At 36.2% G+C, this 144,179-nt stretch overlaps 1 protein-coding gene across 4 annotated transcripts; it reads left to right on the forward strand.

Moving 5' to 3' along the window:
• Window positions 1–12,488: 12,488 nt before the first annotated feature.
• DUSP22 (dual specificity phosphatase 22) lies at window positions 12,489–85,515 on the forward strand. 4 transcript variants are annotated; one of them, XM_051970777.1, is made up of 9 exons: window positions 12,492–13,708; window positions 24,251–24,284; window positions 38,023–38,105; window positions 62,690–62,739; window positions 76,850–76,924; window positions 81,000–81,171; window positions 82,798–82,870; window positions 84,408–84,549; window positions 84,866–85,515. In XM_051970777.1, exons 1-8 carry the CDS (start codon window positions 13,688–13,690, stop codon window positions 84,506–84,508), a joined length of 609 nt encoding a protein of 202 aa, XP_051826737.1. In that variant the 5' UTR covers window positions 12,492–13,687; the 3' UTR covers window positions 84,509–84,549; window positions 84,866–85,515. The 4 variants fall into 4 exon arrangements, with proteins under 4 accessions (XP_051826738.1, XP_051826737.1, XP_051826736.1 ...); XM_051970778.1 differs by lacking the exon at window positions 84,408–84,549 and having other exon boundaries at window positions 12,489–13,708; XM_051970776.1 differs by having other exon boundaries at window positions 12,494–13,708; window positions 84,408–85,515.
• The last annotated feature ends 58,664 nt before the right edge of the window (window positions 85,516–144,179 follow it).

The raw sequence follows: 144,179 nt of genomic DNA on the forward strand, positions 1-144,179 counted from the left end.
GTGTTGGGGTTCAAAAGAAACTCCAAAAGGTGGGGGTTCCAGACTGGTGTCATGAGGTATCTTAAAAAATTTGCAGGCTCGGACCCATATCCAAGTCAAGGGGCAAGTTTATTATAAATGAAATGCCAGTTACAGCTGGCCAAGTTTTGAAAGAATTTAGCAAAAAAAGAGGAAAGATAAGTTTAATAGGAAAAAATTAGAGAGACAAAGTGCTTCATGTCACAGGTGGATTTGAGAAGTGATTTGGCATGCACCTTTTTATTGTTATCACAGATCAACAGCTTGTTACCTGACAGCCAGCAATGTTTGTGGAACTACAGTGCTCCCAAGGCCAGGGGACCTTAGGGTTACTGACAAAGAGCTTGTTATCTGACAGCCAGAAAGTTTTGTAGAACTATAGCACTCCTATTGGCAGTGGGCTAAGTTCCAAAAAGGACTTAACTTCACCATTACCAAGAGGAAATAGTGGACTAAGTTTCCTAGTAGAACTAAAAATTAACAAAGGGGAAGATGCCATAGCAGGGCAAAGCTCCTAAAGTACTCACTATCAATGGATAGGAATGATAACCTGACAGCTTAAGGAAAAGTTCCTAAAGCACTAGCAATTAACAAGGGAGAGGGGACAACTTTATACTGTCAACAAATGACCTGAGGGTTATAAAACAAGCAATTCAACAAGGGTCTTCTGCAACAAAGGCCCACTTACAGGCAAGCTAATCTTATCAATGCCCTTGACTATGGTCCATCTAGACACTGGGTTGCTAGCAAGGACATGGCCTTTTGCTGGGGTTTTATTCATCCCAGCATCACCTTAAACAAATCACTTATTTTAGTGCTTTCATCTAAATTAAGGGAAATTAGATGATTTTGAAGGTCTTTTTCAGCTTCACCTGGCCTATTTTCTTCAACAAATATTTGTTGTGATTGATTAATTAGGTTCTGGAACAATTATCTGAACCAATCTATGTCCCTCCTCAAATGGTATTAAATTTCCTGACCTGATTATGTGTAATATCCCTCTGATCTCAATCAGGACAGAGATTGTTTCATTTTCTAGCTCTCCCCACACAATATGTTGTTATGATGTTGGTTTTTTTTTTTTTGGGGGGGGGGGGGGGAGTCATGTCTAATTCTTTGCGTTCCTGAATGGAGTTATCTTGGCAAAATACAGAGTGGTTTGCCATTTCCTTCTCCAGATCATTTTACAGATAAGGACACTGAGCCTCCTGTAGAAAATAATTGAACTGAACTGAATTGAATAAGGGTAGACTTTTTCTGGTGCAGCAAGGTGGTTCAGGGTTGGAACTGGGTAGGCCTGGAATTAGGAAGAAAACTCATCTTCATATCTAAGAGGAACCTGTCTTATTTTGCTACTGCATTTTGATGATTCTGCACAGCTCTTTCTTATTTAAATCCAATTAAGTGCAAGTCAAGACATCCTCCTCCTGATGTCTTTGGTCCTCTTCCAGAAAGGACAAAGAACATCATCATCATCATCTTCCTGAGTTCAAATCCAGTTTCAGACACTTTCTAGCTGTATCACCCCAGGCAAGTCACTTAACTATTACCTCATCCTTACAAAGAGTTGGAGAAGGAAATCACAAACCACCTCAGTGTGTTTGCCAAGAAAAACCAAATGAACAAGGCTTTTCATGGGATACATCAGTTAGAAAATTGTTCTTTTTAACTCTCAGGAGTAACATTTTCAGTTATCGAGGGTGTGGAAATAAGCCCAAGCAATTCCATAACCGAGTAGGAGAAAGCTGTGTTTATATATAATTAGGCTTTTTAAGCTCCTTTTAATCTCATCAATCCCAGCAGGTTTCCTTTGAAAGTTAAAAGGTTTCTTTGGAAGAGCCTCATAAATGTCTGGCTTTGGGAAAGGGGAAAAGAGAAAGAGGAAGAAATACCATCAAATACAACTTTAGCTTAGAAACAAGAGTACATTTCAGTGTTGGCTTGACTTGGCTTTTCTTATTTATAGAATGTAGCATGTGTGTGCATCTTTTCTCTTTCAGCCCACTTTGAAAATATTACCCAATGTACCCAAGAATACCAAAAACATGGCATTAAGATGCTGTTGCCCTTAGATTCACTCCTTTACATAACACAGCAGGCTGTGCCCATTGGGTTCTGGTTTTTAAAAAGGAAAAAAGGAAAAATATTTTATCCCTAGGCTGTAAGGCAGAAACATTTTCACATGAAAATCAAAACCATTCTCAGCGTTGCTTGAGATAATCAGATAAGAATAGGACCTGAGTGGTAGAAGATGAGGGGGTTTTGGAATTATTTACTTATCTGAGAATAGTTTCAATTCCATGGACATATCATGAAGGCAAATGTGACAGGTGGAGAGTTAGCACAGCATTGCCATGTTGGCAGAAATCAAGGAAGGCTTCTAGTATGTTGAATAGACTCCCCGAGGAAAACTTATGGAAAATCATGGGGAAGAGGGGAACATATGGGCAGATTTGCGATTGACATTGTTAGGGGAAAACTTCTGATCAAGACAATCACAGGACCATTTGAATATTATGAGACTTAGAAAAATGAATACTCAACTCTATACAGTTTGTTTCATAGGCAATGGTTGGGAAATCTCCATGAGAATAAGTAATGCCTTCCAAGTTTGGGAGCTGGGAAAGGGAGAGATTTGTTGCACCTTCAAGGAGACAAGAATCACAAGGGGATAAGCTGATCACAGAAATCAGGAAAAATAGGGGGTGGAGCAGAAGGAGCAGAGAATTAGTGTTGACTGAAACTATAAGCAAGGACAAAACCAGGAATTACAACCCAGTCCAAGGGAAGACTTGGGGAAGAGGGAGAGAGATGTAGGAAAATAATTTTGGACTAGACTACTTTAATATTGAACTAAGAAATAAACAAACCATGAAATTTGACAAAGAATTCTATTTTTTATTCCATGGGAACATGCCTATTTTTATTACTGGACTTGAGCAGCTGGCTCCCACCCTTCAGCTCCCTCTGAATTCCCTTCAGTGGAAAAGCTCTTCTGGTCACTCTTCTTACTCTCACAGGCAGGAGCTAACTTTAGGAGGGGATGGGGAAGACAACTCTTTAATGAACAAAAAACTTCCTTTTTTAAGAAATCTGGCTTCCTTTTTTTTTTTTTTTTCTTTTTACTTTTTGATACAAGGAAAGGCTCTTAGACAGACATTGTAATTTTCAAATGCCTTCCAGTGAAAATATTCAAATGATATATACTCTTACTGATATGTTTTGGTAGATATAAAATATATCCTCTGAAGACTATGCTTCTGGCTTTTCTTTAAAGAACATTTCTATCATGAAGATGGGAAGGTCAATCAACTTCCTAGTATTTCATTGGAAATCAGTATCTCTTTGGTATAAACAGAACATCCTATGACCTCACTCAATAATTAGGGATAGCTACTTCTTCACCACAACTCATACATTAGATTTATAATCCCAGTAGTAGCAATGAAATGTGGGAATAAGGGGGAGAGGTCCCCTCTGCTCTGAGACAGGCCAAAATGCGAAAAAATTTGTGAACCCCGAAAAATGTGGCAAAAGGAAGTTTTGTTGTTCACTAAGAGGTTATTCTCTTAGTGGGTAAATTCTTAATGAAGAGATTTGAAGAGTGTGTAAACAGAAACCTATTTTATGAGCAAATCTTGGTGGGGAAGGGAAGGAGTGGGGATGAAATTATTTTGAAGGCTTTTGGAATTTCCTGAAGAGGATCGGCATCTTCAAAGGATCCATGGAGAGTGATTTGACTAAGATCTCCAATTGAATGAAATATAGCTTTTTCTCAGACTCTGGAATTTCCTGAAGAGGGTCTATGCCATCCTAAAGATCAATGGAGGGTGATTTGACCAAGATCTCCAATTGAATGATGCCACTTTACTGGCTTGCGTGGCGAAGTATACTTTTTCCCAGAAAAAGTCTGGGAAACCAGACTTTTTGAGTCTGAGAACCCAAATCTAGTTTCATTCCAATCAGTAGGTGGTGAAAAAAAATCAATTAAACACTTAGCTCTTATTCCTAAATTCATTTACAAATGAGACGTGTGTGTGTGTGTATAAGTACTTATATATGTGTATCTATATATATACATATACACACACACATTTATATAGAGAAATACATATATGTACATATAGGTAACAAAAAGCTAAAACATTGGGAAAATGCAAGTTTTTAAAGTGATTATGAAACACTCTGAAAAGAAACAATCAAGAATAATAATTAAGGAATAATGATTACTTCTTCTCTCTGGAAGAATACAGAACAGTGCAGGGGAAATAGCAAATGAACTTAGAGCTTTGTCATCAGCCTGGCCACAATGTGTACTTACAGTTACTCCCATAATCTTTTGTGGTCATCTTTGCCATTAGAATGATCACATAAACTGACCTCAGAAATCCACTCGGTGTCCTGCTTTGCAAACTCTTTGTCTCCTTTCTACAAAAGTGAGCATATGACTTCACTAAAATGACCACATTTTAGGAAGTCCTTAGGTACTTTCACCTGTGTGTTTGAGTTCAAGGTCTTTATAGAAACAGAAGTTGTTACTTTCTTTTTAATCAAATAAAATTAATTTTAAAAATAGACTTATTTTAAAATGCATAGACCCAAACTGGTCAGATAAGTATTATATGTTTTGCATTTCCTTCTTTCTTTGTTTTTCTTTTTTTTTTCCTTTAGGAAAAAGACCTTTAAGGTAGTGTTATATAGTGGAAAGAAGAATAGAATTTAAATCCTAGCTCTTTAGCTTATATTGAATGGCTTTAGGGAAGTGACTTCACCTCTGAATCTCCGTTTCATCATGTGTAACATGTGGGAGTTGGATCAGTGATGTCAAACTCAAATAGAAATGCAAATCAGAATAAGAATCTCTGTGACTACATATTGACAAGTTTTAAGACAATGGACATAAGACAATGGACGATGGGCCTACCTATATAGCAAGGCTGTCCCCAACATGTAGTGTGAAAGTGTCATTACAGTCAGTTGTCATGTGGGCTAAAGGGAGGCAGAAAAGACATTCTTAGCTTCTTCTCCCATTCTCTTCTCCCAAGAAGACATTAATTCAGACCAGGAGAGGAAGCAGGAAGTTGGAGCTAGAAGCCCTCTTTTTGCACTCTTCAGAGAAGGAGAACATCAGAAATAAATCTATTTGCTCCCTTAAATATTATTAGTCTAGGGAATGTGATTACTTTCAATCTAACTTCTGATTATTATATCATTATTAGGGAGAAGGGACACTCAAGCTTTATATTCAAGACTTGATCCCTTTCCCACCAAATAATAGTTTTATAATGAACACACATAGTGAACAGCAAAGAAAACCCATTTATCCAAATCAATAGCAAAACAGATATTAGAAAAGGTATAAGTAAGAAAATATTTACCAGACAATACCAAGTGAAGAAGTTCTCTCATTGAGAGTGAGATATCACAACTCAATTGGGAGAAAGAGTCTTACATCTCACCCCAAAGTCTCTAGTGTAGCAAAGTGGGAATAGGGACATGGTAGAAAATGCCAACTCCTCTTACTTCAGCTTTTTGTCAGTCTTTTCCTTCAGCAATCTGAAGCGGGATTGACAAATTCCATCTTTCCTCTCAAAGCTGGAAGTCAGAAGCACTGAACATGATTTCAGAGAGCCAAGAAAATTGATGAAAACTGAAGAGCTCTCTTTTCTCCTACTCTCCATTGGCTCCCAGCTCCTCCCAAAGGGCAGTGCATTCTGCAGAATCCCATACCAATAGGCTTCAAGACTGGAGGTCGTATTTAATATAATGTTATTTATGTTTTATTGTATTTTTATTTTAGAAGATATTTCTCAAATACATTCTAATATGATCAATGTGCTTGATATCTTAAGGTTAGATAACCTAGAAGGTCCCTCTTATTCCTATGATCTTTTAATGGACCAACACAGAGACAAATTCAAGATTCAGTTTACCAGACATAAATGACATTAGTTACATAGGTTTTTGAACATTAAAGTGAGATTTCCAACTTAATTCACAGAGTTTAAGTGAAGAATGATGAAAATGATAACAATTAAATAAAACCTAATATGAGTTAATAAATGATAACAATACTATAGGAAAAGAAGTGGACTTCCTTTTATACTATCTAATGAAATCTCTCTTGGGATGTTTTAAACTCTTAATCTTAAAATCTAAGGATCTCACCTTACTTCCCCTTCACATCTCCCTTAATCCCTCTCTTCCTCCTCACTAAGGCTAATTTTTAGAACATTTCATCTTGTTTCACATGAAAGGAATAGAAAAAAAGAAAAATAATCTCATTAGGGAAAGTTCTCATTTTATTGCTCACTTGACATTACAGTGAAGATATATTGCACGTGTCAGGGGAACATTTTTTTGTTGGGCCAATTTTCACTTCAAGGTTTGGGGCTTTCCCTACCTGCCTTGGGTATCCCTCACTCAAATAATTCTGCTCCACTGGGCAGCCCTGGCCCCCTCAATTAACACAGAGAAGAAGAAGTAGGCTTCTAAGTGGTCAGATGTGCAGAGGTGCAGGTGTGTTTAATACATGATGTAATCTCATTGGACTGGAGAGGTTGAAAGGTTAGCATTTAGCTGTCCAATTAGGTGAGAAAAAGAAAGCAAAGGGCAGCTTCCCACACCAAAGGAAAAAGACAACAGCTGCTCACATTAGCCCATTTTTGGCAGATGCCAAGATATTATGAGTGTTGGTTCCACTGAGTACATGAGGCTGTTGTTACATAACTATACAAGCTGTCCATTTTTCAGTTTTTGTCAGCTAGAGGAATTATAGGTACCTGAAATTCACATAGGTCTTGCTGGTTCCCTTAAATTATTACTCCCTGGAAAAGAGGGATTTAATAAGGTTATAGGTCTATCCAACCAAGATTCATAATTCAAATGAGAAGCAGCTATTAGAAACAGCGATCAAATTCATGTCAATCAGGCAAGGATTTTTACTTTTTGTCAAAACTAGAGAAGGCAATTGGCCTCTGGATACTGGAATTTAAAGAGCACTGGCAGTTCTAATACTCCTTTAACATCAAAGAAACAACTGACTTTAGCAGCTAATTTGCAAGAATAAGGGTTAAAATGGAAACTACAAAAATCATTTTTCTTACTCTCTACTGGCCACATGCCAAGTGAGCTACTCTTTGCTTTAAGTGTTCTCCTCAGCAGCAGCCTTACAGGGATTAAGGTCTTCCCTAACAGGGAGCAGTGTCCCAGGACTCTTTCCCCTAATAGGAGCAGACATCACACCTCAGTGCCAAACTGAATTTGAAAGGTTTATTTGAAGTTATTTTGTACTTTTTGTCCCAGATACCAAAATTGCTAGTCATTTGTTAAAGATTGTTGAGTCAGTATAGGTCATTGTTCCTAGCCCTGCTTATCAATTAGTGCTGAGGAAAGGTTCTGATGGGGAAGGAGACACCAAGTGTGTCTCCTTTTTGTCATTACCCACTTTTCATCACAGTACGCTGTACCTTCATATTATCACATTCTTATAAATAAAGTCTACTAACTCTAGATTCATGATGCCTCTGTAGAAGAATATTGGTAAAGACTAATTTACAAAGAGCTTTTGTTATATTGTATCCAGGTCTCTATGGACTCAACACTCTAGTTCCTATTTGCAGCGCTCAATACTCCTTTGGTATCATTAGTTTTCCAAGACTTTTGGTCCAAAAGCAAAGCCTTGTACTGAAAGGAAAATTCTTCTTTTGGGCTTTTCATTCTGATTAATGAGGACAAAGAGTTATAAATTAGTTGTAAGTTATAAGTAAATCAAAGCAACACACTGATGATCACTGAATGGAATTAGTAGACTTTCATTTGGATCCTGGGGTCTTCTACTTATTAATAAGTGATTTGACATTGGATAAATGTCTTGAGTTCAGTTTCTTCATTTACACAGTATGGGAATGGGACTACTTGATCCCTGAGATCCCTTCTAGCTCTAAATAGCTGACATATTGATTTACAGTATTAACTTAAAGGATGAAAGAAAGAAAATGGCTAGGGCTGTTCCCAAAAGGCAGTGAAGATATCTCAGGATCATTACCAAATAACCTTTCTAGTTTTCAAAAGTGGGAGGATTGTAGCAGTTTAGCTCATCAAGTTTGATAGAATGCTGAACTTGTAATCAGAAAATCTGAATTCAAATCCTGTTTGAGACAAATCCCAGTTGTGTGTTTTTGGGTAAATCACTTAAATTCTCTCAGCTGTAATTTTTTTAATATTAAAAAGGTGATATTAATAGCATCTATCTTCTAAGGTTTATGGGAAGCTCAAGTAAGATAATTTATATAAAGTACAAGTGCTCAATGAGTATTAGCTATTATTAATATATAGAGCAGCTTGGTGGCACAGTGGATACAGTGTCTGGTCTGGAGTAAGGAAGATTCATCTATCTGAATTCAAATCTGACTTCAGATATTTGTTATGTAACCCTGGGGAAGTCACTTAAGCCTATTTATCTAGAGAAAGATTTGACATTGCTATTCTGAATTTTGTTATCTTTTGCTATTGTTTTCATTTACATTATTGTAACTCTTCTGTGTATTGTTTTCCTGGTTCTATTTTCTTTGCTCTGTGTCACCACATAGAAATTTTTCCTGTATTTCTCTGAATTCCTTATTTGTTGTTTCTTATAAAGTAACATTATTCTAATACATTAATATGCTTCATTTTTTTCAGCCATTCAATAATTGATACTTTTGTTTCCAATTTTTAAAGGCATATATTTATTATGGAGCCATCAAACCATAAGAAATGTAAAAATATTATTTGTAATCATAAGAATTATTAGATAGAGCTTTTGAATGGAAGAAAAATCAAATTCAAAACTCCTATCCATACTAACATTCCTTTCTGTACTCAAAGAAAAAGGAACCGAGGATTATAAATAGGTCTTGGACTGTGAAAGTTTGAGACCAGGACCAACAAACTAATTTTAATCCTTCTAATATGAAAGCTCCTCTTGTATTCAAACCAGTAATCCCACTTATTACAGAATCTTAGAAGAGACTTTAGAGTCTAATTCCTTCATTCTAAAAATTAAGGGACTCTATTTGCCTCAATTTCCTCATTCATAAAATGGGCATAATTTATCACCCAACTCTCAGGGTTGTGGTGAGGATCAATTGAGATAATTGTAAAGGGCTTAGACCAGCAACTGGCACATAGTAAGAGTAATACACATGTTAGCTATCATCATCACTATCACCAGTTATTATTATAGTTGAGTTTACATAAGCAATCACCTATAAGATTGAAATACGTTTCTTCTATAGACTGGTTCTGACATGGATCTGAAGTAGGAATGAAACTTCAAAAGTACTGAGAGAAAAACAATGTCAATGAGGACAATAAAATATCTGTATTCATCACGGCATCATTTAGATTGATGTTAAACATTCCTCATTTAACTATCACTATCACTGCCCTCTATTTGCCTCTGTCCAACAGAACCTTCCAAACGATCAGAGAGGTATTCCATATCTGACAACATATGCCTTGTTTTGACTTATAGTTCATTTCTTGATTAGGAAGAGGGAGATTTTAAGAACAAAACTTCTTAAACTGTGTGTGAGGGTTACAACTCTATATGGGGTCATGTAACTGAATGTGGGGATGGAAAATTATGATTTATTATCAATAAAAGTTTGATTTGTATACATTTTTTATATACCTATATACTTGGGGTTGTGTAAAGATTTCTTGGGCAAAAAGGGGTTGTGAATAGAAAAAAGTATAACAAGCCCTATTTTAGTGACAGTCATCTGAAGTCAGGACTAGTCACTGCATTGACCAAAGCAAACAACAAAACAAAGTTTTTTTGTTTTGTTGTTTGTTTTTGTGGACACTGTGCCAACTGTTCTCTTGATTCTGCTTACTATGCTCAGCATCAGTTCATAAAATTGTCCTGGATTTCCCTGATATGTGTTGTCTCGTACAACAAAGTATTTTATTTCATTCAGGGGGGTGTTAGAGATAGCTCATGCTGGCTCCTGAGAGATGATGTAAAATTTTCCCTATGAGCATTTTTACATTTCAGAAATTGGCAAAAGTTACACATCAGAGCTTGACTTATTGTTTTGTTGATTGTTTATATTTAAGAAAGTAAAGGAGATGTTAATGAAGATTCAACTTTTCACAGCCAACTTTTTCCCCTCCCCATGACAGAACTGGTTGTTAAACACTAGCATACCCATGAATTTTTTTTTAAATCAGTCCTATCCAATTCTTTATGTCTCCATTTGTTTTTTTGGTTTGCTTGTTTTTTTTTTTTTTTAACAAAGATAATGGAGTGGTTTGCCATTTCCTTCTCTAGCTCACTTTACAGATGAACAAACTGAGGCCAACAGAGTTTAGTAAATGTCCTGGTCACATAGGTAGTATCTGTGGCTGAATGTGAATTTAGGTCCATTCTTTCCACTGTGCCACCAGCTGCCTGATGATTGCATTTACACCATTAGTTTTTTTTTTTTTTTTTATCCAACAATCACTGGACATACATTTTGTTTCTGGTTCTTTTCTACACAAAAAATGCTGCCATATTCTTTCATAAGGAAAGGGGACTCTTTCCTCCATCTTTGAGCTTTTGGGGGCCCATGCTTAGGAGACATCACTGGATTAATGAACATATATAAAGGAAATAAAAGTTTAATGTCTTTTTTTTAGTATAATTCAGAACTTCCAGAATGGTTGGACCAACTCACCATTTCACTAACAATGCATTATTGTGCTAGTTTTTCTTTCTAGGTTATTTGCCATCTCTAGTGATCTGATGAGAGACAAAAACTCAGAATTGTTTTAAAGTGCATTTCTCTATTATTAATTATTTTTATCTTACATATTGACAATGTATATTTTTTCTTTTGAAAACTATACAGACACAACCTTTGATCATTTATCTTTTGGAGAATAGATATTCTTTTATTCTTGTATCACTCCCTATATATCTTGAATGTTAACTCTTATCAGATATTTACTGGGAAGTCTTCTCCCCTCCCCTCCTTCCCCCTCCCCCCAAGATGACTTTTCTTCTGAATTGTTTTTGGTTGTGCGAACATTTAAACATTTAACTTAATCAGAATTTTTTTTTTAATCCCTTGTTCTTTATGAATTGTTCCCTTATTCAGAGTTGTACAAGTTGTATTGAACTTCCTCTCTTCTTTTCTAATTTTGTTTCTGATGTGACCTTTTGTATTTAGGTCACATATTCATTTAGAATTTGATATAGTTTTAAGATGTTGTTCTAAATCTAATTTCCATCAAAATGTTTTCCAATTTTCCTAGTGGTTCTTGTAAAAAAAAAAAAAAATGGGAGGAATCCTTGTTAAGTATTGTGGTTTTGGGTGAAGTGAGCAGGAGTCTATCAGGTAGGATTGCATCTGTGCCTGGCTTAACTAATTTTTTTTCATTAACTGACTTAAAATTTTAAAATCAGACTTAAATATTTTAAACCAAATAGCTTAGTGCCATATAATGATAGAACCAATAAACAGAAAAATCCGGGTTCAAATTCTGATACATGTTGACTGTGTGAAGTGGGGCCAATTATTTACTTTAAGAGTGTCCTACATGGGCACTAGGAATAAAAATTGCTAAGAAGGTCACCCCTATATTGATGGAGGAAATTTCCTCATCTCTGAGTTCTCTAACCAATGAAATCACAAATGTAGTTCTCATTCCTATTTCAAATGGCTTGATAATTGTTTTATATTAAATTGAAGATCTGGTAATGTTTTGTTCATTATTTCCCTTGAGATTCTTGACCTTTTTTGTTCTTGTGTGAGTCTGAGAAAGTAATTGAGCCTAGTTTTTTGCCTTAGTTTCATTTGTAAAATGGAGATAAGGTTATCAGGATCAAAACACATGGTAATTTTAAGCTGTCTATTTTTGTTGTTATTCTTTTGTTTTAAATTGTGTCTGACTGGTTCCCATTTGAGGTTTCTTGGCAAAGATACCATATTGGTTTGCCATTTCCTTCTCCAGTTTATTTTACAGATGAGGAAACTGAGGCAAGCAGGATTAGGTGACTGGCTCAGGGTTACTCAGTGTCAGTGCTAGGATTTGAGTCCAGCTGCCTTTCAGGATGCTAACCTCCATATTTATTGAACATCTATGACCGGCAAAACATTGTTTCTCGGACTTAGTTCCTGCTGCTTGACAGTTTATAATTTCCTTGATGAGATAAGACACAGGATCATAGGTTTAGATATGGAGGAGATCTTTGACGTCACCCAACCTCCTCTTCAATTTTCCTTTGAGGGTCATCTTCTCTATTACATTGTCATGAAATGATTGAGGAAAGCATGCAGAACCAGAGCAATTTATATAACATCGTGAAGACAAATAACTTGAAAAAACTTCTAAGAATGCTGATCAAGAAACTCAACACAGCATTATTGATGAAATATTCTATCCACTTCTTGACAGAGAAGCCATAGACCTGGGTGCAGAATGAATCATGATTTTGGGGGGCTTTTTAAAAAATATGTCCAATTCAAACAATTTGCTTAACTTCACTATGCATATTTATTTGATGACCTTTTACTTATTAGTTTCAATGGGGGGGGAGAAAAATATTTTTGATAATTCAAAAAAAAATTACTTTAGAAAGGAGGGAAATGTTTCTTGAATGGAAATGCCGCAAAGCCACAAAATGAATGTGGAGAACCCTGGATCCCCACTTAACCTAATTCATCTATCACAAAGGGGTACAGTGCAGGGGATGTCCGAAGTCCCAGTAGGGACAATACCAAAAAAAACCCCAAGCAAGTTAGCCCCGGGGTTCTGATTAGCACCGTGCTCATTCAGGCATTAATTAAAGTCAGAGCAGCAATTTCTGGTAATAGACCTCCCTATGTTTCACCAACGGGAATTTAACCAACGCGCTAGAGAAAAAAAAGCCCCCAAATTTTACTTAGAAGCAGACTTAGACATATCACCTTGTAACCTTATTTTAGATACCCTGTCTGCAGATCACCAGACATAGCGCCGGTGTCTGCCACCCACCCAAGCCTGAGCTTCATACATCCTTCCAGGAATGAAAGTGTTGCAGCCCCAGCAGCACAGGCACTCCGACCGCGGCTGCGGTGGAGTCTGCGCGCTGCAGGCGGTGTGAATGTCACTGCCTCTTCTCCTCCGCTTCCCTCCCCCCGCTCCCCTTCTCCACGAGCTGCACGCCGGAAGTTGTAGTTCTCCAACCTGGGGCCGAGCCTGCCGCGCCTCCAAGGGTAAGACTACAAATCCCGTGGAAGGAAGCGAGAGTCGTGCCGGGGAGGGGTGCGGCGAGGACCGCGGAAGGGTTAAGAGGAGCTTTTACTTGACTCACACGTGGGGGCGGAGAAGGGCCAAGCTTAGAACCCATTTCCTGGCAAAAGAATCCTTTTAGTTCAGTTGGTCTCGGGCTAGGGAAGTCCCTAGGCGCCCGATCTCCTGGCGCCGGGAGAAAAACCAAAAAAGGAAAAAAAAAAAAAAAAAAAAAAAGAAAAAAAGAAAAGCATAGAAAATCTCCCTCTCTATTATTAATTATTGTTATTTATCTCGCGTGTAATCCATTCCTTCCTAGTGCCTCCTCCCTTTCCTGCTTCTCCTCCTCCTGTTGTAACATGCAATTAGCGATCCTGCAGCCACATTTCCAGGGGTGCTAAAGTTCATTTCGCTTATAGCCACCATGGGGAATGGGATGAACAAGGTAATGTATGTTTCTGTTTGTTTGTGCTTGCTTGTTTGCCTGCTCATCTCACCTCTAGGATCGATGACCGGGAAAGGTGTAGGAAACCTTGATTCTCTCCTTCTTAGCCCCTTCCCCCTGGTTTCACTCCCCATCCTGCTACCCTTCTTTAATTGTGCTTAACCAACTCTCGGGGGGAGGGAGGGGGCGGCGTAAAGGGGGATAGGGAAGCATGCTTTGCATCTCCGTTTAGAAATATGTTGGCATTTTAAAGACTGGCTGCAGTTATTGTTATTTTTAATACTTTTAATATCTGGTTGGGGCAGGGACATGGATGATGCAAACGATGAGGAACGGACCTAGGATGAGATGAATGCTTCTGCAATTTTTTTTTATTGGGGGAAGGGGGTGCGGGTAGAGGTCAAAACTTGAAAATCCCCCGCCCTCCCTTTTGGGAAGGCTTCCCGGCAAACAGCCCCCAGGCATTTTCCCTACTCGCTGGATGCCGTCTGCGGCTGAGGACCACTTGTTCTCGCCAACCACCGTGCCCTTTTAAAAGCTATTTACACTTGCTAGGCTAGGACACGGTTCCGACCTGTCCCCAGCGGGAGCACGGTGCAGCTGAGAACCTTGCGGTTTCTTATTCCCCTCCCTCCCTTCTGAGACTCTTTAAATGTCGCCCACCCATCTCGTGGGTCCTTCTGGGCGTCTTCTCTGCTGTAATTTCCTTTATCTCTTTGGATACCTCCCCACCCTCCTCTACTCTATGGTTTTCCCCCCAAGTGCGTTTAGAAGTTGCCTGGGACAACTATCCATCAGGTTGGTGGAAGGTAGAACCCTTCTTAAAGACAGCTGTCTGTCTAGGAGGAATCGAATTCAGAGTCAGCTTTAGGCACAGTTTGTGCCCGCCTTCTTCACCTTGGGGCAAACCTGTTGTCTACCTCATTCCCTATCCCCACCTCCCCCACCCCAGGTTGAATGACCGGGGCTAGAAAATCTGCGCCTTACTGCTTTTGCCTAAATAAGACTCATTTTTCTCCTGCCCGGTGCTTTGTCTCCCTGCTGTCAGCCCCACCCTGGGCTTGTCCAGTTTCCCCTTGCCCCACCCCTAGGCGGCTGTTAACTCCTGTGGCCCAGGCTGTTCCTTTGACGTTCTCGGGAAGATTCCAGGCTCTGCTTTTACTCCTTAGGAGAATTGTATTGAACTGCTAGCCAGAGATCCCTTGAAAGGAAATGACCCTTTCCAGTTAGTCTCACCCGCACCAGTGCATTCATTCCCTTTTTCAAATGGTCGGACTAAGTGGAAATTGTTGGCTTAGATTCTACAGTTTTTAACTCGGGCCAGCATCCTCTGGCCCATGAATGCCACCAGTGGAAATATCAAATACTGGAGAGGAAAAAACACAGATGGGGATAATAGAATGAGAGAAAAAAATGCATAGAATGACGAACAACATACATTGTGTAAATTTTTAAACTTTCCAAACGAATAGTTTCCAAATGAACTATTGAAAAATAGTGTGGAAAGGAATCATTTTGTACACAAATTTGGGTCAGGGTGTCACCACCCTGGTTTTGGTTCAGAGGATCACATATCTGGAAGGGACTTTAAAGGTCATCTAGTACAGTTCTCTCATTTTAAAAATAGAGAAACTGAGGCTGGGATTTAGCAGAATTGGGACTTGAAAACGGGTGTTACTATTCCCAGTTCAGCATTCTTTCAACACTACTGGCTGAGTCTTTATAACTTAACCTTTTTTTATTCTCGAGAACATGTTTGAATGAGAGAAATAATTTCTAAATTTGGAGATATTACTTTTATTATTATGTTCTTCAATTCTTTGATTCTCGGCTGTAAAAGTGTTACCAATTCGTGGGATAGATCAAGCTTTGAATTAATAGCGATTATAATCTAGTTGACTGAGTTCTCCTTTAAAATGTTTTTTAATTGAATTGCTTCTTGCTATCTCTGAATATTTAATTGATAGAACTGTTTTTTATGCATTAAATATATATATAGATGAAAATGATCAGGAATTCTACAAGTTCATAGTTTTAGTTTTTGTGATGAACAAGTGTCTTTTTTAAAAATTTGCCCATTTCTTCCAAAACTTTTTCCAAGTGTGTTATTCTTATTGCTAATTTCATCCTTGTTGATAATTCACAATTGCTAAATTCCCGCTAATTCCACAGCCATCTGCAATTTGTAAACACAGACAGTGATTTGATCAAAGCCATGGACCAAGTTATTGCCAGAAATGGATCAAAACTCTTACCTCACAACTCCCTGACAAACAGTGACTTGGTTATTTAGATCTGTACTTTTTTAGTGCAGTTTGGCAGCATTGTGGAGAATGGTTTATAGAAGGGAGAGGCTAGAGCAAGGATCATTTTAGAAGGCTGTTGTAAAAGTCTGTAAATGAGAGATGAAATGGATCTCAGATGAGCAGGGAGAAGGGAATGATGGATGAAGAGATTTTATGCAGCTAGAATGAACGAGATTTGGCAGTTGATTAAATTTGAGTGTGTGCGAAGAATTGAAAATGACTTTGAGATGGTGAACTTCAGTGACGATAATAGTGGTGATGCCCTCAACAGAAGAAATTTTGGAAGAGTCATAGGTTTGGTGAGACATAAATGAGCTCTGTTTAGGACATGTTGAGTTTGAGGTGCCAATGTGACATCTTGTTTGAAATGGCCAATAAGCAGTTGATGATCAAGAGAGACTAGCTCTGGAGACCCAGATTTGGAACTCGGAGGTAGATATGTAGAAAGAAATGATAATTAACCATGGGATATGATGAAGTTACAAAGAGATTGTATAGACAGAAAATGAAGACAATGCATTGTGATTGAGTGCTATGAGGGTAATGTTCTCAAGTTCTCATACAGACTAGAAATTAGTAGACAACTTCCAGGAAGCATATTGGTAATACTAATAATAATAGCTATCATTTATACAATACTTTAATGTTTACAAAGTACAACATACCTGCTATCTCATTTGATTGTCACAAGAGAAAGGGAGAGGAGGCAGAGAAGGAAGGAAGGAGGTAGAGAAAGTAGGTATAAAATGCCTTGGATCACATAGTTGTCATTAAGCAGCAAGATTTGAACTTGGATCTTTTAGACTCTAATACTACATCCCCTGGGCTACCACCTAGTTGTGTAATGTTGATCTTGTCAGAGGTATACACTTGCTGAATATTCAGGTTATCTAAAATTTGTATTACAAATAAATGAAATCCTTTGTGATGTCTTGGAAAAATCTGATAAGAATGTGATGAAAGTTAAAGGTGCACTGGACTTGGATTCTAATCCTGGCTCTGTCGGTATCTATGATTTTGAGCAAGTCAACTTTGCCCATCTGGGTCTTAATGTCTTTAACTATAAAGTGAGAGAATTTAACTATAAAGTCAGATGGACTTCTGAAATTAAATCCAAATCTGGCTCTAAAACTATAATAATCCATTGGCCCCTTCAATCTCTGAGCATCCATACATGAATGGGGTGGCTTAAACTCACAGTGGCTTAATCCCTTCACCTATCACATGAATTCATTAGACTAGTTAACTGGTAAAGGTTCCTCTTTACTTTCCCAATTTCTGTGGGTGACTTTGGATTTTAATCTCCTTTCCCTTCCAAATTCACAACTTTTAAAGATATATATCTTGAGATAATCCTGTGAGGTAGATAGTTATTTTTATCCCCATTTTACATATGAAGTAAAGGACAGTTGATGAATGGCAGAAACTTAGGCTTAGTGTCCTTTTCAGTATATCAGGGTAGAGTGGTGCTTCCTTCAAAATAAGAACAAGAAACTCATGCTCCTTAATGTTGCCCAGTTTCATTAATTCTTCACAATCATGACCTCTCATTGCATTGATCATAATTTACAGTTATTTCAAAGTTTACAGTTGTAAACAAAGGTTTACAGTTGTTTCATAGCTGTTTGTCTTTACAGTGTTTTTGTAGTCTAAGTTATCCTTTTGGTTCTGCTCATTTTTTAATTTTTCAAAATTGTCTATTTGTATAAGATTAATCCAACAAGCATTTATTAAGTATCTATTGTATATGAAGTTGTGTTACAATCTGATTTACAAGTGATTATGGTTGTAGTATCTTTCATGCGTTATCATTTTCATTTGTCCACACATGAAATGAGTCTGTCATCCTTAGAAAGATCAGCTTTAGCTAAAGAGTAGTGACAGAGGAGTATAAGATATCTTTTCTGGATGCTGTAGTGCCCAGTCCAGTAATCAAGAAAACTTGAGTTCTTCTCTGTGATCAGATACTTAGTAATTGTGCAATGTTGAGTAAATTATTTAATCTCTGTCTGCCTCCATTTCTTCAGCTGTAAATTAGGTATAATAATAGCATCTCTTCCAAAGTTGTTCCAAAGAAAAAGTGAGATGTTTGTAGAAAGTACTTTGCAAATCTTAAAGTGTTATTAAATGTTAACAGTTGTTATCTTTATTATTGCTGTTGCTGCTGCTGCTACTATTCCTACTATCAGCATTCTTTATAAGTTTCAAGATTTTCTTGTTGTAGATAAAATCAAAGATATTTATGAATTATAGAAAGATACAGGAAGGAAAAGGAACACGCTCCTCTTGTTGGCAAAGGCCTCATAACTTTCATGATGCTCTATCTATGTGGCCTCATGTAGGAGAGGTGTCTGTATTTATGGGAGGTCTTGTGGTGCAATGGAAAGAATGATGGCTTTGTAGTGGGACGACCTGAGTTTGAGTCCTAGGTCTGTTGCCTACTAGAGTCAGCTTCACTTGGTGATGGAACACTGAGCTTGGAGACAGGAAAATATGCTTGGAGACAGGAAAATGTGAGTTTACTTTTTAACCTTCCACTAGGTGATCCTTGGCTAGGTAAGATTGAGGCAAAGAATGGCCTAATTCAATAAAATAAAATAAAATCCAATCTGGGACAGGGAGACCTCAGGGTTTTTGGCCAAAACAAAGAATTGCTATTTATATTTGTTCATAGTCTAATCAGAGGCCCAAACCTTGATCCACTGGGGCTTGCCTTTAGACCTTTTGTAGACCAATCCTTGAGAGCAGGTGTGATTTGGGTTTAAGGTGTGGTCTTTAAGAAAGAAATCATCTCTTGGGAGGTTCCAACAAATTTATGTTTCTTTGGGTGGTACGGAAAGGTATCAAAATTAAGATCTGTTAAAGATCTTAATCTTAGAAAGGTCAAGGACTTTCATTGCATATGAGACCATCTCCAGACTTGTTCTATATCTTGCCATTGGACCCTGATGGCTCTGGAAGAGAGAGTGAGGCTGGTGACTTTGTACAACCCAATTTCATTTAAATCCAATTTATTTGTATTTGTAGGTCATGATATCACCTCCCAGACCTCCTTGGCATTTTCCAGAAGGAAGGAATAACAACACACGAGATAACTTTTGTAAAAATGCTTAGTTAGCATTGTGCTTAGTCTAGAACACAATAGGTGCTATATAATTGCTTATTCCCATTCTATTCCCCTTTTCTCCCCAGAGTCACCAGTCAGATGAATGCATTAGACTAATTAACTGGTGGTAAGCTTCCTCTTTACTTTCTCAGTTTGGAATTTTTAGTTCCTTTCTCTTCCATCCTTTCCTTTAAAAGCTTTTTTTTTTTTTTTTTTTTTTAACATGGAAGGAGAAAATATAACATTAAAATTTTGCATCAGCTTTGAGACCCTTTCCTGTATAAGTGCAAACCTATTGGCCCAGTTGCATCAAGTAATCATTTGTAACTTACAATTCTTTGGGAAGACAACTAATCTTCTTCCTGCTTTTATACATGATGACTTGGACTCAAAGGAAGTCTTACAGCTCCTGTTGACTTTGCGGAAGGAAATCCAGTCTTTCTGGTTCCCAGTCTTGTTTATTGAGATATTTTGTAACTTGTGCCTGTTTGGATACGTTATTAGACCTAGTATTCCAGACACTCAAACTTGAATTGAGAATTGGGGGTAGATGTATCTGCTTCAGATACAATTAATGATACAAATATCAAGTGCAAATTAAAGGATGGGAAATTTTTTTTTTTTTTAATGTTAAACACCCATGCATTTCTTCCTTTTGAAGCACTCAGTCAGCTTTGTCCATCCTAGTTCGCTGCCTTGTGCTCTAATAGCATAGTATATGATCTCCAAGAGTGGAAGGCACTGATTGCTCAGGAATTGGGTGGTTTTATTTTTAGGAAGACTCATTAGGAAGATTTCAAACTACTAATAAGCGCTTCCTTTCTCTTGGAAGGTGAGTGCCTTTATTGTTTATCCATTAATAATTCTTTAATACAGACCAGAACACTTCATTTCTTTCTGACTGGTATAGCTTCTCCTTTTGTTTATGGGGTAACATTGGGCTGCGTTTTGTCTCAACCACTCTCAAAGTCTTGTTGTTTATTCCTGCCACAGTCACAGAAGAATTCTTGAGGTGCCTATACTTAATTTTGGGATCCATCCTTTTTTCACTTCAAATGCTATTCACTAGCTACTGCTTCAAGATTTTCATCCTTCTCATAGTCATTCAGCATAAGCTATTTTTCTGTGAAACACTTTTCTTCTCTTTCATTTTCTTTTGTAAGGCTACTTGTGTTTACTTGTTTGACTAATATCTGAGGTTGTCCTATAATGAGATTTTTATTTTATTTTTTGAGAGCCTTTAATCATATAGGATCATAGATTTATAGCTAAAAGGGAACTTAGAATACTGTTATTCCAAAACTCCATTTTACAGACAGGGAAACTGAAATCCTAGGTTAATTTTCTGAATTGGAGGTCTTTTTGATTCCAAGTCCAGTGCACTTTCACAATGCCTCTCAATGTGGAGCTGTTGACTAAGTAGTGATGAGGTGGTTTTCTCACTTTTCCTGAAAATATACATTTTAAAAGATATCTGCTGCTGACTGCCTTCTTGTCTTTTAATCATAAGCTTTAGAGTTAGAAGAGATCTTACAAGCCATTTAGTCCATTTACTTCATTCTACAGATTAGGAAACTGAGACTTTGGAAGGATAAGTTATTTGTAAGATCCCAAGTGTTCTGTCTCCAGAGAGAAAGATCTCCAGATCTTTCCATCATTCTAAATAACTTGATATCTTGTTGTATACAAAAGTAAGGAAGCCATGACCTGAGTATTGGATGGTCTATTTGGTATTCATAAGTCCATCTCCAGTGTTTGAAAGTTTGCTTTGATTTCCCAGTTTAACAATGGGATAATTTCCCCTTATTGTTCTTACACATGTTTTAGTAGCATATCTTCATCTTCTAATAGCTTACACTAAGAAATGTCTTCACACTGCATTTGAGATGCTCATTTCTCTTTTCCTCTTTCTCAGTTCTCCAACTCTGATTTGCTGTTTTCAAGATCCTTAGTTGGCTTTTAGCCAACTTTTGTAGCTTTGGTTAGTGACTTCATTATGGATGCTCATAGAATGAAGCAGGAGAGAAGGTCCATTCTACTTCTGGCCATCAGCCTCTCAGAGTCCTCTTGTATCTGGTATTTTCCTCTCGTGTTTGTTCCCACATTTGTTCGTCCCATAGATATTTATTCATTAGCTATGTGCAAACCATCATTCATAGTGGGCAACTCAGATCTTCTGGGAGTTTGTAAATCTAGTAGGAGGAGGAATTGAATTAAGAGGTGGGGGTAAACAAATTACCAAGGGAGTTATCTGCAGAGGTAAGGGCAGACACTCTAGGACTGAGGGCTTTGGCTAGAGAGGGTGGCTGTGGACAGTATCTTCAGGAACTAGATTTGGGAACTGAGATGAGGAAAAGGAATCAGTGGGAATAGAAATATTCCCATATGAAGTGGCATCTGAACTGTCTTAAAGGAGGTGAGAGATGTTTATTCTCTGTCATATTAATAACCTATTTTAAATTAGGAACTAGGCTTTTTATTTCCACACACATTGATCAGTCTGTGTAAGGCAATCACCAGTCTCTAAAAGTCTTGGCTGATAGAAATGTGCCTTAATTCTTGGACTGGGGTATATGCTTCTTTGTGTTGGGCAGGATCCCACTCAACTAGGAGACCTTACTTCTGTTTGAAGTGTAAACAGAATCTGTTTTAGGGGAATTCTTGCCTTGAGGGAATAAGCTTTTGTCCCTGCACTCCCCCATTGAGTTTTGGATAACTGGAAAAAACCAGTGAGAGTGGCCTGGTCTATGTAGTGATGGAATCCATTGCCCTTATTATTGAAGGTGTCTGAGCCTGGTGATCAAGACTCTCAGCTGGAGGAACTAAAGACTATTAGCTCACCCCCTTATTCACTAATCAAGGTTGATTTTCACCTGCTGGGGCACCCCCTTCTCTTAACAGCATATTTAGCCTTCCATTCTCTTCATGTCTTTGTCTTTGATTACTGGGAGAAACCACCGGCCATCAGTTAATTGATTATTAGTTAGCTTAATTTGGAAATTGATTTGTTAATTATTCAAACTTTGTCTCAAGTTTTTCATTGGTCACAGAGGCTAGGGGTTATTTGTTGAGGTGAGAAGGTAGGATTCTCTAGCTATGAAAGGCAAATGAAATGGGATCAGAAATATAGATCTAGTAGGGATGTTAAAAACTCAGTGGTCTAACTTCTTTTTTTTTTTTCCACAGGAGAAAACTGATGTTGAAACATGAGATGATTTGCTAGGGATCATACTGCTAAGTGTCTGAGGCAGGATTTGAACTAGACTTTTTCTGATTCCTAGTCCAGTGTTCTACACTGGCCCAAATAGCTATCATAGGATCATAAGATTTCCCCATATAGATGGGGAAATTGAGGTCAATTGAGCCTCAACTGATAGGGTTAAACTTATAAGGGATGCCAGTCAGAATTTGAACCCAGGTTGTGTGATAGAAAATAATATGAAATAATTTAGAAAAGTAGGCATCTTCCCATGTGTTTGATAAAACTTGAGTAGGTAACTTTGTTGTCCCAGTAGTTTTAGTTAACTATCTGCATGGTACACTTGAGGCAGGGACCATCTTTATATCATCAGTAGGTACAAGAAAAACTAGAACACAGTTTCAATTGATTGGACTGGAATAGAATAAATGGCAGTTTTCTCTGGAACAAGTAATATCTGAAAGAGTACGTGCTGTTTTTGTGCTGACAAGAGGGTGTTGCTAGGATGTCAGGAGGGAAATGTCATTAATGATGGCATGTTTGGTATGCACTTAAAAAAAATCACCATACATTGGAGCTGGCATATTTTTAGATATCCCAAACTGTTGGACATATATGGATTTGAGAATGCTGGTGAGGTATACTGGCATATCAGAAAGCTCCTTGGATGTGAAAGGGTGTGTGTGTAAAACACATGCCATGAGTGCCTTTAAGGTCTCTATTTTATCTGCAATCTGATTTTTGGAAGAGTGGAGGAAAGCCCTTGACTTTTTATAGATGTTCCGTTTTTATTTATCTTTTTAGGGCTTATCTGAATTTACAGATTCAAGAAAATTGAGTGAAAAAGGATTTGGGGAATTTAAGATGTCAGGATAGGCAGAAAAAAAAAAAAAAACAAGAGAGTTTGGTTAGTAGTAGTAATTTTGAAGGACTCTTGTTAACACCTGCTTCCCATCACTTTGATGAGAAGGTCCAGGAAAAGGGTATTTGTCCCCATATCATCTAATTCCTGTAATTAGAGTCATAGGATGTAAAACCTTGAAGGGATCCTAGCAGCATTCTGGTATAGGATTTCTTAACCAGGAGTTCATGAATAAGTGTCAGGGAATCCATGAATTTGGATGAGAGGGAAAAAAAAAACCCCATACATCTTTATTTTTACTTTCATCTAACTTACATTTTTATGAATATTGGCAACAATAGACTTACCAGACTGTCAAAGAGATCCATGACATGAAAAAGTTTAAAAATCTATAATCTAGGTCAATTTTTCTGTTTTATAAAGGAGAAAGTGATTGTCAGAAAGGTCATTACCTCATTATGATCTTTCAACACTGGTTACAAGTTTGGTACCAAAGTCTAAATTCTGACTTCCCATTCCAGTGCCATATTCAATACAGGTGCATTCTTTTGGTTGCCCCGAGTTTTTCTTTGCCATTGGATTACAGATTTAAAACTGAAATGGACCTTAGAGTGGTTATCTGTATTAACTCTCATTTTACAAAGGGGAACACAGAGGTCAAGGGAAGTAGTAAGAACTGCCTCCCAAGTGCAAAGTCTTTGCTTGGAAAGTGGTCAATGGGAAAAAAAAAGAAAAAAAAGAAAGTGGTCAGTGGATTGCCTAGAGGGAAGAAATTGGGAAAAAGTGGGACCCTTTCCCTGACCTTAGCTCTCATGAATTTGACAATAACATTTGACCTTCCATAAAGCCCTTAGAGTGGGTTTCTAATGGGTCTGAGAATTAGATTATAAACTCCTTAAAAGATGTTGTTATTAAAATAGTGCCTTTTGGGCCTGCTGAAGCTAGAGGAAACTAACTAGACTCTGAATGGACCCCATACTGCTTCTCTACTCTGCCCTTTCCTCCGTGCAAATGAGTTTGCCACCCTTTGCCTAGTATTTACATTTTGGTGTGTTTCTCTTTCCCCTAGATCCTGCCTGGCCTCTACATTGGCAACTTTAAAGGTGAGTGTCTGATCTAAAAGAACATTTTAAGGATCCTTATCTGGGTTTTGGAGGCAACTTTCACAGATGGAAGAAATGTTTTTAAATGCATTAAATGAGATCCCCAAGGAAACCAATTAATGTTGAAATACAGTTATCAAACTACTTTTTTAAAAAGAAAAAGTTCACAGAGCCTCAGTTAAGAATCCCTTCTTTAGTTATTGATGCAAATTTCTAGGTGTTTATTTTCACTCCAGAGGAGAAAAATTGGTTTTGATTCCATCTCTGATTGAGGATTTATTTTATATTCTCTTATCTACATACTCTTTGTCAGCGGTCTTTATTGATTTAATGTCTGCTACCTTAGTCAATCAACAAGCATTTATTATATGCTTATAATATTCCAAGCATTGTTTGTCTCTGAGGATACAAAGTGAGGTCTTCCCTGACTTCAAAGAGCAAATTATAGCCTGTTGGGCAGTCAGTGCATACATAGATAAAACACCTGGGATACATGTATACATATCCAAAACACCCGGATTAGAAAGGATCTGGTGGAATGTTTGTTACCTGTTTCTGTTGTTACTAGAATTATAAAATAGCCTAAATTCTTGACAATTTCTTAAATCCATGACAAGGACTCCTCTGGTAGACTTACCATTGCCTTTTCCCCTCATTGTAGTTATTTCTTTTTAGAGATTTTTCTTTACTCCCTTTAAAGTAAATTTTTGTAATTTATTGTTATTGTTCAGTTTTACCCTGAATTTTTGTGACCCCATTTGGGGTTTTTCCCGTAAAGATACTGGAAATTTCTATTTCTTTCTCCAGTCCATTTTATAGATGAGACAGAGGCAAATAGGGTTAAGTGACTTACCCAGGTCACACAGCTAATAATTGTCTGAGGCTGATTTGAACTCTAGAAGATGTATTAGTCTAGCCACTGTGCTACCCAGCTGTCCCAGTTTTGTAATTATAGTAACAATAATATTACATTTATTTTTTTCACACCAGTTATTTCCCCTTAATCTCTTTCAATTGAACTTTTGTAATATTAGCTAGCATTTAAATAGTGCTTTAAGGTTGTCAAAGTACTTAATGTGGATTATTTTATCATATCTTCATGACAATCCTTGTTATGAATTCGTAGATCAATATTCAGTTATCAGTTTCCTTGATAGGATATCCTCGTCATTATATGTATGAAGTTCTTTAGAACCAGAAGTGATGTGAGTAATGGGTGGACTGGATTAAGAAACTTGATAAAGACATGTTGTTACAGGTACCAGACTAAAGCAAAATGGCCTTTTTCCACACACGCCTGCTAGCACACCCTCTTCCCACATGGGAAAGCCAAATATAACCTGGCTAAGGGGCGGCATAGTCACTGATGTTAGGCATTTTTAGCTACTGTTTTAATTTGTATGCTTTCAGATGCTAGGAATGGTTTTTCTTTTAAATTGATTTTTATAAGAAAAAAAAACTTCATATTTTCCTACATAATATTTACTTTCTCCTCTTTACCCCATACGCTCCTAGTGCCAACTAATTGGCTTCATAGGGAGCTCAGCTTAGGGAGCTGACAGATGCTAATTGCTATTAGAGCATATTGTTAAAAATAGTACCATTTATAATTATTTTTGAATTGCTAACTTAGTAAGCTGTGAAATTCTGAAAAAGCAGCCACGGTAGTGGGGGATGTTTGTGTACATACCTTTGGGTCCTCACTTAATAAATTATATATGTAGGGAATTCTATTTTCCTCTGAACTGGGTGTTTGTTTGTTTGTTTGTTTTTTTAAACAGACCCCTTCTACTTCAGGTCCACACTTCTAAAGTAGCCTCTCACATGGTCTCCTGATTCAGTCTTTTTTTTTTTTTTTTTGTCTCCACTGTATTCTGAATACCACCACCAGATTGATCTTCTTGCATCCCTACTTTTAGCATCTAATTTCGCCATTCAGAAATGGTCCCCTATTGCCTATTCAATTCAAGGAGCATGTTTGAAGTACTATTCTATGCCTTGGGTGTTGTGCCTAGTTAGGGACTGTTATTCAATTTTTTTTCCCCCCAATTGTGTTTGATTCTTTTTATATTCTCCATTTTACTATCATCAAAATATTGTCTGGATGATGGTACTAGGATGGTTTCCTTCATAGTGGATTCATTATGCAGAATATTTGGCTAGTTGCTCTTCTTCCTTCTCCCTTTCTCACCTTGATTTCCTTTTCTGTAAAATATAGAGAATAATGATTATTTTCCACAGCACTGGGCAAATAATCTGACTCCCTTCTGAAGCTAGCTCAGTATGGCCTAAGTGACTGCTTAGTAAAAATTATAGACTCTTAGGATTGGAAGAATTTTATAGAATTCGGGCCTTATACTCATCTAAAGCAAAATTCTGACCATCTCCTCCCTGATAAGTGATACTTTACCCTCTTCTTAAGGGCTTTCAGAGAGAATGTAATGCTGGAGAAATTGAGGCAAGATAGAGATTAGAGAGTTTTTAATATTTTATTTGAGTTTCTGAGAGGAAGAGACTGTTTGGAGGCAGAATCCATTTGTCCCCCAGGGCTGAATTGGATTTTCTTCTCAAAGAATTTTGCATCTCGTGAGATTCCAATGACTTTTATATGGTTCTAGTGATCGGGGAGCCAGAGGCAAGGGGTAGAGTCCGAACACTGATGAGGTGGGAATTTCCATGAAGGGACCATAACTTAGGTTCTGACAGGTTGGGAGTAGGATCATAAATTCTGATAAATTGGGAGAGAAGGAGGTATTCAGCTAGAGACAGAAAGTCTGGAACAAGAGATATGCTTACATATCTCTAATTAATTTATCTGCAATTTATGGCTCTTTGGAATGCTAATGGTCAGGGTTCCCAGCCCTAATTATACTAATTATCTCAGTCCTAATGGTTAGGAAGGGGGTTTGCAACCAGGAGGATTGAGGCAGAACAATTTAGGGAAACTGAGGCAGAACAATAAGAGGAAACTGTGACACAACAAAGAAACCGTTAAGTGATTAACCAAATACCTCGTAAGGAAGCTCATTCCTCCTTAGTATAGGTCTCTAATCATTAATTATTAACTGTTAATTAAGAAATGTTTGAATTTTATTGAAATTCTTATGTCAATCTGAAATTTACCTTCCTATAATTAGGTTACAGTTTTACCCCTCCAGGGCCAAGTAGAACAAATGTAATTTTTCTTTTATGTGGTAGTCCTTCAAATTTTAAAAGATGGCAATTGTGTCATTCCTCCTGCCCACAAAACCTCCTCCCTGCCACATGTTTTCCAAGCCAAACATACTCTGTTCATTTATCTGAGCCTTAGGATGATGTGGTTTCAAGGCTCTTACCAGACTTGCCATTGTTTCCCAGATGTGTTCCAGTTTATCTGGGTCCTTTCTAAAATGTGGTGTTGATGATTAGATTCTGATCTAATCATCAGATTGTAGTCCCACCTAGACAGGGCAAAATGGGTCTATTACCTTCCTGGTTTGAGATACTTTTCTTCTGTTAATGAAGTGTAAGATAACATTGCCTTTTAAGGTAGCATTATTATTATCTGTTTTTAGCAGCCATGATATACACTGATAACTCATATCGAGCTTGTACTTCACCCAGTGTTAGATAGATAAGATAATTTATTAAGTGCCAGGTACTATATGAAATGCTGGAAATACAAATACAAGTAAAAGTAAAGATGGTTCCTTCCCTCAAGGAGCTTATAATCTAATAGAGGAAGACAATAAGTAAAAGGGAGCTACATATGAGTTTGTGGGACAGAAGGGAAGTAGAGTGAAGGAGTGAGCATAGCTAACCTGGATACTTGCTCAAAATGGGAGTTTTGAAAGAAACTCACCAATGGTGTGAGAAGGCTGATGTGGGAAGAAATGGTGAAATGGAGAGAGTCAGGAATAGAATTTTATTTCTCCATGCTCTCTGTAAGGATATAGTAACTGATTTTGCTAAATGTTCCTAGAGGAGCAAAAACTGTAACGTTCAGCTCATCTTGAAGGAAAGACAAGAGGTGGAATGTAGCAAGTACTCAGACTTGTGCTATTACCAGGACCACTCTTTCCCCTTGGGTAGGGATGGGAACAGCCCCAAACTTAAACCTCAGTGCCCTGAAAATAGCAGAGTTCTCCAGAAATTCTGTCATGCCCCAGCTTAGCCCTGCTGCTATTGTAGAGAGGAGCAAACCTTGAGAAGGAATCCACCCTCCTAGCAGCTACCAATACCAACCACCTACCAGTTAGCACCAATTTGGCAGGCAGACCAACTTAGCTGAAGTGCCATCTTAACATCATCTCCTCCATCATTTTTCTCCTGTTGGAAACATCCCAGGTTGCTAAGCCCAAGAAATATCACTTCCCCATACCTGCCCTTCCATATGACTGGCCCTGCTTCCATTTACCCCTTAAAGCCATTGGAGAGGAGAATCACCCTTGTGAAAAAGGGGCCCAATATCCTTGCCACCAACTGTCGGCTAACTGCCACTGAATGGCAGGTAAGCAAATGAACCTTGAGATCAGTAGCAACCTCCAGAGCACCAGCTTGGTTTTCAGTCCTACCACCAAGACATCATTTAGGGAAGCAGCTCTTGTAGAAATATGACCTGGCAGTTTTCTATGCAGGTACTGTAGTTCCTGCATCCTCAGCAGTCAGAGTTACTGAAAGCTCAGAAAAGAAAGCTCTTGTCACCAAAGTCCTGGGCACTGTCAAATGATGCAACATCAGAAATAGATATGGTTTTTATTAATGGAGATGACATTAAAGAAGGTGTATTACCATCTGCTTTGCTGTTGCACTCTAAGTACCACTAAAGTTTCCATCTGACTTGTAACTGAAACTTCTTATATAGATTGTGTCTCCTTATTAGATATGAGTGTCTTGAGAGCAAAACTGTCTTGCTTTTCTATTTGTATCTCTAGTGCTTAGCCTAAGTTTGTCATGTAATGATTGCTAAATAAATGCCTTTCATTTATCTCCTTGATGAATTAGTCTAGAAGTCTTGTCAAAGAATTTGACATGACTTTTTCTTAGTGAACCTATAAAAACTCAAAGTAATCACCTCATTTTTTTTTTGTTTTTTGTTTTTTGTTTTTCCCCACTAGGTGCTTACAAACCATCCCTTCTGGCTCTGTCCCTGAATTTTACCAATATTTTACATAAAACTCATTAACTTTCTTGGATAAAATTTGCTACTTTTCTATGGTATTTCTTTTGTTAGATAATCATTAGCATTTCAACAATCACACCTGTAATTTCTTTTATGGTCACAAATGTGAACATAGTCACTTGGGCTAAATAATAGGGAAAACTGGGTACTTTCTTAAAGTCTCCTCTATTCCATTTCCAATCTTTTTTTTTTTTTTTTCCTATTGTAGGCAGTCTATAAAGTTTATGGAAGCAACAAAAATGCTTCTTCCCATTGTCCATTATTTTCTCATCCACTATAAAGAATTGTTCTTTACCTTCTCTCATTTTCTTCTTGGCTTTAACACAGTTTTCAACTAAAACTTTGTGGTTTTTTTGTTTGTTTTGTTTTGTTTAGCATTTATCATAATTCTTTGCTCTTGTTAGGCTTTAGGATTCTTCTTGACACTATTCTTATGGTACCTGCCATTCTTTTGTATTTATCCTGTTACCTGTTATTGCTTCTTTGTCTTATACAGATGACTTCAGTCATTTTTGATTCTTTTCTTCCTTCCCAACCAGTTGCCAATTCCTATTGACTTTACATTTAGTCATTTCAACAAGTATTTAAATATCTGTTGTGTGTGTCCAGTCCTGGGCAAGAAGTAATGATGATGATAAGATATAATCCTGCCTTCATAGAGCTTAAAATCAAAAAGAGGGGAAAAAAAACACAATGGTGTTTGAAAAGGTATAAAACAAAATGCCATTTGTAAATTGCTTAGCACATTGTAGGCACTATATAAATGCTTCTTCTCTTTCCTTTCTCCTATATTTGTTTCTGTTCCAGCCTTTTGATCTGCCTCAACAGTACATCAGCTATCTATTATAGTTATGTGTAGCATTATTAGTGTCAAGGATGGTACTTTGAACCATTTAGATGTTTTATAAATTTTTTGTTAACTGGAATAGTATTTTCTTAGCAAGTATCATCCTATTTCTCCCTGTTGGTCTTTACCCCCATGCTTCTTACTATGCTTTTCACTTCAAGTTTATGGATTTTCATGCAGTTTACCTGTTCTTGCTTCTTTCTCTTTTACAGATAATCTTTTTTTCTTTTCAAGACTTGTTCATTACCCCCTCCCATTATTTGATACTTTATTTTCCCCAGTTACATGTAAAACAGTTTTTAACATTTGTTTCAAAAAATTTTGAATTCCATATTCTCTCCCCTCCCCACTGTCAGTCCCACTTTTTTTTTTTTTTTAATAACTTTTTATTGACAGAACCCATGCCAGGGTAATTTTTTACAGCATTATCCCTTGCACTCACTTCTGTTCCGATTTTCCCCCCCCCTCCCTCCTCCCTTCCCCCTCCCCCAGATGGCAAGCAGTCCTTTACATGTTGAAATAGGTTACAGTATATTCTAGATGCAATATATGTGTGTAGAACTGAGCAGTTTTCTTGTTGCACAGGGAGAATTGGATTCAGAAGGTATAAATAACCCGGGAAGAAAAACAAAAATGCAAGCAGTTTATATTCATTTCCCAGTGTTCTTTCTTTGGGTGTAGCTGCTTCTGTCCATCCTTGATCAATTGAAAGTGAATTAGCTCTCTTTATTGAGGAAATCCACTTCCATCAGAATACATCCTCAAACAGTATCATTGTTGAGGTATATAATGATCTCCTGGTTCTGCTCATTTCACTTAGCATAAGTTCATGTAAGTCTTTCCAAGCCTCTCTGTATTCATCCTGCTGGTCATTCCTTACAGAACAATAATATTCCATAACATTCATATACCACAATTTACTCAACCATTCTCCAATTGATGGGCATCCATTCATTTTCCAGCTTCTAGCCACTACAAACAGGGCCGCCACAAACATTTTGGCACATCTCTTTGGGGTATAAGCCCAGTAGAAACACTGCTGGATCAAAGGGTATGCACAGTTTGATAACTTTTTGAGCATAGTTCCAAATTGCTCTCCAGAATGACTGGATGTGTTCACAATTCCACCAACAATGTATCAGGTGTCCCTGTTTTCCCACATCCCCTCCAACATTCCCCATTATCTTTCCCTGTCATTCTAGCCAATCTGACAGGTGTGTAGTGGTATCTCAGAGTTGTCTTAATTTGCATTTCTCTGATTAATAATGATTTGGAGCATATTTTCATATGTCTACAAATAGTTTTAATTTCTTCATCTGAGAATTGTCTGTTCATGTCCTTTGACCATTTATCAATTGGAGAATGTGTCAGCCCCACTTTGAGAAAGCACATGTGAAGTTATGCAAAACATTTCCATAAAAGCCATGTTGTAACTTTTCATGCCTCAGTCTTTTACAGATAATCTTAGAAGTATCTTTGACTCTTTCCTCCTCTGTCCTTCCACATGCAGTCAAATTGGATCCAATCCAGTCAGAATTGCCAAATTCTGTTGACTAATTTTTATATTCAATTTACCAAATAATTCTTTTGTTATTTAGTTCTTTTCCTAATCAGTCTATTCCTTTTGAATGAGGTGTATTTTTTTTCTATTGTTGTGCTCCAAATATATTGTTTGCCTTACCAAATCTTGCTGACATCTATGAGCTTATATTTAGTGACTCAAGTTAAGATTTCTAGTTCACTTTCTCTGTTACCCATACTTAGTGATTAAGTATATGGCTACTGAGACTGAATGTCATTTAAAAAGAACAACTTTCCTGATCGTTATATTTACTGACTGATATTGTACCTGCTTAGAAGAAACAGGATATGTAAAAGGAAGGAGAGAAAGAAGCATTATATATTAAGAGAAAATGTTCCTATGAGCAATTCAGATAGAAAATGTTAAGAGAGATTTTGGGAGAAGATCATGGAGGAAAAAAGGAAAACTATCTAGAGAAATTGGTGTAAATGCCTAGGGAACTCATGAATTAACTTAGATCTTAAAAAAGAGGCTACTTGCAAGATCAGGTAATGGAAAATGCGTGCCAAATGTGGTACATTTATATAACAGTAGTATCAAGAAGGCTAAGATTCAGAATAAGCTAGTAAAAAAAACTAAGGTTAGAAAGGATTTAAAATAAAAATCATGGTTTGGGGGAAGAAAGAATCAAAAGCATAGGATTCCATGAATAAAACAGTGAAAATTAATGACAGTGAGAAGCTAAAGCTACTTAATTCTTACTTTCCTTCTTTAATATACTATTACTTTTTAATATGTAGATATTTTCTTTCCTGAAAGGGGCAAAAAAAAAAAAAAAAAGACTTAAGTGAAGAATATAAATCAAAGCAATTTGATAAGGGACACTTTGGGTGAAAACATACCCCTTAAAGTCACAGGTACTTACTTATGGCAGGAACAGCTGCAAGGCATTGTTGTCCATCACCTCATTTACATATGACTATTTCAGGCTTTTGAAAGATCTATTCCAGAAACTATAAGTCAAAAGAACAATTCAGGGACTGTGAGAAAACTTTAAATATTTTATAATTATAGTTTGTGTTTTAGTTGCAAGAGAAAATGAGATGCTAGAGATCAGAAGAAGATACAGTTGCTAATGACTTGAAGAGAAAGCTAATTATGGAGATCGAAGCAGAGAAATCTCTTGCTATTTGGGAAAAAAAATTGGATCAGAAGAGAAGAGTAACTGCTTCAGACTTATACCCAATAGGCTTTTAAGCTCCAGGAGTCATTTTGTTTGGAGGGGAACTGTAGAGTTGCTGAGAGCTTGTTGGAAAAAGCAAAATCTTGTATGAGATATTGGTTTGGCTCATTACTTAACTGACATAAAGTTTGAGAACTGACTGGGAATAGGCAAACCCTGCTGCTGATCTAGGAGCTGTTTTGATTGGATGAGAACCCTGAAATTCCTGGGAACTCATTGAAGAAGCAGAATCCTGCTCTGTGAACTGTTGGCTGGGCTTGTCTGTATTGCCCAGAAAACAGATCTTAGGAGCTTTGCAATTCCCTGCAATTTAAGGGAAGTGTTCATTATTGAAATAGCTTAACACTGCTTCAGCAGCCTAAGCGTAGCATAGAAGAGGATTTGTCCAGTGGGAAGTAGAGAAAAGAAGCTATGTGACAGATTTATCCCTAAAAGAAACATCAATATCCAGGTCTGCAATAGAGTCGTGAACTCTGATTACAGTTAGAATAAGTACATAAATTGTGATTTTTCTATAAAACATGATTGGGGGACTCAAGAAGATGACAGTTTTAGTCTATTATATATAATTTAATTAGAGTAGATTTAATGATAATCCTGTAGCCAGCTCTGCTTAACCCATTGTGAATTTGTTCAGAGTACTTGGTCCTGACTTAGCATTTTTTTTAGAACTTAATGTGTACTCAATTGAATGTCATCTGGTTGTCTAAGGAAGCACTTCTAAGATCTAAGGATCTTAGATTTGGAGCTAAAAGTCGCTTCAGAAGCCATATAGTCCAATCCCTTGATTTTACAGAAGAGTCCTAAAGTGGTTGATTTGCCTCAAGTCAAAAAAACAGTAAATAAAAAACCGGGATTTGAATCTTGATCTTCTAACTCCAGAAGTCTTTTCCATTGTATTACAGTGCCTTCTACTATAAACTTTAGATAAATAAATAGAATTTACTTTTCTTATCATGGTGCCTGGGACTTGTTGTTCATTCATTTTCAGTTATGTCCAACTTTTTGTAACTCTATTTTGGGGTTTTCTTGGCAGAGTAACTGGAGTGGTTTGCCATTTCCTTCTTCAGCTCATTTTACAGATGAGGAAACTGAGGCAAAAAGAGTTAATTGACTTGCCCAGGATCACATAGCTAGTGAAGCTTCTGAGGCCAGATTTGAATCTGATTCCAGGTCCTCTTCTAGCTGGCCTGGAACTTGGCGGGTGTATAATGATTGTTGAATTACATTTTATAGAGAGGACATTTTGTTGCCCTTCCCTATGTCAGGGAAAAAAAAAAAGATGCCATACTTAAAAATAGTTGTATAGGCTGGCTATCATGATGTTACATGTTGGACTATGATGATAAATTCAGTTTTCTGACTTATCAATGATCTTTTTAAAATTATACTATCATAGAAATACTTGATTTAATCCACAAATTAGAAATAAAATAAGTAAAAAATATTTTAAAAAGAGGGAAAACAACCAAAAAAACTAGGTAGCAGAGAGGAATGACTTTATTTCGAAGATGCCAGTCAACTTGTATATTTCTCCAGAAATTTGTCCAGGTAATCCCATTGCTGTTTTTGTGTTAAGGGGGAAGCTACTCGAAATCTTTGGGTCCATGCATAATTTCTGCATGTGCTGCTGATGATTTGTAGTCCCTGGCTATTTGAAGATCTATAAAAAATGTTTAATCTCACAACTTATGGTTAATAGAGCTCTAGAGAAAAAAAATTGGAGCCTTAACTGAGTAAATAGGAATTAGAAGCATGTGAAGTTTACCTTCTTGAGAAAAAAAGTATTTAGTAATCACAGTCATAGAATTTCCGAGCAGGAAGGAATCTCGGCAGCCAGCTAGGTTAAGCTAGTATACAATATACCCAGTGAGTGGATTATCTGGCCTTTGCTTGAAGGTCCTCAGTGAGAGGAGAGTCTATTCCATCCCTTATCCTGATCCTAGATTCCCCTTTTGGCTAATTTCAGTTGTCAAGGAGTTTTTCCTGTCATCTAACCTTAATTTTCTTTTTGTAACTCCTACCCACTACTCCTAGTTGGGTTTTTGGGGCCAAGCAAAACAAATACAATTTTTTTGAGTATTTGAAGGTAGCTTTCTCAGCCCCCTTGAATTTTCTCTTCAGGACATATATCCCCTTTTATCTAGTGCTGTTGCCTAGAGAAATGAGGTAGTCATGGTGCTGCTTCCAGTCAGCAATTCAACAGTATCTCTGCAGATAAGGATGTGGGTAGAGAAGGGTAGGGTACATTTTTAAAAAATGATGTGGAAAGAGTTAAGCTCATCAACCAGTAGAGCTTTGAGATGCAGTGCTGGATCTGAAGTGAGGAGTTATAGAGTTTAACTCTTTCTTACTTTCTTTGCTAGTTGTGTGTGACTTGCTTATTAGGGCCTTAATTTCTTCACCTGCGAAATGGGGGTATTTTGCAAACTTTAAAATTCTACAGAAATGTAGTGATGGTGGTGGTGGTGTTCAGTCATGTCTGACTCTTCATGACACTGTAAATCATAACTGGAGTAGTTTGCCATTTCCTTCTCTAGTAGATTAAGGCAAATAGGTTATGTAATGTTCCCAGGGTGACGCAGCTAATAAATGTGAGGTTGGATTTGAATTCAGGTTTTCCTGACTCCAGGGACAGCTCTCTATCTACTGAGCTAACTAGGTTCCCCATAGAAATGTGAACTACTAGTTTATTTTAATTTATTTTTTATATGCTGTATTTGTTACATTGACATATATATGAATAGGTTAGTATTGGTAGTCATTAGGATAAGAAATACAGGTTTTTTTAAAATCTAAAAAAAGCATCTTTTATTTCATATTTTAGAAGTGGATTTGAAATTTGCAGATTTATTAAAGTTCAAAATATTAGGCAAAATTAAACAAATCCTTGTATATAGGGCCGTAAAAGCTAGAGTTGAAGGGAACTATTGGGCTACTCTAAACCGGAGCTTCTTAACCTTTCTTTGTGTCATTGACCTTGTTGTCAATCCAGTGAAACATGGACCTCTTCTCAAAATATAGTTTTAAATGCATAATATAAATATATAGGATTACAACAGGGAAAACAAATTATATAAAATTATAGCTTTAAAATTTTTCATGGACTCTACATTAACCTCTTTAACTAGTCCAGTCCCATTTTATAAATGAGAAGACTGAGACGAGGAGGAGTTAAATTACTTGTGCTTGGCTAGACAGTTGTTATGGTGTGACTATAGAGATTGTTACCTTATTTTAGTGCTTCTCTTTGTTTACATATCTTCCTACATGCTCATCTTTGTTAGTATCACACCCATTCAGTAGGGTAAGCTCCTAGAAAATAAGGCGTCTGTTGTACATTTGTCTGAAGTATAGTATTTAGTATCAGCCTCTGACATTTGTGTTGGAAACCCCAATTAAATCCATGTCATTTTAGTATGGGATGAATGTACAGTTGTCCTTACTCTGCTGTTCCAACTTACCTCTTTCCTTAACCATTAGTAATTGTAAGAGTGATGGAAATTCTAGCAGTTGGCAGCATCTGGATTTTAAAAAAAGATGTGGTCTGTGGAGACAATTATAAAGTAAAATCATCATTTGAATTTTACCCTTTTAAAAATAATTTTTGCCTTTCACCATCTTGTACCAAAATCCACAACATTGATTTGATCTGACTGTTAAAAAGGTTTGAAAATCCTAATTTCTGGGTAATTTAATTGTTTTATTAATAAGATCAGTACATTATTAATAAAATAATGGTCATTTGGCCATCTCTCTTAGATCAAAGACAGTCATGGTGATGGACTTACTGTTTATATACCTTTCAGAGAGTAGTTGTTTTTGAGGGGTGGCAATTAACTCTGAATAGATATCACCAAGTAGCTAAGAGTGATATTATGCCACCTTAAGACAGATCTAGACAGACTATATAGAAAGATTATATCCAGACCACTTCTAGCCTTGGACAATTTATTAAAGTAATTAATAAAATAAAATAAAGAATTGAGCTCTGTGGACTTCCTCCAGGGTGAGATCTTGAACCAGAAAGTTAGTCCAGTTCCATTATCAGCCATATCCTTCTAGAGATTGAGCTTTTAAAATCCCTTTAGACAAGGGAGGAGCTCTGAATCTCACTGAATCATTGATTATTAGTGATCATTTCTCACCTTGAACTGATGACTTCAATCTAAGGTAGGAGAGGAACATGGGATAACTCACATTCTTACCTTCTTTTTGGGGGGGTGCTCATTTGTTCTGAGACTCGACAGATGATACCAGTTCCTCCTGTAGCTGAGCAGCCCTGATTTCTACAAAAACAAAGTTCTCTTTTTTTCTCTTTCTATAAGCTGCTGGGATTCAAGGAGAATGAGGTATTTTGATGCCTTGATGATTCAGAATGCAAATTATTCTGTAGCCAACAAATGATTTCACAGAGATTTCTTTTGGGATTCTAAGACTGGAGAGGTTATATTTTTACCACTGTTCTAAAGTAATTATAGATGATATAGAAGAAACCACATTTCCATGTGAATTTGCTCATACCTGGAGAACTAATTGCCTGACAGATTCTTGTCCCTTCCACGTGGTACTGTTTTGTTGTTGATTTTAACTAGGGTTTCTCTCATTAAAAGATAATTACCTGGTTTTAACTTTTGAAACATCTGAATTGTCATTTGGTCGTATTTCAGCGCAGCCTTTAATTTACAAAAGCCACCTGAGGACTTTGCCTCTCTTCCTAAAGACAGTCAAGCATTTAATGAGTTTCATCCTTGGAAGTTTGTTAAAATTTAAAACCATAGATTGTTCTTTAAGCTACCTTTCTTTTTTTAGAACCAGATACATTCTGAGTATTTCAATTTATGAAGTTTCAAGAAAGCCAAGTTCATATGAATATCATTTTTATCCTGTCTTGAGCTTTAAAATGAATTGTCAGAAATTGTAAATGTGCTTTCTTTTCTTTTCTTTTTTTTTTTTTGCTTACAGATGCAAGAGATGCTGAGCAGCTGAGCAAGAATAAAGTTACACACATTCTCTCTATCCATGATAGTGCAAGACCTATGTTGGAGGTAAGACCAAACAAACACAGCTTTGTCAAATATATGCAATATATGTCTGTACCTGCCTAAGTGTTTTTGTCTACATGTAGAACTTGTTTTAAAGCTTTAACTTCCACCATTATATAATGATGGCGAAACCCAACATTTCCCTGGCATTAAATATATAATTCAAAGTTAATCTATTACATAACTGACTGCCACAGATTTGTCTTCTGGCTGTGAAATCCTTAGTAGTATTAATTCTGCCTATTGTTCATCCTTATTTGTCCATTTGGCTGTTTTTGGTACCAAATCAAGTCAATTTCCATTGACTCAATGGCAAGGGAGAGAAACCTGACTTATCATTTTCCTTTGCATTTAAAATACCTTTTAAAAACCATTTTCTTCACCTCTTCCAAAGCCAGCTCCTGTGTCTAGTGTTCAGAAAAGCTTAGGTACTTCATTTCCTGATCTTTCCCTCTTAGATTCAATTATCCTTGGTTGGCATTTAGGAAAAAGGCAATTATATTGCCTTGTTATTTTCCTGGGGCTCTACAAGCAGCTGAAGAAGCTGTTATTGTACTTCAAGTATATCAGGGTAAACAGGGTGTGTCTGCCTGTTAATGTACACTAATTCCAAAAACATTTTCAAGTTTTAGCTGATGGATGGTTTGAGCTATTCGTCCGGAGTAAAACCTATTTCTGTGAGTTAGTGTTGACCATACAACTTACAGATGATGGCCACAAAACCTCTTTTTTTTTTTTTTTTTTTTTTTTAAAAGGTGTGTATGTTTTTCTTTTTTTAGGGTGGGGTGGTTGGAGGGTGGGGGACCTGGAAAGCTTGTTCTGAGAGAATTCTGCTTTAGCCTGTTCTCATTGAAATTCAAATGTGGCTGGAGTTAAGTAGATTTTGCTTGTAAATTCTGTTTTCTTTAAGTATTCCATCTGTCTGAGTTTCCAGAAGCCTGAAACATCTTAATATAGGGTAATAAATGAGTCTTTAGTTCTTTTTATATTCAGTTGTTTTCAATCCTGTCAGACTTTGTGAGTCCACTTGGGGTTTTCTTGGCAAAGATATTGGAGTAGTTTGCCATTTCTTTCTCCAACTCATTTTACATGATGAGAAAACTGACAATTAGAGTTGTAACTTTTGTCCAGGGTCATCCAGCTGGTAAATGTCAGAGGCCATATTTGAACTCAGGTCCTCCTGACTCTCACCCTGGCACTTTATCCCGTGTAATACTAGCTATTCTTTGTATAGCCAAGACTTAATAGATAAATGTTAGCTAAATCATGCAGTAGCTAAGAGCATTGGATGTGGATTTAAGTTCAAATCTAGCCTTAGACATTAGCTGTGTGATTTGAAGAAGCCACTTTCTGCCTGCCTCAGTTTCCTTATCTGTAAAATGGAGATTATAATAACATCTCTCCTTCAGGATTATTGTGAGGATCAAATGATATATCTATAAAGTACTTTGTAAATCTTTTAAGTACTATATAAATAGCTGTGTTGACAAAGCAATTATAAGATGTATTAGCTTTTTAGTTGGATTACAACTTAGATTCTATTCTCTGTTGGATATAGAATCAGGTTCTCAGTTCTGCTACTTTACTAGGTATATGAACTAGGGCAAATCACTTTAGTTTTCTATAGAGAATTGGTCTAGGTCAGTGATATGTTCTGTTCATATAAACTTTTTATTTTGTTAATTTCCCCCCAGTTACCAAATCTGGTTCTGGAAGCACTGGGGCAAGCCAATGGAACACAGTCACTGACTTGACACCTGTGCTGTAGCTGACGTCTAAAATTTCCTCCATCTCTTAAAATCACTTTCTTGTATTGCATAGTTTTGCTTTGAATTCAGGTCTCCTTCCTAGTCTTGCTGAGTACATTTCAACTTGCCCCACAATTCTTTTGCCAAGAAATGCTTCTTTAAAAACAACAACAACAATAACAACAAGTAGTTTAAACTTTCCTGATAGGCAGTAGAGATCCATTGAAGATTTTTGACAGGAAGATAATTTAATCTGGGAGCATCATGAAGAATTAACTGAAGGTAGACTTCAGATGGGTGATAGTATCCTTGTAATTCCCTCTGTTGGCAGAGGCAATGAAGTTTTTGTTTGCTGAGAATAGTTCATCATCAGAAGAGGAGCCAAGATCTCCCAGGATTGTATTCTATTTTAGTTCAACTGCAATGAGTGGCTTTTAAATTCATTAAATGAGGTATGGATTTTTCTTCATTTTGAGAAATGTCAGGAAGATCCCAAAGATTGGCCATTCTCTATGATATTTTAATAGAGCAGATCAAAATCTGACCCAGGTGTTCTATAACCATGCAGATATTAAATTCTACTTGAACTCTGAATTACAGAATCATGGAATCTTAGAGCTACAGGGGGAATCATCTAGTCTTATTATAAAAAGCAATATGGTGGATATAATGAAGCAAAGGGGTAGACCTGTAGTTATGAGAACTGGGTGTGAACCCCCGCATCATTTACTAATGATGTGACTATGAACAAGTAACTTTACCTGTTAGCTCCTCAGTATGTTTATGTGCAAAATGGGGATAATGCTTGTGCCACCTATTAAAATCATATAGAGGAAACTATTTTGTAAATCTTAAAGCATTATATAAATTGGAATTATTACAATATAGACTTTCCCTCTTTTATTATTTTTTTTAAACAGTTGAAGAATTTAAGATCACAATTGATGAGTGACATTACTGGAATTGGAATTCAGATCAGAAAACCAAGGACAGACTAATTTTTTTCTTCCTCCTACATATATTTTTTCCTTTTCTCACTAATATTATGATCTGTAAAGATGACATATATATTGTTTATTTTTGTTGTTTTGTATATTTTCTCCTTCCACCTAAATCGTCTTATAGTTGTGACATTTGAGCACTATTATTATTAAGTGTTTAGAAAATACCCAGTATTTGCCAAGTATTTGTTTTCTGGTACAGCATAAGATAGTTTTAGAAGGAGGGAAGCCAGGGCTCCAACAAGTTAATCTAAAAGAAATTATATGGTAGACTATTAGAATAAAGTTCCATTGGCTTTGGAATTGCCAAATAGCACCAGTACAGGGGTCCCCTATAATCACTTTTTGACTAATTAACCATCCCCCTTCTTGTCTCTGGTTGGTGAAAATTTCTGAAATTGCTGCTGCTGCTGTTGCCATTGCCTCCAAGGCCCACATAGCTGGTGGAGCCACCTTGTTTCACGCCCAGGGCAGCCCCAGCTCCAGTGTCATAGACCTTCTTTCTACCTCCTTGGGATGGAAAAATATCTCACCTTGACTTGCATTAGCTGGAAAGGAGCAGCACTCCTTCAAAGTTGGGGGGAGGGGGTGAGGCAGCTAGGTGGTGCAATGAATAGAGCACCAGCTCTGAAGTCAGGAGGACCTGACACTTAACACTTCCTAGCTATGTGACCTGGGTAAGTCACTTAACCCCAATTGCTTCAGAAAAAAATAAATTTAAAAAAAAAAAAAAAAACAAAGTTGGGGGAGTTCAACTTGAATGTCCCTTCTACTTTGCCATCTTGCTTCTACCTCAAAACTTTTGGAATAGAATTCTTTAGTGTTCCCTAGCTCTTCGCATGCCCCAGTGGGCCCTATACTTGATCCTCCAAACCAGTGTTCTGGCTTAGGTTTCAAGCCTAGTGGCAAAGGCCATGGTCCAGGAACAGAGTTGAGTTAAAAGATCCAATAGGGAAGTGATGTCTAGACTGCCTTTTTAAAGATGGTGGGGTAAGAGTCTAAAGTTCTTTATTCTCATAGGTTTGAAGGGCTCTTCTTGAACCTTGGTGGAGATGAGTAGTAGAGAGGAAAAGGGGAAAAGATAAGACTTTCCTTGGGCATCTGATGTCGTTTATTGAAGCACATGAAGTAAACTGATTACTAGCCACCCTGGTGAGTTGGCCAGGAGGATAGATGGGGCAGAGATGGAAACAGAGAGAACTAGAACCATCTTGCCTATGTAGGCACTTCATACATGCCTCTTTTAAAAAAAATTGAATCGAAAAATTTGGAACACAAGATTTTGTAAGGGTGAATGTTGAAAATTATCCATGCATATATTTGAAAATAAAAAAGTTTTAATTACAATTAAAAAAATTGACTGGAGAGTTCTTAAAATCCTCTGGTTAGTGTAGCCCAGCATCTTCATGATTTTGCTGTACCTGGGCCAGCCAAGAGATTACAGCCCATCTAGCAGCATGAAACACTGTTCATTCAACTGCTATTTGAATGCTTGTGATATGATCCATAGTGCTTTATTGCTGAAGCTGAAAAGATGAGGCAGCAAGGTTTGGGCAAGCAGTCATGAGGGCCTAGACTTAGAGTTGGGACAACTCTGCCTTAAAGAGATGAATTAATCTATTTGAATGGAATTTATTAGATATACATTAAGTGATGGGCAGGTAGGATATAGATAGCTATTAGAGACCAAGGAATAACAACCAAGGATGATTCTTACTTGTTTTTATTGAAATTTTGCATGTTTTAAAATGGAAATTTGTCAGCACATGCTCTATAGAATGGTGAGCTGTCCAATTCCACTTTTATTGCTGTCCTGTTGCATGTGTTACTGAAAAGATATTTTCCCAATTTGTTGAAACAACTTGTGATTCTGTCTTTAACACTGACTGTGAAGTAATAACACTGTAACATGGCCAGGGCAGTAGGGATAGATCTGGGGAAAAGGGATTCTAAAAAGCTTTTTTATTGATTGACATGCATTGTTTAATTCCTTATTCTGTGCCCAGAATTACTAGGCGCTTCAGGGAATACCAGAGGATATATCACCAGTGCTACATCATCCATATGGGTCTTATGACCTTAAAGAAATTAGAACTGATTCTTACTGGTTTCCATCATCAGCGTTCCATAATGGTGCTATCTAGCACTGTTCTTTTCAATCACTTGAGGCAAAAACAAACCTGGACATATAAAATTGAGTTGGAACCTCATCATTGCATCTTGGGTTCAAGATTTGGGCAAATTTTGATTTCTTTTTTAATGAATCAGTAAAGGATTTATTAACTTTGAACATAGGGTTGGTTAACCCTATGTTATGAGTAGAGTCGGACCCAATATTGTGAAGGGAAAGGACATTATAAAAATCAGACCCAGTATTGTGAAAGGAAAAGGTATTGTAAATATTGCTTTTTCAGATGAGTCTATTATTAGGCAGTGTTACATAGGCTAGTCACTTTAGCCTCCCTTGTCATCAGTTTCCTTAGGGGTAAAAATGAGAGGAATGGGTTTGTGACTCCTGTATAGTCCTTTCTGTATCTAAATACATAATCCTATGATCCAATGTAAAATTATAGGGTGAAGTACAGTGGGAAAATTGGAGAACTTCAACTTATTTTAACAGACTGAGCTGAAGGAGATATGAATTAATAAGGAAACTCCCTCCTCCTCCCCCCCCCCCCAAAAAAAAAAAAAGAGTTCTACACATCATTTCTACCTTTAGGGCTACCCAATATTCTCTAACATACATTCTGGGAGAGGTAAACTACATACTTTGAAAAAATTATATGGAAAAATGGTATTTTAGAATTGAAAGGGACTTGGAGATAATCTCAGTCAAAGATTTTTAATTTTTATTTTATTTTTTTAAATGTCATAAGGCTGTCTAGCCTTTGAATTCTTTTTCAGGATAATGTTTTTCAAAGTATAAAATATATTACATAGGATTACAAAGGAAATGAATCCTTGAAATATGGTTACTAAAAATATATATAAATGTATAACCAAAAAAAATGTTGTTTCACATATTACTGGGGGAAATAAAATTTTTTTAAAAAGCTATCACAAGAAAAAAAAATTACATATATATATATATATATATACATATATATATATGAATAAAAAACTCATGGACCCCTTAAGCTCATGGGCTCATTTTACACTTGAGAAAACAGCTGTGGAGAGAGAAGGAAAAAAACTTGTCCCTCAGTCCCAATTTAATGCTTTTTCCCCACTTTGCTGTGTATTTTCTGTTCTGATTGTTACTTAGTTCTGGATCCAGCCTGAGTGAAGAAGCAACTTAGATTTTTTTTTTTCATTTTTAATATTGAATTTGAAATTCTTCTCTGTTTATCATAAGGAAAGCACTTCCCAGGTCACTTTTGAATCCCTTTCCTAGGGAATTTTTTTTGGGGAGTAGGGCAGAAGTTCTGCATCAAATAAGTATTTGTCAAATTTGAAACATGGGGAGAGCAGGAAAGGGGATGGGGGGAAGAAAAGGGAGGGGAGGAGAGAGGGAAGCTTATGCATGAGAAGATAAGAGAGAAGGCTTCATGGAAGAGGTGACTAATGAATTTGGCAGAACAACCCCAGATAGGCTAAATTCCTGTAGAATCCATTCTAATTATGAGGGACAGAATTAATTAAAGATAAAGAGACAAGAATAGGACAAAAATGGCTGCCCCAGAATGGCTAAATTGTAGAATATGTGAAGGGGCTTAATGTGGAAAGAGACTGAAAGACAACTGAATGCCAGATTGTGGAGGCTTTAAATGCCAAAATTGGGAATTTATACTTTAATAAGCAGTGAGGAAGCACTGATTATTTTTTCAATAGAGAAATGATGTGATGACAGCAGCCCATTATGATAATTAACAGATCACTTGGAAGACAGTATTTTAATTTCAAGATTAATTCTAGATCCTGTGTGATGAAGTTATTTAGCACTTGATATTCCTTATTTTGAAAGTGCTAACTGGTATTTGTCTCATTGAAGAGTGAACAGGTGTGAGCATGGTGCTATTTTGGTCAAGACCCATTACTTGTCATTGGTTTGGAGGATAGTCATTCCTTTTTACCAAAGTAGGTGCTTTTTTGAGTCAAAACCCCACTGTTGTACATGTGGAGTATCATCTGTTGTTTGTTGGTGCAGAAGAAATAATATTGGGTCCCTGCCAGTAAAAGCTTTTTACACCCCCCCCCCATATGTCTTTCTAATGTAAATTTTTCAGAGTATGTTTCATTTTTCATTCTTTGTCTTTTACCAGAGCACCTGCAGGAAGCTTGAGTTATTTACTTTTTACATATTTATTTTTTTTTAGTGTTCTTATCCATTGCAGTGCTAAGATAGCCATTAGAATGTAAATTTCCATCCTATGAGTTTTCTGTCATCCGTAGATAACATATTCCTATGCAATCCAATAATGTATTGGGTGTATACCAGATTTTGTGAGATGCTGATTTTAGCTCTGCCATTTTATATGAAAAATTGATGACTTATAAATTTTGTATCTTGAAGAAATTAAGTTTAAATAAAAATGAGATGAATTTGACAGGTCTGTTCTTGAAGATAGCAAAAAAAGTTTCCCCTCCTCCCTCGCTTTAAGAGTCCAAAGAATTGGACTTAACAAGATGCAGGAATCATAGGCTCATGTATAGTTAGATGGAAGACAATTGGTTTAACATCTTGGCATCTTTCCCTGTGTCTTTAAATATTCACAAGTCTCCTTTATCCTTAAAAAAAAAAAAAAAAAATTGCCTCCCTCCAAAAAAAAAAATCCTCTTCTTGATCCTTTGGCTCTTCAAGCTGTAATATTATTATTCTCCTCTCCTTCATTGCCCATTTCTAGGGTAAGTAGTCCACCCTCTTTTCTATACTTTTCATTCTTTATCCCTTTGCAATGCTATCTGACTTTCTCCAAAATTGATATCAGAATTTCTTCTTTCCAAAGATGCTTTTAATGAGCTCCTTAGCACCTAGTAGTTTTAGTTTTTGCCTTCATTGATTTCCGCAGCATTCAGCATTGTTAGCCATTCTTTCTTTTTTCTTGGGGTTTTTCCCTTTTGTTCTGATTCCCTCCCCCCCCACTCTTTCTCCTCCTCTCTCGAATAATCTCGCCTCTTTTGACTTCCAAGACACTCTGTTCTTGCTCTCTAATTTCCTCTGTTCCTTAAACATACAATAACCTGTGGGCCTCCCTCTCTCCCATGCTCTCTATACTGTTTGCTTTTGTGACTTTACTCCCATGGCTTCCATTATTATCACCCCTATGCAAATGACTTCTTAGTCTGACTCTTTAGCCCAAATTCTCTTTGTCCAATTTCACATATCTCTGCTTGTCAACATCCAGATATCGGACATGAAAGCACCTCAGAATCAATATACTCATAACTGAAACTCATCCTTTCTCCTTCCTTTTTCTGTCTTTTTGTCTCTTTGCCAAATTTTCTCTTCTTGTTTGGTATTAATGTTCTTCTAGGTGCTGAAGCTGGAAACTTCAGAGTCATTTATGACTCTTCCCTCTCATTCCTCACATCCAGTCAATTTAGTGCAAGAAATATTGATTATATGCCTACTGTGCATGAGGTGCTATATTAGGCACTGGAAGATACTTTTTAGTATTTGTCATATCCATTTATCTTTCCATCCAAACATCTTTCCATCTAATCATTAATCCATATTTATTGCAACCAATTTCTTGAAGGCATTGGATTATTGTATAGCCTCCTCTGCCGTCTTGCCTTAAGTCTGCTCTCTTCAATCCGTCTCTCACATTGCTATTCAAGTAATCTTGTTAATGCAGCTACACTGATCACATTATAACTCTTTTCTATAAACCTTCATTGGTTCCTAATTACCTTCCAAATAAACTATAATTCCTATAACTTGGCACTCAAAGTCTCCCACAATCTGGTTCTAGTCTAATGCTATTTCCCTTTGAGTATTGAATTCCAGAAAACTTAGACTTCTGGAGCCCTATTCTCTTTCACCCTCTTCTGTTATACTCTTGTTCATCATACTGTCCTTGTGTTTGGCAGGAACTCTTAATCTTTCCCTACGTTGTCCATTTATCATTGTCTTCATTTCTTTCAAGGATCTTTTCAGTTATCATGTTCATGAAGCTTTCCCTGATTTTTTCCAACTGAGACAGAGAACTGTTCTTTTGAAAATTCTAATTAGCTTTTTCTGAACTTCTCCCTTTCTGCCTAAAAAATTCTTCATTGTGTCCAGATCTATTTGATTGTAAGCTCCCTTGAGGACAGGGACTATTTCTTATTATAACTCCTGTACCTAATCCAATGAGTTATCACTTAGTAAATATTGGATTGAATTTGTTATTCTATTGAATTGTTTAACTTACCTTAGTTGAGAGCCAGTTATGGAAAAAAGAATCATACTGTGATCAAGGTGGCTATATTAGCAAGATTACTTGAGTAGCAGAGAAAGAGAAAGATTGTTGAAAACCAACAAATTAAAAAAACCTAACTTATTTTGATTTCCATTTTTTTCCTCTTCCTCTCACATCCCCCAAACAAGCAAGCAATCTGACAAAGGTTATATATGTACAGTCATATTAAAATTTTTCCACATTAGTCAAGTTGTAAAAGAAGAATCAGAACAAAAGGGAAAAACCACAAGAAAGAAAAAAAAAAACAATAATAAAGTGAAAATAGTATGCTTTGATCTGCATTCAGATTCCATAGTTCTTTCTTTGGTTGTGGATAGAATTTTCCATCATGAATCTTTTGAAATTGCTTTTCTCAGCAATATAGTGATCTATCTATCACTGTCTATCACAAAGTCTATCAAAGTTGATCATCTGCACAATGTTATGTTACTATGTACAGCGTTCTTCTGATTTGGCTCACTTCACCCAGTATCAATTTGTTTAAGTCTTTCCAGGTTTTCCTGAATCCACCATTTTTAATAGTACAATAGTATTCCATTTTCCACAATTCCAAATTCCACAATTTGTTCAGCCTTTCCCTAATTGATAGACATCTCCTCAATTTCCAATTGAAAGAGATTGTTGAGGAAAGACTTAAGGTAACATCATAAAGGAGGCTTTACAATAATCCAAAATTTTCAAGAGAGTAGTTGCAATAAATATGGATGGATAGATAGATGAATGTGAGAAACACCACAATAGTATCCTTGATGTTTCATACATAGTCTCATAATTAACATTTGTTGAATCAAGATTCTTGAGCAGCAGTTCTTAACATGGGGTTTGCTAATTTAAAAAAAATTGACAACTATTTCAATATAAATGAATTCTTTTATAAATATTGTATTATGTTTTATGCATTTAAGAATATTATTCTGTAAAAAGGTCCATAGACTTTACCACACTACCAGAGGAGTCTGTAACACAAAAAGGGTTAGAACTCTAAGACTAGAGGAACAGAACTTCTCCATTTCATTTCCAAAGAGACTTACTAGGAGAACATGGACAAGAATCACATAAAAGGAACAAACATAGATAGCAGTGTTGGAAAAGTAGCTCACTTAATAATATATAATTTCATCTAAACATTGAATCTTCAATTGGATTTGAAGTTCTTTATTCAAATGATTTTGGGAAGAGTTGTTGAATCATAGCATTGATGACTTGTTTGGACAGAAGAATAATACTCTAAAAAAAGATCTTTAGAGTTAAGATTTTCAGAGATGCTGAGGAACTGTAAGGCAAAAGTGGAGGCATTGTATAGGTGTGCAAAATGCCTGTGGCTTTTTTTGTTGTGTGTCCTGGTGAGGTTCACTGCCCTCAAAAAAGCCCTTCTTGACAGCCTGAACTTTGTTGCATCTCCAGTGCCATCTCTGCCCTGAAGACCAAAGGCTCGCAGCAGCTTTGATGTGTGTAGGTGAATTTATTTGAAGCCAGCTGAGATTTGAACAGAAATGACTCAAATAGAAATGATGAAAGCAGGTATCGGAAACTGTCTAGTCGTTGCTATTTGTTGAATTAAGATATATCTCAGTTTCTTGTATTCGGGGAGTCTAGAGCATGGAAAGGTTTCCTGTGTCTGGCTACTTCAGGCATTGAAGAGTAATCTCACATTGAAATGGAGCCACATTAGTGTTTTCAGAAAGTGTAAGAGACTTTGGCACTGGCTTGGGAATGTTTGCATTTGGAGATTTCAAGAGGCTAATCCTGTTCTTGAAAAGCTGATTCTTTAAATCACCAATGAAAGAACTAAAATTAAAATCCTTTTTGTATTGCTTTAGAGATCCCAAGGTATCCAGTCCTTTCTTTCATGAATTTACATCTCTTCCCCTGTACATTCATAAAACTGATGGCTCTCCTTGAAACTGTTCCTTGACTCTGGTAATTCTCTTTAATATACTTAAAAGATAGGGTGTAGGTAGGAGAAAAGAGGGATAGAATGAGAAGTGTAACCAAAAGCTACACACACACACACACACACACACACACACACACACACATAAAACAGCAATGAGCTCGCCCTTGGCAAGCCTTAGAGAAGTGACAGATCTAACTGGAGAAATGGACAATGAATTGTTTGCAGGAACAAGGGGAAAAGAAAGTGGTTCCATAGGAGGAGGCCAGGTTTTATAATACACATTTTATCTGAATTAAGTGGGCACGAACTCCATGGCTTCTAAAAGATCTAATCATGTCCATTTTAATTGACTAGTAGGTGGTTGGAACACACTTTGCTTTTGTTTCCATATACATTCTATATATATATATATATGTGTTTATGTATGTATATATATACACACATACGTATATGTGTGTGTGTGTGTGTGTGTGTGTGTATGCATTATGTTTTTTTCTGCTGACCTCCAAGACCTCTTCTGTCAGTCTCATGCATTGGACTGAGATAATTTCCTTGTGGCTGAATAACTCTTAAACTTTGGAATAGCTTTGGCAGTCGACAACTAAGTGTCTCTCAGTAGGTGTCTGTGTTAGAAGTGGTTGGGAAAAGGAGTGTTTAAAAAGCTGTAATCCATGACCTGAAGTTATTCTAGGAAAATCTCCAAGGAGAGTTCCCATTTGGCTCTTATCTAGATTTCCCTAAATGTAGTCTAGTCTTTGTTAAAACACTCTAGCTAACAATGCCTATGGCTCTAGCCAGCTTAAAAGCTCTTATCAGTCTTTAACATCCCCCCCCCCCAAAAAAAAAAACAAAAACAAAAACAAAAAAAAAAAAACATTGTCAGGTGATTTAATTATCCTTGCATATGTTGGGCAGACATTTATTTTTTATCTTTACCTAATTGACGGATCTAAATTTTGATAAGTTGGCCCATAGACAATTCAAGAAACTTTCTGGTTAGTAAAGATGTTTTTGTAAATATAGCAGATTCTTGATCCCTGGCAGGACAGATAGCATTAAATTCATGCCCACTCATAAAGTACTATAGATAGTTGAAGAAATGGAATGATGAGAGACTAAAACTCAGTGAATTAGTTTGGAAAGATTCCCTGGAAAAGGTGAGTGAGTCTTAAAGTTTTGAAAGTGAGGGATATTAATTTGGTAGAGACAGGTATGGAAGAATGTGTGACAGCAAAGCATTCTTTGTGAGAAACTAATATGTTTCTTGATTCAGGGGCTGGAAATGATGAAGCATAAAATGTGATCAGGTAGACACACTAGAATCATTTGGAGGAAAGGGAGGGAATATGCATTTATTAAGCTCCTACTCTATGCCAGATAATATTTGACAAATATTACCTCATTTGGAGAGTATAACTTTGCTGAAGTGAGTCAGTCTCAATACTTGTACCATCTAATATAAAAAATTGAAGTAAGTTTGATATACTTCCCTTCCAGATATGGGATTGGGGTATGATGTTATAAGTCAAGTGTTTGATAGCAGACCTCAGCCTACAGTCAAGTTTAAATACGATGTAAGTAGTCATTGGTTAGGAGCCCATACAAGTGCTGTTGGTCAAAAAATTAAAAGGATTGGGTTTCCTTGCCACTTCCAGGGAAAAATGTTTCAGGCCTAATCTGACTTTCATATTAGCTCTTAATACTTTGTATCTAAGAGATGAGAGCATATGGTCAGTGTGTCTCCCCACATCTGGAAGGGGAAGGAGTTAAATCAGTTTTAATTTTCTATATGAATAGAATAAGTATTTACAATGACTCATTTAATTATTAGTTTTACATCTTTTCCCTCTCTGTGGTATCTTGGGTATTTGGAGAACTTAGGGTAGAGGCGTAGGCATGGTGTGGCTGAGAGAGTGAGTACTTATGTTTGAAATCAGAAATTATCTCTACCTTTCATTTATGACCACAGCAGGAGCAAATGTGTCAGCATTCATCAGCAAATGTGAGCATTGCCCACTATTTAATGATGATTTTTTCTTTTCACTTAATGGTATTTTTTTCCTCAATTACATACAAAGAGAATTTTCAACATTCACTTTTGTAAGATTAAGTTCCAAATTTTTTTCCCCTCCTTTTCTTTCCTCCCTCCATCCCCATGACAGCAAGCAATCTTGATATAAGTTATACATGTATAATCATTTTAAATATATTTCCATATTAGTCATGTTGTGAAAGAAAAATCAAAACAAAAGGGAAAGACCACAAGAAAGAAAGAAACAAACAAACAAACAAAAGATGAAAATAGTATGCTTCGATCTACATTCAGTCTCCATAGTTCTTTCTCTGGAAGCGGATGGCATTTTCTATACCAAGTCTATTCAAATTGTCTTGGATCACCACACTGCTGAGAAAAGCTAGGTCTGTCATAGTTGATCATCACAGTCTTGCAGTTACTGTTTATAATTTTCTCCTGATTCTGCTCACTTCCCTCAGCATCTGTTTATAAAAGTCTTTCCAGACTTGGAAAGTGTCTGGCCAAATTTTAGTTTCCTTAAGACTACTGAACTCTATATGAACTCTGATTTAGAGCCTTTTGTCTTAAGAGCCATTGTGTAAACATCATATACATGTTCATAGGGAGAGACAGGACGTAGACTACTTTAAGTTAGAGACCTCAAGAACCTAGATGAAGAAGTCAGTAATTCATATCCCCAAAATTGTGTTGAGTGGGCAAAAGGAGATAATGTAAATGATTTGAGTCTCGGATTTGATGTCCAAGACCTGAGTTTTAGTTGTAGATCTGACTGTCACCTCTAGTGAGTTATGGAATTAGCAGAATTTGAGATTTGGAAGAGATCTTAGCAGTTGGCTTGTCCAATCCCAATACAAAAGAAACCCCCACTTATAACTTATCTGAAAAGTAATCTTCTAGCTGCTTCTTGAAAAGCTTCAGAGCAGGAGAGCTCATCACCTTTTGGGATAGCCTATTCCATTTTTGGAGAGGTTGGGAAATTTTCTTTGATTTTAAGCCTTTTTAATTTCCATCTCCTGGTGCTGGTTCTGCTCTCTGAGGGCAAGCAAAATCCTTTCTGCAAACACAGTAGCTTTTCTCATGTCCTCTCTGAGCTTTCTCTTTTCAGTGCCCAGTTGCTGTGTGGCTTAAAATGCTTTGCCCTACTGGTTGAGTTCTTGACATGCTCCAGCTCATCAATGTCCTTTTAAAACTGTGGCATCTATAAATGAACATGGCATTCTGAACAGATTCTCATTTTAGCAGTTTTCTCTTTCCTCTTTTATAAAACAAAGAGGATTGGACCAGATGATTTCTCCTGCCTCTCTTAGTTATAACATTCTATAACTTTGTCCATATTTTGTAGGAGTGAAATCAAACCTGGAAGAGGAGGGGTAATTTGGTCACTGTCTGGCTTAGAACCCGGGTCTCTTAATTTCTGGTATAGGACATGACACCTTGGATTTCTGTGGAAGACATTTCTATTGTCACCTATCAGAGATGACTTTGCCAATTGTTTAAATAGCTTGACTACTATCAGTATTCGCTGTGAAACAATATTTTCTTGTAGCATCAACACTGAAAAAACCATCTCTGTTAAATTGAACTGCTTCCCACTAATTAAGGCTGCTATTTTCTTCATAAGATATCTTCCTTTTGACTCCCCATCCTCTTATTTTTTACTTTATTTTATTTTTTGGCAGAGTCACAGCATCCTGACTCCCTAAGCAGAGCTTTTCCTAACTCTGCAATGATGATGATAGAAGATCCTATCTAGCTGATGACCTTCCTCCTATACTGGGGTAGAAGAGGGTGCAGTTGTAAAAAACAAAAATAATCCTGTTAGATTTCTTTAAATGGGTCCATCTGTCTGCAGAGAAGTGAATGGAGGAAGAGAGCACTTTGTGAGTTGCTAATTCTTAAAGGGCCCATTTTGATTTGGATTTGTTAATCTTCAGAAGATTTTGGACCTTTCTTCTGTGCTGACCCTTTCAGAGAAAAAAAAAATATCCAGTATTGTTATGCATGTGATTGTGTTTTGGGAATAAAATAACCCTTAGCCACCATAATGCCTATTGGCCAGCATCTTGTCACTTCCTCTTGTTTAAACACTTTTTTCCAATTTACATTTTTTTTCTTAAGGCCATTACATTTCTTTTTTTTTTTTCTTTGAACACATTATGTTATCCAAACTTTTATCTTCTCTGCAAAGATATAGGTTGTAAGCTTTCTTTGGCCTGGCATTCTTTGCTTTCTTCAAACTAATTCAAACCTACCTTCCAAATATACTTTATGCTATTTTTCCTTGATTCATTTGTCAGTACATCCAAATTGGATTCACTCTATTCCTTTCTCAGCATTCTTTTTCAGTTATGGCTTGATTCTTCTTGATCCCATGGACCATCATATGCCAGTGTTACCCATGAAGTTTCTTGACAGAGGTAACTGGAGGGATTTGCAATTTCCTTCTCCAGCTCATTTTACAGATAAGGAAACTGAGGCAGGCAGGGTGATGTGACTTGCCCAGAGTCACACAGCTAGTAAGTAGCTGAGGTTGAATTTGAACTGGGGCAGTCTACCAGCCTCCTTCCTCTGTGTATACCAGTAAGTTGTCTCAGTCTATAATTCATCTGTGGAAATCTCTCTCTTCCTTCAAAGCTTAGTTCAGGTAACATCAAATACTGCCTTCCACTGAAGGTGATCTTTCCTTCATCAAGTCTTCTTATAGAATTTTGTCTGGCTCTCAAATATTTGATATCTCCAATTAGAACAGAAACTTCTAGGGGACAAAAACATGTCTTCTATGAAATCGGGTAATTCTTGTGAAAGCATTCTGGGAATCAAGACTTTTTTGTATTCTTCAACTGGATATAAGACAATGGTTTTTACATGCAAGATACTCTGTAAATTTTGAGTGATTTACAAAAAATATTTCTGCACATTAAATGGAGAGAAGAAAATTGTGACTTGTTGGGAATGGATTCCAAAGTGTGGATACCTTAGGAAGAGGGTTAGAAAGTCAAGGACCTAAAAATTGTACCTCTGCAAAGCAGATTATCTGTACCAATTGACAAAGTCCAGCCCTTCTTCTGGCTTTACAAAGATTTGCCTTTTGAAGTCTTGAATTTCATTGGTGGATAGGAAAGGTTAATAATGGGGAAAAATAAGGGACTAAATAGGGCTGTCCATCTTGCTGATAAGTGGTCTTATGTCCTGTGTCTGTATTTTAAAAGGAATTAAATCATGTGCTAAGAAGAGAGAGTGACTGATGATAATTACCTTTATTCAAGGGATTGTGATTCAAAAGAAAAAGAGCATAGAACTGGCAGTTCTTTTTCCACTGACTCACTGGGGGATCTTATGTAAATGATTTACCATCCCTGCATCGCATGCATCCCAGTTTGGTAATCAGTATGGAGTGTAATGAAGGGGTAGTGTCTATGAAACATTCTTCCCTACAATTCTCAGTAGAAAGCTCTCCTGTACTAACAAATTATTTCATTAATCTGTCTTTTTTGCTTTCTTGTGGAGATCCATTGTCGAGAGAGAGAAAATTGCAAGGAATAAATTAGGATTTTTTGCAATCTTTGTGAAGTAGATCAAGTAATTTAAATAAGCTTTCTCCACTTGTATCTTGGGGTATTCTTATTTTGAAAGGAACAGAGTGAAATATCAATTAGTTTCCTATGTGATTTGCTATCTTAGTTCTCCCAATTCATAGCAGTCCCTTAAGTGACTCAGTGCTTGCCTGCTACCATCTTTATTTTCTTTTGCCATTCTTAAGTGCTGTCTGGTCATCCCATTCTGTTTTGAACCATCTATGAAAGCCTACTGAAATTCAAAATTGGGATTTTTATAAGGATTTTATTTGTCTGTCATGATCCAAACATACAAGTTTTGTTTTCTTTCCTGATAGCACTTGGGATTATTAGGGATGACATTTTGGGGGCTAAAAATTTGAGACCCTGAAAATGAAATTCCCCTCCTCCTCCTCTCCTGTTTCAACTCCAGCTCTATTCAGATAATGGTACTTCTAATGACTTCCAAGAAGTAATAGACTCATGTCAAATTTTTTTTTTTTTCAGTCATGTCTGACTTTCCAGTCATGTCTTGGGGTTTTCTTGGCAAAGACATTGGAGTGGTTTGCCATTTCCTTATCTTTGTAGATGAGGAAACTGAGGTAAACAGGATGAAGTGACTTGCTCAGGATCATACAAGATACTGAGTGTCTGAGGCCAGATTTTTAAACTTTGGAAGATTTTTAAACTTTTGGAATCTTCCAGACTCCAGCCTGGTCCTGTCTGTTCACTGCATCATCTAGCTGTCCATTAAGGCTCATAGAACCATAGTTTCAAAGCTAGAAGGGACTTTTGATCATATTTAATTTTATAGATGAGAAATAGAGATCCAGAGAGGTAGTGACATAACTAGGGTCAGAGAAGTACTAAGTGTCCCAGGTGATATTGGAACTGTTACCTTACTTTACCACTGTAAACTCCAGTGGTCCTATCACTAAACCATAGATTTCAGAATCCCCATCTGCCAGAAAGTTGAGACTTATGCACAGAAAAGATAACTAGGTGGGGTATTGTTTGATTCCTGAACCTCTCATTGTGTTTTTATTTTATTTTTGTTTTGTTTAGATTTTTTTGCTTTCCTATAATGAGAGTCCCATTTCATCTTTGGCAGTTTTCTTTTTGTGTGTATCTTTAGCAGAACTTACAAAATAATTCTGTAAAATCAGGCAAATTGAGAATGATGGTTGAAACACTAACCCTATTTTCATGAGTCATTAATATATCTGCACTGTAGTCCAGAAACTTAACCGAAAGGACAGTATGGATGGAAGGATTTTCAGTTGTGTTTCTCTGGTCGACTTGGACATCCTCCACTGATTCTTAATAACTCCTCACCGGCTTGATGAAACCATGGGTGCTGATTGCTCCTACTTTTGGCCTTTCATTGAAATACCCTAAACAAAAATAAGTCTTTGGGCCTTCATCTGTTGATGTGACAAGTAAAATACACATCATTTTTTGAGTAACCTGAAAGAAGCCTACAGGTGGTGGAGGTTTGTAATTTGCATCTGGCTTACAAATTCAAACCAGGGGCTAAATCTTCTCCCCAGTAACCTCCCCCCCAACATCGAATACCCACATATTTCTTGGAAGTCGTTATTGGTATTGTTTCAGAAATTTGACAAATGATGAAAGGATTGGTCTCACGTGTGCTTTTTAAATAGAACATCTTCCATTTGAGAACTAAATTTTGAAAGGTGGTGGTGACTTGCACAATTGAACAATCCTCTTTATATTCATGCAGTAATTCTTGAAAGAGGGAAAGATAAAATATTGTAGAATTCATAGTGATACTTTCCCTTGAATATAGAAGCACTGTATTCTCAATTTCCTCATCTGAAAAAATGGAAATAATAATATACTACCTACCTCACAGAATTGGTGAAAAGTAAAATTCTATATTATGACAATAATTATTGCTATTATAAGTCCCAATATAATGATTCTAAATTCTCTTCACATTAGTAGCTGTGCTAGGGTTTTGTTTTGTTTTGTATTTTTCCAGCAGAAATGAGTGTATTCTGTTCCATAAAATAAACTCAGTATTTAAACATCTAAATTTTTAGAGCATATGAATTGGAATAAGGAGATGTTGCATTACCTGGTAGGAAAGTTTCCTACAGGGTTCCATGAAACACTGGACCTCTGATGCATTTCCAAATTGGTTCATTTTATAAAATCTTTTTAAATATGTATGTTAAGAAAATTTTTGCTCTGTAGATTGAGGAACAATTAAAATGAAATGGTTTTCCATTTTAAAAGGTTAAAGCTTCTGGATGTAGCTGCATCATTCACAGCTGTTTGGAATATAGTTATATACTTGGCCTCTCTTCATCCTTCTCCTTAACATCTCCACCCATGTCTTTGATATTGCTTACTCGTTTCTAACATTGACTAAAACTGTTAGAACCACTTCTGAAGGTTTTTCTTATTTTCCTAGGCTGAAATCATCTTAGTTTTGTGCTCTGTTATTGAAGAAAGGTAACTTGGGGAAAATGTTCTTTTTTTTCTTATTTTTAGAAAGTTTCTTTAGCCTCTTGGAAAGACCTTTGCTTTGATGCTATCAATATTTTCATAAGCTCCCTAACTTGAAGTGTTATCACAGAGAGTTGAGGCCAGTAAATTTTAGAAATTGTACTTGAAACAAGCGAGAGTTATATTTCTTGACTGCCTTGAAATCGGGATACTTACCCTGATTTTTGAGGCTCTCACTGTATGGTTTTAAGTGTAGCTCTTAGTTTCAGGGCCAGAGAAAAGAAAAAACTTAAGTTTTGGTGGTTACTGCGTTTATTGAAACAGAAAACTGAAAAATATTAGAAATTTTGAAAATATTGACTTACAAATTACATTAATAACATTTCTGTAATTCACTTTTCACTGTTTTCTCTGTTAATGCATGTCTATTGCTATCCTTCAAATCTGACTCAGAGTGATCTACTCTAGAGAGCATAACTGATCCAACACAGCAATTCATTATACCTTTGTTCTAGGTCCCATTATTTCTTAGGGAGCATTACTGGAGCTGGATTGTTTTGTCTTGTCCTTTGACTATCACATGGCCCTTTCTCTGGTAGATTATAAGCTCTTAAAAGACAGTCTCTTTTATATATATCTTCTTCTCATTTCCATTCCCTATTCCCAGTATTACATATATCAGAAGCCTCTCCATTACTGTGCCACTCAAGAAAAACAGAGGTAGTCCTATGAAGTATCTGTAATGTTTTATTTGTATATCACCACAAAGACATCATAGTTCCTTTTAGATTTGTCTGTACTTGAGTGAATGTGGAAAATCTGGAATAAACCTTAGCATCAGGTCAAGAACATTCAGAAACAGAGCAGAACTGCTAATGAATTTTTGTTTTATTCAAAGATTTCTTTTAGTTTCTTTTAAAATAAAATTTTTATTAATATTTTTTACTTCTACATAACTTACATTTCCCAATGCCTCCCTTCCTCTCTCTCACTCGTTTTATTTCAAGGAAAAAACATCAGTATACTGATGTTAGAAATCATGTGAAAATTAATTAATTGATGATTCTGAAGGATCACCTCCCACATCTCGGACTGACTAAGACGATAAATGCTGGAAGAGATATGGCACACTAATATGCTTTGGTGGAGCTGTGAACACTGATCATTTTGGAAAGCAGTTTGGAATGATGCCCAAAAAACTATTAATTAAGTTGTACATATCCTTTTACCCAGTAATACTGTTAGATCTATATCCCAAGGAGACCACACAAAGAGGGAAAACACTCATATTTACAAAGATATTTATAGCAGCTGTAATGGCAAAGAATGGGAAACTGAGAGGATGCTTCTCAGTGGGTAATGATTGAAAAAGTTATAGTATATGAATATGATGGAATATGATTATTACTGTGCTATAAGGAATGATGAAGATGGTTTCAGAAAAATTTGGGATAGCTTATATGAACGGATGGACAGGGAAGTGAGCAGAATCAAAAGAATCTATTACAGAAATATTGTAAAGATAATTTGCTTTGAAAGATCTTTAGTAGTACTGATCAGCACAGCTCTAAATGATTCATGCTCTCAGCTCTCAGAGAATTAATAGACTCAGGATAAACTGAAACATATTCTCTCTCTCTCTCTCTCTCTCTCTCTCTCTCTCTCTCTCTCTCTCTTTCTCTCTTTCTCTCTCTGCCTTTTTGATGGGAGGAGTGGGAGTTGGGGGGTGATGATTATGGGGTGTGGGGGAGGGTGAACATGACTGATGTAGAAATTTGTTGTGCATGCCCATATGAATTTGTAATGGTTTTTTATTCCTGTACTTTTCAATGAGTAGGAGATGGGGAATCAGAGAATTTGGAATAGAAAAATAAAAAATAAAGAAGTTTCTGTGCTTTGGGAAAAAAAAAAGTGAAACAATAAACATCAACAGTATATACTACACAGAAGGCTAACATGCAAAGGATTTTTAAAGTATAAAATTTTCTCAATTTTTAGTGATTATACAGTTTTTAGATTGTACTAGAATTGACAAAAGTTTTAATTTTGATTTTTAAGTGTTAACATTCAGCTCATAAAATAACAGGAAGACTCTGTGATTTGATTCCAGACAGGTATAAATTGCAGACATTGGATGTCCACTTCCAGCACCAAAAAAAAAAAACAAAACCTTCACGAGGTCATAGTAAATGAAAAATCTAAATTCCTATTACAAAAAAAAAAAAATCAGAAGTCTGTCTCCCTTTTTTTTAATTCTCCCTCATATCAAGATAATCTGAGATATTACTGTTCTTGTATTCTATGCTTACACTTTCTGAAATAGCATTAACTGTTAGGTCCTAAATTTCAGAAATGAGTAGTTCATGGAGACCTCCCCCTTCTCCCCAAGTAACAATAGGACTGGTGTAGCATGATGTCTTAGGGGATTGTCTTTGGTAGGCTAAATGGGCATTCTTAGGCCATAAACAGTGATTCAAGGGTGGGCATTTTTAACTCCTATTTTGTTCCAATTGTGAGTCCTCCCATGGACACTGCTAATATGTGTCCTGTTTATGTACAGGGAAGTAAAGGGTCCCTGGAGCATATTACTCAGAAAATCTACTATTTACCTGTTATTGGGTGAATTCTGGGTCTTCCCTTTTGGTAGAGGGTATAGATTCAAATTGCATCCTACTTTTTTTTTTTTTAAGGATCATCACCTGCTATTAGCCTGAACTTGACTATGATTCAGTTGTGATTAAGCTTGAAGTGTTCTCTGCTTTCTTTCAAGATGCACTGAAAAATTTGTATCTTCTAAAAATTTGTATCCTCAGCATCTAAAACATAGTAGGTGCTTAATAAATGCTTTGAGGGACTATTGGCTATGTGACTTCTCTCTTAGCTTTTATTTGCTATGAAGTGAGCATCAGAATACCTGCCCTGTACATCTCAGAGGGGTGATGAAGATCAAGTGCAATTATTTTTGAGAAAGCACTTACACACTGTAAAATCTCGAACAAGTTTAAGACATTCTTCTTGTATGGCAGGTGCTGTAAATGCAGGTGTCTTTTTTTCTCCCCCACCCCAACCCTCTTTCCTACTGAAAGTACCTAAAAGGAACTCCTTACAGATTCTTGTTTCACAATGAATGTTCCTAAGCTGTTCCTTTCCCTCTTCCTCAGCTTTTCCCTCTTTTCTTCCTCTCTACAAACTAAGGCAAATTTTGGATTTTTTCAAGATTTAGGGAAGGAGAGTATGGTTATAGTTGTCCAGATATTATTTATTAGAAGTCTTCACTAGCTTCCCATGACAGGTAAACAGCCTTTTCAGCTTCTCTTGAAGGCAGGCTATTTTGTACAAATAAATGAGTTGATTAAACTAGTCTTCCCTTGTGGTTATAGGTAGCAAGGTATAGGAAAATCATAGGGATGAATAATCCTTGGGAAATTTTTTCAATCCTAATTTTTAGCAGTCCTAAATGTTGTGTATAGTATTTCATGATCACAAAAATGGAGATAATTATATACTTCCTACCTCATAGAAAAAGCAAAAAGTAAAATAGTAAATGATGACAATAATAACTGCTCTTGTTACCTCCAATAAAATGATTCCAAATTCTGTCCACCTTGATAACTGCTAGTTTTTTTCAATAAGAATGAGTTGTATCATCTTTCCTCCTAACAGGGAGTTTAGGTATTTGGCCAAGAAGACATTCCATATCTACTTGAGTTACTATCCTCTTTCCTCAGAAGGTTTAAATTAAACACAGACTGAAGAGTACAGTATTTTAAATTAGATTATTCTGATTACCCTGTCATTCAAGGTAATAGCAAGATACCTTTAATTGAGACATTATTGTGAAAATTAGAAGAAGGTGTCGTTGTTTATATGCCTGTATGTTTCTAAGAGAGAAGGGAGAAAGAAAACAAATGTTTAAAAGGTAATGTTTTCATTCAGGATTTCCTTTCCTTTCAAGTTTCAGGTTTGTGGCTTTAGTATTTTCATTCTGGGAGAATGAGGCTGCCATTCTGACTCTAGTTTACTTACTGCCCTACTATCAGTAAGGTTGGAGATGTGTTGGAATTTCAGACACACATTTCCTCTGAAACTAAACTTCATAAAACCCACAGGGAAACCCTCTGCTATATAGCTGTTTGCTCTTGCAAAGCAGGAAATAATGTATAAGAAAGGAAGATACTGCAGGAAAAACTTTTTCTTGACTTCTCAAAATTAGGGAGAAGCAGACAGAAAGGAATACTTTAGGGAAAATGTAGCAAAGAATCCTTGAAGAGATAGTGTTCAATTGGTGCTGATCAGAAACTGATTAAATAGCATGGTGAAATGTCATTGTATGAAGCAGGGAAGCAAAGGACTTCTTGTTGAAATATCTTGTTTGTTCGAGGCAGAGGACTTTACAGAATGGCATCTTTCTCCTGAAGCAGGAATCATTCCCATACCTGTAATGTGACCAAGGCAATAAACCATTGGGCTTTATTTATATTTCCTTTATTCACAAATTATCTCGGTAGCTTCATGATGATAACTTTTCCTATTTCTTGATGATCACTTTTATTTTCTGTACTGAATATTATATGGGAGGTGTTAGGGGTCCTTCTGAGAGCTCAATCAGCATAGTTTTGCTTTTAAGACTTTGCAAGGCTCCTTCCTAGCTTTTCTAAAAGCCCTATCTTCTGAGCACAGCTGTAGGAATGGATGCTTTGGCAACCCAGATATTTATTTTGTATGTTCAGAACTCATTTTAGGAGCTATTTTAAATCTCTTTGAAGGAAGCAGGGTAATCCCCACTTGTCCTCAGAGATGTGCAGTCTGGCTTCGAAGGGACATAACGGTGAAGCAGGAATAGCAAGGGGACTTTTCCCTCAAAATGCACAAGTTATAAATGAACCACTGATTTGGTACCAAAAGCATGATTAAATATTTAAAAGTTAACAAATTAAGCAAAACCAGTTTTGGTTGTAGAATCCATTAAAATTGATGTTCATTAGCAAAGAGCAATATAACATAGTAACAATCCTTTAATTTAAGGCTTAAAACATTTTGCTAGCAATCTTTTTTGTTTTGGATAATTTTGAATCCTAAATGGGATGGACATAATGCAAAGTGGCATTGAGGGAGTTTGAAACTTAATTAGAAACCACTCAGCATTTTACTTTTTGGTGCAGTATATGGATTTGGCCTAAAAACATTTTGAATGTTTACATGATGGCATAAGAGCATTTGTTTTTATAGTTGTGGAAAATAACCAGGAATATGTAAAAAAAAAAAAAAAGTGCTAATTTGGATGGTTTCTTGGCAACAAAATGCTCATGAAAAACTTCTCTTTTTTCCTTTTTTTTTTTTTTTTTTTGACCTTAGCAAGAGGTTCCTTTAAATTGGATGTGGGTGTGTGGGTGTGTGTGTGGGGTAATGTGGGTATGTGTGTGTGTGGGAGTATTTTACATTTGGGGTAACAATATTTTTTTCTATTCTACAGGGAGTTAAGTACCTATGTATTCCTGCCGCTGATTCCCCTTCTCAGAACTTGTAAGTTTTTCTTGCTATTTTATGATATTAAAAACTAAATAAAATACCAGGGCAGTAAGAAGCTATTAAAAGCTGAGAGGATCTTACAGATTATTCATATAAAGTCACTTAGATGGCAGATGGATGGAACATCAGGGTTGGAGTCAGGAAGATCCAATTTAAATAGCTGTGTACCCCTAGGGATATGAGGATAATAATCACACCTATTTCTCAGGGTTGTTGTGATGATTCAAATGAGAGAAGAATTGCATAGCACATAGTTTAAGTGCTATAGAAATTATTGTTGTTGTTTTTGTTATTGCAGGGAAAAAGATTTGCTGGAGGTTACACAACAGGATAGCACATTGAAGTTAGGATTAGAACTCACATGTCCTTTTTTGACTTAGTTGAGCATTCCAGATACAGCTTGACTGTCTCATGGAAGATTTGAGATAATTATTTTTAAAAGAATAACACATTCAAACCGAACCATGTAACCATACTTGTTCAGTTGATATCCTGTTCTTTAATCAATCAATTATTTCATGCCTTCATTCATTCAATATTTTTGTTTGTTTGTTTATTGTTGAGGCAGTCAGGGTTAAGTGTCTTGTTCAGAGTCACATAGCTAGTGTCACGTATCTGAAGTCCAATTTGGTTTTGTTTTATTTCCCCATGTGTCTGTGTGTCTCTCATAATAATAACTTTTTGTTTTTCAAAATACATGCAAAAATCAGTTTTCAACATCCACCCTTGCAAAACCTAGTATTCCAAAATTTTCTCTCTCCTTCTTCTCCTCCCCAGGACAGCAGGTAATCCAATATAAGTTATACATGTGCAATTCTTCTAAATATATTTTCACATATATCATGCTGTGCAAGAAAAATCAGATCAAAAGAAAAAAAATTGAGAGAAAAAAACAGCAAACAAACAACAATAACAATGAAAATGGAAAACTATGTTGTGATCCACATTCAATCTCCATAGTCCTTTCTCTGGAGGCAGAGGACTCTCTCCATCACAAGTCTATTGGAATTGTGAGGTCCAATTTGAATTCTGGATCTCCTGACTCTAGGGCCGGTCCTCTATCTGCTATGCTGTCTAGCTGCCCTTTATTGTATTGTTCTTAAAGGAAAAACTCAACTTATATTGCTGATTTTCTCTCTGAGAATCCTGTGAATAGTTCTTTATCCCAGTTCTCTTTTTCTTTTCAGCACTCTGACCACAGCTAAGCCACTTAATTTTTCTCTGCTTTAGTTTCTCTGTTGTGAAAATAGTTTATAACATCTACCTGTACCCAGGTTATAGAGATATTGAGATAACAAATGAAATAAGTCATTTGAGCCTGTTGAAGGTAAAGGTATTACATGAATCTAAAGTATCAATAGTAATTATACTAATTTTAATATCCTAATTTCTATGTTTTCTGTGGATACAATTGTTTCTCAAGATTATCAAATACTTTCATGTCTGTCAGCCTTGATTTTACTCTTTCAGCGAAGCTCTTGGCATAAAGAGGCCACAAATTGGACAGTAACTCATGGACTTTTTGAGCTGGCAGTGTGTCTGTCTGTGTATGTCTGTATGTCTCTGATATACAACCTATATTGGGATGGGGATCATACTTATGAAGGTTATAGGGATCTCCTCAATGAGGAAGCTTTAACCAGTTCAAATGATAACTTCTCAGTAGTCTTAGAGATTGCCTGGAGCATTGAGAATTTGTTCAGGGTCACAGAGCTGGAACAGTTCCCAGCTCCAGGGCCAGCTCTATTCAGGGTGCTATGCTATTTCTATAAACACATACATATTTTAGAGAAGAGTGACCAGAATTGCATTGTAGCCAGAGAGAGAGAGAGAGGAAGCATGGGCAGGTTGAAGAAAGTAGCAGGAGAATGTGACCTGTTGGCCCATTTTCACTCCTAACTTGACTCTGGCAGTGAAGGTGTCCTATTCTCTGCCATCTCCCATTGTAAAAGAGGGACTCCAGTCACTGATCAGAACTCATAATCCCATAGTGCACATAAGCACATAAGAAGGGAGGAAGGATTTCAGAACTTCCCTGGTAACTAGCTGTGCTGAGAAACAGAAGTGGTTGAAAGGGCATGCTATGTACGGAAGGAAGTACAGCTCTGGGTTTCTCTGAAGATCATAGCAGCTCTGGCCGATGTTTTTGGTGACTATTTTTAGCTGGGTAGTATTTCTCTAATCTCAAGAGATTCTACCATGCTCATGAACCTATTTCTCTGATTTTCATTGTGCAATCTTTGGCAGAGTCCCCATCTGTCAAGTGGCCTGAACTTTGGAAGGACTGCCCGCTCCATCTCAGGAACCACTGCTATCTCAGACCTTGGCAATTTGGCACTTATCATGATGCATCTGTGTCAGCAGGAAAAGACAACGTTCTCTTCAGAGTATTCAGATAAGGCAGGGGGTGTGTGATAAATTTTAGAAAGATTTTGATCAAAAATGGTTAAAGAAAACAAATTTCAGCCCTTGAAGGAGGGGGCCAGTATCAGTCACCAGGAGAATACACATATGTGAGACAGTTTATTCAGTGATGATGAACATGTAAGGCTAGTATGTGAATTTGGTTTGTTACATGGGTTCAGATATGCTATTTGTCAGATCACGGTCCTGAAACATAAGCATATCCCCAAATTGACAATCCTATATGGTTCTTTTATTGGATGTGAGTTATTTCCTGCCCATACATATTCATCTATACATCAGTTTCTAAAGGGGTCATGCTGTATCTGATTGCCTGCCTTCCTGCATAATTTCACTATACTGGAGGGATGAGAGTTCACATTAGGGTCTTAAGTCATGGTAGATGGTGTGGTTTATAGCAAACACTCATATAGGGTTTGTTTGCAGGAAGGATGTTCAGAGAAAACAACTGAACAGCTGATTGGTACAACCAATCTATTGTCTTCCTTTTGACTGTTTCAGTTGGGAAGAAAGGAAAGAACATAATTTATCTAATGGAGAAGAGGTGACTTTCATATTAATCATTTGGAAAATAATACTAAAGCATACTTGGTTAAAATTTGAATTTTTAAGCCATTAGTAATCCAAGTGAAATCATGCACACTCTAGCTTTTTATAAATAAAACAATATTCTACAACTGTTTCATTTTTCCTTCTTATAGATACACTATTGTGATCAGTTTTTGAACATGTTTTATTGAAATCTTTTGTTTTTGACAGTCTTTCACCCCCAACTGCTCTCCTTTGACTCTTAACTTGTGGCAAAGAAAGCAATGAAGCAAAAACATCCAAGAGAATAACCACTTTTGATTGTATATAGTCTGTCAAGTGAAGGGAGCTATGTTTCATCATCTGCTCTCTGAGAACTTTTTATTTTTCATTTTTTCAGGCATTCAGTTTCTGTTTATTGATCTTTTCATTTGCCGTAATCCAGTTTAATTTAATTTAAAATTATATTATTACTTTGCTATGTATTTGCCTGGTAGTGTTCACATACAGCTTATGAAATACACTGAGTTTTTTTATATCCCAAATAAATGTTTAATCTCAAAGGATAAACTTTATTTTAATGCTTTTGTTAGGAGTTAGCAACTATGGCCTGCAGGCCAGATGTGGCCTGCCTGCTTTTATAAGGCTCATGAATTAAGAATGTTGTTTATATTTGAAAATAAAATTTTATCATATTAAAAAAAAATAATCCTGCCTCAGTTACCAACTGTGTGATCCTAAGCAAGTCACTTAATCCTGTTTTCCTCAGTTTTCTCATCTGTAAAATGACCTGGAGAAAGAAATGGCAAACAACACTAGTATCTTTGCCAAGAAAACCCCAAATGGAATCAGGAAGAGTTGGAAGTGACTGAACAAATTCATCTCTGTGATTTCAGTTAATAATACTAATATGAATAATAACTGGAATGATAGTGTTTTAAAACTTGAAAAGCATTTTATTTAAATCTCTCATTTCATTTGACCCAGGCAGGCACTATGATTATACCTATTTTCAGAATAGGAAACTGAGGCTGAATAAACTTTCCCAGAGTCCCAGAGCCACTTTTTTTTGACTCCCAAGTCCATTACCTTATCCATTGTACCATGTAGCAGCTGATAATACACTCTGAATCTGTTGGATGAATGACATCATTCCCTTTGTAATTATTAGTACAATCCACATAACATTGATGATTATATATAATGTACACATCAAAGCATATCTATAAAAACTGATAAATAGCTTTCCCATAAGTTGTAAAAAGTGGTTGCATAAAGATACAGCATATTTTTCTAATGATTAGAAATAGGCTATTCCACATTGACATCTATTCCTTAGTCTGATTCTTCATTTTTCTATATTGTTATCAAATTGTCAGTCTCTTCAGTCCCAATCCCAAAACGAAATACCAAAATTCTTCTTACTCTCTGCTTTCAAATGGGAATGAGATGACAGAGTAATGATTTTGAGCTTTGGATGTCATCTGATAATCTCATTTCTTCTCACCTTAACTTTTCCTCATCTCCCAGCATTCTAAGAAACCTTAGATCAAAGGAGACTTATTAGACTGGGTACAACATAATTTGACCTTTGAAGATTTGTTTAATGTTGTATTTTAGCTGCCTTTTCAGCTGCTGTTTGCTGCTAGGGAGGGTGATTAATTATCTAAATGTCACTTAAGTCTGTATTTTTGCCTGAGTCCCCAATCATTTCCTCACGTCTTTCCAACAGCTTAAAATGCAGAAACCCCCGATGACATAACAGAAAGACTTGAGAGTTTTACCTCACTACTGCCAATATTTTGTTGTTCAGAATCAGGAAATGTGAAAGTTCAAGTTCTCAGAGTTAAATAACCTCATAAACCCAGGTTGGGGGAGTGGAGGGGAGGAGAGGACAAGGGAGGAAGAATGCTACAGGAACACCTCCCAGTTAAGGAGATGAACTGAAGAATGAATTGATAGCTGATTCCCATTTTCTAACTAGGTAGTCAGTCATGTAAGGGATTGTTCTCAGAGACCAAAATCATATCCCCTGGTAGAGTTGAGTTACAGTGTATCTGTCAGACTGTGGCTGATCAGATCAGTGTGAGCTTGGAAAGCTCTGCCCCAGGTTAGACATAAATTGTCCTTATAAACATAGGAAGTGGCTGCTCTAACTTTGTGCTTCTCGCATTGCTTCTGGGCTAATTTAATTCTGCTTTGTTCATAGAGCATGTTGAGGGCACTCCATGCTGGGCGGTCCTGTGCCAGTGTCTCCCATGTGTATTGCATAATGTTGGAAAGATTGGGGTAGAGGGGGTGAGAATTGTGGACATATTTTTAACATGACTGCATGCATAACCTCTACCAGATTGCTTGCTATCTTGAAGAAGGGGAAGAGAAAAGGAGGGAGAAAAATCTGGAACTCAAAATTTTATTAAAATGAATATTGACAACGGTCTTTATATATAATTGTAGGAAAAAATTAAGTAGAAAAAAAGATATTTCCTTTTCCAATATAATCAAAGGTTATATTTATAAGGAAATAACATTTGTTAATTATTCAAGAAGTGCTGTGTTTTATATACACACATATATACTGATATATATTATATATAAACATATATGTATATATAAACAACAAAACTTGTACATAACATAGATAGCATGTTTATATGTTTGTATGTCAGTGAATCTTCATTTGATCCTCACACTGTCACTGTAAGGGAGAGGCTTTTTATTATTCCCATTTTACAGATTAGGAAGCTGAGAGAGACAAAAAAAATTATATTATTTTTTAAAAGGTCTCATAGCTAGTAAGTATCTGAGACAGGATTTGAACTCAAGGCGTTTTTCTTTGTTCCTTATGCAGTGCTCTGTCCAATCAGGTGGTACAGTGGATACAGTACTTTGCTTAAAGTTAAAGAGCTAAGTTCAAATTCAGGTTCAGCATTTAAAATCTTTTTCCTTCAGTTTCCTAAACTTTAACATGAAGATAGTAATAGCATGAGGATCAAATGAAATCATATTTGTAAGGCACTTACATAGTGCTTTGTAAGTCTTGTAAAAATACTATCATCATCATCATTATTAGGCCCCAGATATTAGATTTAGCTACATTAATATGTCAGAATTTTCCAATATGTCATAAATACATGCTGCACAATGATATTTAAACATTGTTTTTATATTTAAACATTATATTATAAACATTAAATATTTTATATTTAAACATTAGAAAGGGGGTTTTCTCTATGTAGTCTAAGGAAATTTGATTCAACTCAGAATATGAAGTATGTAACCTTAGTATACTTGTAACATTTAGCACTAGGCTTCAAAGATTTCTAAGTTTTTCAGGGTCTTCTTTTTCTTTTTCTTTTCCCTATCCTTGATTTGGGTTCCAATAATATAGACAGATTGTATTTAAAATATAATAGCAATTGTGGTTGGTAATACGAAGTATTTCTGATAAGTTTATTTCAATTTATTATCTATTAGGTTAGATTATAAAGTCCATCAGGGTAGGGACTTTGTCTTACAGATATTAATTAAATTTGTCTTTGTGTCTTTCACTTCAATAAGTAGTGCCTAGTGTATGGGATATGTGGAGTATTCAGGGAGGACTAGGACTTGCAGAGTCCTTTTCTCACTTAAATCTAATTTCATGCAGAAGTCAAAACATCACCTTATGATGTCTTTGGTCCTCTTCAAAAATAAGGTGCAAACAACAACAGTATCCAGTATGATGTTCTGCCTTGTATCATCTGCATCTAACCAAGTTCATGATAAAAATGCTAAAAATGAATTTAACACCCAATGGTCAGCAGTAGAAAGAAAAGTCCCTATGTTAAATGCACTCCCACTGTGTTTTTTACAGCAGTATTGTTTATAAGATATAACTGGAAGGAAATTCATTGGGGAATGGCTGAACCAAGAATGGTAAATGAATATGCCTTAATTGGGAGCAAATAAATAGACCAAGAGAATTATTTACATAGTGACTAAACAGCATTGAACAACTTTGGAATTTGGAACAAATTCCAAAAACTTGTGAATGCAAGTTAAATTGTATCTTTAGAGGATTGATGGTTACCTCTCCTGACTTTTGGGAAAGAGCTGATGGATTTGGTGGTTGTTCACTCATTTCTGTCATCTCCAACTCCAGTGGTTTCCCTTCTTCAGTTAATTTTACAGATGGGGAAACTGAGGCATGCATAATTGAGTAATTTGCCCAGGATAATATAGACCCTTAGTGTGTGAGACAAGGTTTGAATTTAGGAAGAAGTGTTTTCTTGACTTCAAGCCCAGCATTCTATCCACTGTGTTGCCTTGCTGCCCCAAGTGAGGCATCCATTGTCAGATAGGAAGGGTGGATTTATTTTGTTTACTTGCTCTTCTTTGTTATAAGGGAGGTTTCTTCCTTGGCTGGCAGGGGAGTGGAGAAAGTCATTAGGAAGTAGAAGTGCTAGGAAGAGGGAGGGAGCGTTGGGTAGTGATAGTAATGCCACACAACAAGAAGAAAAGAAATAAAATGAAACATTTAAAAATACAGAGTAAAGAGTTGAAGGAAGCTTAGAAAGAGACAGATAAAAACAGGATGGTTTTGTTACTACTGTGTTAAGTTAAATGGATGCTTTAAAAAACAAACCATTAATAACAGATGTACATTTTTTCATATACAATTTATTCATGTTTAATACATATTAAGAAAAATTAAGAACGAGAATGACCATGATAAAAGCAAAACAAAACAAAAAAATAATAAAAAGCAACTGCCAGATATCAAGAGCAGTCAGAATGACTATCTCTTCAATCTCAATCCCAAAATGAAATGTTAAAATCCTTTTATACTTTCTGCTTGAAGGACTCTTGAGTATGTGAGACTTAGCACGTCTCTGGTGTATGATAAGTGCTTAATAAATACCTGTTGCCTGGTACATTGTAAATGCTTAATAAATACTTGTTGACTAATAGGAACAGCAAAAAGACCACTTTGACTTGACTAGAGGACATACAAAGTAAAATGATCTAGAATGTTGGGCAGATAGGTTGGAGGAGTTAAGTTGCAATGTATTTCCTATTTGGTTCCGGTAATAGGGAGCTACTGAAGTTTATTGAGTAGCAGATTGGCATAGTCAGATCCTATTTTTGGAATGTTCCTTAAGTAGCTGTGGGAAAAAAAATGGATTGGAGGGTCAATCAAAGAGACCAAATAGGATGTTATTTCAGTAATCCAAGTGAGAGGGGTTAAGGACCAAAATGGGAGCAGTAGATCTGTGAATGGGGGAAAAACGTGACTGATGGGAAAGATATTGTAGGGTGAAAAGCATCAAGACTTAGCTAACTGATTGAATATGTGGAGGGAGAGCAAAGAGCTGAGATTGGCTCTGAAGTTGTGAATTTGAGTGATTGAAAAGTGTTCTCCTGGGCAAGAAGGGTGTTGTGTGGTTTTTGAGTGCAGTTTTGGACATGATGCATTTGAGATGTATGTGGGGATATTTTGTTTGAAATATTGAATAGGCAATTAGTGATATCGAACTGAACTTCATAAAAGAGTTGGGGGTATGTGTATATGTATTTATATATAGATACATTTATATATGTATATTATATATATCGATGGAAAGTGAAGAGTAAGAACACTTTTGTCAAATTTATTCCAAAGTTTGTGATTTTAATTGAACAAAAAAGTTAAATTATTTGTAAGCTATATTTATTAACTCTCTTAATTTTACATAAAATCCAGTTTATATGTTATAGACTTTAATCTTGGAGTCTTTAATAGGGACTTTAAATAGACTTTAAAATTTTTTTGTTTTTTTTTTCCTAGAAAATATTCTTAACAAAATAAAATGAACTTTAAAAATTAAAATTAAACTTTAAAAAATTAAGTGATAGAAGATTTATATGTGTTTTATCTGAATTTATTCGGTTAATTTTTTCTGTTCTTCCCTTCTTGGGACTTGTGCAGATAAATATAGAAACATTTCCTTCTGGCGGACCTGGGGTCCTCTTTCACGCAAGCACTGCTTTTTCTGCAAGATTTCACGTTGCCCTGGAAGTGGACTGCCAATCAAATGAGTGGGAAAAAGGGGAAACTTGTATTTATTGAAACAGCTTGTGGCAGACATTGTGCTGTCAGTCGGTGCTTCTGCTTCAAATTTGAATTAAGTTGTAATAATGATTTGAGGTCTGGGGTTTTTCCCAGGGTGGAGGAGAGGGGATTTAATGATCACTGTTTGTTCTTATGTCACAGTCTTCCCTGGAAATACCCTGCTCTGAGACACATAAACAGGTCTGCGCCAAAATTGTAATGTGATTTCCCACCTCTTGATTTTCTTGGAAAAGACATTTCTAGGAATGTAGTGCCTGGTTAGGCTAAATTAGTCTAATGCTTAGCTGGTTGTGAGTCATACATACTTGTTGAACATTTCCCTCCCTAACATTTTCTCTTTGCTGTCTCTTTAGTAGCTTTGGAGAAATCATATATCAAGTAGTCCTGCCAAAGGTTATTGACTGTGGGGTCTCAGATGCTGCAACCAAATGGTGGAAAAGATTTGGAAAAAATATTGTAACCAAATAGCCTTGGTTACAATATTTTGTCACTCATCATGGTAGACCCAACTATACACTGAAGGAAAATGTAATAAGCATAGGGTTTGGGCTTGAGTTTGAGGGCTGATTCTGATCCTGTCTTGGGCATTTCCTTTCTGGAGCTCAGCTTCCTCATCTGTAAAAGGGGTTGGTAAGATTTCTCCTCAAGGGCCTTCCAGGTTTAAAGTGCCTCGTATGCTACGTTGTCTGTCTCTGTTTCCAGACTTGCCTAAACTTAGTTTGTCCTGACTCAGGGAGATGCTGCCTTGTTGACTGTGACTCTCCTCTGTCCCCTTAGTTACAACACATGAGAGAGGCCCTGACTTTAATACATATGGTGCCCAAAAATAAGCTGTAAGAATCTAGGTTTCATAGTGTGGGTGGGGAGTGCAGGTGTAAGAACCAGATGTAGGAAATTGTCCCTGCTCAAAGGTTTCGGTAAAAAGGATCGGACCGATGTCCTCAATCACACCGTGTAGATTTTGGTGGTGCTCACTGAGATTTTGGAAGGCCTTGTGGGGGAACGTGGTAGTGGGTAGATTTTTGTATAATTTGAAATGGGACCTTGTCATTTATACATCCTTTTCTACTTAGATGATTGTCACTTCTTGATTTTTCTTTTTGATTTGTTCTTATGTACCCCTTATCATTGACCCAGATCTCCCCTCTACCAGAAAAGTATACCACAAAGAAGAGGGAAAGACCTCAAATCTGGGGACTTGGTGGGTGTGAGAGGGAGATGATAATGAGGTGGGCTGGGTGAGTGGTAAGATCTTTTCTGAATAGGATTCTAGCATTCAGAGCTGGGAGGAACCTTAAAGAGCACCTTGGGGAGGGGAAGCAACTTCTCCAAGGTAGCAGAACTGGGATTCCGGCCCTTCTGCCAATTCTCTTGGTTCCTCCCATTACAGGATATTGCCCTAGAATACGTGAAGGTGTGGAGTGGAGGGAACAACCTCAGCTCTTAATTAGCTTGCCTCGGGAGCCAGGGTATAGGAAGACAGGTATTCCTCTTCCCTGTCCAAGAGCCCACTGTTTTAAGTAATGGTTCACACCTGAGAGGGAGAAGTTAAGCCATTTTCATATATTTCTGATTAACGTTTATAGCTTTGCAAATAGCCACTGTATAATTTTCCAGCATCTATTAATGAGAGAATTTGTGTAGGAGGCAAAAGTTGGTAGTCTTAGTTCTACCTAGAACTTTCCACTGGGTGGAATATATTTATTCTCTACAGATGTTGGTTATAGACATATATATATATATATACACTCATGTATGTATAAACATAGAGAGGCAGTATGGCATAGTATGTTGAATTCCGAGCATGAGAGTCTGGGAAACTCAGGTTTAAATCCCACTTTATGTGGTTTGTGGCCAGTCATTTAATTCCTTTGAACCTCAATATTCCCACCTGTAAAATGGAGATAATAATACCTGTGTTCCCTATCCCATAGAGCAGTTATGAAGCTAAAATTAAAAAAAAAAGTATGCAAGTCTTTGAAAACTTTAAAGCATCACATTTATGGTATATAGAAATGAATTATCTGTATATATATATGTACTTATATATCTATGTCTTTGTCTGTGTAGTTGTGTGTCTATAGAAAGTAGTTGTTTTTTTTTTCCTATCTACTGCCGCTCCTGTGTCAGTTAGTTGGCTGTTCCTCCGTTCCTATCCTTGAGTTCTTTTTGTTGTTGTTGTTTTGTTTTTTAGTATCCTTGTCTTGTGGCTAGGCAGGAGAGCACAGTGGTTCTGAAAACTAATCCTGGACTGACCCTTCCTTTTGAGCCGCCTTACATTTGACTGCCATTTGGCTGCTCCTTGAATACAACATTCCATTGCTGATCTCCCTGCCTTAAACTGGCTGGTCTCCATACATGGCTTGCATCCCTCCTCACCTGCCCTCTCTTACTAAGACTCAGCCTAAAGTCTATCTTCTACAGCAGGTCTTCCCTGATCTATCCAGCTGCAATCTTCCTCAGATTACCTTACATTTATGCTATAGATCTCATCTATAAGTAGCTATTTGCATGTTATTTCCTCCATTAGAATGCCAACTCCTTGAGGGCAAATATTGTATCAAAACACAATATTTTTTATGTCTTTGGGGCTTAGCTCAAGAATGGCACATAAGAGGTGCCTAATAAGTAATTGTGGACTACCACTGGAATATTTATAGTATGCATGCTCAGGATAGTCCTATTCTCATTCTGTAATGTGTCCTTTAAAAAGTGTGTTTTCCAATACTATATGATGATCAGTTCTGATGGACGTGGCTATCTCCAGCAATGAGATGAACCAAATCAGTTCCAACAGAGCAGTAATGAATTGAACCAGCTACACCCAGCAAAAGAACTCTGGGAGATGACTATGAACCACTACATAGAATTCCCAATCCCTCTATTTTTGTCCATCTGCATTTTTTATTTCCTTCACAGTCTAATTGTACAATATTTCAAACTCCGATTCTTTTTGTACAGCAAAATAACTGTTTGAGCATGTATACCTATTTTGTATTTAATATATACTTTAACATATTTAACATGTATTGGTCAACCTGCCATCTTGGGGAGGGGATGGGGGGAAGGAGAGGAAAAATTGGAACAAAAGGTTTGGCAATTGTCAATGCTGAAAAATTACCCATACATATAACTTGTAAATAAAAAGCTATTATTAAAAAAAAAAAAAAAACTATGCATGAGCCAAAAAAAAGTGTTTTCCATAAATGATTTGACTTTATAATAGACAAGAATAACACAAAAAATTTTAAGAACTGTTTTCAACATCGTTATATATACTCCAAAATTTTTGATCTCTCCCTAAGAGTAACAAGGTGTGGTTCCTAATAGCAAGTAAACAGCTGAGACTGTGTATAGAAAAAGGAAGAGAGCCATCTAAGACATAACATGCAGGGAGCTCCAGGTTTCAAACAGTGTGGGAAGGGAGGGTTAAGGGAGGTGGTTATCAGACCTGCACAGGTAGGTCATTTGCATTCCTTATCTTTGCTGTGACTGTATGATTAAATGTGGCCAGAGTTGGAAGGATTTATATAAACCTATTGTTAGTAAGGTCCCTAAGATTAAAGATATTCATCTTAATCTTCTAAGGGCATCTAGTTCAAACTATGCCAACTCAGAGTGAGCAAAATTTTGGGGTTTTAAAATTTTTTTTCATTTTTAAATTAAAAAAAAAGTTATTGTATTTTTAAACTATGCAACTATTCCTAGCTCATAGACCTTGCAAAAGCAGAGAGTAGAGTAGTTTTGACCTTCTGACAGTAGTTTGGAAATCCCTGATCTTGTCCGTTGGATCTCTCTTTATATGTATGTGTGTGTGTGTGTGTGTGTGTGTGTGTGTGTGTGTGTGTGTATTTATATATATATATATATATATATATATACATACATTTTTTTTTGCTGAGACAATTAAGGTTAAGTGACTTGCTCAGGGTCACACAGCTAGGAAGTATTAAGTGTCTGAGATCAGATTTGAACTCAGGTCCTCCTGACTTCAGGGCTGGTGCTGTATTCACTGTACCACCCAGCTGCCCTGATCTTGTCTATATTAATGGTGGGTTTTGAATCTACTTCCTCTGACTTTGGGGGCTGCAGTATATAGTGTGTAGGGCCTGGAGTTAGGATGAATCATCTTCCTGAGTTCAAATCTGACCTCAGGCATTTACTATCTGCATGAGTCATTTAACCCTGTTTGCCTCAATTTCCTATTCCATAAAATGAGGCAATCCTGGTCTATGGTATATAGAAATGAATTATACATACATATATACTTATATATCTATATCTTTATCTGTGTAGTTGTGTGTCTATAGAAAGTAGTTGTTTTTTTCCTATCTACTGCCGCCCCTGTGCCAGTTGGCTGTTCCTTACTTCCTATCCTTGAGGTCTTTTTGTTGTTGTTGTTTTGTTTTTTAGTATCCTTGTCTTGTAGCTAGGCAGGAATGCCTAACCCTGTTTGCCTCAGTTTCCTATTCTATAAAATGAGGTGAAGAAGGAAATGGCAAACTCCTCCAGTAGTTTTGTCAAGAAAATCCCAAATGGGGTCATGAAGACTTAGGCACAGGTCTCGTACTCTTTCCACTACATCTTGTTAGCTCTCCACAAAATGACTTTTAGGAATTTTGGAGCTAATTCCCATGCATATTCCCATGCAGATAACTGTGGCAGCACCTAGAGGCGGCCTTGCTTAGTCCGTGTTATCATTATATTTGTCACCTTTAGGCTTGGCTGTGAGGATACGGTGCTCATCTGTTGCGTTCTTGGTCATGGATTCTGACCTGGGAGAGTGGGTTTGACAGGAAGGACATCATGGATCCCTTAGTTCAGTGGAAAACAGGAAAATAATATACAGGGGCTTCTAAAATTTCTGGCACCCTTGTGAGATTCATATGTTCATTGATGTTGTTTATAAATGGAGTCAGACCTGGGCAGGTTGGTCCATATTTTTGAAAATTAAAGAATTTTCAAAAAATTTTGATTATAATTTTTTTTTTTACTTAGAGGCTGCTTAACATTGAAATTTTCTGCTTAAATATTTTGTTTTTTTCCTCCTCTGCCCAGGACAAGACATTTTAAAGAGAGTATCAGGTTCATTCATGAATGCCGGCTTAGAGGTGAGGGCTGTCTTGTACACTGGTACGTATGTTTACTACCTAAGAATATTTTTGCTAACAAGTTTGTTACTTTTGCCAAGCCATTTTCTAGCTATCTGTTTATTCCATATAATTATTAATTTGGTTCCTTTGTCAGAGTTTCTACCTACACATAATCCCAAATATTGGGAAATAGCAAAAAAGGCCATGAATTTGAGAGTCAGCAGAATTGTATTCTACTTCCTGTTCTGCCTATTTAATATTTAGGTGACTGGGGAAAAAATCATTTGAATGATTCTAAGTGTCAATTTCTTTCTTTCTTTCTTTCTTTTTTTTTTTTTGGGGGGAAAATTATTAGATTGGATTAAACATTTCTTCCAACCCAATTAATTAGCTGTTTTTATTTTTATTTTTTTGTCTTTATCTCTTCCCCAATGTCTGTCATAGTTCGTGGCATAGAGTAGGCACTTAATAAATTCCTGCTGAATTACATATTCTACTGCACTTTCCCCTCCTGCCATTTAATATATTTAATTGATATTTTCATTTACCAAGGACTATACCCAGGATCCCAATTGTTTTTCATTCTGAGCTGCTACTGGGGATTGCTTTGATCTTTGAGATTTATTGACAAAAGAAACTGCTTTTTCTAAGCTTTCTCCTAGCATTCCAATAGAATAGCTACAGGTATGAGTTTCAGCCTTGAAATTTGAATGCCTTTTAGACACTTTTTAGGCATGTCTTTTCCACTTGCTTGGAAAATTTTTTCAACATGTAGTGTTTCATTTTATTTAGTTTTATGTTACTAAGATACCACTGGAGCATTTCTTACAGTTTCTCTAATTATAAACTGTTTTATTTGTTTTTGATGATTAATTGCATTGCTTTAAGTATTAATAAAACTTGGTTCATTTTACTGGTAGTTAAATGCACACATATGTATATATAGAAACATACATGCATACATATTATATATGTAATATATGAAAAGGGAAAAGAGCTGTTATATGAAAGGTAAGATGGTAAACTAAGGTGGCTTTAAACATATTTTCAAAATACTTTATTTTAGAAACATGAAAGAATGTTTTCAGTTTTATTTTGCAAACACTGTCCCCCAACTTCTTAAACTGTGGATCAAGACCCCATATGGGGTCTAAAACTGAATGTGGAGATCACAAAAATGTGGTTAATTATCAATAAATGTTTTGCTATAACTTGTTTCATATACTTACATGCCCAGGGTCATATAAATGAGTGGGAGAAAAGTTTAAAAAGCCCTGCTATATACGACATATTTTCTCACAATATGAGGTAGAGTACTAGTGTATACTTTATAGGTGAATAATAGGGGCATCTAGGTCACACAGTGTACTAGGCCTGGAGTCAGGAAGACCTGAATTCAAGTATGGCCTCAGACACTAGCTATGTGATTGTGGGCAAATCACTTAACCCTATTTGCCTCAGTTTCCTTATCTGTAAAATGACCTAGAGCAAGAACTGACAAACTACTATTCTTGCCAAGAAAACACCAGATGTTGGGTCACGGAGGGTTGAATATGACTGAACGAACAATATCTCAGGGAAAAAAGATAATTGGAGTAGTTTGCCAGATCCTTCTCTAGTTTTTTGCCCAAGAAATTTTTACATGACCCTGGATATATAGGTTTAGAGCTTTTGAGATGTCTGAAATGAAGATTCTATGTAATGATAAAATGATATTAGTTAATGAAGAGTTCTTTACAAACATAACAATTCCTTCTTAGCAGGGGACAGTCTACATGCTGATGGTACCTCCACCATTCCAGAAGAACAAAGAAGATAAGGCAGGAAATCAGATAGCTTAATTGCTCCAGAATAGGTTCTGGAAAGACATTTATTTATTTTAGGAAATATTCAATATGATATGACTTAATATTTAAAAATTAGACTTGTCCCCTTTTGATTATGAGCAAAAGGAGATTTCAGGAGAATTATTGGAACGTGGTGTGTAATTAAAGTCGTGGACTTTTAGAGTATGTTTTAGAGCCTTTTAGAGTATGTTTTTACTTATATTTGAATATGACTGTATCTTGGACCTGGCTATTCATAATACTTTAGGCAGACTGCCTTCCAAATACTTGAGTTTTAGGACTTTTATCCTATTTCTCTATCTCACTCCCCCTTCTTAGGCCCCTCCCAGATTCCTACTTTGTCCCTGAGATAACATTTCTCTGTCTAAGCTGAGCTGCAGCTTTTTACTACACTTGTGTTTTAAGCTGCCTTTCAGATAGGTGAAGATAATTAAATGTTTGGTTTTTAAAAGCTTCTCAATTAAGAGAAGAAGCAGCTATAAACTCCTGCCATATTTATTAATTTTATAAAAGTATTTGGATCCATAGAGCAAAATGCACCCTGGAAATGTCTCTACTGATGAAGTATTATTAAAGCAAAACCCTACAAAGTTCCCCCAGTGGAGGCAGACAGAAATAATTTTTGTTCAGAGATGCACTGAGTATAGACAACAACTGAAGTGTTAAAGCAAGAAGTTTGCCAACATCATAAGAAACGTCCTGGCATAAGAAGGATTCTTTATAGATGAAGTTCTCCAAGTGTTTCTTATTACAGATGACATTAATTGCATGATTAATAATTAATAACAATTAAGCATCAGAATGCTTCAAAGCCTCCTTAGTGAAATAATAATACATGTCAAGCCATCCATACCGAAAGACAGATACATTTTGCCCATATTGTAAAACTATTTTATCGAATAAATCCATCGATGTTTACATATTAAATAAACTTTGAAGAAGGATAATGAATCGAGTTTGGAGTCAGATTATAGATTATCAGGCTGTATTATATTTTAGAAATGGTGTAGATTTTTATATGATGTCAAATTGCTTACTGTTCCAAAAGACCACCTTTGGTACCCGTATTCTTCTGGTGATACCATAGGAGGTAACATCTTGGAATTAAAATAACATAAAAACCAAAAAGAAAACCAAAGAACCACATGGTATGTGGCCATCAGTGATTTGGGCAAGAACAAAAGCCATGTGTCTGACCAGTAGGGCCAACTGCTGGACAGTTAGCTCAGCCGTCCAGAGGAAGAAGCAGAGAAAACCAGAGCCAGTCCGAGAAGTCCATTTTGAGTAAATCCTCCGAGAAGAATATTTGTGAAAATATGGACAAGAAGGGCAGGATGAAGTGACCGTCATGGAAGAGCTGCAGTTCCTAGCAGTGAAAAGAATAACCCATGTTAGTGAAAACCCTGAATCTTCAAAGCATTTTCATAGATCAACTGGCTACATTTAATTTGTAACAAACTACAGCTCTATCAAGAAGAGCCCTTCAGAAACCTGATATATACAAATAAAAGGAACATTTTCACAAGTGATCAAGGATGTTGTTACTGGCATCAAAAATTCTTTAAATGACAAACTCACTTCTCCATTTCTTCACATTTCATCCTTTCCTCATGCATTTAAATGATTTATTGTTTACAAATTACTTAATAATAGAGGTTAAGGAAGCAGCAGAGATTGAACAAATTAAGCTAAAATGTTGAGAGATTTATGATGGCAAAGAACTGGAAACTAAAGGAGCACCCGTTTATTGGGCAATGAATGCCCTAAGAAATTATGGTATATGAATGTAATGGTATTTCATTGTATTCTTAAGAAATGACAAAAGTGATGATTTCAGAGAAATCTAAGAAGACTTTTATGAACTGATGCACAATGAAATGAGCAAAATCAGGACTGCAGTTTCTATAATACAATGCTGTTGTCAACTTGATAAAGACAAAAAAAAAATTGAAAAACTTAAGAACTCTGATTAGTGTTATGACCAATCACAATTCCAAGGAACTCAAGAAAGTGTTTTACCAATCTCCTGATAGAGAGGTGATAGTCTCAGAATATAGGAGACATATATATTTAGATATGGCCAACATAGGAATCATTTTGCTTGATTTTGTTTATTTGTTGCAAATATTTCATTTTATTTTTTTCCTCCAAGAGAGGATATAAGGGGGAGAGAAAAATATTTAATAGTTGAAAAAAATTAAATTAAAAAATTAAAAAAAAATTGAAATTGCAACCTTATTCAGACTTCTTTGTCTCTTTGCTCTTCAGCCTGGCTGGCGTTTCCAGAAGTGTGACCTTGGTGGTTGCTTACATCATGACGATTACTGATTTTGGCTGGGAAGATGCTCTACACATGGTTCGGGCAGGAAGGTCTTGTGCCAATCCCAACTTGGGCTTCCAGAAGCAGCTGCAGGAATTTGAAAAGAATGAAGTTCACCAGGTAACCTTGGGAGTTTCCATGTGTGTTGACTGAAGTATTCCATTTTTAAAGCTGTGGAATCATATAATTTTAGAGCACCCTTTGTATAATTAATCACATAATTCCACAGGCCCCTTCAGCTACAGAGATCATCTCTTAGCCCCACCCTTTCATTTTACAGATGAGGAAATGAGGAAGTGATCCACAGAGAGCAGACTGAAGTAGTATCTGGTATCCTTTCCCTCCCTGTACTTTGCTTCTTATTCAACACTCAGAGAGTATTTGTCTTTTGGACTCCTGCAGGTCACATTCCAAACTGACAGGTCAAGCATTTTTTGACTGAAGTGGGCCTATAGAATAAAAAAACTTTGCATGGAGGATGGGAAGTGGGGTACCTGGAAGGTGAGCCTAGAAACAGAAAGGGTCATGGAAACAGCCTAACCTAGAGGCATTTATTTGCTGCATGGGAAAGAGGGCATTCTTGGACTACTAGAAATAGAAAATCAGCTTGTGAAATGGCATTCAGTAAGACCCCAAAAGATTATTGACAGTTCCAGACATTTAAAAAAGCCCTTTTCTTGGTCTTCTTTTACAAGAGAACTCAGAGCCCAAACAGCTTTTTAGCACTGAGCCATCAATATTTACACTGTGTTTTGAATTTACAGGAAGAATAACTTGCAAAATATTTCTTTCTCCCTTTGTTCCAGGTTTTTCAATTCTTTCCATTCTGTTCCAATCCCAAGGCATTGTAGATCCTAGTTTTCTCACACTCAGGTTGTTGATATTATTGCTTCATTTTGCTTTTTTTAATGACCTTTCAATTGTAATAATGGCTCTCAACATTTTGTTGTTGGTTCAGCAGATGGTGGGGCCATTGAACATTAATTAGTCATTCAATGAGCATCATGTGCCTGGCACTGTGCTAAACTCTGAGGGTATAAAATAAAGTAGAAGGATAATCTCTGTCCATAAGAGCTCATCTTCTGCTCAATGATACACAAAATATATACAGTGTAAATAGAAGGTGGGGATGCTTTTCATCCTTTATTTTCAAAGTTTAATAGGAAGGTAATCAGAGATGGAAGAATTTAGCTTCTGGGGGACTTGGAAAGGCTTCTCACAGAAGTGGTATTTGAACTGAGGAGTAAAAGGGACCAAGCGGTATTGGTGAGGGTGGGAAGAGCATTCTAGGAATTGATGGAAAGGGTATGGAAAAGCATCAAAGAAGCCAGTGTGACATGGCTGGTAAGTGCATGGAGAAGAGTAAAGTATCCAAAAAAGAAAGGCAGGAAAGAGGCAGATGATGAAGGAACTTTAAGGAGCCAAACAAAGGATTTTATATTTGATCTGAAAGTAATAGGGAGCCTTTGGGGTTTATTGAGGAGGGAAGTGACATGGTCAGACCTGTCTCTTAGGGAGATACTTTGGGGAAGAAGAAGATGATACAGAAAGACCAATCAGAAACTCTTATGGTAGTCCATCCTTGAGATGATGAGGGCTTGTATAAGCGTGGGGTTTTTTTTAAGCCTCTCCTGTTGTGTGTAGAGAGTACTCCCTGCCTCCCTGTTGCTGTTTGAGAACATTTAGACAGTTTGGGTTATCGGGTCCTGTGCACGTATGTGATGGCTTTGTTTTTGAACTCTCCAGTTTCGGCAGTGGCTAAAAGACGAGTATGGGGAAGATCCTTTGAAGGATGCAGAAGAAGCCAAAAACATTCTGGGTAATTACAAAGAGCAAGCCCGTGCAGAACCACCCCAGCAGAATCCCAGCGGGAGGCGGTGGAATAGCTTTTCAACCCTGCCATCGCTAGCCTGCAATAACTATACTACGGAGACCTAACTCAACAGGATGCAGTCTTCTTCCTCCTCTTCTTCCCACTTGTCTTTCATATTTTCTGTATGCACTGTGGTGTGCTGGACCCCTTTGCAGTCCAGATGGTGTGGGGGTTCGGAGGGCCGCCGGGGTGACTAGGTGATGGTGGTGGAGGTCTGAGAGTTGTAGTGGTGAAGGAATCGGGACTTCTCCTATGCAGATCTTCATGCTCCAAGCTCCCTCTCCTTGCCGTGCCATTGCAGTCCCTCCCCCAAGCGGCCCCAGCCTTAGCTTGCTTTGCAAAAGGGGTGCTGCTCAGTTACAGTGTCCTACTGTGGAAGGAGGGGCATGCTTGCACACACACACGTGTGGGGGTCTGTGTGCACAAATGTGTCCTTATATATATATAATGATTATACATATTATACATATATGTGTGTGTGTGTGTGTGTGTGTGTGTGTGTGTGTATAATACCACCAGTATTAGAATCATGAGTAGCTTTTTGTGGGTCCAGGCTTCTATGCACAAGTATTTAAGCCATTCATTAACAAAAAACTCTGGAATAAAATAGCATTGTATGTGTGTGAGCTGACATTTAAAAGAACTCAAGAACATAAATTGGAGGGCTGGAAGGAGGAGGGCTCTCCCCTGGGAGCCTAGTTTGGGGTGATTTGGAGGAATGTGGTCCTTTGAAATCGTTCGGTGTCCAGTTAGCCTTGAGCCAGAGGACTCTGGAGGGCCAGGGTTTTTTCCAGGGGACTTTAGAGCTGTCCTCGGATCATCTTGGTCTCGTCCAGGTGGGGCTCCCCATCTTTCTGGGAGGTGAGCAGACTGCTGAGGTCTGCCAGATGTTGACCACTGGTCACTGTCCCACTCCTTGTCAGCAAGACACCTCCAAGGTTCCTTCATGCATAGATTTATTTTTCAGCCCCACTCTGTAATAGATTTATCTCAGGATTCCTCTGTGTCTGTAGGGATCTGTGTGTTGTGTCCAAAGAAAGTGTTTATTAAGCACCTGGACAGTGTTCATTAATAAATGCCTGAGCATTGATTAAGCACTTTTGTTTGTACTGTGGACTTGGGAGTTGACCTCAGCTACCTCATAGAAAGTGGTTGGCTTTTTTGTTGAGGGATTGCTTCTTTTAAAAAAATTTTTTTAAAACTGATTTGAACCCCTATTTAGACATGCTCACTCTTTTTTGGAAGAGAAATGGAAAGATTTCAATGTCCACCCAAGCCAATTGAGAGTTTCTAACTTTGGCTTGAATACTGATGCTTCCAATGGGGCTGAACTTAAGCATTAAAGCAGAGAACAGCAGTATATGGGTACAGAAGTATAATTTCTGCCTCATGTGCACTGGGGAGCAGTAGTAGGTATTATTTGTTGGGCTCTGCTATCTTCCAGGGAGTCTCCACTCCCTTGTGCCAATTCAGACTTTTTAAGCACGCAGAGCTCCGAGAATGAAAAAATGTTCCCGTCCTCTCCCTAAAAAGATGTTGCGACCCTGTTCCTCTGAATGCCATCACAAAAGAACCCCTGAATAAGAAGAGAAGCTATCCAGTGCATTGTAGGGTCTGTATTAAAGGTGAGCCATCTGGGGACAGGGAAGAGTGGAATCCCATATTTCTAGATATAAGCTATTTTGCCACAAACATAGTAGTGGAGGAGGGAGATGCTATTGATGCAGTTATAACTTTGCACTTCAGACAACAACAAAAATAATCCCTGCCTTTAAGAGCATTTTTGTCAAGCCAAAAAGGAAATTTTATTTGTTAGAGTATTGAGTTGTTAGCTTCTAAGTACATAAATGTGTGTGTGTATAATTTAGAATATTTAAATATCATGCATAACCCAAAATGCTGTTTTAAATAGTGGTTGCCAGTGATACTCTTTCTCTACAGCAACAGCCGGAGTTCTGAAATATTTGACTTTACTGAGAAGACTAGTGGACAGTTGAAGATGTCTGTTTCTTCCCATATTTGCTGGGAGCCATGTTTGCATAACTGCAGTTTCTGAGCTTCCTCTCAGTGGACTGAGTTGCACTATCAAAAGGAAAAAAAAAGGGAAAATAAATAACTTGTGGTTGTTTTCTAGATTTCCAGTTTTAAGTGTCTACTGATCTTGTTGAGGCTCCTGTCTTTTTTGATTGAAATGGATGCTCTGTTGTGACGCGATGTATGCTTTTAGGAACTGGGGTTACACTTTGGCCAAAAGAAAATTATTTGCACGTTAGAAATTTGCTTTAGTTGACTTTTAAATTTGGATGACTTGGGGGAGGGGGAGGGAGAGGAGACAACAATTCATCGTATTAGACTTATTTTTCACCCCGATCTGGTTTCTGGTGTAATGTTGATTGTTCTTAAACTTTATTTGAATGGAGAAGTTGGTGACTTCGAGGGGCTTTTATCCCATGAGCTCTTTGGCACCTCAGGGGGACACTGTGCAAAGTTTTCACCCCATTTGTATTTTCTCCATGATATATATCATCTGTGATGTGTGTTTAATCAAAGCTCCATGTTTTTATTAATAAAGACTACCTTTCCTAACTTTACCTCTGTACTCTTTCTTCATTGAAGGAAAGTCATTTTATTTCTACAGGTAAGACATTCCAGAGTGGTATTCCACTTTGGTTATGTTATCTTGGACTACTTGTCTTTATATAGTCCTTGTTTCTATTATGTCTCTTAGTATAGTTTCTGTTTCCAGTTGTGGGGTGTGAATTAATTCATTTACACGAAAGGAATCAGAATAAGATTCCCTTTAGTATGCAAAGTGATAGCTAGCATTAGACCCCCAGAATTGATTCACTTTATCTAGGTAAGCAGTAGTTGCTGAAATAATCTCCTCATTCACAGTTTAGACCATATCACTTCCCTGCTTCAGAGTACTTGTTGGATCCCCATTTCCTCTAGAATAAAATAAAAACACCTTGTCTAGACAAATAGTAATCTGACTGGGGCAGTTAGGCGGGACAGCAGATAGAGGGCCGGTGCTGACGTCAGGAAGGTGAGTTTTCCCGAGTTCAAATCTGGCCTCAGACACTTTAGCTGTGTGAACCTGGGCAAATCACTTAGCCCTATTTCCTTCAGTTTTCTCATCTCTAAAATGAACTGAAAAAGCAAATGGTAAATCCCAAATGGGATTGCAAAGAATTGGACACTGCTAAAAAACTGAATTACAAAATAGCTTGACTTCAATATACTTTTGCCCCTTCTCATGCTCTCCATCTCCAGAAAACCAGACTATTTCCAGCCCATTCCCTAATCTTATTTTGTCCTCTGCCACTCCTTCATGCCTTGTCTCTCTTTTTCTCCCCAACTCTGCTGGCTAAAATCCTCCTCTTTCATGGATCCTGTCCATGAAATCTTTGATCCTTCCAAGTAAAAGTGATCTCTCTCTAGAGCACTTTGGTCTGTCCCAGATTATATTTAACGTACTTGCATGGATGTTATGCCCTCCTTCTTTTCAAGAATAGATTATAAGTTTCTTTATAGCAGAAATAGGTATCTTTCCATCTTTATATCCCCAGTTCCTTGCACACAGTAGGTACTTAACACATTTGTGGAACATATTCTGCCTTACCAGCATGAACGTTGTCATTGCATGTGGTGCTTTTAAAATGTCAAAAGGTGCTTCCCAAAGTTGTGTTTTCTCTCCAGTTGTGGCAGCTAGGAGATTCAGTACCGCACTGGCAGGTGAGCCAGGAGCTGAGGGATTCGTGCCCCTGAGCTCTAGGTGGCAGGCTTGACTGTTGAATGTAAACTGATTCTCATTTTCCCCGATCTCATAGGAGTGCAGTTCATGAGAAAACTGGCTCATCCAGAGAAACAGAAAGAGTTTGGGAATCTACTGGCAGGAATGACACCTGATAACCCTGAGGAACGTTTCTCAAAAAAATCCCAAACTCCCCAATAAATATTTGAAAAGCTAGTTTAGGTTCCCCAGGGATGTGCTTGGAGCAGCATAGGTAACAATCCTGGTGCTGTTCACATCCATCGCATCTGCCCTATGCTTATCCCAGTCACCAGAGCATTTGGGGCAGACGGGGTTGTGTGTTGGGGGAGGGGAAGGGGAAACCACCAAATCCAAGTTCAAATTTGTAAGTAAATTTAAAAATCTATCTATCTATCTCTATATATTATATATATATATATATATATATATATATACGTTTGAGGAGGTAGAATTATCAAAGCAGTTTATAAATTTGGTGATAGTCCAAGGTGAAAATCATCTTCAATATATTTATCTTCTTCATGTGTATGTTGCCGTGTAGGCAGCTGCTTATTAATTCCATTACCATAGATTTATCCCTTCACATTTCACATCAATAAATACTCCTTGGTCTCTGTTGAGCTTTTCTCTCTGCTTATATATGAAATATTAGGAAGAAGGCAATAGGAACTTGGTAGGAAGAATCTTGCCAAATGAGGTGTTGGGTCATTATAAGTTAGGCTAAATTTGGCCTAGGCTTATTAAAAAAGCTTTGTAACATTATGAATGATTCTGAGGTTACAGACCCAGAAAAACAGCAGAAATGTGAGCATAGTTGTGGAAAGGAGAAGCCTGTGGAGTAGACTGCTCATTAGTCAGATTTAAGTCTGTCTCGCACAGTCTATCCTGGAACAAAAAAAAATGGATCCTTTCTTAGAAAAGCAATGGGAAGCTGGCCTTGGAGTCAAGTCCTAATTCTGAATATATTGGCTACATGACTTGGCAAATGATGTAGTCCTTGGGTGAGCGAAGCAATTCTAATACCAGTTCTTAACTTGGGAGAACCATGATTTTTGTGGGGGGTGTTTGAACTGTTTTAATAACTGGTTCAATATAATTTCTTTTTATACTTAGGTATTTTAGGCATTTAAGAACATGATTAGATGATCAACTTTGATTAACTTAGCACTTTTCAGCAATACAATGATCTAAGACATTTCCAAAAAGACACATGATAGAAAACGCCATCCACACCCAGAGAAAGACCTGTGGAGTTTGAATGCAGATGGAAGCGTTCTATTTTCACTTTTTGTTTGTTTTTCTTTCTCATGGTTTTTCCTTTTTATTCTTAATCTTTTTTCACATCATGACTAATGTGGAATTAAGTTTAATATAATTATACATGCATACTTTATATGAGATTGCTTGCTGTCTTGGGGAGGAAAAGATGAAAAGGAGAAAAAATTGAAACTCAAAATCTTATAAAAGTGAATGTTGTAAACAATCTTTAGCTAAAAAAATTAAAATACTATTAAGTGGGGAATAGGGGTGGGGTGGGTGGAAAGCATTACTCAAAGAAGGGATCGAGAGGTTTAATAGATTGCCAAATAAGTCCATGTCAAAAAAAAGTTTAAAACTACTGCTTGGAGATGATAAATTGCTGAGAAGATGCCCACCAATGTTGGGAGAAGCAATTTCTCTAGCTGAATTTCCTCTACCAGTGCTTCTCAAAGTATGAGCCAAGGACTTTCTGGGGATCCCCCAAGACCTTTTCTGGAGTATTGTGGAATCAGATCTCTTTTTCATAATATGCTATTTGCCTATTAAAATACTCCCTTCTTTTCCATCTATATGCCTGTGCGAGGTCTGATTTTCTTCATGAACTTCAACCAAAACAATATATTACAACAGGTCTAATGAAGAAGCTGATATGAGAATCCTGTCTTCTGTTAAGCCACACATTTACAACATTTGCAAATATATGTAAAATAGTGCCACATTTCTCACTATTTTTGATTTGGAAAAAGTTATTTTTCATAAAAATATTTGTTGAAATGTTATGGATTCAGTGTCACATAATTTGAATTAAACATTTAAAAAAATTTAACTTCTGTTGTGGTCATTTTTTTCCTCTTTATTTCTCTTTCCTTTCTTCTAAGTATTGTAAGAGGTAGAATTAAGAAGGGGTACATTCCAGAAACAGAAAACAGCCTTTGCAGAAGTATAGAGGGAGGAGATAGAGTACTGAGTTTGGGGCACACCTTGAATTAGAGTTCATTTTAATCCTTGATTCATTTTCCTCTACTGGAATATAAGCTCCTTGAATATAGGAACGATCATTTTAAATATTTAAAAATCTCAACTTCTGTGAAAGAATACAGATAGATAGATATCTCCCTCCCTTTTCCCTCTCCCAACATACACTGAAAAAATATGGGGGTGGGGGGGAAAAAGGTTGGGTAAAAAGTTCAATGGACCAACTAAGAGACTTGGATTCCAGACTGGAATCTCCTACTAACATCCTGTCACCCAGGCAAGTAATTTTTAGCCCTCATGGCTCAGTTTCTTCATCTGTAAAAGAAGAACTAGACTTGATGGTTCTTAAGTTCCTCGCAGGACTAACATGGTACAATTTCATACTTTTGAGTGCTATCATAGTACCTGGAGACTTTTTTATTTTTACTTCAGTCAATCATAACCTCATGTTTGCAATGATTAATGTACACTGAGCTTTGCATGAGTATACACTGCCACATCCACATAAGCCCACTTGCATTCACACTGCACTAAAGAATCCGTTTTTAAAGGCTTATCCTGTATATACCCATATCTAACCACAAAAATAGGGAACAGATTTAGAATCAAAACCCTGTGATCCCACATTGGATGACTCCTCCCATCCTGACATGGAGTTATTAATAATCTTATTGAGAATATGCTTTCAACATGCTGTATTTATATCCTTAGCAAGAAATCACCAAGACTTGAGAAGGAAGTTCCTCTTCCCTTTCCTTTTAATGTTCAAGGAAAGGGAGAAATGGAGAAACCAGTCTCCTGAGGATATTGGAGTTGTGGGGTTTTTTTAGGCGTGATTGCCTCCTTTCACATGACAGCATCCTTTATGTATGGCCCACCCTCACAAGTAAGGAAAATATGGGGAGAAGGGCAACATGGTTTATGGCTCATCAGAAGGGAGCCACGGGCTCATAGAAGCTTTCAATTACTGCAAATATTTTCTCACAAAACTCTAAATGGTCAGAGAATTATTGACATTTGGCTTCATAATTTTTTAGGCCTTTCAGGAGAGTTTATAAGACAGGACTGCAATACAGGGATGGAATTATAACAACTGCATTCTACCCAAGACCAAAATTAGGTATCTGTTCTACTGTACAGGAATAACCAACTTAAATAAACAGGCAAGGCGAGTTTGCAGCTGCCTGTTCTGTGACTCTCTCAGAGGGATAAGACTTCGCTGATCAATAGACGAACAGCTGCAAGTTTGGAGTTATAGTTGTCTTACCTCATGCAAATTTCAGATCGTGAAGACTGGATCATATGCATTTGCAAAACTACCTGCTCTTTCTGAAGTTTCTGGTTTAATTATTATAGACCTATTTCTAGTGTTTGTTTTAGCAGGTGTCTGAGATCATTGAACAATTCTGATCATTGAACAGCTGTTTGCTGAAAAGTCTATTATTAAGTAGAAAAGGTACATTTTGAGGGCAGGATCCTGGATTAATATGTGGAGGAGGGCCTCTTTATTTTGTTGTTTAGTCATGTTTAGTCATTTAGTCATGTTTAGTCACCATGCCTCTTTGTGACCCCATTTGGGGTTTTCCTGGCAAAGATACCAGATTGATTTGCCATTTCCTTCTCCAGTTCATTTTACAGAAAAGGAAATTGAGGCAAATGTTGTTAAGTGACTTGCCCAGGGTCACACAGCTAGGAAGTGTCTAAAACCAGATTTGAAGTAAGTTCCTTCTGATTCCAGACCCTAACTTATCCCCTGCCCCACTTAGTTACCACCAAGTTATGTTAAACAGTCTAATTTTAAGAAATTCTTTCCTCAGATTAACTTTCCCCTAGTTTAACAATATGAAGTGCTGGCTGTGGATGAGATCCAGTGCTGGGTGTTAGGCTACAGAATTGAGCAGTGTGGTGCAGTTGGAAAGTGTTGGATTTCGAATAGAGTCTGGATTCAAATCCTATAGAGGGCACTTATTACATAGTGACTCTCAGTGAGTCATTTTGTCTTTCTAGACTTTAATTTTTTTGTCTATAAAATGAAATTGAACTAAGTAATTTCTAAATTCCCATCCACATCTAAATCTATAATTCTGTGATCTTACAGTCCCTTTGAGGGTGGGTCTAGTGGGTCCCCTCAAGGGTAGGACAGTTTTGAGAAATATATCCCATTACTCTGTTTACTCATTATTCCAAGAGCTTTCTAATGACTGATTGCTTGTTGGCTCCTTGGCCCCTTTACATATACAGTGCTGAAGTTCCCTGTGAACTGGATGACTTGTATGGAAAGACATTGGGATTCATGGGATTTCTAGCTCTAGAATTGGAAGGAACCTTAGTTGCAAACTAGTCTACTCCCTCATTTAACAGATGAGCAAATTGAGTCTCAGAGATATTAAGTGACTAGCTCGCACAAGGTAGTACCACATTGCTTCCAATTTGATGGAGGATATGTCTCCTGAAAAGCTGGGGTTCCCACCTTGCTCATTGAATCCCTTGCAGTGCATTAAATCCTCTGAAAAGTTGTCAGGCTATAAGTTCTGACTGGAGATGCACATAAAGATGCTCTTTATTTCCTGAATTTTGATGTGTCTCCAGTCCTTGGAGCAAGTATTCTTGGGAGGGAAAAAATTAAAAGCCAAGAGCGTGCTTGGCATAGGTGACAGGGAATTGACCTAAAAAACTTCTTTGCTAAAGATAGGAGTGGAACACAGCTGCTCTTGAACTAGAGTCTCCTGGTTGTGTCTGTGTGTGTGTGTGTGTGTGTGTGTGTGTGTGTGTATACACAATTGCACATGCATGATGTGCCAGCAGCCAGAGCTTGTGTGGTTCTTGGATTTGTCTTTGTCCAAAAGTTCATGATGATAAAAATGAAAGGAGCAGGGCTAGCCAAAGCCCAATTGTGCAGAAGTAATGTTAAATTTCAGAAGCATCTGTTAAGCACTTGCTGTGTATGAGAGAATGGGGGATAACAATCATAGCTCACATTTATATGGATTGACCAAGTTTTTTCAGACATTCCCATTGGGTGCTCATAGTTCTATTAGTAAATTCAATATTATCTCTAATCCATGAGAAAACAGGGAGATTAAATGAGTAACCCATGGTTATCTAGCTTGTAAGGATCTGAAGGATTCAAATCTAATTCCTTTTGATTTCAAATACAGGATATAGTCATTATACAACAGCTACTTTTCTATAGAAAGACAAAACCAAAATGATCTTTGCCTCTAAGCCAAGCCCCTCATTTTACAGATGAGGAAGCTGAGGCCCAAAGCTGTTTAGAGAGCTTTAGAATATCTAGAGTAGAAGAGAGCATAGGGATGCTACCGAATGGAGAAAATAGCCTAGAATGGGAAGAATAGAAGCTCTGAAGATCAATATTTCCCTTTTTTTTTAAAGCAAAGATTTACCTTAAATGTAAACACCATAATCATTAGACACCCCGCTGACCTGCTTCCTTCATCTAGGCTATTAAGAGTATGCAAGGATATTCTGATAAAAACACCACAGTGTATTCTCACTCTTTGATGGACTGGCTGAGAGTTCCATAAGGTCTCCATCAGTAGTTTTCTCCATGTGGGATATCTGATGCATCTCTATTCTTGTTCCTTAGAATAAAGAAGCATCTTGGTCCAGGGCAAATGAAGTGAATCCAACTAATTGCTGTTATGTGCCAAGGAGAATAGCAAACCTACCATGCACCAGGCGCTAGGGGGATACAAAAGACAAAAATCAAATAGTCACTATCCTCAAACTCACTTTCTAATGGGGACAACAATTTAGAAACACCTATATACAAGCAAGATACATACAAGATAAATAAGGAGTAACTTCTATGTGCATTCACCCCTTATTTCTAACCAAGGAATCTATACTAAAGTACTTTGTATCCCTGTGTTTTCTGTTATATTTAGGAAAACGATATCCTTATAGGATTCTAAGACTTTATTTGCGCATGTTCTCTAAACTAAGGATTAAATTGTGGGGCTGAAAACTCAGATAGAAGTCCAATCCCTGTCTTTTATGAGCTGACATTAAAAAAAAAAAACCTAAGGGAGGGATTATAGCAATGCCTATCATCCTTTTTGGAGAGGCTGCATAAGGAAGTGAAAAAGATGCTGGTATTAAGGACAGATGATCTGAATTCAAATCTCAGCATTGCAGTTTACTACCTGTATAAGCTTGGATAAGTCATTCATCTTTTCAATCCTGATTCTTTTATCTTTTTTTTTTTTAAATTTTCTTTAAAAAATTTTAATAGTATTTTATTTTTCCAAATACATGCAAAGATAGCTTTCAACATTCACTTTTTTGTTGTTGGTGAGGTAATTGGGGTTAAGTGACTTGCCCAAGGTCACATAGCCAGGAAAGGTTAAATTTCTGAGGCCAGATTTGAACTCAGATTCTCCTGACTTCAGGGCTGGTGCTTTCAACATTCACTTTTGGAAAATCCTTTGTTTCAAATTTTTCTTCCTCTCTCCCTCCCTCCCCAAGTCAGCAAGCAATCCGATATAGGTTAAACACATGCAATTTTTCTAAATATTTCCATATTCATCATGCTGTGCAAGAAAGATCAAGAGGGAAAAAACACGATAAAGGGGGGAAAAGCAAACAACAACAAAAACAAGAAAAAGGTGAGCTTTTGATCCACATTCAGTTTCCCTAGTTCTCTTTCTGAATGTGGAAAGCACTTTCCATCACAAATTTATTGGAATTGCTTTGACTCATCCCAACTGATAATCTTGTTACTGTATATACAATGTTTTCTTGGTTCTGCTCATTTCACTTAACATCAGTTCATGTGAGTCTTTCCAGGCTTTTCTGAAATCACTCTGCTGATCATTTCTTATAGAACAATAATATTCCATAACATTCATATATCATAACTTATTCAGCCATTTTCCAACTAGTGGGCAACCAATCAATTTCCATTTCCTTGCCATTACAAAAAGTGCTGCTACAAACTTTTTTTGCACATGGGGGTACTTTTCCTTCTTTTATGAACACTTTGGGATACAGACCCAGGAATGAGACTGCATAATTTTATAGCCTTTGGGCATAGTTCCAAATTGCTCTCCAGAATGGTTGGATCATTTCACAACTCCAATGCATTAGTGTCCTATTTTTTCCCACATTCTCACCAATATTTATCATTATATCTTCTTTACAGCTTAGCCAATCTGAAAGATGTTGTTCATCTTGAAATGGTCTTATTTGCATTTCTCTAATTGTAATGCCAGAGAAACTGAGGCAAGATAGAGATTAGAGAGTTTTTAATAATTTAATTTATTAGAGAGTTAATCAGTTGACTGGATTGGACTCTCATCTCCAAGTATCTAGTATCAAATGTGGGGTACAGAGAGTCTTGATAGGGTGACAGGAACAATGATGTAAAGGGGAGAGATACTGGAGATGGGGAGAGGCATCTGATATTCTGATGGGGAAAGATATCTGATATTCTAAAATATAAGATCTTTTATCCTTATCAAATATTCTGATGATTAAGAGGGAAGGGTGGTATGATGGCCTGGGATTTGGAGCAGAACAACTGAGGTAGGACAATTCAAGGAGACTATGGCATAACATAATCAATAGTGATTTAGATCACTTTTTCATATGACTAGAAATGGTTTTAATTTCTTCATCTGAAAATTGTCCATTTATCAGTTGGGGAATAGTTTGTGTCTTATAAATTTGAATCAATTCTCTATATATTTTAGAAATAAGTCCTTTATTAGAAACACTGGCTATAAAGATTCATCATCTTTCAAGGGAGGACATTGGACTAAATCAAAGCTTTTTTTTTTTTTAGAATTATTTTATTTTGAAAGGATGCCCATCAATTGGAGAATGGTTGAGTAAATTGTGGTATATGAATGTTATGGAATATTATTGTTCTGAAGGAATGACCAGCAGGATGAATACAGAGAGGACTGGCGAGACTTACATGAACTGATGCTAAGTGAAATGAGCAGAACCAGGAGATCATTATACACTTCAACAACGATACTGTTTGAGGATGTATTCTGATGGAAGTGGATTTCTTCGATAAAGAGATCTAATTCAGTTTCAATTGATCAAAGATGGACAGAAGCAGCTACACCCAAAGAAAGAACACTGGGAAATGAAAATAAACTGCTTGCATTTTTGTTTTTCTTCCCGGGTTATTTCTACCTTCTGAATCCAATTCTCCCTGTGCAACAAGAGAATTGCTCAGTTCTACACACATATATTGCATCTAGGATATACTGTAACCTATTCAACATGTAAAGGACTGCTTGTTATCTGGGGGAGGGAGTGGAGAGAAGGAGGGGAAAAATCAGAACAGAAGTGAATGCAAGGGATAATGCTGTAAAAAATTACCCTGGTATGGGTTCTATCAATAAAAAGTTATTAAAAAATTATTTTATTAAAGCTTTTTATTTCTCTCTCTCTCTCTTTAATATAGCTTTTTATTTACAAGTTATATGCATGGGTAATTTTTTACCATTGATAACTGCAAAACCTTTTGTTCCAATTTTTCCCCTCCTTCCCCCCACCTCCTCCCCCAGATGGCAGGTTGACCAATACATGTTAAATAAGTTATAGTATAAGTCAAATACAATATATGTATACATGTCCATATGTGATAATGGTGTTTAGCACCCAAGGTATTTTAAAATCAGCTGGAGTCAGGATAAGAGAAAATCCTTGATCTTTATTCTTTGTGGAGGTGAAGGGGAATGGCAATAAGAAGTGAGAGCAGTTGCAACAGGAATCCAGCCAGCAGTGCTTCTTGCTCTCACACTCCATCCCTCTAATCCTCTATCCAGTCTCCTATATAATACATCAAACTTGCACAGAGAGTGGGCACGGCCATTCTTTCTCCAAGAATATATTAATAGGGTATTGCCCAATTGCTAATTAGCCATAAATGCTCGGACCTAACCTCAGTGCATCTGCTCAGCTTCAGCCCATTACATCCATACAGTTATTTTGCTGTACAAAAAGAATCAGACTTTGAAATCATGTACAATTAGCCTGTGAAGGAAATAAAAAATGCAGGCAGACAAAAATAGAGAGATTGGAAATTCTTTGTAATGGTTCATAATCAATTCCCAAAGTTCTTTCCCTGGGTGAAGCTGGTTCAGTTCATTACTGCCCTATTGGAACTGATTTCATTCATCTCATTGTTGAAGAGGACCATGTCTATCAGAATTGATCATCATATAGTATTGTTGTTGAAGTATATAATGATTTCCTGGTCCTGCTCATTTCACTCATTATCAGTTCATGTAAGTCTCTCCAGGCCTTTCTGAAATCATCCTGCTGGTCATTTCTTACAGAACAATAATATTCTATAATATTCATATACCATAATTTATTCAGCCATTCTCCAATTGATGGGCATCCACTCAGTTTCCAGTTTCTGGCCACTAACATTCTTGCACATATAGGTCCCTTTCCCTTCTTTAAAAATTTTTTGGGATATAAGGCTTTTTATTTTTCAAAACATGCATGGGCAATTATTCAATATTACCCCTTGTAAAATCCTGTGTTCCAATTCCCCTCCCTTCCCTCACGTTCTCTCCTAGATGGCAAGTAGTCTAATATATGTTAAACATGGTAGAAATATATATTAAATGCAATAAATACATACATATTTATACAATTATTGTGCTGCCCAAGAAAAAAAAGAGAAGCAAAATAAAATGCAAGTTAACAGCAAAAAAGAGTGAAAATGCTATGTTGTGGTTCACACTCAGTTCCCACAGGCATCTCTCTGGGTGTAAATGGCTCTGTTCATCCCTGAACAATTGAAACTGGTTTGAATCATCTCGTTGTTGAAGAGAGCCATGTCCATCAGAATTTAGGTCAGAGCTTCTTAAACTTTACCTACTTCAAATCCTGTTTTGCTTAAGAAATTTTCATGTGAACCCAGGTATATAGATATATAAAATAGGTAAACAAAGCAAACATTTAATGATTATACGTCATAATTTCACTACTCTCACATTCAGGTACAACATCCCATGGGTTCAAGAGCCATAATTTAAGAGCTGGGGACTGAGATGATGGCTCCTGAGGTCCTGTTCACATTTGGATTCATTCAATAAGTATTCCTTGAGCACTGCATTGCCAGATGTTGTCAAGAATTAAAACAAACAAACAAACAACAAAATAATGACAACAAAATATTCATCCTTCCATAAAGTAGCTTGCAGTCTAGTCAGGAAGACAGGGTCATAAGTAAACGTGACACAGAATCAGCAATTCAGTATATATGATTGTATAGAAATGAAAGGTAGAAAGTTTGGAGGATCCAGGAACACTCTTTGAAGGCAGTTGTGGTGGGAGAGACCTTCATAAATGAGGCAGAAATTCTGTTGAGCCTTGAAAGGTAATTAGTTTTTATACCATGTAAAGAAGAGAAACATGAGGGCTTTCTAGGCAGGGGAGGCAGCATGGACAAAGGTGCAAAAAAAAAGAATCAAAAAAATGTTTAGTGGTTAGTGAAGAAACAGTTTGGATCTACAGGATGTATAGGATGAGAGTGAGAAGGAAGAATAATACAAAATAGTGAAGATAATTGGAGATTCTTCAATATCACTGTCCTCAAGGGGTTTGTATCTTAGCAGAGAAAACATACACATAAATTTATATGAAATATATACAGATCAAATACATAAATACATTCAAAGTAACTTCAGGAAGAAGGAGAAGACATTATTTACACAGGAGATCATGAAAGACCTCATGTAAAAAATGGCTTTTAAGTCGTCTTGAAGGAAGCCGGGGAATCTAAGAGGTAGGGTAGAAAGAACCAAGGATGGCATTTTCAGAATAATTATAGTTAGTATTTATGTGGCCCAGTAGTTAGAGTGCCAGGCTGTCTGTTAGAGTGTCAAGATGAGTTACCTTTCTGAGTTAAAATCTGGCCTCAGACACTTACTATCTGTATCATCTTGAGTAAGTCACTCTATACTATTTGCCTCAGTTTCCTCACCTGTAAAATGTGCTGGAGAAGGAAATGGTGGACTTCTCTACTATCTTTCCTAAGAAAATCCCAAGTGTGGTCATGAAAAGTCAACATGACTAAAATAACACAACAAAATCCTATGAAAGAGAAATTCTGGAAAAACTGGAAAGAACCCCCACTCATCTAATCCAATCAGTATCTGGAACGAGAATCCCAAATCAGTCATCCAGCCTTTCTTTAGAGGTCTCCAATGAAGGGAATCCCGTGATTCCCCTGGGAAGTCCATTCACTCCATTTTTGAAAAGGTCTTAGGTTTTTCTTACATAGTGACAAAAATCTGCTAAAGCAGCTAGGTAGTGGGTACAGATTTGGATTTGACATTAGTTGTGTCAGCTCTGGGCAAGGCATTTAGCCTCTTTGACCTGTTTCCTCAAATCATGGACAAGTGAACAAGTTTTCTCATCTATAATAAAGAATGGCACCTACTGATTCAAGCCAATTCCAATAGATTTGTCTTGGAGAGAGCCATCAGCATCCAGAAAGAGGATTGTTAGGATTGAAGGTAGATCATAACATAGCTTTTTCACCTTTTTGTTGTTTGCTTGCTTTTTGTTTTTTTTTCTCATTTTTTTCCTTTTTGATCTGATTTTTCCTGTGCAACATGATAAATGTAGAAATATATATAAAAGAATTGTACATATTTAACATATATTGGATTACTTACAAGGGGTGATAGTGGGGGAAAGGAGGGAAAAATTTGGAATACAAGGTTTGTAAGAGTGAATGTTGAAAATTATCTTTGCATATATTTTAAAAATAAAAAGCTAAAAAAGAATAGTACTTACTTCATAGGGTTTTTGTAAGACTCAGATGAGATTTACATATATGCATATATATAAAGACACGAATATACATGCATCTAAATATACACATGTATTTATGTGTATACACATATACACACATTTGTATGTACAAACACACACACATATATAATGTTATGAATATATATATATATAATACAACTGCAACTTTTAACTACTGCCCTTGTGCACCAAACCAAAAAATAATAATTTTGAAGAAGTGTTTCTTTACACAAAATAAAAATTTTTCTCAGCATGGCAAAATGGAATGAACATTAGTTCTGGAGTCAGAAGATCTGGATTCAGGTCCTTCCTATGAAGCTGAGTAAACTTGGTTAAATCTCTTAACCTCTCTGGAGTTCACTTTCCTCTTCTGTAAATGAGGCATTGGACAAGATTTCCCTTGAGTTCTTTTCTATTTCTAGATGTATGATCCTATTATCTATTTGTCTTCATTATGTCCTTGGGGAGCAAACAACAATCAACAAGCATTGATTAAAAACTATGTATAAGGGCAGGGGATAAAACAGAGGAAGAATCTAATGGGAGAGAGAGCATGAAATGTGAAAAGAACTATATAGAAACAAGATATAGGATAAATTGTTTAGCATGTAAAAGAGATCATATGGAGTGATACATTCATTGTCTTCAAATATTTGAAGAGTTGTTAAATTTGGTTACTTTTTAAGCCTGAATACACAGAATTATCCTTGTGCCACAGTACCATGATGGAGCAGTTTTGGCAGAGGGATTCAATATGCTAACAGATATTTTGGGAAGTTGTATATAGGTTGGGAAGTATGAAATACATCTCAAACTTCAAACTGCAATTGAAGCCCACTTCCCTGTGTATATTGGTTCCATTAAGGGTTCCTTAAAAGCAAGTATCATCTTTGCTTTTGTATTTATATCCCCCATTCTTAGTGCAATACTTGACCATTTTAAGAATTTATTGTGTTTTTTGATTCCTTCTTTTTATTTCCCTTGGACATAGAGAACAGGTTAGAAAACCTTAAAAATGGCCTTTATGTCCTTGGAAGTTGTAATCAATTTATCTATCCTTTGGCTTTTTCACCAGACTAAAAAACTTCATTATCTTCAATATAGTTTTTTATAAGAAATTCTATTGATGCTTCATGAAATGACATCAGACATTGTTAGTTTTTGTGAATACATTATTTTCCTCCCTTATTCTAATATGTATGGCTTTTCATTTTTCTCTCACAACTAAGACTTGCTTGGTCAATTGTTTACATTTGATCTCTATAAAGACAGAAGTGAAAAAGACATTAAAATCTTCTGGCTATTCACAGTCCTCTGTTATTAGTTTTCCCTTCCTGTCTATAAAAGGGTGTGTAATTTTCTCTGGTCCTCTTTTTCCCTAAGACAATTGAAAAACTGTTTGAATTATTTTTTGATATCTCTTGCCAAAGAACATCTCATTCCCAGTTTTAATTGTTCTTATTTAGTGGTTTATACCATCATGTTATTCCTATGTTTAATATACCTCACTATAAGAAATTCAACATGTGAAACTTTAAATTGGGTCATCCTCTCAAAAAACTAACTAGTTAGCTTTTTAAGGGTAGGGAATACTTCATTTTTGTTTTTGTAGTATCTAGAACAATACATGATATTTAATAGATAATTAATTTAATCCTTTTTGACTGAATAATCATTGTGTATAGAATGAAAATTGGTCAATAAACATTTAATAAGCATATACTATATACTAGGCACTGTGCTAAGTGTTGGGAATACAAATATGAAAAAGAAAGACAATTCCTGCTCTTTTAGAGTTTTCAATCTAAATAAATCTGGTCTTTATCCCTTTAGGATGCAGGCAGCTAGGTGGGAGAGGGGCTAAAGAGCTGGATTTGGAGTCAAGAACACCTGAACTCTAATCCCACTTAAGTGTTGCTGTGTAACCTTGGATAAATCATTTAATCTTACTCAGTTTCAGTTTCTTCATTTGTAAAATGGGAATATCACTCACTACATAGAACTATTGTGAGGATCAAATTAAATAACATAAATTGCAAACCTATAAAGGCTACATAAATGTCTTCTCTCCCATCTTTCTTTCTTTTCCTCTTCTTTCTCCCCTCTTCTGCTTTCTCCTTCTCCTCTTCCTCCTCCTCCTCCTTCTTTCTCCCCTTCTTCTCCTTTTCCTTTCCCCTTCTCCTCCTTTTCTTCCTCCTTTTCTCCTCTTCCTCCTTCTCCTCTTTTTTCTTTCACTAAATTTATTGTTTTTAAAAGAAAATTCCCCTCCCCCAAACCAATGTCCTAGCATTTGGTTCTATGCCAATTTTTGCCTATGTCTTGGAGCCTTTTTCCTCCCACCCCAATGTTCCACGATTACTTCCATATATGTAAGTCAGTGAAAAAAGGTTTGGAAGTTCTTGTTCAGCTAATTTGGTATTTTTAAAAAATCCTTGATCTTCTTGTAGTCAGGGTTGATTTCTTTCTGGGCCTATAAAACTGTAATTTTGCAAGAAAAAAATCAGATTCCTTAGACATTTTTGCCTCTTACATTAAAAAAAAATAATGATGATGATATTTAGGTAACTATATTCTTTCTCTGAAGTCCTACCTTAAAACTTTATTATGGCATGAAAATGACCCTGGGTTTATAGATTATAAACTCTCGCAGATCCTATATAGTTGTAAGTCTTTGAAGAGAAACTGTCATCTTATTTATGATAGAGTTATGGAGATGGGGGCAGGCCTGAAGTCAGGAAGATTCATTTTCCTGAGTTTAAATCTAGCTTTGGACATTTACTAGTTGTATGACCCCAGCCCAGTCGCTTAATCCTGTTTGCCTCAGTTTACTCTTTCATAAAATGAACACGAGAAGGAATGGCAAACCTCTCCAGTATCTTTGCCAAGAAAACTCCAAATAGGGTTATGCTGAGTTAGACATGACTGAACAACAATAACAGCAATAAAGATAGAAGGAACCAACGCAATTCCTGAATTCAAACTCTTCTATTTATAGATGAGAAACCAAGTCCCAGAGAAGTTAAGTGACTACCTCAGAAAACAAAGCTTATAAGTGGTGGAACCAGGATTTAAACCCGCATTTTCAAATATCAAGTCTAGTGCATTTACTTAGTATCACCTCAACTCAGTCAATAACATAATTGTGAACATTTCTTTCTTCTTTTACAAAGTTCACTGTCTAGCTCTTGCTGAAACATATTTTCCTTAAGCTCCTCAATGTGACTATTATAAATTAATTCTCTGTCTTTAATTATCTAATTATCTCAAAGCATTCATCTATATTCAGCCATCAAAATAGATATTTATAAACACTTACTATTATTACAGACCATCCTGATTAATTCAAAGAGAAGGATATGGGCTCCAATGAATTCTTGTACATTCCGTCTTAGGATAGTGTTGCTAAACCTGTTGCATGCAAGATCTGCAATTGAGAATTGTGTAAACAATTATACAGAGCAAAATGTTCCATTACCTCCAGATTCTGACCTGAACTGGCCTGGATATGTTTATGGCTCATTCATTTTTTCCTTTCTCTTTGGACATCACTTCCTTTCCTATATAATTCAGTCAAACTAGCTTTTTTTTTTTTTTTTAAACTGTTCCTCATACACAACTCTTCATCTCCCATCTGTACCTTCTTACTGACTGTCTTCCAGGTCTAAAATGCACTTTTCCTTTACCTCCATCTCTTAGACATTTTAATTTCTTTCAAGGATCAAGTCTTTCCTGGTTTACCCACCTGCTAGTACTTTCCTTTCAATTTCACATTGATCAATGTTGTATGTATATATATAGATATGTGTGTACATATATACATATATAAACACATAATATCTCCCAGCTATGTTATAAATTCCTCGAGGGCTGGAACTAATTCCTTTTTGTTGTAGAATACCACTATAGAGTAGCTAGCACATAGTAGGTACTCAATAAATGATTGTGTGAGAGATTGTCAAACCCTTTTCAGACCTGCTCATCCAATTTTGATGTGCACCTTATTCACCCAAATATCACCTGTGGCTCCAAGAAATGGTAACCTGTGCAGCAGCCATACCCCAGTAATCTATCTTGGCAGATAGACTAAATCATGTTGAGGATAAGCGACAAGCCTTAAATCTGTTGGTGAGTTAGGGAAAAGTCCACCCAAGCATTAAGACTTTCACTGGAAGAATGGGCAAGTGAGAATAATTTGTTGCAATGGTCATGCTGAAACAGGCTCTGTGAAGTGCTTAGAGCTTGATCAGAATATCAAAGATACCAAGGTCATCCACTTTTGTCCTGCCACTGGACTTTGATGACTCTGGAAGAGAGAGGCTAAGGACTGTGCAACTGCCTCACTTAAATCCAATTCATGCACAAGTCAAAATATTATCTGTGACATCATTGGTCCTCTGGGGAAATGAAGGGTGAACAACAACAACAATTATATATTGTATAAATGAAAGGGAATGTCAGAGAGAAGGTATGAGGGTGAGAGAGGGGGAAGCAGAAAAGTGCTTTTGCAGACAGAGAAATTCTGGATGAGTCCTGAATGAGGCTGGGAAAGCCAAGTATTGGAAGTGAGGAGGAAGAACATTTTAGGTATGAGAGACAGAGAGTTAAAAGGCACGGAATTGAAACAGGTAGGAAGAAGACATTTAATAGGGTCTATGACTTCCTTCAAGAATCAGTTCAGGTGCCACTTTCTGCAAGGAGAGCTTTCCAAGTCTCCTTAGCTGTCATGCTTTTCCTATAAGACTATTTTTTTCATCTACTTTGTGCTTCTTAAGGATATAAAGTATCTATTTAGCTATCTCTCCCTTCAGAATATAGGGAAAAGACAGATAAAAAAATTTCCTGTATATTTCCAACACTTAGTACAGTTAATACTTGATACATGGTAAGTTAGCATTTAAAAATATATATATTGTTGAAGCAATTGGGGTTAAGTGACTTGCCCAGGATCACATAGCCAGGAAGTGTTAGGTATCTGAGACCAAATTTGAACTCAGGTACTCCTGGCTCTAGGGCTGGTGCTTAATATATGCTTTTTGATGAATTTATTAATTAAAAAAAATCCTCCCTGTGCAACAAGAGAACTGTTCAGTTCTGCAAACATATATTGTATTTAGGATATACTGCAACATATCTAACATATTTAATAAGACTGCTTGCCATCTAGGGGAGGGGGTGGAGGGAGGGAGGGGAAAAATCAGAACAGAAACGAGTGCAAGGGATAATGTTGTAAAAAAATTATCCTGACATGGATTCTGTCAATATAAAGTTATTATTAAATAAAATAAAATAAATATTAAATAAATAAATAAATAAATCCATTTGTTTTGTGATAAAATACTGAGGAATAGACAGAAATTATTACAGAGGGGACTTCTGGATTGTATGAGCAACAAGTTGTAGTACTAGATATTTTTCTGATCCTCATGGTCCTCACAACCTCTCAAACTTTCCAAAACAAACAAAGAAAAATTATCCAACTAAAGATATAGAAGGGAATGGAATAATGTGTTCCAAAGAACAATGGAACTCCAGATGCTGCCTGATATGACCTATCCTGCAAATATGAGCTTAACTGTATCTGAAAAAAAGATGAATGTTCAATAATAAAGAAACATTGAAACATTTTCAGAAAAAAACAGAATTAAAGAGATTATTTGCTTCCTAAATATCCCAAACAACAGAAGAATGAATAAATGCAACAAGCAAAGGACAGCAATAGCAAGAGTGACAATAAAGAGAGGGCCTAAATGTACATAAGGAAATAGGGAAGAACATGAAAGTATGGTAGAGACAACAGTGAAAAGGTGGGTCTAGTGCATTATGGATGAAATCTTGTTATAGGTGATTCAATGTATTTTGTGGGACTACATTACAACATAGGAGGCTATGTAGAGGGGGAGGGGAATAGTTTAGAGAGAGAAATTTGAATTGTGCAAAGGACAAATTCATACCTAGCAGGAAGAGAAGGTGATCTCTATAGTTTCTAAGAGAGAAAAGCCTAGAGGTGAGGAGGAGGAGGAAGGATTGAGAGGAAGGCCTTGCTTTGATGGTGAAAAATGATTCCACTGATGAATGTTCCTATGAGTGTAACGAGATGGTCTCTAAAGGCAGATAAAAACCTTGCACTGAGTATTGTTTAGGGAATTTAGTGCTTGAAAAGCGTACTCATCTTTCTTTGGAAAGAAGGGGGAATTGGAACTCCTAAGGACAACTGGAACTTGGAGTGGTAGAGCATGGACCTAGAAAGGAGATTTTTGAGGCAATTGGGATAAAAAAGGTAACCAGGAAAGGTAAGTAATAGATACATAATGGGCTATATAATTAGGGACATGAGTGGAGGGAGAGAAGGTCTTAATATGGGACAGTGTCTTCTCTGACACTCATGATAGTTGGCATTGTTCTGGAGATGAAGCACCATGGAAAAGGGGAATACATGGGGCAAGCTTTACAAGGCAGTAGTAAAAATCACTTATAAGGGAGAACTAGACTGACTATTTTGTGGAAGTATTGGTTGCATGAAAAATATAAAAAAGAGAGAGATAAGATATTTAGTAGCATTACGAATTAGATAATGAGGATCCAGAGTAGACAGAAAGAGAAGTTGGATAATGAAAAGAGAAATTCTTTTTGGAAAGGGGTGCAAAAATGAAAATTTTTAAAAATCTAATGAATAGCATTATTTGAAGGAGTGGAGAGGAATGGGGAAGCTACTTGACTGAAACGGGTAAAAAGAGAAAAATTACATAACCAAAGAAAAGCATGAGAGAAAAAGGAATGAATAAGAAAAACTCCAAAATAAAAAGGGTAACAAATCAGCAGTAAAAAGAGTGATAGTGGGAACAGGTAATCTTAAAAAAAATTAAGATGGGGGCAGGTAGGTGGTGCAGTGGATAGAACACTAACCCGGAAGTCAGGAGAACCTGAATTCAACTCTGGCCTGAGACACTTAATACTTCCTAAGTGTGTGACCCTAGGCAAGTCACTTACCCCCAATGGCCTCAGCAAAAACCAACCAACCAAAACAATAACAACAACAAAAAAGATTAAGATAAAGAAGCTAAGGAACTAATTCTGTATTTATAACAAAAGAGGGGAAATAATCATATTTTGGGGAGAAAAAAGATTATAGAGGAGAATATAAGTCTAAATTCATAACTTTATAGATTAAACAATTCAATAAAACAAAAAAGAATAGGTTGTATAAGAGAACAAAACCCAAAACCCTATAATCTGTTTTTGCAAGAAGTACATCTAAAAAGCAAGACACATGCAAAATAAAACTGAGGAAATGAAAAAAAATTCTATACAGTAAATGAATCTAAAAAAATAGGGGTTTCAATCATGCTATCAAATAAAGCAAAAACAAACATTTAGAAATAAAAAGGAATAAACAAGAAAACTATATTATGTTGAAATAATATATTTATTATTTTTTCATATTTATGAACTATAAATGAATATATAGTTTCATGAACAATGAACAATATCATAAACAATAAATCAATATCAATGATAAACTTATATATTACAAATGCTTAAGCACTTAAATCCATCAAGTTAACATTATTCAAGCTACAAGAAGACACTTACAATAATACACTAGTGACTGGAGACTTCATTATCCCTTTTTCAGTTTTGGGTAAGTCTGACAATAAGATAAACAAAAAAGAAAACATGGAACTGAAAAACATTGCTGAAGAAACTGAAATTTAAAAACTTATGGAATCTTCTAAAGGGGGCAGCAAAATACACAGTGTATACACATGTATGTATGTATGTGTGTGTGTGTATTTTTTTTTTTTTTTTTTTTTTTACCTCTCAGCACCACATGGAACTTTTAGAGAGATTGACGATGGGCACAAAGATACTGTAAACAAATTTAAAGAGAAATATTAACAAATACCCTTTACAATCCATAACACAATTAAAGTAGTGAATTGGTTCAGGGACACGATCAAAAGGTACAGGCCCAAATAGAGACAAAAAATGAAATCATAAAAAATGAATGTGTCAAAGAACAAATCATAGAAACAATTAACAGTTATGTAAAAGAAGATTATAAATGATGAAACAGCATAACATTTCTGAAATGCATCATTTCTCCGGGACAAAGTCATATTTTTTTACAAACACATATGAACAAAATAGAAAAATATAAGATTAATGAACTTAATGTACATTTTTAAAACTTAGAAAGTCAACAATAACTTTAAAATCAGCACAAAAAATTAAAGGGGAAATAAATTGGAAACAAAAAATCCCATAGAAATGATATGTAAAAACGAAAATCTTATTCTTTGAAAAGACTAATAAATTTGATAAATCCTTAGCTAATCTGATTAAAAGAGAGCAAAAAATCAAATCATTAAAATAGTAAATGAACAAGGGGAAATATTAGCTAAGATAGAATAAAATTTAAAACAATCAGAACATATTGTGCAATTACATATTAACAAAACTGAAAACATAAAAAACTCCGGGAGAATACTTTCAAAAATATACAATATTCAAATTATCCTTATATCAAATAGAGATCTCAAATAAACCAATCTCAGAAACTTGGAATAATTTTCATGATCTGAGAAACAAGATATCAATAAATACTTATTAAAAAAAGAAATTGTTACATAATAATGTGTGTTTCATCTTTTTCACAGTTACAGGAATCTAAAGAAGCAAATACGTAAAAAAAGTTTCGGATTCCTAGATGCTAATGAGTACTTAAAACTTTTTTGTTACTTAGCATAATTACTCCACTCCAAAACAAGGAGGAAGTTGCTGGTTGCCCAGAAGAGGAAAATTCATAATAATGCAATTCATTGCTTTCACTGTGCCTTGCTATTAGTAGAGTATGATAAGAAATATTCTAGTCTATACATTTCCTCACACTTTTAAAAATCACTGCTTTTTCATACCCCAAAAGTATAGAACAAAGACTTTATAGTGTATAGGTTAGAAATGCACACTCCTGTTTGATATCTTATTTATGCATCAATCCCTTCCACTTGGCAGTCCAACCACTTCTTCCTCATGTTTTAAGAAATCTAATCAAGTTAATACTATTTATTTTTAGAAAGAACATATCAATTAACATCATTATGCACCATCCCCATTAATTCCCAAACCAAGCATCCTTCTTTGACCCCCACTCTTCAATACATATTGCCTCTTTTTATTAGAATATAAGCTCCTTGAGGGAAGGACTTTTGTATTTATAACCTCAGAATCTTAGCAAAGAGCTTAATAAATGGTTTCATTTGATCAGGAAGAATTCTCTGTCTCCTGAAAAAAGGAGAAAAGTGTTGGAATACACAAGAGTCCCCTCACAGTGACTGCTGGAGATCCAATCCAGACCTGCAGAATGGATCTCCTCGTGTGAGAAGAAGATACAAGGAGACTGAGAGGCAGTTGCTGTTCTCTGACCTCTCTGACAGAGACCGTTGTGTTGTCTGACTTCTCTCCTCTTTCCTCTGCCTCCAATTTATCTCATTGCCAGTCCACAATACTTGTGTCAGCAAAGGCTGCCCTGCAACTCCTTCAGATACTATGATCCATAGCTGTGGAGGCTCTCAGAGAATTGACCTGTCCCTTAACAGAAAAGTCCATAATTTGTCTTCACAGATAGGAGAACTTTAGGTCAATGCCTATAAATTAACAAATTTCTTTATAAATTAACAAAAAAAAATCAGAAAATCACTTCTGTTGTCCTAATATGATAGACCTAAAAGGTATTTTAGGGATCAGTTAGTCCACCCCTCTTATTTTATTCATTAGAAAACTGAAACCCACAAATGTGAAATGCTTTGTGTAGCGATTCAGTTTTGGAATATTAGATCTTCTGAATCCACTGAAGTGCATCAGTTCTCTTGAACAAAATCATACTCTTACAAACTTATATAAACAAAATAGAAAAGGAGAAGATTAATGAACTGGATAAATATTTTTAAAACTTAGAAAGTAAACATATTGGACACACTTTCCCTTTATTCTGTTGTTTTAACAATAGAATATAATTGAGATACATTAGAAAGAGAAGGATATTTTAATTCTGTCAACCCTACTCACCCTATAATTCTGTTTTGCCAAACATTTGTAAAAATAATGAGGTAGGTCTATGAATTACAAAAATATATATTCATAGGTGAAATTGTTTGTTAAGTGAATTAACTTATTTAAAAAATAATCATAAATGTGTAGTTCAGAAACTGATATAATCTTGTGTGTTCTTAATCAACAGTTACCTCATTCTCCTAGGTGAATTTTTAAAGCACTGATGATCAGCATTCCAGTTCCATTTAACCATTAACACTGATTAACTTTTAAAAAGAGATTTTTACTTCAGCACTCTAGCCAAAACAGACAAACATTTTGTCTAATATTTCCTCGGTCCAATTGGGGGGAAGGAGAGTTGGGCAAAAACATTGCTGGATTAGCAGAGGCTTCGCCACAATATAACAGAATTAAAATATCCTTTTCTTTCTAATATATCTTAGTTATGTTGTATTGTTAAAACAACAGAATAAAGGAGAAGTGTGTCTAGTATGTTAACTTTCTCAGTTAGACTGAGCTCTAACTCCTGGATCCCTCTAGCTTTTTTTTTTTTAGTTCGTTTTAAAAATTCCCATGGTTGAAGATTGCATTCACTTCACCAGACACTGTGAGCAGAGGGGTGATTTTAAGAAGAGAGACAGAGATGATACTGGAAGCTAATATATCCTTGTGAATTCCCCAATAGCCAAAAAGTCTTGTCTTGCACACATGATTAGCTGACCAGAACCAATTATGGAAGATCAAAAGACACTACATAGTCTGTCTCTTCAAGGTATCTCTTGCCTGTCATTATGTTTCCTCCAGAAACAAGACTTCCAGGTTGTTCACATGAAGAAACAAAGTGCTTTATACATATATCAGATCCCTGTTACACTTGTAGCAATCTCTTTGAGTTTCATTTTATTCACCCCTGAAATCATAATTGGTAGAGTTTGAAGATCTTAAAAGATCAACAGGTCTAATTTATCCTTTTACAGATGAGAAAACTAAGGGATATAATATTAATACTGTCTTCACAGAAACCCTTTGTAAATGTAATAGCAACAACAGTAATAATAACAACTAGGATTTATATACTGCCTTAGAAATAAGATTTCTATATTTAGAAATATTCATATATCGTTTTAAAAAGTGCTTTAGAAATATGATTTCATTTGATCTTTACAACAACCTTGGGAAGTAGTTACCATTATTATCTCCCCATTTTATAAAATGAGGAAACTGAGACAAACAGGTTGCCCAGGATGATGCAACTTGTATATGACTGAGGTTATTTTTGAACTCAAGACTTCTTGTCACCAGACCTAGTGCTTTATGCACTGATCCTCCTAACTTTCTCATAGTGTTAAGGAAAAGTAGATCTATCATTATTGTTGTTGTTGTTGTTTGTCAGCATAGTATAGTTGATAGAGAACTGAACTCAAAGTCAGGAAAAACTAACCCAGGTCCTTTTTCTTATTTTTTTCTGGGCAGATTTGGATTCATATGTGAAGTTTGGGAATCCTGGAACTATAGTACAAAAGAGCTTCATTTTATAGGCAGCAAGGATAGGGTGTGGGACTTGAAATTAGAAGAGCCTGGGGTTCAAATTCTGCTTTAATCTCAGTCTACCTTAATTTCTTCATTTGTAAAATAGGAATAATAATATCTATCTCCTAGATCTGTTGTGAGTATCCAATGACATGATTGTGTTTTGCAAATATTAAAGACTTTTGAAAAAGTTGGCTATTACTATGATTATCATTATTAGTCTCACACATATTATTGTCTGGGTAAACTCCTTTAACTTCTCAACATTCCCAGGAAGTTCTCTTTAACTGTCGAATGGAAAAAAAGTACTGAGCTGCCTTGGTAAGGGAAGCTTTTCATTGGGAGCTTTCTCTCCCAATGAAATCCTATCTCTGAGTGATCAAAAGTTATTTTTAAAGAGAGCTAAAAAAAAAAAAAAGTAAATCTAAAAGACCTTTAATTTTTTTTTTTTTTTTTTTTTTTTTAGCAATTGGGAAGCACATTGAATAATTGGTAGAATCTTTTATTGTTCAGCCTTTTAAATAAACTTTCTCAATAAAAAGAAGTCATTATTAAGCACTCACTTTGTGCAAAGCACTTTGCTAGGTAGACACTGAGAATGATATAAAACTTAACCAAAACAGGATCCCTGCCTTCATGAACTTCATGGTCTAGTAGTCAATTAGGCAACAAGTATTCAACAAGCTCCAGTGCTGGAAATACAATAGAGAAGGCAGGAGACAAGAGAGTTGAGAATCAAACAAAAGTTTAATTTCAAAGTCAGGGAAACAGTTTATAAGCAAGGAGGGGAATTAAATAAATGTATCAGGGACCCACCCTTAATGGGAGGACTCAATGAAGTGTGGGGAGATCTTAATACTTACACCAGTGGCCAAGAAGTGAGCTATAGCCCTGACAATGATAAGTAACAATCAATAATGAGACAAATTTGATTTATAGCAGGACTATATTTGTCTAGTGCTTGTCTAAGTTCAGAGAACACCAGGTGCTAGTCAAAGCAATATAATAATTATGTAATTTTGCTAGAGGGTGAGATCGTCCAGGAACACAAAGGATTGTTGTTATGTCAAGCTCAGGTCACATTTTGCTTGCTGAGTCTTAGCTCTGGAAAATAGGGTATTTTGATAAAAGCAAAAAGAAACGTAGTTCCTGTCTTCAAGAGGCTTACATTCTAGTTGGGAAGGTCACACATAAAAAGAAGGGAAAATGGAGGGAGAGGTGAGAGAGAAACAGATAGAGAAAGACACACACACACACACACAGAGAAAGAGAGGGAGAGAGAAAGAGAGAGAGAGAAAGAGAGGAAGAGAGAAAGAGAGAGAGAGAAAGAGAGGAAGAGAGAGAGAGAGAGAGAGAGAGAGAGAGAGAGAGAGAGAGAGAGAGACAGAGAGACAAAGAGAGGAAGAATACTTAGCCTAAAATATGATGAGGAGAAATAGCTGGTCTGGATGACTTCCTTAAATAGAAGATCTTGGAGGAGCTTTCTACCTTCAAATTAGGGGTTACATTGGGCATTGGTGTGTTTAGGGCCAAAGTGATTTTTCAGATTGAAGAGATTCATGAAATCTAATGGAGAAAACCAGAAGAATGCAGCTTGCTGGGAAATGAAGAATAGGAAAAGAAGATATGCTAACACAAACAGCTTTCTGACTGTACTTAGATCTCTCAGCTCTTGTATGGAAAGAAGTCTTTTAATACCTTTGTTGACTTTCCCCAAATATTGGAGGTCCTGGGAAGGTTCTATAGGGAATATGTATCTGTTAGAAAAGTTGGTTCTCGAGCTCAGTTTTTGCTTGATCAAGACATTTTGATTCCTTCTGGCTTTGCCTCTATGTGGCTTTAGCCAAGCAAGGGGATTTTTAGTAAAAGGAAAAGTGCAATGCTATTGTTCTCATAAGGACTAGGGAAGACCCTACACATTAGACAAGAGCTTTCAAAAATTGCTTTTCTATAAAATGAATATATTTATAAATATGTATGTATAGCTATAACAGTAAATTGACATACATTCTTCACCAAAGATATCCATTTTGACCTTTGGGGTCACATTTACAATAAGTGAAGAATGTCTTTAGAATTTCTTTCAACAGACCCAGCAGCTGTCATTTAATAGCAAACTGTACTTACCATGTTTGAACTGTGAGTGGGCGGGGGGAATTCGGGTAGTATTTTTTTTAACCTTTTACATGTCATGCAACATGAAGCATGCCTCATTATTAATGTGAATCACTTTGTATAATAAAAGAAAAGCAGTTTTATGGATTAAAAGAAAATCCCATGCTAATTATCTAGCCTTTTCCTTCCTGTTAATGTTGAAGTCGGGTAACCATGCATATACATGCTCTTTTTTTTTCCATACTAAAACAACCAAAGCTAATAAAAATGGCCCATTAAATTACATCGGTTGTTAACAGACATTGCAGCTGTCTATCTGTCAAAAATATTGTGGGCTAACACCAACGGTCATTTAAGTCAAGGGCAGCCTTGGGAATTTTGGCCTTGAATTGTCATGGTGCTTAGATATTTATGGCTTCTAGCTAAGCATATGATTAGCAGGTAACATTTAGGTTTTCTGCTTTACTTTTATTCTTCTCTCATTCTTTTCCTTCTTCCTAGATCCTATTCATTTCAGTAGAAAATATCAGGGAACATGGTAAAAATTAGACTTAAGTCAAAGGAATGACATTCAATTCTTAAAATATATATATGCCAATGTAACTTTCTATAGATATATAGGTAGTATATATGCATATGTGTTTTTTTTATATTAGACATAAGATAGACAGATAGATAGATAGATGGATAGAAACAAACAGATATATTGGAAACAACACCATTGGTATTTGTTTCTCTTTATAAAAAAAATTCAAGATTATTTTTATACATAATATATGTGTGTATGTTAATTTCTATAAGACACACATATATCCAGTGTGTGTGTTATGTCTGTGTACATACACACATCCCTTAGATTTTTTTTTTAATTAAAGCTTTTAATTTACAAAGCATATGCATGGGTAATTTTTCCAACATTGACCCTTGCATAACTTTTGTTGCAAATTTTCCCCTTCTTCTCCCCACCCACTCCCCCATCTGGCAGGTAGTCCAATACATGTTAAATATGTTGAAATACATGTTAGATCCAATATGGGTATACATATTTATACAGTTATCTGGTTGTGCAAGAAAAATCAGATCAAGAAGGAAGAAAAGGAAAAATTGAAAAAGAAAACAAAGTGCAAGCAAATAAAAACAGATAAAGTGAGAATGCTATGTTGTGTTCCATACTCTGTTTCCATGGTTCTCTCTCTGGGTGTAGATGGCTCTCTTCATCACTGCACAAGTAGAACTGGTTTGAATCATCTCAATGTTGAAGAGAGCCACATACATCAGAACTGATCATCATATGGTCTTGTTGTTGCCGTGTATTATGATCTCCTGGTCTTGCTCATTTCACTTAGCGTCAGTTCATGTAAGTCTCTCCAGCATTCTCTGAAATCATCCTGCTGGTCGTTTCTTACAGAACAATAGTATTCCATAGCATTCATATATCATAATTTACTCAGTCATTCTCCATTCATTCTCCAATTTTTTGCCACTACAAAGAGGGCTGCCACAAACATTTTTGCACATGTGGGTCCCTTTCCCTCCTTTAAGATCTCTTTGGGATATAATCCCAGTAGAAACACTGCTGGATCAAAGGGTATGCACAGTTTGATAACTTTTTGAGCATACCTTAGATATTTTTTTATAAGGGACATAAACATCAGTGGAATTTTTGTAATACAATACCTGTGTTAGGTTATAATGAATTGGATTTTGTTTTAAGGTTTGGATTCTCTTCCCCACTTATGGCAATTTTAAGCTGAGAGAACACTAGGCCCTAACTAGGCACCTTTTTAGGGTGGAGGTAGGGAGAAGGAAGTCAATATAGGTTCCAAATTTGAGTGCCTAGTTCTCAAATCTCAAAAATGGATAAGAACATACTATGGGGTTTTTAAATGTATAGATAGTAGAATTAGACAGCAATTGGAAGGGTTTAAAACTAAGGTATTTAATGAAATCTGGTCTGAACACTTAATACCTGGGTGATCATGGGCAAGTCCCTTAACCCAATTTCACTCAGTTTCTTCATTTGCCCATTATCTTTGCCAAGAAAATCCCAATGGAGTCACATAGAGTTACTCATAACTAAAATGATTCAACACAACAAAAATAACAATTTAAAATGGTATTTTTAATATGTAATATAGAAGCATATAATATCATTTGAATAGAAGATCTAGTATCAGGGAAAGATCTTATTTCCCTAGATGAGACAATGGACAGATTATTGGTGGTCAAAAACTGATATCAATAATAAAAACAATATTTATACAGAACCTATTTACATATAGATTTCTTGCTAAGAGCTTTAAAAACATTTTATCCTCACAACAATTCTGTGAGATAGATGCTATTATTTCCCCCATTTTACAGTTGAGGAAACTGAGGCAGATAGAGGTGAAGTTTATTGGTCAGGGTTACACAGCTAATATGTATCTGAAGTAGGATTTGAACTCACTTTTTCCTGACTACAGATCTGACCCTCTATTCACAGTGCTACCTGGTTGTTGCCTATAAAAGTGAGAGTGTCTTGTTCAATACAATTAAGAGATATTCCTTTAGTTTACCTCTGACCAGCTAAATGGGAGTCTCTAGTTTCTGTAAGACATTTTTCTCATTGGTCAATTAAGTAAATTGTAGAATCATAGATTTAAAGCAGGAAGGTGTCTAGGAAGCCGCATCCCAGGGAGATTAAGTGACTTATTTACCTTTAACAATAGTTTATATGTAGAAACATATGACACTGATGTTAGTAGCAAATGTAAGAGTCAGAACCTGGGCCTTCTAGCTCCAGAGTCAGCATCCTTTCTCTGAACTTAAGCTATCCATCTTTGCTTAAAGTTGCTGAAGAATCTTTGTTATTTATTTTACAGGGATAGAAATAGTAACTAGACCTATGATTTGATTGCTGTAGGGAATTCTCATACATTACTCTCTCTAGTTAACTGACTCCAGTGCCTTTCACCCCCGAGATAGAATAGGAAATCCTTTGTTCCACATTAAACCCCTTCCCTATCTTTCTAATCTTCCACCTTACTCCTCCCCACCTTCCCAAGACACTCCATCTCCCAACTCTGGGCATTTTGACTACCTGGCTTCTCTTCTCCCATCTCTCCTACCCATTCACACTCCACCCCTCACCACTCATTTTCCAATGCCTCCTCATTTTTACCTCCTGGTATTTGGCTTCTCAAGTCCTGGGTAAAAGTCCTCCTTAGTTCTGGTTCCTTCTCTCCACTGATTACTTGAGCAGGTTGTCTTTTGCTTTTTGTGATATCCCCAGAAATCAGCACAATGCCTGGCATATCATAGGTACTTTATAAATGCTTTTTGACCTGATCACGTTGGCACTTTTTCTGCAGCTCAAGAGACCTTTCTAGAAAACTGCTAGGTGAGTGACTGGCCCAGAATCACACAACCAGGGTATGTGAGACTTGAATTCAGGTCTTCCTGGCTTCAAGACCAATTCTCTATTATAAAATATCATTTACAAGTTGCTTATATCAGAGAGCATTCTAATGTCAGATCTCAACTCATCAGAATCTCTCTCCAAGTAGAAATGCTTATATATTAAGAAATTGTGTCTGACATATTTTGGCAAAAATGCAGCAGATAGATTGTTTTCTACCATATTTATATGGAGTTTACTCAATGTGCCTTTATCACGGAAAGTTCTGAAGTGTGAAGTCTCATCATGCACTCTATAGCAAAACTGGTCTTGAATTCTTTCTTATTATTTTCTAAAATCATGAATAAAGTTTGTTTGGAGGTCAAAGATTAAGAGAAGCACAAAAATCTGAAAAAACAAAAACAAATCTCTTTATCACCTAGAGTTGCTTGCTACAGAGAATCTCTGAAGAATAAGAAGAAATGGGTCAATCTTAAAATGTTTTGTTTCATCTGAAACCAGGGATGTGCTGATTGTTGGTTGTTTCTCTCAAGGGTGGAAGTGATTGATTCCAAAAGTTGGAATTGAATTACTCTCCTTCTCCTCCCCCTCAGGGGTCTTGTCTCCTCTAGGATTTAGAGATGCAGTCCTCAGTTCTGAAGCTCAATAACGTAAAGAGAGGTGGTGGATGTGTTCAAACTCCGTAAACCCAACACGTCAAATGGACCCTCTGGGATTTGCAAACAAGTAGTGGCGTAGTAATCACTGCCAGGGAAGCTGCAACAGCAGCAGCCTTAACTCCTCCTTTGCTCCAGTGGGTAGTGATGATTTGGCTGCAGTCCCAAAATTATGAAAAGCCTGGAGCACAGGAAATGTCCCGTGGAAAGTGGGGGGAAATAGGGAGGGTCTAGGGACTGGGACAGTAGCTGTCCCTGCAAGAGGAAAGGCAGACTTAACTGTAATCATATTCTTGTTTTTCTTCTTTGGGGTATTTTTCTTAGTATTATCAACACACCCTGTTTGCATAACAATAAACCAAATATGAAATAAAAGGTAAAGATCAACTAAATTGAGGGAAAGAGAGGAAGATGGCAGAAAAATAATTCCAAGGCAATAGGAAAATTAATAATTGAAAGATTAAAAAAAATTAAAAAATAAATTTCCATCCAAATGTAGAAACTCCCACCAGCAATGCAAATGGACAACTTCTGCAATTTATAGTCTTACAAAATTGTCGGGCAATTATTGACAAGTTAAAGATTTGCAGAGAGTCACACACCCAGAATTAATAGAAATAGCATTTGAAACTGGGTCTTCCTGGCTTTTTATCCACCTCAGGGCAAGAGCACTAGTTATGAAGTCAAAGTTCCTGGATTCAGAGATTGTTTCTAATGCTACTATCTGTGTGACCTTGGGAAAAGCACTTAAATTTAATTTTTTTTTTCTTTTCTTCTATTTTTCTATTTTTAAATTAATTATTTCCCTCCTCCTCCCCATTGGGCTTAAGTGATCTATCCAGGGTTGCACAGCTAGTAAGTGGCTGAGGCCAGATTTGAACTTAGTTTCTTTTGACTTCTGCCAGTATAAAGTGAGAGGATTGAAGTAAATGACCTTTAAGGTCAAATTCAGTTCTAGGGCTATGATCTGATGATCATGTCAGAAAAAAAAAAAAAACTGAGCCAAGGAACTAGCCTTACATTAATTCTTGCTTTATTATGTTTTTAAGGGAAAGAGATTGACTTTTTTGGAAACAGCTCTTAATTTTAACTGAATTTGTGTATTTGTGTTGTGGGGGAGGGGGAGATTCTGAGAGATAACCTTTTGTTTATCTTATCACTCCAAAACTGACTAATAAATGAAGAATGTCAGTCACATCACAAGAGAGGAAATATTTTTTATTATTATGATTTTTTAAAAAAGGTTACAATTGACACCAAGAATGTATCTATTGTTCCATACTGGGCGTTCCTCTGGCTCCCTCAGATATTTTGGCAGCCCGCTGAGTTCTAATGCATCACTTTAGAGAGTGAGCCATAAGCAAAGACATAGAGACAAAGACAGATTCACTTATTTAATTTCAACGTCACTCTTCCTTCCCAAAGCACAAAATTGGTGAAATGGAACAATATTTAAGTTCAGCACAAAATCTGTACTTTCTTGAACTTTACCCCACATCCTATCCAGGCCCTCTGAAGCTGTCCTCCCAGAAAGACTAGGAGTTTTAGCTTGGACCTGCTACCAATTTCTTTGTGAAATTGGTGTTGTCTTTTTTGAACACATTGTGGTCTTTGTCTCAGTGTTTGGATTTATTGTAGAAACAATCAATTTTTAAAATAAGATTTCTTTTGAAATGGAAATCTATCACTGTTAAAACTTGGGAGACAGTGCTCTAACTACAAACAGGAAAAAAAAAAGTTGCATCAGGACAAAGTGATGAAATAGGAGAGTTAGTTCTTCCTCTGTCAAAAAAAAAAAATAACAGGACAAGCACATTTTGTGTTTGTATTGCATGTTTTCTACTGAAAAAGCATGAAGTACTCTTGTCAAAGAATCATGTAGGAAAGACTCTCAGGATTCAAATCCTACCCTGTCCCTTGTTGGTTGTGTGACTGGGTAAGTCATGAAAACTCAGTTTCCTTGTTTGTAAAGTGCTGGTATTTTAATGATTTTGAAGTTCTTTCCAGTTGTGAATTTATAATATCTAATACTATGTTTGTCAGAGACCCATCACCTGGAACATAGTGGGCATTTAACAAATATTTGTTGATTGATTAAGTAACCATATCCCACCCCAGGCGCTCATTTATTTTATTTTATTTATTTATTTATTTATTTTAAATTTATTTTCCTTAGTTACATATAAAAAACATTTTTCTTGGTATTACATGTACATTCTTCTTCTTTCTTTCTGTCTTTCTTTCTTTCTTTCTTTTTTTTTTTTTTACATATTTCCCTTTGAATCAGAGTAAAATCAGAATAAAAGGGAAAAACCATGATCAAAATTAAAAAAAAAAAAAACAGAAAAAAAGGAGAAAAAAGGAACATAGCATGTGTTGATTTACATTCAGTCTCCATAGTTCTCTCTCTGGATGAAGATGGTGTTTTCCTTCCAAAGTTTATTGGAGTTACTTTGGATCTCTGAACCTCTGAGAAAAACCAAGTCTGTCATAGTCGATCATCACACAATCTTGCTGTTGTGTACAATGTTTTCCTGGTTCTGCTTATTTCCCTCAGCATCAGTTCATATAAATCATTTTAGGCTTTTCTAAAATGAGTTTGTTTAGCATTTTTTATAGAATAATAATATTCCATTACTTTCATGTACTGCAACTTATTCAGCCATTCCCCAACTACTCATTTTCCAATCCTTTGCCACCACAAAAAGGACTGCTACAAATATTTTTGCATATATGGATCCTTTCCCCTCTTTTATCATTTCTTTGGTATGCATAGTTTTATATCACTTTGGGTACAGTCCAAATTGCTCTCCAGAATGGTTAGATCAGTTCACAACTCCACCAACAATGTTATTAGTATCCCCATTTTTCTACATCTCCTCCAACATTTAGCATTATCTTTTCTTGTCATTTTAGTCAATCTGAGAGGTGTGAGATGGTATGTCATAGTTCCCTTTTATTGTCCTGCCTCAGTTTCCCTAATTGGCCTACCTCAGTTTCCCTAATGGTCCTGCCTGAGTTTCCCTAAATTGTTCTACCTCAATTGCCTCAATTGTTCTGCCTCAGTTCCTTGAATTGTTCTGCTTCAGTCCCCTTGGTTGCGACTCCTCTTTTCTGCTCATTAGAACTGAGATAATTAGGGCTGTGGAGATCTGGCATTCTAAAAGATAAGACTGAGGTTGTCTTATCTCAGATACCTAATTGGCATTGTCTGTATCTCCAAGTTTCAGACTTCCTGGATCTAGTTGGACAACTCCTAAGTCCTCCCAGTTTGTAAGAATTTATGGTCCTGTCAGAACCAGATTGATGGCCCCCTTCTTGGAGATTTCCGCCCACCAGAGTTTGGACTTCATCCCCCTTTGTCTACCTGAGCTTGGGGCTACGTGTATATATTTCATGGTCAACTTACATTAGCTGCTAGATGTTTTGAGACATCAGTTCTGAGGGCAACATGCCCCCAGCAAATCTCTCCCTCTCAAATAAAATATTAAAAACTCTCTAATCTCTATCTTGCCTCAGTTTCTCTGGCATTACAATGGTACCTCAGAGTTCTTTTAATTTGCATTTCTCTAATTAATAGTGATTTAGAGAATTTTTTCATACAACTATATATGGCTTTAATGTCTTCAACTGAAAATTGACACCATAACTATGTGACCTCAAGATTATCTGGTTTTACTTGTGTTATAACTGTATATACCTAGGCAAATCACTAAAATTCTGGATCTGTTTTCTCTTCTGTAAACTGAGTGGATAAGATTAGCCTCTTGATCCTAGTAGCATTAAAACTATAGTGTTTTTAACCCTTAAATTTACTTTGGTTACATGAAAGATTTCTGTTTCTTATTTTCCAAAGCCTGGGTAGATATCCAAAATGGGTTAGATATCCAAAATGGAAGGTAGCATTTAAGAGAGCAGGGAAATACACTAGAGAAACAGATTTTTATATTCTCTCTCCCTTCACACAATCTACATTTATTTTTTATTTTTTTGGTTGTGTCTAAGAGAGTCTGGAAAAGCATTCAGTAAACTGAATTTTACCCATCCCTCTTCACATAATCTATACTTACCTGCCTTCTCTCATTTTCATTCTGGGAAATTCTTCCCATTCTTTAAAGTCTAACCAAAATGCCATATCTTTCACATCCCCCTCATCATCTGTCCTCACTCATTGGCCATTTAGTCCAACCCACCTCATTTTCTGGATGAGAAACTGAGGCCTGAAAACATGAAGGCATTTGTCCAAGTGAAAACAGGGGTACGATAGAAGTAAAATTTGAGCCCCGGTCACCGATTTCAGAACCAATGATATAGCCATCACAATACTGCAGGTTAAAATAATATCTCTGTGTTGTTCCTCATGGCATTTTGTTTTGATAACTCTTTTGAACTGATCACATTTTCTCTTATATATAGTTATTTATACACACACACATCTTTCTCTTGTCTCTCCCTTCTCAGATTATAAGATGTGTAAAAGTAGAGATTGTGACATGTCTTCTTTGCTCCCCAGTGCCTATCACAGTGCTTTGCACATATTAACCACTTAATAAATATTTGCTGAATTACAATAAATTGAACCAATATTTTAAACTCTTATACTTTAGACCAGTTTCATCTAAGCCCCTTCCTAGAGATGCCTAAACCAATCTAATATCACCTTAGATTTCTGGTCTCTTTTTGAAGTATTATTCAGATTCTAGGAAAGAAGATTAGGGATGCTTCTGAGATAATCTGAGAATTCAGGTAGCATTATGGATCAGTTTTAAGACTGTAAGACATCAGTCCCTTTTGTCTTTAGCCTAGATTGACTTCTCTGGGGCAGTTCAACCTTTCCACTGGGGTTAAATCAGGAAACCCAAGGCTCTCTGTTTTTCCCTGGTTCTAACAAAGAATCACCTGAAAAAGTTTGCCCCAATAGACCCACTGCTGGATCAAAGTAATCTTTTGGTCATAGTTCCAAATTGCTCTTCAGAAGGTTGGATCAGTTTACAACTCTACCAACAATGTACTAGTATCCTGGTTTTCCCATATCCCCTCCAACATTTATCATTATCTTTTCCTGTCATCTTAGCCAATCTGAAAGCCAAATCTAAGAATTGTCTTAATTTGCATTTCTCCGATGGATAGTGAGAGCATTTTTTTTCCATGTGTCTAGAAATGGTTTTAATTTCTTTGTCTGAAAATTGTCTGTTCATATTCTTTAACCATTTGTCAACTGGAGAATGACTTGTATTCTTACAAATTTGAGTCAATTCTCCATGTATTTTAGAAATGGGGCCTTTATCAGAAACCCTGAATATAAAAAAAAAAAAAAGTTTTCTGCTTCCCTTCTAATCTTGTCTGCATTGGTTTTCTTTGTACAAAAACTTTTTAACTTAATATAATCAAATTATCCTTTTTCATTCCATAATGTATTTTAGTTCTTTGGTTACAAATTCCTTCCTTCTCCACAGATCTGGGAGGTAGCCTATCTCTTTGTTCTTCTAATTTACTTATACATACAATAGATTCTTACCTCTCTTCAGAATGTAGATGCCTAATAACTGGAGGGATACACTAACCATCTATATCCTGAAGAGAGATGGAGATAAGACATGAGAAGTGACAGTGAAGATAATGAGATGTCTGATGGGAAAATATTGGTACGGTGTTCATTATCAATAACTCAATCAACAAGCACTGATTAAGTATATACTGTATGCCAGGCATTATGTAATACCTTAAGAATACAAATATAAAAGTAAAACATTAAGTAATTCAATATTAAAACATTAAGAGGGAGACAATCTATACACATGTGGTTATATAGAAAATATAATATGGGAGGTAATGGGATGAGATATAAGACTGCAAAGGTAAGTTGGGCCATGTCTTAAAGGGTTCTAATTACCAGAGGAGTTTATACTTATTGCTAGAGGTACTAGAGAAATTGCTGGAGTTAATTGGCAAGGTGATATCTGGGCTTTAGAAAAATTGCTGTATGTTTTAATTATAATATTTCTAAAGCATGTTTATCTTTTTCATTCCTAATTTTATTCATTGCTCAAGTTGTTCTGGAAGTTTCCTATTGTCTCTGGGATCAAATACAAACCCTCTATTTGGTATTTGAAATCTTTTACATCCTGTTCCTATTCTATCTGACCTGATTTATTATATACTCACTATTTTTTTAAATTATAGCTTTTTATTGACAAAACATATGCATTGGTAATTTTTCAACATTGACCCTTCCAACTTTTCCCCTCCTTCCCTCCTTCCCTCTACCCCCTCCCCTACATGGCAGATAGTCCCATACATGTTAAATATGTTAAAGTATATATTAAATACAATATATGTATACATATTTAAATAGTTGTTTTGCTACACAAGAAAAATTGGATTTAGAAAGAAAATAACCTGGGAAGAAAAACAAAAATGCAAGCATACAATAACAAAAAGAATATAAATGCTATGTTATGGTCCACATTCATTTTCCAGTGTTTTTTCACTGGGTGTAGCGGATTCTGTTCATTACTGATCAATTGGAACTGATTTGGATCCTCTCATTGTTGAAGAGAGCCACTTCCATCAGAATTGATCCTTATATAGTATTGTTGTTGAAGTGTATAATGATCTCCTGGTTCTGCTCATTTCACTTAGTATCAGTTTATGTAAGTCTCTCCAAGCCTCTCTGTATTCATCCTGCGGGTCATTCCTTACAGAATAATAATCTTCCACAACATTCATATACCACAATTTACTCAACCATTCTCCAATTGATGAGCATCAATTCATTTTCCAGTTTCTAACCATTACAAAAAGGGCTGCCACAAGCATTTTTCACATACAGGTCCCTTTCCCTTCTTTAATATCTCTTTGATATATAAGCCCAGTAATAATACTGCTAGATCAAAGGGTATGCATAGTTTGACAACTTTTTGAGATATGCTCACTATTTTTTATTTTGAAGTTCCATCTCCTATATCCAGGTTATCCCCGTCTCTGCAATGTACACTTCAAATTTTTTTTCTTTCAAATCTTCATTCTTTCCCTTCCACTTTTACCCATTCTTTAGAAAGTAAAGAAAAATCTAAACTGTCAACAAACACATAGAATCAAATAGAATAAATTCCTGCATTGGCCATATTAAAAAAATGAATCTATTACCTCTCTATCTGGAGGTAGTAGCAAGGGAGCAGGCATTCTTATTGGGGAAAAAACATGAAAAATAGCTAGCTACATAGTAGCTTTATACAGAATATGAGAAAATACTTTTAATTAGGAGCTGAGGGATAGGGAGAAAGGAAATGACTAGAAGAGGTCTATTGAGCTGAGTTTTGACAGAGGCCAGGGATACTGAAACAAAGGTAAGGACAGAAGACCATGCACAAGAGAAAAGATGCAGTATGTGAGGATGGAGCCACCTTTCATGCATCTTTGCAAATTAAGGCTTTTTGTACCTTTATGTTATTTCTAAGTCAAATAATTCTTGCTGAATTCTGCCCCTCTCCCTCATTTCTTATTTTTAGCAAAACCCAATAAAAGAAAATTTTTTTTTCTGAACTTATGTGGTTGAAATGTAATTTCTGAAATTTAGATAGTTCACATACTTTAGTTCAGAATGCATGTCTGATGGAATAAAGACATACTCTTGATTTATTCCTTTTAATATGTAGTATTTAATCATGGGCATTCTCTTTCAGTTTTCCAGATTAATCACTTTTGAGGGGATTCAAAATTTTAGTCTTGTAGCTCTTTTGTAATCTTGTTCTTTTATTATTGTATTGTACACTTCCTGAATTGGCCATCTTTTCCCATTGAACACAAGGAAGTAAATCCTTTAGAATTTATTTCATAGCCACTTTTATCATAATCATCTGAGGTACATGAACTAATCTGTTGGCTGGGATCCTGCAGAGTGCTCAATAAAGTCTGTTTTCCTTAGACACTATCATTCACAGAATTCAGACAGAGATTTGATTCCTGGTTTCAGGCTCCCCAAACTGGCAGAACCTGGAATTGCTTCAGAAGGAACAGGCTTCTTCTGTAGGAAATAAGAATTTCACTTATCATGCCCCATCTAGCCAAGTAGCAAAAGACCAAAGTAGATCTATCTCCACCAGATTATTGTAACCCTAGAGATGTGATCATGAAGTAAGATTTCCTAAGGATGGAGGTAGAGTGCATGGATGAAGAAATGCATATAAATTCTGGCAGATATTGACTAGGGGAATTGTGAAAGAAACCATTTGGTATGTATTGGCTAATCCAATGTTGAAAGAATGGAGGCAGGTGACTTAGATGTCATTTAATACAACCACTCTGTTTATTTTAAAAATGTTAAATTTTATTGATGCTTTTTCTTTTGTATCACAGCCATTTCCTGGTATATGCCTGTTGCCCTCCATATCAAACTATCCCTTACAACAAAGAAAAAGAATTAAGCAAAACCAATTGACTCCTTAACAAAGATGGTGTGTAATGTTTGTAGCAGGTTTTTTTTTTTTTTTTTGGTAGTAGTAGTAGCAAGGAATTAGAAATTAAATGTATGCCCATAAGTTGTGGAATGGCTGAATAAGTTATGGTATATGACTGTAATGGAATATTATTGTTCTACAAAAAATGATGAACAGACTGATTTCAGAAAAGCCTAGAAAGACTTACATGAATCGATGCTGAGTGAAGTGAGCAGAGCCAGGAGAATATTGTGTACAGTTATAACAAGATTAGGTGATGATGAATTGTGATAGACTTAATTCTTTTCAGAAATACAATGATTCGAGACAATTCCAATAAACTTTGGATGGAAAATGCCATTGCATCCAAAAAGAGAACTATGGAAGATTTAATGAGTTTCAAAGAACACTATTTTCAACTTTTTTTATTTGCTTTTTCTTTTTGTGATTTTCCCCTTTCTTTTGCAAGATGACAAATATGGAAATACATTTAAAATGATTGTACATGTATAACTCATATCAGATTGTCTGTTGTCTTGAGGGGGGAGGTAAGGAAAAGAGGGAGAAATAATTTGAAATTTAAAATCTTGCAAAAATTAATATTGAAAATTACCCAAAATTTATATATAATTGAAACAATAAAATACTATCGAGGAAAAAAAAACACAAAAATGGTATATGAACCCGCCATGTATCCTTGATCAGAGAATAGAAGATCATTTCATTGCTTATCCTCTGGGACCAAGATGGATTCTTATAACTGCTCAGTTGTGGGTTTCTTTTAAGTGTCCTGTACATTTATGTTATTTTAGTTATCTTGTATGCTAACTCCTGGTCCCACTTTTTTCTTTCTGTATCAACTGATAAAAATCTTCTTATGTCATTTGTGATCTGATGACTGGAAGAGACTTAATTGACTACCCCCACAAACACCATCATTTTACAGATGAAGGAATTGAGATCCCGGGAATGAGACACAAGGGGCATAATTCCTAATCTAATGGGAGATATAGGGCAAACAAAGGGGAAAATGTAAACATATAAAAGCAAAGATGAAATTATACCCATAACCAATCACTGCTACTCAGATTGGTTTCACTTCTGCTTAGAGGATGGCTATCAGAGTTTGTGTGAATACAACCATCTGGAAACTGGGTGGGAGATAAGTTGGGGAACAGTATTTTCAAGACTGAAAGGGATGTGGTTGAATAAAAAGCTTTCAGATCTGGAGGATTTTTATGTATGAAAATCTTGGAAATAGAAAAGTAAAACTATTTAGAAAGACAAGAAAGAGCACCAATTAATTTTTCTTGGTAGGAAAGATTTAAGAGAACAATTCTTAAACTTTTTGGCTTCAGGATCCCTTTACAATTCTTAAAAATTACTGAAGACCCTCAAGAGCTTTTGTTTATATGAGCTATATCTATCAACTTTTCCATATTATAAATGTAAACATTTTAGTATTATACTGAAAATAGTTTTAACTTTGTGGATTCCTTAAAAGGGACTCAGGGACCACCAGATATTCTTAAACCACACTTTGAGAACCACTGATCTAAGCTATTATGGAAGAAATGAGGGAGGATCTAGAGAGTTGGTGACAGAATATTGGTAAAGATGATTGTTGGAGAGATTTGAAAATTTTAGTTAGAAAGCCTTTTCTTAACTCAAATGGAAATTCAGCTTTTGTAGGCTTCTGAAAAGGAGGAACAACACTTGAGGAAGATGATTCTTAAAGCTATGTTATGATAGGTTAGAGGAAGAGAAACCAGCTAGAAAGCTATTGTATTAGCTGAAGCTTGATGTGGCTAGGCCCTGGTCCAAAACTGTGGTTATAATAACTGATATTTATGTAACTCTTTAAAGTACATAGCATGCTTTATAGCCATTATATCACTTGTACCTTACAACAACCTTGTGAGATAGATATTCCAAGCTTAATTTCTCCATTTTATAAATGAGGAAACTGATGTTCAGGTTAAATGCCCTTCCCGTAGTCACAAAGCTAGTAAGTGTGAAAGGCAAGATCCTTTGCTAAGCTTTCTTAATTTCAAGTCCAACATATTCTTCAATGTGTCACAGTCTTCCTATATAAAGAAAGAGGAAGGGGCCAGGTCTAAGAAATATTGTAGTGGAAGAAGAGAAGATAGTGAATAAATACTGGAGTAAGAGACATATGGAGTGAATTAGGATTGTTGGGATTCTTCAAGTGTTCCTGAGGACAAGGATAAAAAAAGGGATTCGAAAATGGGAGTTCTACTCTTGATTGACTTTGAATTAACTGAGTGACTTTAGGCTGTTTCACAGAGCCAGAGAATTAGAGTTCTGGAAGGGTTTTCAGTAGCCATCTAACCCAACACAAGAGAGAAATTCCTCCTTCCTTTCTTGGGCCTGTTGACTCCTTTCTAATTTGATTAGGAAGTATCATTATGGATCTTATTTTGCAAATTTTTTTCTTCTCAGCTTTGTAGTTTCCCTCTCTATTTCTTGCTTTCATTTACTTTCTCTCTCATTTTCCCTCTTTCATTTTTTCTCTCGCATGCTTTTTTATTTCTCTTTCATTCTCCCTTTCCTTTAATATCTCTGTCTCTGTTTCTGTCTCTGTCTCTGCTTCTCTTTAAAGATGGAACAGCAAAAAAAAAGCTATGACATTTTCCCCATAAACCTCTGGGTTCACTCTTAGGCATATACATATAACATCAGTGGGAAGAATGGCTACAAATAGAGTATACTAGTAAAAAGGCACACACATGGGGAAGTCTTATGGCCAAGGCAATTCATTCCTCTTATACTTCAGAGCCCAGATTTCTTTTCTCTGCTTATGAAGTCCTCAACTATCTACTACTCTGCTAGATAGGTGGTATAGTTAGGGCCCCTGGATTTGCTACTCTTCTCTTCTGAAAGCATGTAATCTTTGTTTCATGCTGCTTAGAGATGTCTCCTACCTGGAACTGTATCTCCAAAGAGAGTGAGATTGCTCCATTTTTGGCTGGTATACCTCTTGGGCTTGGGCTTCTCTTAACCCATAGTTTTTCCTTTTTTCTTTTTCAAAGCTTTTAGACAGGAGTGTTTCCTGAGATGATACAAATTGAAAATTTAGTACAAAACATTCTTCTTTCAATGTCTTTGACATACTCTCTTGAATACAACTTCATACAGAGTCTAAGGTAAAGTAGATTCAATCTTAGAAAAAATATATGGCACATGTATAATCTATATAGCAAATTGCTTATTGTTTCAAAGAGGGGGCAGAGAGGGAGAGAATTTGAAACTCAATTTTTAAGAGTATTAAAATTGTTTTTATATGTAATTGGGGGAAATAAAATATTATTTAAAAAAAGGCAAAGCAATAACTCAGCTTTTGGTTTCTGGAAATCCTTTGAAATTTGTAATGAAAAAAGAAACTATTCTGAATTTAGACACCTAAAAAAAAGAGTATTTTTATATACTCTTTTATAACACAACATAAAAAGAGTTCTATATGAAACTGGTCTCCATTTCATACCCTTTGTTTTTCTTTTTAAAAAGCATACCAAAGGGGAAGCTAGATGGCCTAGTAGGTAGAACACTGGCCCTGGAGTGAGGAGAGGCTGTATTCAAATCTGGTCTCAGATATTTAATACTTCCTAGATGTGTGATCCTGGGTGAGTCACTTAACCCCACTGTCTTGCAAAAAATATACCGTAAATTTTGTGCATTATTTTAAAAAACTTCCTGCTTGTCTATACCTTCTTCTGAATTTCATTCTTTTCCTTTTTTTTTTGTATTTTTCAAATGTTACAATGGTCCTCTCTTTTTTTTTCTTCCTGGCACCACTACTAGTCATGATCTCCTTTCCTCTCTTCTGATCCCTCTTTTTTCATTAAAAAGAGACAGAGACAGAGAGGAAAATCCTCTTGTAACAGATAATTATAGTTAAGTAAAAAAAAAAAAATCTCCATTATGATCCTGCCCAAAATGTATGTTTCTGAACCTTGTCTTCTCTGTAGGGAGGTGGGTAATCATAGCTCAACAGGAAACAATGTTGGTCAGTGCTTTGTTCATAGTTCTTAATCTTTCCAAGTTGCTATCTCTGGTATAAATTGTTCTAGAGCTTCATTCTAGTACGGAGGATTCTCTGAAATTGTCTCATCATTTCTTTCCATGTAATCATATTCCATCATATTCACATACAACAAAAACTTTGATTTCTTGGCTTAGTTCTCCTTGATAACTTCCTTGTTTGCTCTGTTGAAAAAATGAATCAGATGTCTGATTCTTCTTCCTGGGGTAATAACATCTACAATAATACATTTTATTCTTTAGCTATTTGTGGTGATCTTCTTCTTTTAAAATAAGTGGAATAGTTCTCTCTGGGGGAGAAGGTAGGTTTCTCAGGGAAGGTTTTTCTTGGAGGCAGTCTTAATTGCAGTTGAAAGTAATAATCAACCAAAACGCAGCCAGGTGATAAAAGTTCAGATCTTTTATTGTCTCTAATATAGCCCAGTTAGCTTAGAGGTCTGTCTCTCTGCTTGGTTCCAAGAGCTCTTGCAGTTTTGTCCTTTGCTTCTGCCTCTGCTTTCTTCAGCCTTCAATCCAGCTCCAAGTTGAATCTGCCTTGCCTCCGAGAGAGGGCTTCTGGCTTTCAATCTCCCAAAGTGCTCTGGCTCTCCATCAGAGTGCTCCTCTCCAATCCAGCTAAACTCTCTTCGGCCACCAGCCAGCCAAGTGGAAAATATTCTGGAAATAGATCTCTCTTCACTGGCCTTATATATGACTCTTCTGAGAGAATGGGATTATGGGTTTTCTCCCATAGTGCTCTCTGGCCCAAAGAGCTTCAAGGGAGGTGTGAATTCACAAAGTTACAAAGTTTACTTTGTGAAGCTGGCATACTTGTGAACTCCTTGATGAGTAAAGGTGTAAACACAAGCATTGTACTAATTAGTTCTACTTAGTACCTTGTTTCAGGTTCTGGCCCAAAACATCTTCTTGTAAGATCAGATCAATAATCTATCAACTTCTAATGAATTAGCAGTTTGTAAAGATTCCAACAGATATTGTTTTTTTCTTTTATTTTGTCTTTATATCCAATATGGGTATCTTGAAACTAGTTCCTACTGGCTCTTGAGAATCAATTGACAAATTTTTCATGTGAACATTTATATAAAACAGGACAAATTCGGGCTTGGTTTATTATTTTGTTGATTTCTTAGACTTAAGAAAGTGACAGAAAATGTTAATAATAAAGATTAAACTTTAAAATGTGTGTAATGAGTACATTTTCCTCTTTGGAAAGCTAATTGTTAAATAGTTATTAGCAACATAGATGATGCTCTTCATTTCTGAATATATTCCTCCCCTTCCCTTCCATTCCCTATAACTAAAAAAGAAAAGAAAAAAAATTCAGTAATACCAACCAAAACATCAACTATGTTTAACAATATAGGCCATATTCTATTCTCTTAGTCCCTCACGTCTGCAAAGAAGGGAGAAGTAGTATATTTTAAAAACAATTTCAGCTCTCATGATCAAATAGCTCTATATTATCATGAATTTATATATATATATATACATATATATATACACACATACTTGTATATATAGATATGTTATGAGATATCTTCTTAATGGAAATTAAGTTTTGTGGGACACTAATATACTGTTGCTAGAATAGTGCATTGATCTTACTATTTTTGGAGAACAATCTGAAATTATGCCCAAAGAGTTATAAAACTCTGTATAGCCTTTGATCCAGCAATACCACTATTAGCTTTGTTTCTTGAAGTGATCCAGGAACTAGGAAAAGAACCTACATATTCTAAAATATTTATGATAGCTTTCCTTGTGGTGACAAAATAACTGGAAATTGAGAGGATGCCCATTGTTTGGGGAATGGCTGAACAAGTTGTGGTAGATGATTGTGATGGGATACTACTGTGCTGCAATAAATGATAAATAGGTTGGTTTTAGAAAAACATGGAAAGACTTGCAAGAAATAATAAAGAGTGAAATGAGCAGATTCAATAGAAGATTGTATATAGTAACAGCAATATTATTAGAGGAATAACTATAAACAAATAATTTATTAAGTTAAGTTAAATATTCAAATCAAGTACTATTTCTGAGAAAGAACTAATAAAGAATATATATATATGGTATGATTCTACATATATCTTTACATATGTACACATGCATACATATATCTGTATGGGCCAGAATTCTGAACTTGAAATAAAGGATTATTATAAGGTATTAACTCAGTGGAATTGATAGACAATAGTTATCTAATTTAGCATGTGCTTAACAGTTCTCTAGTTCAGTACATGCACTTAGTACTTACTATAGTTCTACAAGACCTTTGATAAGAGAACATATAAGCTCGAACAAACTCATCCAGAATCAGAACTAGGGAAGACAGAGAAGTGGTGGCAGGCTCTCCTCCTTCACTTCTCCACTGAAACCAAGATCTGAAAGACTTCCAGAAAACTAGCTGAGCCCCAAGTGAAGGAGATAGGACTTTGAAGGAGACAATAAAAGATTTTAATCCCTGGCTGCACTTGTGGTGATTACTGAACTGAAATGAAGGTTGCTCCCAGAGACCCCAAGAAACCTCAACAGAGAATGTTACATTTTAAAGAGAATATTACATATATCTATTTCAAAGGTGGCGGCCTTCTCTCATTGGAAGGGAGAAAGACAGTTCAGAACTAAAAATGTCACAAAAATAATTTAATTAAGAAACCTAAAAACCTTTAATTTAAAATTAAAATTTAAATCTCTTGTCTTTATCTTAGCTACATTTCCCCATGTATCCCTTCTCCTAGTTCATAGAATAATTACTTGAAACCAGAAATAAAGGAATAAAAGTTGGGGTGGGGAGGAGAGTCAATAAAACTAATCTACATATTTAAAAAATCAGATAACATCAGCGAGCCCACAGCCATAGTCCTCCATCTATGAGAAAAAAATAGGATGAAGTATCTTCTCATAATTCTTCATTAGGATCAACCTTATTATTTTTATGTAACCTCCTTAAGAATGGGGATTATTTCCTTCTTTATATTTGGTCCCCTAACATCTAACACAGTGCCTGGAATATAGTAGGAATTTAGCAAATGCTTTTTGATTGATAGATATAATTTCATAGAACTTAAAAAACTGTGCAATCACAAAATTTGAGAGTTGTCAGATACTTTAATGGCCATCTAGTTCCGCTCATTCGTGAAAGGAATAACCACTCTAACATTTTGAAGAAGCAGAAATTCAGCCTCTTCTTGAAGATCTCTCACTAAAGAGGTTGAGAACCCATTGTCTTTAGTTTCAATTATTTTGATTTTATTGGTCTTTCCATTTATATCACTGGAATCATTGTGTAAGTCATTTTCCTAGTTCTGCTTATTTTACCATGTATCACTTCTTATAAATCTGTCCATGTTTCTCCCTATCATATTTTTTGTTACTTATAACCCAGTAGTCTTCCATTATCCTGATCTACCATAATTTGTCATTGCTAAAGACAAATTACAACAACAACAATATAACATAACTGATTTGGCCAAACCCCAGTATATGAACATCTACTTTATTTATTGTTCTTTGCTACAACAAAAAGTACTACTATCAATCATATTTTGGCATTGGATGGGTCCTTTTTTTTCTTCATTGATTTCCTTGGATATATGTCTAGTAGTGGTATAAGATAGTGGTCTAATTTCTTTCAGATTACCTTTTAGTTTTTCCAGAAATTCCATAAAATAGAGTTCTGTCTTAAGTAACTATCTTTTCCAGGATTACTAAATAATGTATTATGAGTTCAATTCTTTCTGATTCTTTCTTGTCTAGTATTGTGGGCCAGCTATATTTGAGTTTAGTCCAGTGATTTGAGTTTAGGATTAGAAGACAATGATAAACTTGTGGGCCATAAAATACAATTAAAATGGCTCTATTAATAACAAAAATACAACTTAAGTTAAAAAAAATAATTGAAATAAAACACTACTTCCATATGCCTCCACATTCAAGCCAGTAATTATCAACACTTGTGTCCTCATAGTGTAGGAAGAGATCTGCTAAACACCTCTCAAGTACTAATTCCCCATAAGCTGAGCCTTTTATGCCTCAAAGGTTTAGAAAGCCAAACCAATAATTCAAGGCCCAGCTCCCTTGAGCTGAGTAACTTCCAAGGGGAGCCTCCTGCTCTTTTGTAAAACCAACTCGATCTGCATTAAACTGGTGCTATTCCTATTATATTTCATCTGTTTCCTTAATTGATATTTCTATTTCTTTACCAATTAATAACAATGTTAGCTGGTATTTATATAGTACTAACTATGTGTCAGGCACTATGCCAAGCACTTCACAAATAATAACTAATATTTATTTATATAATGTTATTATGTGTCAAGAACTTTACAATTATGTTCTTATTTGATTCTCACAACAACCCTCTGCTGTTGATGCTATTATTATCCTCATTTTACAGTTGAAAAAACTGAGGCAAACAGAGAATACATGCCATGTTCATGGTTGTGCAGTTAATTAAGTGCCTGAGGTGGGATTTAAACTCAAAATTTCCTGACTCCAGGTCCAGTATTCTATCTACTGTACCATCCAGCAATTTAGTTCCAAAGAGTTTTGATTGATTATTGTTTTATAATTTAATCTGAGGTCTAGAAATGCTATTCCTCCTCATTCCTACTTTTACAAAATGATTTTCCTTGAGATTTTAATCTGGCAGAAAACCTAATCTGTTGCCATAACCAAGCTGATGTCAAAGGGACTTTGTCATTCCCTGTCCCTTTACCTGCTCCCGGAGTTTGCCCTGTCTTCTTAATAAAAGAAAGAAGGTCTTCCAGTGTTACATTTGTTCTCCTCTTTCATATTCCTGAAGAACAATTTAAGTCTAAGGGTACTCCCCATCAAAGTGGATGAGGATGATCAGGGAAGAAGAAAAAACATCTGGAATACAGACAGGAGCAGATATAGAGCAGGTAGTTGTATTCCTGCTCAGAAAAGGGAATGCTAAGCAAGTTTAACAAATCACTGATATTCAAAGCTCATTGAGAGGTTTGTAACTTCTTGTGGGGGCTACTAATTAGCTATTTTACATCTTACCTCAGTACAGCCCAAATGAATACCAGGTAGATTCTCCCTACTGGGCACTGTCTATGGTACTGACTTTTCCTCCTTTTGTATAGTTTTCTTTTATGATTATTTCTGCAGCAGTTGCTTGGTAGCCACTGCCCAGCCTGGGTGCCTGGGAGAAGAAGGATGCTGGCTGCTTTTAAAAATATCTTACAAAGCCCTATCCCAAAGGAAAAAAGAAACCAAAGGGAGGAGGTTGCATTCCAGATCCAAACTTGCCAATGAGTTAGTCAATAAACATTTATTAAATGCCTGTTATATGGCGGGTCCTGTGCTAAGTGTTTGTTGTTATTGTTTGTCTTTTGTTTTTGAAGAGGACCAAAGATATTATTAATGATGTCTTGACTCATGGGGGAGGGAATTGGCTTTAAGTGAGGCAGAGTTGCACAAAATCATCAGCTCCTTTCTCTTTCAGTCATGCAAGTCCAGCGGAAAGACAAAAATAAAGATGATGGCCTGGGATACAGAAGATGCCCATCAGGAAGAATACAGGTGAGTGTTGAGTACCCAGATGGATACCAAAGATGAATGTGCAGCCCTGAAAAGAATTCAGGCTTTTACACCAGAGATGCCAATCCTCTTTGAATACTCCATATAACCAGGTCAAGTGCTTAAGGAACAAAAAAAAGGCAAAATATAATACCTGCCCTCAAGGAACTCAAAATCTAATATGGGAGAAAGCAAGCAAACAAATATAAATAAAGCAAGCTATATAAAGGACAAATAAGAGACAATTAACAAAGAGAAGACATTAGAATTAATGGAATTGGAAAAAGACTTCCTATAGAAGATGGGATTTTAGTAGAGAGAAGTCAGGGAAGTCAGTAGTGGGAGAGGAGATGGGGAATGCATTCCTGGAATGTTGGGCAGCCAGGGAAAATTCCAGGAGTCAAGAGATGACATGTTTGTGGAATAATCAGGTGGCCAGTATTACTGAGTTCATGAACACATGGGCAGCTTGGACAGTCATTCTGATGCTTCAAAGTTTATAGAAAGAAGAGGCCTAAAAGAGGCCACTTCTTTAATATAGCCATGGATTTCTGGCTTAGTAACCATTTCAAAGATTTTCCTTGCCAAATAGTATAAATTTCATGGCCAATAATCATCAATCAGAGAATAACTATATTTGTTCTGAAGTGTTTGGGGTAGGGTAGGGAAGACCTTTATCTTTCATGTCCTAAAGTATCCTGACCTCAAAATTCCATGAACCTGCTTTCAGTGCTTACTGATTATGTTACCAGGAGGAGCTACATAAAACCTTTTGTCTAATTATATAGTTTTGTTATTATTTTTGTCCAATTATATAATTATAATATTCTACATATAATTACATAAAGTATTTCTTTGGTAATTTAATTGGTATAGAACTAAATCTGTAAAATAATTTAGGTAGCATTTATCATTTAGGTGGCATTATCATAGCCAAGACACTAAATATCCCTCCAATTATTCACGGTATTCTTTATTTTTTTGAGGAACATTTAAAAATTATATTTGTACAGATATTAAGTGTGCTTTGATAGATTGATTCCAAGTTATTTTGTGCATTTTGTAATTATTTTTAATGGTATCTTCTCCTTCCATTATTCCCATTTAGAAATTTTTTTTAAATTGCTAAGTAGAAATTTTATTGATCTTTGTGAGTCCATTTTGTGTGTAATATACTATTTTCTTTTAGCTTTTAATCGTCTCACAGGTGTTGTTTTTGTTTTTGTTTTTTGCTGGTCTCCTTATAATGCTGGAGAAACTGAGGCAAGATAGAGATTAGAGAGTTATAATATTTTATTTGAAAGGGAGAGATTTACTGGGACCAAATGGATCCATAGTTTGGTCCCAGGGCTGAATGAGATTATCTCTCCAAGAATCCAGCACCAATGTGAGTTCTCAATGATATATATACATGTGGCTCAACTACAAGGGTAGACCGAGGCAGGGGTGGAGTCAGAGCACTGAGAGTGGGAACGGGTCTATCAATCCAGTTCTGACAGGGTGGAGGGAGGCACTGGACATTCTGATAAATTGATATTACAGAATGGGGAGAGGCAATGGACATTCTAAGATAAGATCTTTATCCTATCAAACATTCTGATGATGTCATGATTAGGAGGGAAGGTGGTGGTGCAAGGATTGAGCATTGCAATTAAGAACTGAGGCAGAACAATTTAGGGAAACTGAGTCAGGACAATTCAGGAAAATGAATCAGGGAAGGGGACTGTGGCACGATACCCTATGGTTTTCCAAATAAACTATGATGACCTTGACAAAGGGAGGAAAATAATCCTGTTTGCCTGTCTTTGCTCTTTTAATTTATTTTTCTTGTCTTACAGTTATTGCCATCATTTTTAGAACTATGTCAAATGATAGTGAAGAAAAAAGGAATGTTTTATTTTTTCTTGTGTTTATTAGGAAATGATTTCTCACAAAATTACTATGTAATTCTTTCTAACTTTTCCCTAGCTATCCAATCTCGAAAGTAAAGAATTGCAGAGGCTCACAACCTACCACAACATCAAAATAGTTATAGTTAACTTTTCAGAGTATAAAGAATCTCTAAATGGTGCCTCTTTCACATTGGAAAAAAAACAAAGAACCCAGTGCTTGAAAGGGGTATAAGCCTTACCCTGTGCTGTTTCCTGGCTAGTTATTTTTGCAAGACCAGTTCTTGGCACACGTCTTCTCCCTACCCTCTCCAGGAAAGGGAGGGGAAGATGTCCTCCTGAAGGACATGTTGAATAATTGCCTAGCCCAAATAGAGCCTAGGGAATTGAATTATACATCAGCAAGAGAGCTCAGGGAAATGCAGATGAAATGTTTGTTTATTTGTGCAATAAATGACGTAATTCAAAGATGGTGCTTCAAAGTATTGTGTCTATAGGGACCTTCCTTCTGGCCAACTTTAAGACCCTCCATGGCCTCCCTCTCAGTGGGCTCAAACCCAGGGGCTTCAGTAGGGACAGGCAGCATCTGAAACAGTTTCTAATAAATGAACATTCTAAAAACAGAGAATTGAAATCCAGATACAGGTGAGTATCTCTCTCCAGGGTTAGATGCACTGGCTAGAGCACCAACTTGGACTCAGAAAGATCATTCTTAGTCTCAGTTACCTAATTTGTAAAATGAAGATGATAATAGTACAGGAATGTTGTAAACATCAAATGAGATAGCACATATAGAATGTTAATGTGGTCTGGTAAATTTTAGAGTGTTCTATAAATGTTAACTGTCATTAGCATTGCTGAATTTGAGAAAGCCTTGGGCTCTGGCTCTGGAGTCCAAGGGTCCTCAAACTATGGCCCGTGGGCCAGATCCAGCAGCTGAGGACGTTTATCCCCCTCACCCAGGGCTATGAAGTTTCTTTATTTAAAGGCCCACAAAACAAAGTTTTTGTTTTCACTATAGTCTGACCCTCCAACAGTCTGAGGGACAGTGAACTGGCCCCCTATTTTAAAAGTTTGAGGACCCCTGCCGAGTCTGGACCCTCTGTGGGTTAGGGTTTGAAAGTCTCTCCACCCCAGAATGACTGTCACATATGGAAGCACTACTTATTTTATTTTCTGTTGTTGAACACACCTGAAAAAGAAATCATACCAATTATCACCTTCATTTTTCCAATGAATAAATTGAGACTCAGGAAGTGATTTAGCCAGAGTCTTATAGCTAGTATCAGAGATAAGATTCAAATGTAGGTAAGTCCAGCATGCTATCTACTCCATGTGGTTGACTCTCACATAATTTCAAGAATTCTGATCTTATATCATCAATTATCTTCTAGACATCTTTTCTTTGGAGGTCTCATATTACACTGGGAATGCAATATATCCATTACTGAAATTATTGCCATATTCCCTAAATCCACCCCACTCCTAACTTCCCTGTCCTGTCAAGGACACCAGCAATCCTTCTAAACTTTGCAAACTTGGTGTCATGCTTGTTTCTTTCATTTTCCCTACTGATTTCTGCCTCTCATCCAATTAGATGCCAAATTTTGTTGATTCTACCTCCACAATACTGACACAACCACCACTCTAGTACAGCCCTCATCCCCTCTTTCTATATTATTTCAGTGGTCTCCTAATTAATCCTCTCGCCTCACGTCTCTTCCCTCTAAAGCAAAAATTCCTCATCTTGTCCTTTAAAGTGCTTCACAGCCTAACTCTAACCTCTCTTTTTCATCTTATTTCATATTATACCTTTTTTACGTATTCTACATTCCAGTCAAATTGGATTAGTAATTGCTTCTTGTACCATTCATTCAAATTCCTACTTCCATAGCTTTGCACAGGTTGTCTGTCCTTTTTGCCTATAACACATTTCCTTCTCACTTCTATCTCTTTGCACAGGTAGCTTTGTCTTCTTTACTTGCATTGCACTCCCTTCTCACCTCCATCTTTGGGATCTTTACTTTCTTCAACATGTTCTACCTCCTACAGAGTTAACTCACAGTTACCTTGTATCAATTTAACTATGTAGATATTATATACCACCAATGTCCCAGAAAAATGTAAACTCTTTGAAAAAATAAATCTTCATCTTGTATCCTATCATCTTGTTTCTTGTAACATAAAACCTTAAAAGGCAATTAATAAGTATTTGTTGAATTGAGTGTTTCTTGTATTCAAAGCCATGTAGGTTTCCCATTCAGTCTAACAGCTCAAAGTATCTGCTCACTTGGGTTCAAGAGACTTGTTTCCTTTAGGAAAAGTATTCCAGCATACAATGGCAGGTAGAACAGTGAGATTGGAATCAGGAAGCCTCACAAAGAGTTGGACATGACTGAAATCATTCAATACCAACAACACTAGCATAAACTCTATTCTCCAAGACAGGTAGAGGGCAAAACCCTCCCCTTGCAACTAGCTACCCACCACCATCTCCCTCTAATTTGCTTTGTCCTAAGCCTGCCCTTGGCTTCCTTTGGTAATCAAGAGTGTTCACTATTCTCTTTGTGTGTCTCATGTACCCAGAGTCATAGTCCCTCTGCCTCCTGATTTCTATTTCCTGTCTTTCCTTCCAAGTTCCAGCTAAAATACCATCTCTACAGAAAGACTTTCTTGATCACCTTTAATGCTGGTGTCATCACTCTGTTGATTATCTCTAATTAAATCAGACTTTATCTTACTTGTACATTACTGTTTATATGTTGTCTACCTTATTACACTGTAAGTTTCCTGAAAATAGGGATTGTCTTTATCTTTCTTTATAGTCTTAGCAGGCACTTAATAAATGCTTGTTGATTTTATTGGACTACCACATTCATAATCATGATAGGAGAGATATAAGAGTGCACCATGATACACAAAACTTTTTTATTCAATAATGATAGCTCACATTTATATATTGTTGGTCCCTGAATAAGCAAATTCCTTTTCTGACTAGCACTCTATGAAACCTTTGACTTCATGTCAATACTGTTCAGAAATTTCTTGAGGGCTAACTTAATTGGTATGTTCACCATTCTACTCACAGAAATTGCCTAAATTGTCCTTTCCTTCGTTCTACATTCATGCACTTATACATCACATCCTTGATATAAATTCCCATTCTTCATTTAGCATCCTTTCCAAATCTAATTTCTTCTGTCTTTTCTCAGTTTTAATGGTTTTTCTAGGAAAGTGAATTTTCAAGTTTTTCAAATATTAATTTAATCAGTGAAATTGTCTTGCTTTCTGTCACTAGAGAGCCTTTACAGATCTCCAAGTTGTTTATTTATTGTAACATTCCCCTCTAAAGTGTCATGACTCAAAAAGACTTTTTCCAAGTTACTGTTTCCTGGTTTTTATTTCTTTTCAAAAAAGCATCAACATCTGTACCATTTCTCTATCTCCAGTCAGGCTGAAAGTACCCCCAAATCTACTATAATTTGGGGGAAATGGGGCTTTCCTAGGCTCAGAATGCACCATGAAATTTGTCTGGAAAACTAAAATTTGGGTTCTATAATTCCATAATATATCAAATCTTGGCATAAGAAATAATGTCAAAGGACAAGGGAGAAGGAAAGAGAAATAGGTCCATTAGGAAATAATAATAACCAGAATTTAAATAATATCTTAAAGTCTACAAAACTCTTTACACATATGTAAATGTTATGTCATTTGATGCAACAACAATTCTATAAGGTAGGTACTATTATCCCCTTTTATAGATCATCATCGTCATCATCATTATATTTATATAGCACCTACTATGTTCTAGGCATTATGTTAAACACTATACAAATAATATTTAATTTGAACCTTACAACAACTCTGTGAAGTAGGTGCTATTGTTATCCCCATTTTACTTTGAGAAAACTGAGGCAAATGGGTTAAATGACTTACCTACTATTAAACTGCTAGTAAATTTCTGAGACCAGAGTTAAACCCATGTTTTCCCACCTCCAGACTTAGCACTACATCTACTGAGCTACCTAGTTGTCTAGATGAGAAAACTGACACAGATAGAAGCTAAGGGACTTGCCCAGGATCATCCAATTAATAAGTATCTGAGACAAGATTTGGACTCAGAACTGACTTCAAATCTAACATAGTAGTCTCTTCACTATTTCACCTGCTAACACTAGGGAACCAAATGTCTCTACTGATGACTATTTTAGCAGACCTCTCATTAGGGACAAGACTTTCTTGCCCAATGGAGACTGTTGAATTTTTTAAATAATCAATGAAGAATTTGGAAAAAGGTATGAACTACCACTAAGTGGAAGGATATCCAAAGGTCATCAAAAGATTCTAGTACCAGAAAGTACCCCAAATTTGGGGAAAGTGGGGCTTGTAGGGGAAGTGGGGAAGGAACTTATGTGTACTGGAAATGAAAATTATTGGTAGAATGATACAATCAGAGTACCAGAACTATGATCAGAAAAGGAATGGAGCTCATAGCCCGAAACCAAGTCAAAGCCAGGAGAAGTAAAGGAGTACAGTAATATAATGATTGCTATACTAGAGATGCTAGTATGCCAAAGTCATATTAATATAAGTAATGGGCAATCAGAAAAGACAAAAAGGCAAAATCAAATTAGAATCATTTGACAAATTCTGAGAGATCAGGATAATAAAAGGAAATGAAATTTTTTTCTTATACCATATATAATACATCTTCCTTTTTTTAAATAATAAATTATCCAGCTTATTATTTATTTACTAAATACCATCTTTCATGAGAGCAGTTAGCATATAAGAATGATGCAGTCTTGATGTTTATTATAATCAAAGTAGATTTTTAAAAAAAGTAACATTTTTGTTGTGCTAAATGTCTCTGAAAGAATATTGGGGAGGAAAGCATTTATTAAGTATTTAGTATGTGCCAAGTGCTGTGCTACACACTGGGAATAAAAATAGGAAAAGTGAGAAAGTTCTGGCTGTCAAGGAACTTCCAATTTATCTGGGAAAGAGAATACATAAAAGAAAGTGCACCTTTAGGATAGATGGCATGATCCCTAGTGCCTTTACTCTTCTAATCTTTTTCCTCTGGATGTGCTCTGGTTTGCCAATATTTTTCCTAAATTGTAGTATTCAGAAGTAACCACAGTGTTCAGATAGGTACTGGTCTGGGTAGAATAAAGCAGAGCTATTATCTGCCTCCTGTGGGATGCTATACTCCATTATAGTTGTTCTATTTGAGATCAGGACATCAGAATAGTGTCTCAAATGGAAATGTCCTCAACTGGACATATGATAGGTGAATAGAATTCACATTCTGAGAATCAGCTTCATGGAAGGTCTCCTGCTAGGTAATGCACAAATCCTTGTTTATGGTCAAATAGTTTAGATTTCTTGAGAGCAGCCTGAGGTACCTCTATATGGGTAGAATGGTTGCTGAGGAGGGGTTGCCTCAGTTGGGGGAAACTTGGGTGCTAAGAATCTGTCCCTCTTATAGAAAGGCTGAGTATAATGCTTTCCCTAAAGATAGTGTTTCTGGTACTCAACACTACAAATGAACTATCCAAGAACAGATTTTATTTCGTTTTGATGTTTTTCAAGAGGATAATGCAACAATGACAGTCAAAAGTACATGTGGATCCACTTGATTTTTAAAAGCTAGATTTCAAGATGAGTAAGTCTCCAATTCTGGAACTTAACTTTACTAATGGACCTGAATTTTAGTTATTGAAAAAGATGAAGAAACCACAAAGGTATTGGAAAAGTCCTATTAAAAAAAAAAAAAAAGGATGGCTCATCCAAAATTTGCAGGATTGAGAGTGGGGGCCCAAGAAGGAGCATATTAGGGACTTTTTGTTTCAGATAGTAGATGCCAAAAACAGGAAGTCAAGAAATAGTAACAGACTTATAGAAAAAAAAGGGTAATTTAGAAGGAGAAAAATCCTGGTAAAATTTTTAAGTTCAATCCTCCTCTCCCAAGTTTGACGTTAACTGTGAAACATACAGACTAGGTATACTTTACCCAAAGAATTTAAAAGAGCAAAACCTAGGAATTTATGCATGATCCTATGAATAAATCATTAGGAACCATCAGGCAATTTTGGTTGCACATGCCAAAAGTATTTTTCACAATCTTAACTCTGAAAACAACAGAATATGAGCTGTATAGTAATAGCTGGCATGAAGAAAGGTTTACCAAGCACTTAGCACATATTATCTCTTTTGATCATCTCAACAACTCTGTGAGCCAAGTACTACAGGGATTATTCATCTATTTTACAAGTGAGGAATCGAAAACTTGGAGAATTGTGATTTGCCCATGATCATATAATGCATTGGAAGTAGGAAGCAAACTCAGGTCTCTCCTGCTTCTTGTTTTCCTACTACATCATGTCTGTGTTTAGCACTGATCTGGGATGGTTCTGAATGTTGTGTTTGATTATTCTATTGCTAATATTTGCCATGGGTTTCATGTGTCCATAAACTTAAAAAAGGTTTCAACATCAAAATAACATAGAAGTATCTTGACTCCAAGTGTAGCTTAGGTAAACTCTGGGGCTTCTTCTCCATTGATGTTAGGTCTCAGAGCAACGTGACATCCCTCCTTCAGGGATCTAACGGTATCCTTGAGGACCTTGGGGTTCTTTTCTAATGCTATGAGCTTGAGATCTTTTCTGAAAAATTCTCACTTCTCTTCCACAAATGCTCCCACCTGGATTTTTCTATCTCTATTACAGGGTCTTCTCAGGTGCAAATGATCCTCCCTCTGCTGTCATCCCTCTTCTCCCATTGGTGAGTTCGTATTCAGATCTTCCATTCAAGGAAATGTCTAGGCTAGCAACAGTCCACCTGTGGCATAACTAATGAATAAAGATATTCTCTTGCTTACAGAAACTAGTGTCTCTGTGTGATCCATGGTTCATGATATGACAGGATAGGTCAATGAAGATGCTCAGGACTTTGCTCTTCATGAAAATTGACTGCCCACAGACTCTGACATGGACTCTAGTTTCTGTTCTCCAGACCTTTCAAAGCTCACAAGGCCACAGCCTATCCTTTTTTATCTTCAATAATCCTTCACCTTAGGCAGGAAAGAATATTAGCAACAAGGTCAGAACAGCAGGACCATATTCTTAGTAGGGAGAATAAACTATTAAAATTCTCCCTAGTCATTGACTTACAGGAGTTATTGCCTCCCTCTTGAATGTAGCAAAATAGGAAAGAGAATAAGATCTAGTTTTGGGGACTTTTCATGCTTAGTTCTTGCTCAGGAGTCAATAAGAAAAAACAGACAAACAACCAACTATTCTCATTGTATTATGAGTAGAGTGGAAACAGTCACACAATACTTACATATGCCTCCAAATCCACTTGAGGGATCTCATTACACTGAATCCATTATGCTTACTTGAAGAAGTAATTTTGGGAGAGCAGTTCAATTTATGACAAACTGACATGAGAGATATTTATCACAACCACAAAAGGATGCCATTTATAATGTGAAATGGTTCATAGACTAAATCAAATATGACAATCACATATGATTAAGAAATGTGTTTTGAGTGAAACTAACTTTTTAAAATCAGAAGGAAGAGGAGGAGGGAAGTAAGGGTAAGGTCTAGGGGGTTAGAGAGAAATTAGGGAGGAGTTGGGGAGGGGACTTAGTTGAGAACAAACTTGAATGCAAGGTATGTGGTGAGGTATATACAATTGAATCTGTCTTAGGATGCTAATCAAGATAG

The sequence above is a fragment of the Antechinus flavipes genome, chromosome 1 (assembly GCF_016432865.1).
Source record: "Antechinus flavipes isolate AdamAnt ecotype Samford, QLD, Australia chromosome 1, AdamAnt_v2, whole genome shotgun sequence".
NCBI classification, from domain to species: Eukaryota; Metazoa; Chordata; class Mammalia; order Dasyuromorphia; family Dasyuridae; genus Antechinus; species Antechinus flavipes.

What these genes read in the sequence shown, in the direction of transcription:
- DUSP22 (XM_051970775.1), top strand. Translation starts at nt 13,688, where the DNA reads ATGGGGAATGGGATGAACAAG. An exon ending in TGGGGAATGGGATGAACAAG is followed by an intron (nt 13,709 to 24,250) that starts GTAATGTATGTT and finishes TCTTTCCCCTAG; the next exon opens with ATCCTGCCTGGCCTCTACAT. An exon ending in GAGGGCTGTCTTGTACACTG is followed by an intron (nt 76,925 to 80,999) that starts GTACGTATGTTT and finishes TTTGCTCTTCAG; the next exon opens with CCTGGCTGGCGTTTCCAGAA.